Here is a 121,459-nt window from a genome sequence, read left to right on the forward strand (position 1 = left end):
CTCTATTGCTTTGTGTGCTGCCACAACTGTCCAGGGACTGCAAATGCCAAGTTCCCCTGCAGCATTCGGGGCTGCCAGGGCCAATAGCAGAGAGGTCAGCTTCAGCCAGCAGGATCCATTTCCAAGGGTGTGGGTCCTCTGGTAGGCAGGGAGGTTGATGTGACTCATGCATTAGGTGGTTCCTTATCATTTTGCACAGAGGGAAAGCCCATGGGGGAGTGGAAGAGAGATAGCAGGCAGCATGGATTAGCGTGTGGGGGAGCGCAACTTGTGCTCTTTGGCTGAGAGCACAGAGAGCTTGCCCTTCTCTCCATTGTGGTGGGGAGCACTCAGAAGCACGCCTGAAATGGGAGCAGCAGGAGCCACTGCTGAGGAACTGGTGGAGTGCACCCACGGAAGAGTTCCAGCTGAGGCACTGGTGGAGCAGCACCCACCCCTGATGGGAGAAGAGGAGGGCTTCCAGGCAGGATTGACCAAACCCCCTCCTCCAATCTCTCCTGGGGGCGAGGAGAAGGAAGGAGTCAAAGGTAAGTAACATATAGCAGGGTTTGATGCAACATCAACCTCTCTGGAAAAGTCTCGAAATCTGCTAAGTGGAAGAAATTGCCTCAAGTTTCCTCTGTAAGATAGTTCTGAGGCCCTGGCCGCCATGCAGATCTCTGGCCCCTTCGCCCCCCTCCCCCCATTGCGGCCGTTCACACACCCCTGTGCAGGGCCCAGGCTCATACCTGGCCTGCAGCTCGTTGTGGTGATTGAGAATTATCTGTATGGCAGCAGCAACTGAGCTCAGCCTGCACAATGAGTGAGAGCCCCTGAGCCACCGACCTTAGAGGGGCTGCCGGTTCTCTGCCGGGCAACCCCTATACAAATCCTGTGCACAGCTTCAGTGGCAGGGGGTTTCCATAGCCAGTGGAGGGGGCACTCAGATTTCCAAGCTCTTCCCAGAGTATGTTTCCCTGCAAGACCCCCCCAATGTTACATGCTCTTGTGTTTGCCATTTCCGTATTGTCTGTTGTTCCTAAGAACGACCTCCTGCGGGGACAACTCCGTGTTTCTCATTCCAGTGCCAGTTTTGGTCACATAACCATCTGCCCAAGAATCTGTGTTTCTGGGGCCCACAACAAGCTGTATAGCCTAAGTTTCCTTCCCCATGACACTGTTTGCGTGGCAGCAATTTCACAGGCCACAGCCTTGCTGCGGTTGTTAATAGGTCTCTGTAACAATTTATATTGAGTTTCCAGGAAGTGGCAGCCAATGGTGCTCCTTCTGGGGCACATGATCTCCTCATTCCCTGACTTTCCCCAACTTATCATTACAGCTTATTTTGTTGTATTCGAGCTGTGCCAGCTTTTATTTATTGTACCTGCACTCCCTTTCCATTTCGAGCTAAGATTGCCCAAAGTCACTTGTTCCAAGAGTTGTTTGTCTGTGGTAAGACTACATCATTTCCTCTTCTAGCTCCAAATGTAATAGAAAGGGAAATTATGAAGTCCCTTCCTCTTTATATCTCTCCATTTTAGGGTTCTGGACTGCACCCATTACCATAGATCAGCTCCCTAGTTAATGGAAAGGCCTAATAAGGGCCCTAATGAACTTGATGGAGTCTTTGGTTCTTTTCCCTTCCCTGGAGGGTAAGTTGTTGGAGAAGGGTAAAGAAGGTCATACAGTGAGATCTAGAAGGGGCTCAGACTGGATAAGTCAGATTTCTTCGGGAAGGTTGCCCCACAGCTGGACACTGTCCATCGAGAATGCCTTTTCTACAGCCTCCCAGGGCATCTTCCTGGCCTCTGTGATCCTCATTCTTTCCGAGGAATGCAGCTGTCTTGGGGAGATGGGACCTGATCCATTCATGGTTCTGAAAATTGGGAACAAGATCTTAACCTGGCATTGGAAGCTGACTGGGAGCCAGTAAAGGGACTTGAGCATGGTCTTGATGTGCCTATCAAGTGGTATCAAGTGGAGTGCCCCAAGGGTCGGTCCTGGGGCCGGTTTTGTTCAATATCTTCATAAATGATCTGGAGGATGGTGTGGATTGCACTCTCAGCAAATTTGCGGATGATACTAAACTGGGAGGAGTGGTAGATATGCTGGAGGGGAGGGATAGGATACAGAAGGACCTAGACAAATTGGAGGATTGCGCCAAAAGAAATCTGATGAGGTTCAATAAGGATAAGTGCAGGGTCCTACACTTAGGATGGAAGAATCCAATGCACCGCTACCGACTAGGGACCGAATGGCTAGGCAGCAGTTCTGCGGAAAAGGACCTAGGGGTGACAGTGAACGAGAAGCTGGATATGAGTCAACAGTGTGCCCTTGTTGCCAAGAAGGCCAATGGCATTTTGGGATGTATAAGTAGGGGCATAGCGAGCAGATCGAGGGACGTGATCATTCCCCTCTATTCGACATTGGTGAGGCCTCATCTGGAGTACTGTGTCCAGTTTTGGGCCCCACACTACAAGAAGGATGTGGATAAATTGGAGAGAGTCCAGCGAAGGGCAACAAAAATGATTAGGGGTCTAGAACACATGACTTATGAGGAGAGGCTGAGGGAGCTGGGATTGTTTAGCCTGCAGAAGAGAAGAATGAGGGGGGATTTGATAGCTGCTTTCAACTACCTGAAAGGGGGTTCCAAAGAGGATGGCTCTAGACTGTTCTCAATGGTAGCAGATGACAGAACGAGGAGTAATGGTCTCAAGTTGCAGTGGGGGAGGTTTAGATTGGATATTAGGAAAAACTTTTTCACTAAGAGGGTGGTGAAACACTGGAATGCGTTACCTAGGGAGGTGGTAGAATCTCCTTCCTTAGAGGTTTTTAAGGTCAGGCTTGACAAAGCCCTGGCTGGGATGATTTAACTGGGAATTGGTCCTGCTTCAAGCAGGGGGTTGGACTAGATGACCTTCAGGGGTCCCTTCCAACTCTGATATTCTATGATTCTATGATTCTATGGCAGCCCCAATTGCAAAGGAGGTGGGCATCCATGTTCTGCACTAGCTATAGCCTGTGCTTTGTTTTCACATTCCTCATCAGGTGCAGTGAATTACAGTAATTCAGCCTGGAGGGAACAAATGCATGAGCCACCATGTCCAGGTCCTTGCCCAGGAGGAAGGGGGAGAGTTTCCTACTGGGCTGGAATTGGCAGAAAGTGCATTTTGTCACTGTTGCTACCTAATCATGTAGGCTCAGTGAAGAGATAGTCAGGACTCCTAAGTCTTCACAGTAGTTTGACAAACGAAATGACAACTGATGCTTTCAATGGAAAGGGATGGGAACAGTCTCCTGGCTAGTTCTTCAGAGCATTTCCCCTCTCCTGCTCAGCATCACTTGGATCTTGCCTGAGCTGAGTTTAAGTTGGCTACTGTCCCACCGAGAGCTGACCTTTAGTACGTTTGTGGGGACATTGTAGCAACAGCATTGGTTGCATCTGTGAAAAATGATATACAACCGCATACCATCATCATGTTGTTGGGAGCAGAAGGGTTGAAAAGAAGGGGGGAGAAAATGCATCCCTGGGAAACCACACGACTGAGGGCCTTCATAGAAGAGGAGCCATTATGTACTATCATTCTCGGGCTCTGCTGGAAAGGATCTATTAGCACAGAACTACAGCAGGGCTCCATCTACTCCAGCCACACCCTGTGAGCAAGTTAGCAGTACCTTTTGACCTATCCTGTCTAGCAGAGGCCAGGTAGTATGAGCATAGAGATATTGCCTGCATCCATAGTTTTGAGGCAGTCATCATTCAGGAAGCCCCTTAGAGACAGCATAACATCTCCTATCCCTGCCTAGCTTCATGGCAAATATAACCTATGGCTATCCTGTGTTTTCCCTGATGGCTATGGAGAGCTGCCTCCAGAAGGAGGAATGTCAGTGGTGCCTTTGAGTCTATTCTATCTAAATTTAATGGCCATTGTTTGCTTGACAGCTTCATTGTGTATGTATCAAGTTATTTATAAGCATTCCTAACAGCCAGTTGCGGAAGCTCTTATCAAAGCCTCTGTGTGGTGGAGGAATAGGCTACAGGCACTTTCCTGATTCAGATGCTGGACAGAAGAACCCCACCCCAGCCCTGATGGACTGGCCAAGAGGCATGTATTTATCTTCCTTAGTAACGGTTCTCTGAAGGAACCGAGAGGAGAGGCAAGCAGAGGAATAAGATGACCTGTGTCCGTTTCCATCTGGTTGTGGAGACGCCACTTAGTGGTTCCAGTCAAGAAACACTTTCAAAACAATGTAATCGGAAAGATAAAACAGACGGACAGACACTTTTCAAGATGCTATTCCCAGAAGCGGCTTGGTTTTTCTCACTGCTGCAACTCAAACTGAGAGCCGTCCTTGGAAAGGAAAGAAAAGGGGGGCCAGGGGTCAAACAACAGGAACAGACATTGAGGAAATGATACCTAGCTTTAATTAAGTGCATGTGCAAGGATAACATGCCGCTGAGTTTGAGTCATGGGTTTTTCCTTCTCAGTGATGATTGAAGCACAAGTGTTTGTGTGGGCGGAGGGTGTTGTATCTTTGATGCCATTTGGGGCCTAGTCTACCCCGACCAGGAGGAGAGTTTGAGATTTCCTCAAAACAAAGGCAGTGCACATGGTCGGGCTGTGAACACTGGGCCCAAGTCCCCTGGTAACGTTGTTCCTAGGCTTGTTGGGGGAGATTTCCATCGGCAAAAAGGGCAGGTTGGTGCCCATGTCCCTCTGGAGCGTTGGGCTCCTGGATGCTCTTTGTGTCTGTGGAAATCTCCTCCTTCATTGTCCTTACCAAGCTTCAGTGATGCTGGCTAATGCCAGCTCTGCCAAATGTAAACAGTCCTGCTGAACTCCCTTTCCCTCAGGCAGGCTCTGTGAGGGGAGGAGAAGGAAAGGGATTGGTCAATGCACACGGAATGAATCTCTCTGTCTCCCCAAAGGACCATACAACATTCAACCTTCCTTGGATTCTTGAGGTGTCAGTTGTGCCTTTAAGTTCCAGCCCATATGCTGGGGCAGAGTACAGAGCCGCCCCACCCCACAGGCGATTCAGGAGGGTTTCTCCCCCATACACAGACAATGCCTCCTGGAGCTTCCTAGATCCACAGAAAAGGAGCAAACAATTGGCTGTGCTGCTTTAAAGGGATAATTCACCAGGCCCTGCCTACATGCTGTGTGAGCTTGCTGTTAGTTGGCTGCAGCAATAGCTGCTATGTGATGGTGCCCTGCAGACTGTCCAGAGCCCATGAACCATATTGTCTTCTCTTTCGGCATAACCTGAGCTCTCATGACTCCCCCGTCTTTAACTCCTCCAGCTTTGGTCTCTGGGTTGTGATGACAAGGAGTGCTGGAAGTGGGTTTCTCTGGAGCCTCTCACCATTGCTCCTGACTCCATCCAAGTACTCTTATTTTGTGTTTAAATAAAATCTTTGATTAGGTCCAGGAGCTACACTCCAATCACAGTTGCCAGCCGTCAATTAGGAACACAGCATCCCCAGGCCAGATGGACAGTCATAGATTCTAAGGAAGCTTTCTGATCATCAAGTCTCACCTCCTAGATAACACAGGCCAGCAAATGTCACCAAATCATTCCTGCGCCTAGCCCATCCCATCTGGATGAACTAGAGCCTGTCTTCTAGCAGGACATCGGATCTCGATTTAAAGACTTCACATGAGGGAGAACCCATCACGTCCCTTAGTGATTTGTTCCAGTGGTTAATTACCCTGCCCGTAAAATATATGAGCATTATTTCTAGTCTGAATTTGTCTAGCTTCAGCTTCGTACTATTGGCTCTTATTGGACCCTGCATATAATGGAAAGACAGATCCAGATGAGGAGCTAATTCATCCTTACATGCAACTGCATTAAAACAAATATTAACATGAACTGTGAGCACATGCGGGGAGCTTCAGTGCAGATAACAATACTGATGCTTCACAAGGCGATCTGTATTTCTTGGCACTGAGTTTTCTTATTTGTGCTTTTAGGTCAGTGATTGTCACTCATCACAGCAGCTGTAAATAAGTCAACCTGATTTCTTCACACAAAGCCCAAGTTCATTTGACCTTGCTGATACCCTGGGAGTGCGGAACTATGCTTGCTGGAACTGGTCCAAAGAAGTGGTCTATGATTCATTCCTTCCTTCAGCTTCACCGCAGCAGAGGTGGTGGTTCCCAGATGTCATGGACTGAAGCAGTTCATCAAACTGAATGCAGAGGGGGAAGTATGTGACCATCAAGACTCTTCTGGGATAGGCACCATGTTGCTTGCCGGCTTTCGCAAATTTGAATAGATTTAAGAATAAGGACAGGCTTTCAGAGAAGTCTTGTGGACAGCATGTGGATACCAAACATTTCAGTGCTGGGACAATTTCCATGTAAACCCCCCCCCTATCATCTTTTAAGTCTCTAGTTGCTTGCAAGTGTCTTAGGAACCACAGTGCTGGCATTTCATGAGGACTGAGCCTGGTGTAGAATCTCAGCTGTACTGGAATCTCTAACCAACAGGCCCGTGTGCCTACCTGCCTCCCCCTATTTCTCCAGCCTGCCCCTACTGCTATAGGAATGGAAAGGAGGAGGGTAGGAGAAATATGAGGGCATATTTATTTGGTGTCATTTTTCTTGTCCCTCTGGGGCAGGGAGCAGCCAAGCTGAACATCTCCGGCTTTCGTTTTGTCCGCAGCAATACTCATGTGATGTCCCAGAGTGACAGAGTTACAGCAGGAGCGATCACTTCATTGTTAGGTGCTGCCCCCCTGGAGGAGACATTTAACTGAGATCCCTAGTACCCAGCTCCGGTGGACCTCATTGACATTCTGTCTCTCAATGAGACGGTTTCTATGCAATGGTTTCTCTTGTTTCACGCTGTGCGGGTCAGGACTGAATGGACTGTTTGTTGTTTGTTTGTAGTGTGTCTAGCACTATGCTGCCCCAGCCTGGTTCAGGCCTCTCTGTGCTAGTACAGATGATAATGAGACTTCATTGCTACATTTGGGTATGGTACAGTTACTGGATACAACTGTACTGCCGTTAACTGCCTCAAGTGCTGATGGTGATCTGTTGAGGTATTTCTAACGATTACCTGGCTATTGTTGGGGATGGCTTTACAATGTGAAGGGTATGAAGATGGTAGAAGTTGGGATTTAGGGGTACTCCTGCTGGAGGAAGGGATCAGGCTAGCCGGTGAGCTGACTCTACATATGATTGTAGTAAAGGCTGGCCTTGGCTGGAGTTTCCCTCAGAAACATCAGCCCTGATTCTGTCCAGAGCTATGTGTCATGCCAATCTGGATGGAATGTCTCAAGTGTGTTTGTGATGAGAAAATAGCTCACTCCTGCCACATCCTCCCAGTCACTAGGATCCCTGCAAAGCTGGGCCAACATTTCTGAATGGTTATTGTTACTTTTCCTGACAAAGACGGTCATGTAGGATTGCCCATTTTGGTTGGATGTATTTCTGGAGGTTTCATTGCATGACATCTTTAATTAAAGATTAATCTTTAATTCCTGGAGACTCCAGGACAATCCTGGAGGGCTGGCAACCCTACTGTCATTCCCTCATGAAAAAAGTATTGAGGCCATGCACTAATGTGAAACCAATTTTGACCCTTATTCTCTGCCACAGGGGAAAGAGGACATTTGAATTTATTCTGAATCTGATTGTTCCTTGGTTTATTCCCTCAACCCTTGGCAGCCCCTTACCTCTGCCTTGCTGACTGGGTGCAACAGCTCCTTCCAGCTCTAGACACAGCTTTTGTGGGTACTGTGCTTCCACGCATGGCGCCTTCTACCACAACTGCCCTGGAAGCCCCCACAGGGCAGAGGCAGCATGATCCAGTGGATAGGAGAGTGGCTTGCAATTCAGGACACCTAAGTACTAGTCCCAGGAAATTTGCCCCTTGGGGAATGTGGTTTCATCTAAACCAAAAATTTCTGCAGGAAAATGTCAGTCTTGCCTAAATGCTTCAGTTTTTTGTAAAGAAAAACCAAACAAAATATTACACTGCAAAATTAAATTAAATTTTTCTGTTTCACAACGTCAAATAGAAAATACTTAGGTTTGACACGTGGATTCAAAGGAAACATGATTTCAAATGGGCATTTTGACTTATGTTGACATAAAAATGACTCATTTTGAGGTCAAAATATCATTTTTTTTCATTTTGAATTAACATTTTTAAATGGATTATTGTGTTTCTAAATTGCCAAATTGCCACTTTTCAGAACTTTTCATCCCACAAACATTTCAGATATTTCAAATTGTCATCCTGATTTGGGACAAAAATGTCAAATGATCAGAATTTCCTGGGGGATGGAAATTCCATTTTCCAAACAGCTGTGGGTCCGAGTTCTTCCAAGCAGAGACGGTCTCACAAAGGGGACGGTCTCAGGGGACACCATCACAGGGCCTAATAACATCAGCCACACTATCAGAGGCTTGTTCACCGGCACATCTACCAATGTGATATATGCCATCATGTGCCAGCAATGCCCCTCTGCCATGTACATTGGTCAAACTGGACAGTCTCTACGTAAAAGAATAAATGGATACAAATCAGATGTCAAGAATTATAACATTCATAAACCAGTCGGAGAACACTTCAATCTCTCTGGTCATGCGATTACAGACATGAAAGTTGCGATATTACAACAGAAAAACTTCAAAACCAGACTCCAGCGAGAGACTGTTGAATTGGAATTCATTTGCAAATTGGATTCAATTAACTTAGGCTTGAATAGAGACTGGGAGTGGCTAAGTCATTATGCAAGGTAACCTATTTCCCCTTGTTTTTTCCTACCCCCCCCCGACTTTCTTGTTACACCCTGGATTTGTGCTGGAAATGGCTCACCTTGATTATCATACACATTGTAAGGAGAGTGATCACTTTAGACAAGCTATTACCAGCAGGAGAGTGGGGTGGGGGGAGAGAAAACCTTTCATGGTTTGTATGTATAAGAACATCTTCTGTATTTTCCACAGTATGCATCCGATGAAGTGAGCTGTAGCTCACGAAAGCTTATGCTCAAATAAATTGATTAGTCTCTAAGGTGCCACAAGTACTCCTTTACTTTTTGCGAATACAGACTAACACGGCTGTTACTCTGAAACCTCTCACAAAGTGTGTGTCTAGTGCTCAGTGTAATGGGGCTTTAGAGCTTGGTGGGGGCTTTTAGATGCTAATACCATACAAATAATGAAGGGAGATTCCACCGCATGGAGGGGAAAGCAGAGCTGATTAACCTGTGGTGGGGAGGGAGGAAAAACCTGGAGAAACATAGCTGGCTCTCTAGCCTTGTCCTCTCCGGGCGGGCGGCTGGCTCATCCCTCTTCATTCCACTGAGTAAGAACCATGTGCAGGGAGTTCTGTCGGGGAAGGGGAAGGGAAGAATGTATAGGAGACCTGGATCCCTTTTTTCTTGCAAACACAGGCTCTCCATGAATGCGGAGAGGGCACAGGGAGTCCTTTCCTTTTTGTTTATTACCGTGCAGCTGTTGAAAAGCCCACTGTGACCCTTTTGCTTTCCATGCAAGCTTTTCCCTATGGCTCTGTGCTTTTAGGGAATGTCTTCACAGCACAAAATGCTGTGTTCTTAACTCAGTTTAGCCTGTAGCAAAGTGTTGGGTTGAACTCAAGCTGCTAACCCAAGTTCAAAGCCAAGTTGCTGTGTCTTCACTGCTATTTTAATCCAAGTTTGCTAATGCAGATTAGTGAACTGAGTTAAGAACACACCTTGTTTTGCAGTGTAGACATGCCCTTGGAGGGTCATAGGCCACACTAGTCTCTGATGAAGCAAACTCTTTACATCTGAGTCATTATTATTAATTGTTCCCCACCGTACGCAGCACTACACGCTCATTTGTGAGGACAGGCTAGTGACCCTGGAGTCTCTCTCCCAGTTCAGTTCTTTGTTTCTGTGGATTTCTATTAGTGAATTGTAAATACCCTGGTACCCTTTGAGAAAACTGAGAGCAAGGGCATCATGCCTGGCTGGATCCCACCTCAAGAAAGAGGAGAAAACAAAAGAGAAAGGAATAAAAGACGAGAGAGTGAGGCCATGTCTACACTACAAAATCGTTGACCTAACGTACATCGGCATACAGCTATAAGTTATAAAATTGCTTGTGTCTGCATATAACCTACACATCTTCGGGATGTGGTGTTCTGTCCCATCTTGTGGCACTGAGACCACTTAGAGAGAGAGTTAATGAGTCTACTCAACAGTCTTAGCTAAGAGCAAGTTGGCTTTTAGCTCATGCAGTAGAGGCTCATGCACTAAGCTCCAGAGGTCCCATCCTGCCCGCCGATGACTGGGCTCTGTTGGCATTACAAGTGGGGGCTCGTGTGGGATTTCAACTGGGAAGCCCGCTTATAACGCCGACACACCCCGGTTGTCCGCAGGCAGAATCGAACCGGAGACCTCTGGAGCTTAGTGATTGAGCCTCTACCGCATGAGCTAAAAGCCAACTGACTATTAGCTAAAGCTGTGGAACAGACTCATTTTATCTCTCTCTTTAAGTGGTCTCAGTACCATTAGATGGGACAGAACACCACACCCAGAAGGTGCGTGGGTTACATAGGCACACTTGGCTCCTTGTGTGAGCAGTGAGCATCCTCATCAGCAGCACTTGTATCAATTGTACTATCAATGTGGAGCATTGTGGGATGGCTCCTGGAGGCCAGTAACAGTCAATGTAAGCAACGCAGTGTCTACACTGACACTGCATCAACCTAATTACATCGACCGTGACTCTATACTGCTCGTGGAGGTGGTGTTACTAAATATGCATAGAGAGGCACTTAGTTGGCAGGAGGCAAATTTAAGTGACTACACTTCCACAGCTAGGGTGATGCGAAGCAGCTTACATTGGCCTAACCGTGTAGTGTAGACCAGGTCTACGTGAAACAACCCCAAGCACTAAAGCAGCCTCCAGATGAGGCTGAGTTCCAAGGCTGACGGGAAACAGGAGCCAGCCGCTAAGGAAGGAAAATGAGGACAAGAGGAAAGCCCCACCCCAAAGAGGAATGTCTGCAGGAAGACGGGGTTGCAGGACAAAAGAAGAGCAGCTGCAGCAAAGAGGCCCAGATCTCAATGGGGGAAAAGGGGAGGGGCCATCTCCACAGGAGCAGAGGGAGGAAAAAGATGAAACTATCTAAAAGGTGCAGAAGCAGCAAATAAAATAATTGAAAATCAGAGTTTGTGGAGGCTCCGGAGTTGCTTTTCCAGGGAAATGGAAAAGTCTGGATTTTCTGTGACCCTCTGTCATAAATATAAAGGGAAGGGTAAACCCCTTTGAAATCCCTCCTGGCCAGGGGAAAGCTCCTCTCACCTGTAAAGGGTTAAGAAGCTAAAGGTAACCTTGCTGGCACCTGACCAAAATGGCCAATGAGGAGACAAGATACTTTCAAAAGCTGGGAGGAGGGAGAGAAACAAAGGGTCTTTGTGTCTGTCTATATGCTGGTCTTTATCGGGGATAGACCAGGAATGGAGTCTTAGAACTTTTAATAAGTAATCTAGCTAGGTATGTGTTAGATTATGATTTCTTTAAATGGCTGAGAAAAGAATTGTGCTGAATAGAATAACTATTTCTGTCTGTGTATCTTTTTTGTAACTTAAAGTTTTGCCTAGAGGGGTTCTCTATGTTTTTGAATCTAATTACCCTGTAAGATATCTACCATCCTGATTTTACAGGGGGGATTTCTTTATTTCTATTTACTTCTATTTTTATTAAACGTCTTCTTGTAAGAAAACTGAATGCTTTTTCATTGTTCTCAGATCCAAGGGTTTGGGTCTGTGGTCACCTATGCAAATTGGTGAGGCTTTTTATCCAACATTTCCCAGGAAAAGGGGGGTGCAAATATTGGGAGGATTGTTTATTGTTCTTAAGATCCAAGGATTTGGGTCTGTAGTCACCTAGGCAAATTGGTGAGGCTTTTTACCAAACCTTGTCCAGGAAGTGGGGTGCAAGGTTTTGGGAAGTATTTTGGGGGGAAAGACGCGTCCAAACAGCTCTTCCCCAGTAACCAGTATTAGTTTGGTGGTGGTAGCGGCCAGTCCAAGGACAACGGGGGGAATATTTTGTACCTTGGGGAAGTTTTGACCTAAGCTGGTAAAGATAAGCTTAGGAGGTTTTTCATGCAGGTCCCCACATCTGTACCCTAGAGTTCAGAGTGGGGGAGGAACCTTGACACCCTCTCTGAAAGCTTTAACAACAGTGCTGAGGAATGAGCAGGGCCAGGGAGGTCTGCCATTGCAAGGAGTTCTGCAGAAATCAAAACTGCTCACAGTGGCACATGCAGGCTGGGACCAGCTGATTCATCAACAGAGGTGTGAATGCTTTTTGGGGAGAGAGGGTCATGGGAACCCCAAGGTCTTGGGGAGGCAGGCAGGGTCTGGGTTCTGTGAAAGTTTCAGCAGAATTGCCATGTTCCTGGGGAAGGCTTTGATTCCATCAAATCAGCACGACTGGATGGAAGACTGTTCTGTAGGAAAATACCCAGCCACTCTTCTGTGGGAAAATGCTGATTCGATGGAATCAAAATGTTCTGTGGATACCTGGCCATTCTGTCAAAACTTTCTTTCTCCCTGGGCTAGCTGGGACTGGTGGGCTGCCGGGCTCCCAGGTCCACAGGGCTGGCTCATTCCTTGGTTAGCTCCCAGGCTCTGTGGCTAGCCCCTTCCAAAAACATCCAGCCTCTTCATCCATGAGGAAGGCCATTGGTAAGCCAAAAATTCCATTTAGTCTCTCCTGAAATGAAATTTTTCTGCAAATCCTTTCATGTGAAAAATTTCACATTTTTGATTTTTCATCGTGATTCAGGATTTTTTTTTAAGGTGGTTTTTCACAGGAATGGATTTCTATTTTCCAACAAGCTCTGTTAAGGAGTACCAAGTACGTTCCCTCATCCACACTGGGGGAGCCAGTGCAGACCTCACACTGATGACATCAGGTCTAAGTCCAGACCAGAAGACTGCAGAGAAAGAAGTGAAGAAGCTGTCTGATGTTATATTTCCCTGGGAAAAGTGTGCAGCCCCTACTGGAATGTCAAAGGAAAGGGGAGAATGCAGATTTCAGTGCAGTGAGGGTCAGCAAACAGGAATGGAAAGTAGAAAACCTGAGTGATTCCAGGAGAAGCCTTAGAAAGCAGGAAACAAAGAATGGAAAATAAGGTGGAGAGGGTATGGCAAGACTCCCCAGGGTCCATGGAGACTGTCAGTTGCATGCCATCAATGTGTGAAAAGAGGATCTTCAGAGCTGGTAGAGCAAAGCAGAGCCAGAGGGGGAGGAGATAATGTTCTTCTAAGAAAGGGCCACTGTAAGATGTGCAAAGGTCTGCTGCTGTCATGCTGAGACAGATGGAAGAGAACTGGAGGAAGAAGAGATATTAATAGCAGGTGTGGGAACAGAGTCAGAGGACTCACTCCACTGGTTTATTAAGTTTGTCACAGTGGTATGAAATTAGCCTTTCATGCATGCTTCAAACACTGCTGAAAGGAAACCACTTCTGTTGTATGACCTTCATTAAGTACCATTTTCAAAGGCTCATAACGTGGTCCAGTCAAAACCAATTTGCACTAGAATGCCCCAAAGCGCTTCTCAACAATGATGGCTATTTCCCTGCCAAATTTTCAACTTTCTACCCCCAACTGTTTCACTGAGACTGCTGTTCAAAACAAAGGTGGGAAGAATGTTTTGGGGGTTTTTAATAACAGAGAAAGTGTTTTTCTTTCACTCTCTTCTTACTCAATAGTGGCTGAACTAATTTTGCTCAGAAAATGTCACCTTCTGGCAGAGATCAAACCTGGAAGATTTCAGCCCAAATGGGAAGCGTTTTGGAAAGTTATAAGAAACTGAAAACAAAGGGTTGGTCTTAAATGCTTATAGAATTTGAACTACAGTGGTTGCTGCTACTCTAATAAAATGAGTAAATACTATATAAGAATATTTATTTTGCTACAAGAATGAATTCTCTTTTCTACTGTTTACATTGTGTACTGCTCATCCAAAGGGACCTGCTATTACATACTGAATAGTACTTAGAATTTAAAGACCTTCAGTGCACCCACCATGAACCCTCTGTTGAAGCCAGATATTAGAAATGAAGTGTGCTGGATATTTCTTTAATTCTCTGCCTAGTGAAACAAACCTTTTCCAAAAAATTTCCAATACACTCTGATAAAAAACCCAGCATTCTGGCTTACCTGCCCTTATAAAATAATGCTAAGAGAACAAACATGAGCAGTCTTTCTCTTGGAACTGCCTGGTTTTGGATTGGCTTCTGCCTCCACCAGGTGGTGTTTTTTAGTGTTTAGTATTTATTTCATTTATCATTGTGACTATCTTTTGTGGCTTGTACAGCACTCCTTGTTCTTTGGCAAAGGGCAGAAGTGGGGAGCAAGCAGATTAGAAATAAAATCATTGTTAGGCTGAGATTTTCAAAGCAACCTATGGGATTTGGAAGCATTAAGATTAATGGAAATTGGGTATCCAAATCTCCTAGACAGCTTTTTAAAATCTCAGCTTTGGGTTCTACTCCTTTGTGGATGTGGGTTGTTGCAGAGAACATTTCATCTGTCTGAAGTGCATCAAAGATTGGAAAACTTGTCACTACGGCAGGTCTAAACTTTGCCATGACATTTTTTTCAATGGAAAATGGCTTTTTCCTCTGAACTCAAATGTCTACATTTGTCACTGAAAAATCAAAAACTGATTTTTTTTGTCTTTCTGTTTTTAGAAACCAAAACCCTTAAATTTTGGAGGGTTATAGTTTTGCGAGGTTTTTTTTTACCAAAACCTGAAAATTGTCAAAGAAAAAATGTTGATGAAAATGAAAAAAGTGTTCTTTTTTGTCATAATTTTTCACAAGAGGGGGAAGAAAAACATTTCCCAACCAACTCTACTTGTCAGTTTCACTTTCCTGATGCTGGTCCATAACTGGAGCAGTAGCAAGAGCTGAGCCATCAGCCAAAGATCCAAATAAGTGAGTGGGGGAGCATCCACTGAACAGTGGGGGAAAACAAAAAAAGGACAAAAACCTCAGGTTTTGTCATTTGTCATTAAAAAATAAAATATTTGGGGGGGGGGGGAAGAATTCTAGCTCTGTAAGTTGCAAAGAAAAGCTTAAATAATGACTCAAGTGTAACTAATGCAGTTGCGTCTGCCTGAGGGCCTGTCTACACAGAGAAGTTTAGTAGCATAATTTAGCTATTGTGTTAGGTTCTCTGCAGATTCAGGGCTTGTCTACATGTGGAAGTTTACTGGCATAACGATACTGGAATAATCACCTCACTGTAGTTTTACTACTATTACTCCCCGTGTTGACACTCATTTTGCAATAAGAAGGCCTATTTTTGCTTTAGCTTATGTCACACTGGAAGTGGTTTAAGCACTAAACCATAAAGAGGCACTTATTCCAGAATAAGAGTGTCCACACATGCAGTTATACTGGTATAATTATTCCTGTACAGTTATGACAGTAAATTTCCCCATATAGGCAAGCACTGAATCTGCAGAGAACCTGACACAATAGCTTTGAGAGGAGGAACCAATGGAGCGATGTCTGCCTGAATTTGCAGAGAGCCTGATACAATAGCTCTAAGAGGGAGGATCTGCCCCATGTATTTCCATGGAGTGTTAACACCAAGACTCACTGCTCTAAGAAAGCCCACCAAGGGGACTTTTGTGTGGGGCAGAAGGGGAAGAGTACAGCAGGCCTAGCCAGTCCACCCAAGCAGATATCTCCTGCCAGCTGAGGTAAGTACTGGGGTCCCTGTGTTGCCAGCCTTATCTCTGGGGGGTGGGGGGGTGTCTAGAGGGTGTCCCATGGCCAAATTTCCTGGGGACCTGGATTGCATCAATCCAGCTCTGCAAAGAGTGAGAGGGTTCTGCTGGCTAGGGAGCGGCAGCCAGCGGGGCTGAGTGAGGGAGGGAGGAGGCGGGGAACCCCTGCACCCAGACCACTCTGGAGGGAGTGCCTGCAGGAGGTGGCACTTATTTATACACTGGGGAGGAGAGAAGGGGTATGGCTCGGCCAGCTCACTTTTCACAGCAAGGGAGGGGGAGCAGGACCTGAGCTGCTGGGAGCTTCCCAGGCTGGGAGGTTCCATGTCCTTACCTCTCCCACTGTGGAAAGTGGAGCAGCCCATCCTGCCCCTGCCCCTGCCCCCTCACATCAGAAAAAGCAACAGCCAGTGGCAGGGCCCTGCTGGGTCGGGTGGCTCTGGGCATGGAGGGGCCAGGCCGGTGGCTGGGCTGGCTGGCTTTGGGGTTGGAGCCAATGGAGCCTGCACAGAGGTGGGGCCAGGAGGGCCTGACACCTGCTGTGCTGAGGACCTTCCCTGTCCCCCCACAAGCAGCCCAAGAAGGGGTCCTCTCTGCACCCCACCAGACCCCAAATACCTGGGTGGGGAGCTGCTTGGGGGCTCTGTCATGAGCCTACCCCCGGGGCCCAGCCAGGGAGCACATGGCACCCCTTGTACCTAGAGTGACCAGACAGCAAGTGTGAAAAATTGGGATGGGGGTGGGGGGTAATAGGCGCCTATATAAGATAAAGTTCCAAATATCGGGACTATCCCTATAAAATCGGGACATCTGGTCACCCTACTTGTGCCTGGCTGCTGGTTCATGGAGGCAGTGGCGGCAGCGGCGGCGGGGGGAAGCTGCTATTGAGCAGGGGGCTGCTGTGGAGAGTGAGCTGTGTAGGGGAGAGGGGTCAGCAGAGGCTACTGCCCCGGGGAGCGAGGGGCGCCTGAGTGGGCATGTCAGGCATCATGCTATGGGCTGGCACTCAAACACCACGGTGATGGCGCAGCATAACAGTCCCTATAAAATAGTCACAATTTGATCTCTCTGGGGGCCTGGCACTGCATAGCCATGCACCACACCTTATTTGGGGCAGATTGTAAAACTTCAGCCTAAGACATCACAAAAATGACTTATGCTGCATTTCAATAGCCTTCCAAGGAAGTCAACCCTCACTCACATCTGTCCCTTCCCACCTCATGTGCATTTCTGAGCTGGGCGTTGCTGTGCAATTTACAGTCTCCCACAGCTGCAGGAACAAAACTGGGTCAATGGTGGGAACCTGGAATTTGGCTTATGATGCCTGCTGGAAAGGCAGGTGCAAGGTCTAAGCCAGAGCTTTTTGATCCATTTTCTTGCAAATCTTACAACCCGTAGTCACAGGGACTCCATTACCTTCCCAGTGTGGAAATAAGATCAACCGTTTTGACTGTGAATAATTTAAAGTGATTGATTAACTCAGCCTCATTCTCAACTTGCAGTGAGTAGAATTCAGTTTTCTAGAGTGTTCTTTGTTAATCAAATGTACTTACTTTTTCCAACCCACTTGTTTCCCTCTATGACTGGTTCACAAACACTTAGCTGCTGGTATTGTTCCCTGATATTTGAAATTTGAGTTGTCATGAGGCACATAAACCACATGTTATTGTTTCTTTTCCTTGACTGTGGGAGAGTAACTCTTATAATCAGCAGAGCCTGAAAGGGTTTGACTCTCTCCTGCAGAAGTAGAAGTAGAGCAAGGTAGCAGACTAACAGGAATAGGGAATTTTAGCAAAATGTTAAATCTTTCTCTTTCTAGACCACACAAGCCTTGTTTAGGGCATCATTCCTGTCATAATGAGATGACTATAAAATGTATTGTCAAGGAACAGAGTTATATTAAATTCTTTCTCATCACATTCACACAAAGCAATTGCCTGAAAATCCTGCTTTGAATGGGGTAGTTAGCTTCTTGTCTGAGGGCATGGCTACACTTGCAGATGTAGAGCGCTGTGCGTTAAACCAGCCCTCAGAGACCGCAGCAGGGAAAGCACTGCAGTCTGTCCACACTGTCAGCTGCAAGCGCACTGGCATGGCCACATTTGCGGCACTTGCAGTGGCATTGGGAGCGGTGCATTATGGGCAGCTATCCCACAGAGCACCTCTTCCCATTCTGGTGCTGTGGCTTGTGGGAAGGGGGTGGAGGGTGCAGGACATTCTGGGTCCTGTCCCAAAGCCCCGTGATGCATCGGTTCGCATCCCAGCAATCCCTGTGCTTCTGTCCATATTTGGCGCCATCTTTCAATGGTTTTTGTACTGTGCACTCTGTCTTCCCTTTCGGTCTGCGGGAATGGAGCCCAAACTGCTGAGGAGTACGCTGACGAGTCTCGCCAGCATGCCACGTTTGGCAGTCGAGTTATTCTTTATGATCCAAAGTGACAGTGAGGGCTCCGACGATGATATTGACTCAAGTAACGCATTTGACATGAGTTTGCTTGTGGCATTCATGGACATGCTCACCACTGTGGAACATCACTTTTGGGCTTGGGAAACAAGCAGTGAGTGGTGGAATCACATCATCATGTAAGTCTGGGATGACGAGCAGTGGCTGCAGAACTTTCGGATGAGAAAAGCTACTTTCATGGGACTGTGTGCTGAGCTCGCCCCCACCCTGTGGCGCAGAGACATGAGATTGAGAGTTGCCCTCATGGTGAAGAAGTGGGTGGCTATTGCAATCTGGAAGCTGGCAACTCCAGACAGCTACCAATCGGTCGCTAACCAGTTTGGAGTGGGGAAATCGACCGTTGGAATCATGTTGATGCAAGTTTGCAAGGCCATTAATCGCATCCTGCTCAGAAGAACTGTGACTTCGGGTAACATGCATGGCATTGTGGATGGCTTTGCACAAATGGGTTTCCCTAACTGCGGAGGGGTGATAGATGGCACACATATTCCAATTCTGGCACCAGCCCACCTAATCTCCAAGTACATTAATCGGAAGGGATATTTCTTTATGGTTCTCCAGGTGCTTGTGGATCACCATGGGTGTTTCATTGCCATTAACACAGGCTGGCCTGGAAAGGTGCATGACGCACGCATCTTTCGGAACACTGGCCTGTTCAGGAAGCTGCAAGCCGGGACTTTTTTTCCAGACCAGAAGATCACCGTAGGGGAAGTCGAAATGTCCATTGTGATCTTGGAGACCCCGCTTACTCTTTAATGCCGTGGCTCATGAAACCCTAAAAAGGGAGCCTTGACAGCAGCAAGGAGTGATTCAACAACAGGCTGAGCCGGTGCAGAATGACTGTGGAGTGTGCTTTTGGCTGTTTAAAGGGCTGCTGGCGCTCTCTGTATGGGAAGCTGGACCTGGCCGAAGACAGCATCCCCGCGGTTATATCCATGTGCTGTACCCTCCATAGCATTTGTGAAGGGAAGGCTGAATGATTCACTCAGGCATGGAACTCAGAGGTTCAACACCTGGAGGCTGAATTTGAACAGCCAGAGAGCAGGGCTATTAGAGGGGCCCAGCGTGGGGCTGCAAGGATTAGGGATGCCTTGAGGGAGCAATTTGAGGTTGAAAGCCACCAGTAATGTCTGGTGCCCTGCATGGGAGTGAAGTGCAGTGGTTCCAATGTTAGTAGGAATCTGTGTTTGCTAAGCTGACTTGCAGTGCCTGTTTCTTTCCTGGGCTAAGGTATCTTTTACTTTATGCAATAATAAAGAATTTTTTCAAAGCTAAAAAATCCATTTATTGAAAAACAACTGCTTAGGAAACAGAAAAGGCAAGGGGGTGAGGTGAGGAACAGTACAACCACAGATTTGCGTATGTCCTGTTATCATAATCAGCCTTCCTGTCTGGAGTGCTGTGCAATAAGTGCTGCACTTCAGGATGGCTATACTGCATGGTGATGGGGGTTGAGTGCAGTGGGTAAGGGTCATAGTTTTCAGGGCTGGGTGGTGAAGCTACAGGTGTTGGAGGCAGCTGGTGGCGGTAAGAACCCAGATGTTGGGGAAAGTGGGCTGGAGGTGACATGGGGGCACAAGGGAAAGAGCTTTGGTACAAGGGCTTCAGTGGGGGCATCGGGCATGGTAGTGCTCCATCTGCATGGCTACGACTGCCTGGATCGAGTCCGCTTGGCGATCCATTATGCTGATCAGCTGATCCGTGCTTTGCTGCTGGAGCACTGTGCTTTTGTGCCGGCGCGCCTCATTCTGCTGGTGGATCCTCCTTTCACTGTCCCGCCGCTCCTGCACTTTTCGATTTTCATTACTTGAATGCTGCATTACTTCATGCAACATGTCTTCCTTGCTTCTACACGGCCTCTTTCTGATTCTTTGGAGTCTTTCGGCTGGTGAGAACATGGACGGCTGAGATCTCAAGGTTGCATCTGTAAAGGCAAAATGCAACACTTAACAGAGGCAGCATTGTTCACACCAGACAGAGCAATGATTCTCCTGTACTTAAGGGCAAGCACAGTCTACACAATAGCATAATTTGTCCATCCCAAAGCGAGTGCACATAACCCATGGGAGCCCCAAAATGGGAGTAAGCACAGGGTCGAGCGTGACTGATTGTTTCACGGCTGTACTGTCCTCTGGGTTTCTGTGCCTTGGGGAGAGCCAACAGTGGCAGGGGTCCCCATGCTGAACACTATCCCCACATTTTCCACAGGAGTTCGTCCTGAAAGATATCTTGCTGCTGAGGGTGACCTGAGAAGCAAGGGAGGGTCTTCTACTGCAATGCGGATTCCACCCTGGCCCATATGCAGCTTGCCTGTGTGGAGTATGGAGCAATGGTCCCCCACCCCTCATGGCACAATGGCACGGACAAGTTAGCCTGACTGGGACAAGGAACATAGTGGCTCTCCCAAGAAACCTGGGCAAGTGCATTGCCCAAATTCTGACTGAGACCTTTGAAGAGATCGCTGAGGCCGATTACCACAATGTGAGAGCACACATCAACCCCCTATTCCGCATCTAGGCACGCATGCAGCCCCAACCCTCCTCACCCCAAGAGCCCACACCGAATATCTTCCTTCCCAAAATAAAAGCAGCTTGCCAGGAACCTCCTCTGGTATTTGTCCTTCCCCAAGGACCAGCCACCATGACTGGCTACCTTCCTCTTGGCTTGAGAACAGCTCCTGGCTGCATGCCTCTAGGGATTCTGGGGTGTCTTCCTCCTCCTCAGTACCCTTGCTCCCACTTTGCTCCTCCTCCTCCTTCTCCCGCCTTGTTGAACTGGGCTCTGAAGTGTCCATGGTGGTACTCAGAGTGGAGGTGAGGTCGGCCCCAAGTATCGCGTCCAGTTCTTTGTAGAAATGGCAGGTCACATGGGCAGCACTGGAGCAGCTGTTTGCTTCATGGGCTTTGCGGTAGGCATTCCGCAGCTCCTTCACTTTAATCCTGCACTGCAGGGCGTCCCGGTCATGGCTCCTTTCCATCATGTCCCGTGATATCTGCCCGAAGGTATCATAATTCCTACGGCTGGAGCGCAGCTGGGACTGGACAGCTTCCTCCCCCCCAAACACTGATGAGGTCCAGCACCTCGCCATTGCTCCATACTGGGGATCACCTGGCACTTGGAGGCACGGTCACCTGGAAAGATTTGCTGAGAGCACTCCACGCCTGGCTGAGCAAACAGGAAGGGGATTTTCAAAATTCCCAGAGAATTTAAAGGGTGGGTCTGATGGTTGGTCACCTGAGGGCAGGGCAGTAGAGTTCAAAGTGATGACCAGAGTGTCTAGAACAGGCATTGTGGGACACTTCTGGAGGCTGATCAGAGCACATTAACAGACCAGGGTGTCCACACTGGTGCTGCGGCACTCCAGCGGGGGTGCACAAAACAGTATTCCACTCGTCAAGGTGGGGGTACCAGGAGTGAACCAGCTGCGGAGTCAGAGCGCTTTACGTGCCTTGCCAGTGTGGACGGGTAATGAGCTAGTGCGCCCAGGACTCCTTTAATGCGCTGTAACTTGCAAGTGTAGCCAAGCCCCGTGTCATGTAATTGCCTCTGGTGCAGGATACTGACACTCTAACTTGTAAGTTTTTTGAGGTCTGAACTGTCTGTTTATACAGCTCTTAGGTCAATGACCTCCTGCTCTTTGAGCTGGACTCCGAGTTGCTATGGCAAAACAAACAATTATTTCATTATAGTATTACTATGAGTGTACTGGTCTGGTCCATATTTACTGGTCTGCATCCTGTCACCTTTATGCTAGGTTCTCATTCATGGTCAGCAGACATTTACCAGGCACCCATCTGGCCACAGCCTTGCAAATGATACAAATGATGGGAAAGGATTTCTTAATCCCTGCCCTTTTTATTGAGAATCCCAAGTGAGGTATGCTCGAATCATCCATTTCTCACTTCCTCTTTCTGAAGGTTGAAGGTTGTTTTCCTCTCTGGGCTCTTATGGTGTGAAATGCTCAAAGGCTGAGACTTTAAAATCTGTCTGAGGATTTATATGCCAGGTTCCATTAAAAATAATGGGTATCCATATCCCCACCCCCACCCCACCAAAAAAGGCCAAGCTTCGCCCTTCTGTAACTCCACTGACTTCAGAGGAGTTACCAGCAGGGAGGAATTTGACCCTGAAACTCAAATAGCCTATTTATAAGCAAGACACTCAGAATACAGTGATCAGACAAAAAAAGTCTGCTTAAGAGATCTAGTCTGAACCACTACAAAGCTCATCTAGATAGGCTCCCCTGGGGTTCAGTTACACTACTCTCTAGAAACATAAAGATTCTCTTTCTCCCACCCTGGCCCTTCCAGGATCTCAGCCTGCTAAAGTCACATCCCTCTGGTATCCAGTCTCCCAGATCACCCTCACAGCCTTGTGCCTTTCAAATTTATTTGATGTTCCTGATTTACTATCTACAAAGGCTTGCCTTCACCATCATCCCTCACGGGGGTTGTCTAAAATAGGATGTTGAATTTAAAGCAGGGTCAGTTAACACATTAGCTAACTCTAGACTTTTCCCTAATGTAGAAATAGGTTGCCTTGAATTATCTGGTCGAAATCAATTCTAAGGGGGAGCCTAGAGTGTTACTATGAATCTGTGCTAGGGAAATGGTCAGGGCTATGTTAACTGACCCTAACCTAACCTTGACCTTTTCTCCTAATCTAGACATACCCCAAGGGGTGTTTCCCTGGGCCTGCTCCCATTCCATTCAGGATTGTATTCACCTCTGGGGTTAACCACTGTCACTTCCTCTTTTGGTGTTCAACCTTTGTTTTCTCAAATGTTCCTTGGAAGGTAGAGCCAACAATTGCAATCCTCCACCCTGGGAGGAACTGATTGTCTGCTGTTGGAAGAAGTCCTTTTGGGATTCTGATAAGCCCTCTTTCAAGTGTTTGCTGTTTCTGAAGGAAGGCGTTAGCTTATGAGTCAGCTCAGTCTGTCTTTCAAGCAACAAAAGTTGCTTCCTCTTACCAGCAATGCTGATCTTGATCAAAGATGATTATTGGAAGAGTGAAACCAGTCTGGCTGTCACAGTTTGTAAACTGCTGTCATCACCACAGTCACTGACACAAGGTAATTGTGTGCGCACACCCAGCCCTGGTTGTGAAGGGAGCGGGTAGATCCTTGTCTGGCTCCCTTACTTGCCTCTGTGCCAAGGCTCTGAGGTGGAGTTTTGACTCTCTGCTGTGTCATGTAATGACCCATCCCATATTTCCAGTGAAAATGACTTGCACGTGCAAGTTTAAAAGACTCTACACATGAGAACTCAAGCCTGCAGGGTTCACAGTTAAATCTCAGTGAACAGTTATACTCAGATGTTCATGGGTAACACTTACAGAAAGAGCACAAATGCAGCTGCAGCAAATTCATTTTTAAAAGCTAATGGGATAATGTTGTATCTACCTTAATGCTGTTTGGAACGGCCCAGCCCATGCATTGAGACCAACAATCCCCAAAGAATTCCACCATGGGCTTTCTTTGTTTACTTCTCTAAGATCATTCCATATGCCATAATCCTCCATCCTCTCTTGCTGTCTACCCTTCTATCAAGCCATTTGCCTTCATGCCCCTTTGGCATAGAGCTGGTTGGCAATTTTTTGACTAACAGGTTTTTGTTGGAAAATGCCATTTCATCACACCCAAAACTTTTCATGGGAACATATCAGTTCCAACAAAATTTTCACTAGGAAAAGTTTTTCAGGTCAAAATCAGAGCAAGGACTTGAACCTGGGTCATCTAAATCCCAATGGAGTACACAAACCACCTGCCTATGCTGGAGTGACAGGCTTGTGAAACACCTTCTTGCTCCCAGCCTCCAGCTTGAGAGAGTCATGCTGGTACTTAATGGAGTGTCAGCTCCCGGACAGCACCAGCCTTTCAGTGACTCAAGCACTTCCCTTTGGTCTATGACAGCCCTGACTTTGCCTTTCAGGTTAACACAAAGTGCACCTCAAAGTCCCCTTGAAGCATCCCCCGTGGTACCCAGCCCCTGACATTGGCTACTCACAGACATCCCAAATCCTCTGCCCCAAAGGAGCAGTGTTATCCTAGTTTTACCTTAAACTACTGCTCCTGTGTAACATACAGCACTTGTAATGAAACAAAAGGTTTATTTAAGAATGAATAGGAAGAGGAACAAAAGGGTATAATGGAAACAAATGGTTACAATACAAAACAAGATAATAAAATGTGAACTATGGACTACACTTATCAATAGTTTCCTTGCCTATCTAATAGAGTTGGTTGTTCCCCCAAAGTTCAGTCTGTTGCAGAGCTGGCTGGTTTTCCAGGAACTAGGATCCAAACTTTCATGAAAAACACCCCCACTCAACAAGTGAATGGATCCAGTGAATGGATCCAGAGGGCCTCTCCCCACTATGAGTTATAATGAAACAGTCTGTCTTTATCCATGGGCAGGGCCAACCCCTGTCTGTTGTAATGTTCCTTCTTGACCTCCAAGGGGTTTCGATTGTTTGCAGTTGTGTTCCATTGACTGTTCTGGGATGGAGCAATGCTGGACAACTGAGCCTGGCATTACATCGCTGGCTGACCAGGGAGGGGTGACCATTCCATTTGCATGAATAGGCCATCACTGAATAATATTACTGCCTGGCGACACCTTTTAACCTTACGACCATCAGGGCATAAACACCAATATAGCTATGTTATTCCTTAAATATCAATATCACGCATACACCAGGATTATGTGCCAGGATTATGCTTTCAATAGAGACTTTATATGTTACCTTTTATGGACAATTACCCTGTAAGCAGTGTATTTGATGTAGTGAATTTGTAGATCTGAGACTAAAGTTGTTTGCAAAGATGAGAGGACTCTTTGCCAAGGGGTCTTTGTATCACAGGATGATCTCCATTTTCCTCCTGGAGCTGTTCTGCTTTATATACATAATTAAATGTTCAGTGGGCCAGAGAGAGACTGACTCTGCAGCCCTATGATTCAGGCAATTAGCTGGGATGTGGGAGACCCAGCTCCAAGTCCCTAATCTGTCTGATTTAATGAAAGGACTTGAACCTGGTTCTCTTGCATCCCAAGTGAGGGCCCTACCCACCTAACTCTTGGCCATTTTGGGGTGTCTCTCTTTCTCTCTCTGTTTTTATATGAAAAATTTCCAGAGGTGTCAGCTTTGCTCCGATACAGAACAGGAATATTTTTGAAAAAGTTTAATGGGATGGGGAAACCATTTCCCACCCAGGTGTACTTCAGTCATCTGTTCCACACCTATCACTGTGTTTAGAGCTCCCCACCTGGCCCTGTGCTGAATGACCAACCTCTCTTCACTCAGCCCCCTCCTTTTAGCTCATGTCCTCCACAAAGCCTTGCACCAGTAACGCATCGGGATGGATAATTTCACATAAAATGACAGGCAATGTTTCCACTGTTTTGTGATTTATCTCTCACCTTGTCAGCTGGTGCATTGTGGGCCAGATTTTCAAAAGAACTCTTGGTCAGATTTCCAAGGGCTCAGCACACTCACTCAATTTACAGAGTACTCAGCTTTCATTTAAGCACCTAACTAGGGGGGCCAGATTTTCAAGAGAGCTCAGCAGTCAATAAGCTTGCATTGTGCTGAATTTCTTGAAAATCAGGCGGGACAGGTCAAACACAGAGAGCCTGACTAGCACTGATTGTGTGTCTCTGTGTTGTACAGTGTGGATCATATTAATAATGCTCCATTGACAATAATAGACAAGAAACATTCAGCTTTGGGTCTAAGTGTCTCACCTTCAGAACATCATGGTTAAATCACCAGACTGGGATTTAGGAGATGTGCGCTTTAGCTCCCAGCCCTGCCATAGGCAATGCTGGGCAAGTTGCGTTATCTGCCTTAGCTCCCCAGCTGTAAAATGGGGAAAATCCTTCCTTTGTCTATTTAGACAGTAAGTTCTTTCGGGCAGGAGCTGTCTTTTACTCTGTATTTGTACAGCACCAAGCATGATGGGACCCTGATCTCAGTTAGGTTCCTGTAATGTAATATAAACAGTAATAATAATACCAGGCATTCCTGTACCAATGAATCTTTTCGGCCATAAGAGGGGAAAAAACAGTAAGACCAAAATTTTCACTGTTCTTAAGAATCTGTGACTCCATGTTTCATGCCTTTCAGGGCTGAAGCCCAAAGGTTTCTGATTCTATCTTTGCTAGCTTACGTTACATGAAATAGTCCATAAAGTGTTATATATAGCTGCACATTGTCCCTCTCCCATCAGGCTGTGGGGAAAACAACAGCGATTGAAGTGCTTGCTTTCCCCCACAGGAGTAACTATACTTTCATTCTGCTGTATGGGTGGTGCTAAGTGGCTTTGTGTCTGCATTGAAAGATCAGCCAGTGGCTATATAAAGAGTATGTCTTGTGAGTGCAAAATGCCAGGCCAGCATTCTCTAGAAGCTAATTTGGAAGGCTGCAGTGAATGAATTGCCTTTTATTTTAAAAAATAATAATAATTAAACAAACATTTTGCTGAGCCCGACTCCAGTGTAGCTGGTGCCCCCGCCCCCATCAGCACGTACAGAGCACTGTGAAATTATACCACTTGCTGCTGTCCTGGACAGAGGTTCCTCCCAGAGAACAAACAGCAGTATCTCCTCTTGCCTCAGGAACAAGCAGTGCTATTTTTGCTGCTAACACCTTGTACCTGTGTGTGTGGTGCTGCCATTGAGAACTTGCAGGCCAAAGATCACTGGGAGGAATGGGTTGGGTAGAGAGGATAGAGTCGAACTGAGACCTGGAAAACAGTTATTTGGCCAGTGTCAGATGAAAATCAGCTGGAGGAGAGCAGCCAGTCTGGACCTCACCCCTTCGAGGCACCCCCAACTTTTTTGGCACAAAGATGAAGGAAATGAGCAGAATTCCGGTTATTATTAAAGCTGCCTGCGTTGGGGAGGCAGGACGATTTCATCAAGCCTTGTATAGCACAAGCTGCTACAGGGTATATCCAGGGGCGGCTCCAGGCACCAGCAAAACAAGCAGGTGCTTGGGGCTGCACATTTCTAGGGGCGGCATTCTGGCGCCAACCATGCCGCCCCTAGAAATGTGCCCCCGCCGCCCCAGCTCGCCTCCGCCCGCTCTCCTGAGCGCCCCGCCGCTGCCCCACTTCTCCCCCCTCCCTGCCAGGCTTGCCGCGCGCCAAACGGCTGTTTCCCGCGGCAAGCCTGGGAGGGAGGCGAAGCCGAGCCGCGGTTTGCTCGGGGGAGGCGGCGGCGATGGAGCGGAGGTGAGCTGGGGTGGGGAGCGGTTCCTCTACCCCCCACCGCCCCCGCCGCTCCGCCTGCTCCCCTGAGTGCCCCGCCTCTCCCTCGCGGGAGGAGCAGGCTGAGCGGAGGTGACCTAGGGCGGGGGGTTGCAGTGGGGGAGCTGCAGGAAGCGGGTGGGGAGGAATACGGCACGCCCAGGGTAGGAGGTGGGAAAGCAGTTGGGGGGGGGGGAAGCACGTAAAAAAAAGCTGGGGCAGCCAAAAAATTTTTTCCTTGAGGCAGCAAAAATCCTAGAGCCAGCCCTGGGTATGTCTACACTGCGATGGGGAGATGCGGTTACACCACATGTGGATCAATGCTATCACCAGTAAAATAGCAGTGAAGCCCTGCCCACCGCGGACCCTGGGTACAGGCTCAAGTGGCTTGGCTGCTATTGCTACTCAATCTAATTAGACACAAGCTAGCTGAGGTCCCTCTACGCATGCTGTGATCACACCTCCACACGGCTGTGTAGACATACCCTTAGAGGGGAGGTAGCAATCTGCAGGCTGGGCGGAGCCCTCCTGTTTTTGGTTGATTCAAGCTCCACTTAACCATATTTGTTTCTACGGGCTTAAAAGGGCCTGCTTCCCCACGGTGTCCCTTCGCTTCTGCGCAAGTGTTGTTTCACTGCCATCAGTGGGGTGGTGCCAGCCAGAAACTGGAATAACGGAGAGGTGGATCAGGCCCGATATACTTCTGTCCGATTGCTGCTTTGGAGGAGAGTGAGGTGGGGCAAACAGTCTGATGGTGTAAATGGGGGGAAATGGGCCTGATGTTAGGATCTTTGATGGCCTCCTTGAGCCACTTTCATGGCACAAAGGGACTGCAAAGCTGGTGGATCTCACCAGCTGGGAATAAATTCTGCATAGGGGAATCCATGGGTGCCTGAAGCCCCCACTATAGCTTGGAAAAGGGGGCATGGATGGAGTATTCCCAGCAGAGGTGAAAGTAAGCTGGTATGCCCCGGTACGGCATACCGGCAAGAGCCGGTGCACCGTACTGGGGCAGCCTGGCTTCCCCAGGGGGCAATTTAAAAGGCCTGGGGCTCCCAGCAGTGGCTGGAGCCCCAGGCCCTTTAAATTGCCATCAGAGCCCGGCTGCTGGAGCCCTGGGGTAGTGGCAGCAGGGCTCCAGCAGCTATTTAAAGAGCCCGGGACTCCCTTGTTTCTACTGCCCCGGCCCTTTAAATAGTCGCCGGAGCCCCGCCGCTGCTACTCCAGGGCTCGGGGGCTATTTAAAGATTGGGGCAGTAGAAGCAGAGAAGCTGCGGACCCTTTAAATAGTCCCCAGGGCCCTGGGGTAGCAGGTGCTCCAGGGACTATTTAAAGGGCTGGGGTTCCAGCTGCCTCTGCCGCCTTAGTCCTTTAAATAGCCCCCAGAGCCCCCGGGCTGCTGCTACCCTGGTGGTGGGGGGGAAGGGGAAAGAAAAGGGGGGGCACTTACCTTACAGGGTGGGCTGGGCTTGCTCTGACCCCCTCAGCCCCGCCCCTTCCGCCCTAGGCCCTGCCCCATCTGGGGGCCAGAGCTAGCCCCAGCGTACCGGTAAATCACTCGACTTACTTTCACCCCTGATTTCCAGCTCCCTGAATGGCCATTTGCAGCAATGGGGAGCTGGGATTAATTTAGAGAAGACCTGAGGCCTTAGAACTGGGGAGTAGCCAAGGTGATGTATTGTAGACTGAGTTCACTCAGACCTGAGGACTGGGGCCAATACATCTAGTATTCTGGCCATGCATTTCTGAAATACGCGACCAGCTTCCTGCTTTCTACCCTCTGGGAATACTGTCTATTTGTTTTATAGTCCTATTCTGCTGCCCATTACCACATCCCACATATGACCAACTGGCAAGGGCAATCTTAGAGCAGCAGGTGGGAATGCCAATAGTAGTTGGGCTCTCATTCAGTTTACTGCACTGGTTCCTTTTCCTTTAATTCTAAGTGTTTAATTCCAGTGTGGAGTTATTCCATAATAGTGTAAAAAGTATGATGATTTTAGGGAGGATCTGATTTCAAAGCCTCAAAAAGAAAGGCATCCCTAGAGCACTGTAAGCCAAACCAAACCACATGTATCTGTGATTTTCCTGCTAGTACTTAATTTCACCAGTATCACATAACAAAGTGCAATAATAAGAATTTGAAGCTAAATTCCTCTCCCTCTCTGTGCTGTAAATCAGTTTCTTCCTATGCTCTAAATCCACAAGCTATACCACTCAGCTTGCCAAGACTCAACTGTGGAGCAAAGATTCAAAATGAGGAAGATATAGAAAATTCTTAAGATGAGGCAGGATTCATATTTTCAGCAGAAATATGTTTTGCCACCTCCATTGCATGACTCATTGTTTTCAGGGCTGTAATTTAAAATAATATAAGAGCAAGACCACCAGCTCTGTGCAGAATGTGGGTAAATTTGGGTCCAGAATTTGGGGTTTCTCTTATAAGTAGACAGTAGCTGAGAGGTATGACCACACCTCCATGATGGCCTGGGTTAAGTTGACTGTTAACTGAGTAATCAAGCACCTTCTGCAGATGATGCCTTCAGTGCCACCTGCGTAACCTCTAATTGTTCGAATCCAATAACAATCACAGTCTTAGAATAAATTAAAGTGACAGTGCTTTAAAGAGCAGATTGAAAGGTAAAAATTGAAGCCATTGGTTGATTAGGTTTGTGTGTGGGGAGAGACATGGGAGCTAAACGCGCTTTCATTTGAAAACACACTTTTGAGGCGCAACACTCCCATCAACCCAGAGTCAGACTTTGTGGGTGTCATGTCGCTTGTATACTGGAGAGCTATACAGAGTGATGCTTAGCTGATTAGTGGAAACGCCCCATTTGGTAACAAAGGGTGTGTCTGCCTAGTACCTTCAGACCCAGTTGGAGCATTTTGTTTTTGAGATGGGCTTGGGGAACTGTGACATCATTTTTTGCCAACTAAATGCAAGCAACTGGCTCCTAGCCCCGAGGAGCAGTTTGCACAGGGCATGCCCAGCGAGCCAGGGCGCTGAAATCCCAAGCGTAACTATCTCCTTGTACAGCAATCAGGCCTGACCCTCACTGCCTTGGACCTATAAAGTCATTTACACAGGTGCAAAGTGCTTCAGATGTTAGCTACCTGGTCGGCATAGACCCACCTTACGGGAGGATAGGGGGAGAAGTCACCATTGTTATTTGTAGTTTACCAATGAGGACACGAAGACGGGAGAGTTAAGTGATGTGAGCAAGGTTACAGAGCCAGGTTTAGAACATTGGAATCCCTTATTCTCAGCCCATGCTCCATCCACGCTGCCTCCTGCTGTTAAACACGCTGCCTCTCCTGCCATTGAAATACCCCCTGTTGTGGCCAGAGGTTACTGCACTAGGTGTTTTGCCGAGGACCTGCCTTGGAGTGGAGGGGAACTTGTGCTCATCCTAGTGCTCACCTCAGCAGCCTGGCTGGCCTTGCCCTCCACATAGTCATGAACTCATCTGGAGTTCTCCTAAACATTGAGGGAGCTAGGGCCAGGGTCTTTTCAGCCCAAGGCTGAGGAGCTTTAGGGGAAATCAGTGGCTGGCTCTCAGACCTGATGATCTACGTTTTCAAAGCTGTCATTGCACATGGGGGTAGGGGCCGGGGGGAGAAATTTAAGGAAATCTGAGAGTTTTCTTAGGCTCCTGGAATCAGTGGGGATCCTTGAGTGCAGGGTCGTGGGCCCCAAATCCAGCTCCGACACACCTCAGTCTCAAATTCAAACCTGCCCCTGTGGTGTTCAGGCAGCAATTCTGTTACCTAAAGGGGAGTTTCTCCCTGGCTGAGCCACTATAACTGATGCTAAACAGCTCCCAGTTTAAAATCCAGAGCACCCCCAGCAGCTCACCCAGAAGTTTATTTACTCAAGTTGGCCAAGTATTCCAAAAAAGAGTTCCTGTGTATTAATTTGATTATTTTAAACTATCAGCTTTGCTCTGCTCCTTCCTTACTGTCTTTGCTTTCTGCTGATGAGAGTAATCAAAGGTTACTGGCCCAAATGTTCTTGGAAAGCAAATTCTAGCATTCATGGTGGAAATGTCTGCATGCTTGTGCAATCAGGATGTGGAGACAATACCATGTGACTTACCTGACCAATCACAGCTAATCAGTTCTGGTCACGTTTACATTTGTGAGCTGTCTAAAGCTTTAAAAAAAATATTTGTTGACTGTTCATAATGAATGAATATAAAGATATCACAGTCCACTCATGGATACTTTGCAAGGAGAAAAAAAGAACAGAGGAATAGCCAGAGTAGATTGGACCATCCAATATCCTGTCTGTAACAATGGCTAAGTGCTTCAAAGGAAGGTGTAAGAAACTCTGTAGGAAGTATAATCTTCCCCCAGGAAAAGCTTTTCCTAATCTAGAGCTTCACTGAAGTGCAGAAGCCCTTCAAAAACCCTTGTTTATTTTTTTGATATTTACTATTATAACTTTGGATATTCTTGTTATCTAAATGTCTAATATCTCTATAAATGCTGCTAAACTAGTATACTCTGTGATATATTGTCTCAATGCGTTCCACAGGCTAATTGTGTGGAAAAAGAGACTAAATTAACTGCATAAATTGCTTCAAGAGAATTATTCACTCAGCTCTGTGTTTAGCACCAGCTATGCCCCCAATCCTGCAAACTGCTTTGTGCAGGGATACTCCAGTATCCACTCAGAGCTCCACTGAAGTCAAAGGGCTCCTGTGTGGGTACAGGGATCTGGCTGCATGAAGCAGTGTGCAGGATCATGTGTAGCTTTTTTATAGGTCATCTTATCATCCCCAAGACCACCTCCCTACTAGCACAACCCTTAGGAAGAAGCAATTTACAACTAGGCTTTTTGGTGTGTTTGGTATGAAGGCACTTGAAGAACACTAAAATAAATTAGACTGCTATTGTGATGCTATTTCCTAGGGGATCCCTTTGCCAGGTTTTCTCTCCCCTGCATGATTGTACACATTGGAAAGCTTCAGGCATCATCCATTCAGTCTGGGGTTTCTGAAGAAAATATTCAAATTGAAACCCAGCTCCTCCTCCGAAGCAAATGAAAACCTGCCCTCCACTCCTCCTCCTCCCCCACCCTCCCGCGTAAGGCAGTTTAAATAAATCAATTCTTTGTGCAAACATAACCCCAGCAAGGTCTCTGAAAGAACAGCTCTCTGGAAATTTACAAACGCAGTTTTTCTGCAAGTGAAAACAAGCAGAGAGCAGAACATGCTAGCATTGTGTGTGCTGCAAACCTCCCACCTGCTTGAGAGAAAGATTTCTTCCTTTCTTTCGCTCGCTCTCTGCTTCTAAAAGTTCCCCTTTGCCAGTCTCACCTGCTAGAGACACGAAGGGCAAATTAGCACAAACATAGTCTGCACGACAAGTAGGCATCCTGTCACCCTTTCCCCCTGGGACACCTGAATTAAAAGATGGATCAGCTCCATCTTTTAGGGTTTTTCCTGCTGCCCATCACTGTAATATAGTGGCATCTTTCATGTTAATAAGAGTGGCAATAGCAAAGCCCCTCTTCCTGGAGCCTCTAGCTTTCATTAGGTTATACAAACTCTGGTAGGAAAGGGGATTTTGGGTCGGGGGCGAGAAGAGGGTGATTGAGGCCGTGAATATCTTTATGATGGGAAAGCTGTATCAAATGTTTTGCAGCACTGCCTCAGGAATCCAACTCTGCATTGGTGTCTTCTATGAGCCACAGGACAAGGGGGGAGGGGAGGAGAGGAAGGGAGGAGAGAGAGAGCCGACCTGTCATTGGAATGTCATATGTGTGACAGATTGTTACTCATACCTGCCTGGGAGGGGTGGTGTTTGAGCCTGGCTCCGCCTCCCTGTGCCTTTAAAGTTCTCTTTACACACACAAGAAAAGAGGGAGGAGAAATAAAGTTTCATCATCACTATTTCAGAAAACAGTCTTATAAAAACTTCATGCTCACACTCACTAAGTCTCACATGCTTGGACAGCTTTCAGTTGTGACTTATCAGAATCCAGGCTGGAGGAAGGGAAGAAGAGAGGTTTATATCAACAGACAGCTGAGCACTTCGGCATTTTGGTATACTTCTGATTTACTGGCAAGTTAGGGAAAAGAGAGAGGAAACTAACTGTGTGCATTGACCTCCAACAGCAATTCTAACCAAACAATGGGAGTTCAGCCTGAAAACAGCAAAGCTCCAGGCGTCAGCAGTAGCCCCCAAAACTGTCGCACCTGTTACCAGAACATCTTTTGCAATATCAAGGTAAGGAGCTTAACTTTGTATTACTTTTCTTCCTTAGCTGATTGGGAGAATGAAGACATGTTTGCTTTTCAAATTTTCACAAGTCTTTTACCAACAGCAGCATTGGTCCTGATTCACACTTTTTTTAGCTCCTAGAACTCAGTGCATTTGTTAAAACGCAACATTTCAAACTCCCTTGTTCTCCTGCAACACCAAGTACTAAGAGAAGCTGGCAAGCATGTGGCAGGGCAACAAATGTAGATTTGGGGTACAGTAGTTCTTGACATGGTGAATACTCGCAGTATAGTGCAATGCAAGTTTCTTGTTGAGATAGTTGTTCACAATAAGAGAGGCACAGACACATAGGACTAGATTAACAGGTGGGAGAGCTATGCCGATTTACACCACCTATAGATCTGGCCCCCTACTGTTTAACCCACAGCGTGTCTTTTGTTAGGGAATTATTGGGATCATGGTGTGAAAAGAAAACACTGCCTTAAAATCATATGAATTTGCTTGGAAAATCTCTGCAAGGACAATTCAGTTGTTAATACGGTTAAAAGTGTGAGAGATTTCTCAACTGGTTTAGTTCTCCCTTCCTGTAGTCAACAAAGAGGTGGATTTATTCACCTGCACCCTTTATTTACAGGGTATGTCCACACTGGGAGAGAGGGGTCTTTTTTTTAAAATGCCACAGCTAAAACCCTGCTATAGACAAGGTCTAGAGATGTTAAAACTCCAACTTGCCCTGTCTATGCTAGCATTTTAAAACATGTTAGTGACCACATTTTGAAACACACCTTCCCCCCCCCCCCCATGTGCTTTAGTGCACTCTTTGGGCCAGACCTTAGCTGGTGTAAATGGTGTGACAGGTGTTAATGGAGTTGTGCTGACTTGCACCAGCTGAGGATCTGGCCCTGTCTGTTTTGCTTGTTAGAACTCCCCCTAAGGACATATTAATTCTTTGCTCCCCCAACCCAGAGTCTAAAAAACTGCCAACAGCTCCTAGAGAACTGCTGGGAGATCTGATTCCTAAACTAACCTTGTGAAGCTTTCTCTATTTCACAGACACATGTCTATATTCTTTTACTGGTGTGAGTAGCATGAATGGGAGGGAGTAACATGCACTGTGTCAACAGGGAAATAGCCCAGTGTGTGTGAGAGCATGAGCCAGCAGGTAGGTGTGTGTGAGGGATGACGGAACAGATGGGGTGGGTAGTATGCGGCTGGCTGGCTGCAGGGGTTCAGAGTGGCACAGCAGTGGCATCGCTCCCTGTAAGATCTGACTCCCCAGTGTAAGTGACCGACTGAGAAGCAAGGCAGCAGACCAGCCATCGATCTCCAGGCTGGCAGCAGTTGTCAGTACTGGTGCACTCTGCCCTTGGGGCTGGTGACTTCCCAGTGGCATCAGATAATAGTTGTTTGTTTACCATCTGATAGTAGCACTGTAAGGAAGGTTTGTCAGCACTTCCCTTAGGAACCAAACCTTTTACCGCAGCAGGTCTCAAATGCCCCAGGCTAAGCCAGGCACTGAGCTCCCAAGCACACCTTTTTTCAACCTGATTGTCTTTTTAATCATTTGTTTCCTTTTCCTCTGATGGGCAAAGAACAAGCCCTCCCCCGTCTCACCTTCTGAGGGTCTGATGCTTCTTGGGCAGTCCTACAGCAACACTGACAAAATTACGTCAGTTAATTTGTACCATCCCTTCTGCTCTTGGTTACACCAGTGTAAATCCACAGTAACTCCACTGAAGTCTTAGCCCTGACTGTCAGCTGCATCAGCAGCTTTGGACTGCCTTGCTAGCACAGAGGGGCCCTAACCCCACTGACTGGACTGTGAGGGATTCTCCAGTGGTGCAGAGCTGGCTATGTCATCGTGGCTTCTCTACTCCCTGCTGATCTCTGGCTACCATAATTGTTGAAATGTGGTATGCAGGCAGTCAGACTAGATGATCAGATGGTCCCTTCTGGCCTTAAACTCTATGAATCTATGAAATTCACCTTGGGCTGTTGGCAGCTGGTCTAATTTAGATTACTCCAGTTTATACCAAGCGACAGACTCAGGGTACAGCCAGCCCAGGACTGGAAGTCTGAAAACCGGTCTTAAAAACCACCTGAACTGTGCTCTCCTGAGTGGCCGTGTGTGCTCCTCAGCAGCAGCCCAGGTTTGGGCCTAGGCTTTACTGCAGATTTATGCAGTTATAACGGACAGCAGAATCTTTCCCACAGTGCAGCATGTACTACTCCTGTTGGCACAAAAGGCTCTTGGATGCCCAGAGGGAGGTGGGAAAAATATCCTGAGACCTTAAAGAAATCATTGGTCTCAAGACTGTTTTAAGGTTGAAAAATTTGTTAGAGTGGAAACAGTTATTTTACAGGATAGTCCCCTAAAAATTAATATCCTTCTAACTAGTTTCGGAGTAGCATCCGTGTTAGTCTGTATCCGCAAAGAGAACAGGAGGACTTGTGGCACCTGAGAGACTAACACATTTATTAGAACGTAAGCTTTCGTGAGCTACAGCTCACTTCATCGGATGCATAGAATGGAACATATAGTAAAGATACACACACACACACATACAGATAAGTTGGAAGTTACCATACAAACTGTGAGAGGCTAATTAGTTAAGATGAGCTATTATCAGCAGGAGAACAAAACTTTTGTAGTGATAATCAAGATGGCCCATTTAGACAGGTGACAAGAAGGTGTGAGGATACTTAACTTAAGGAAAAAGAAAAGGAGTACTTGTGGCACCTTAGAGACTAACCAATTTCTTTGACAGGTTTCAGAGTAACAGCCGTGTTAGTCTGTATTCGCAAAAAGAAAAGGAGTACTTGTGGCACCTTAGAGACTAACCAATTTATTTGAGCATGAGCTTTCGTGAGCTACAGCTCACTTCATCGGATGCCACAAGTCCTCCTTTTCTTTTTGCGAATACAGACTAATACAGCTGCTACTCTGACACTTAAACTTAAGGAAATAGATTAAATATGTGTAATGACCCAGCCACTCCCAGTCTCTATTCAAACCCAAGTTAATGGTATCTAGTTTGCATATTAAGTCAAGCTTGGCAGTTTCTCATTGGAGTCTGTTTTTGAAGCTTTTCTGTTGCAAAATTGCCACCCTTAAATCTTTTACTGAGTGGCCACAGAGGCTGAAGTGAAGTGTTCTCCTACCAGTTTTTGAATGTTATGGTTCCTGATGTCAGATTTGTGTCCATTTATTCGTTTGCAGAGAGACTGTCCGGTCTGGCCAATGTACATGGCAGAGGGGCATTGCTGGCACATGATGGCATATATCACATTGGTAGATGTGCAGGTGAACAAGCCCCTGATGGCATGGCTAATGTGATTAGGTCCTATGATGGTGTCATTTGAATAAATATGTGGACAGAGTTGGTATCGGGCTTTGTTGCAAGGATAGGTTCGTGACTTAATATGCAAACTAGATACCATTAACTTGGGTTTGAATAGAGACTGGGAGTGGCTGGGTCATTACACATATTGAATCTATTTCCTTAAGTTAAGTATCCTTACACCTTCTTGTCAACTGTCTAAATGGGCCATCTTGATTATCACTACAAAAGTTTTGTTCTCCTGCTGATAATAGCTCATCTTAACTAATTAGCCTCTCACAGTTTGCATGGTAACTTCCAACTTATCTGTATGTATATATATATATATCTTACTATATGTTCCATTCTATGCATTGGATGAAGTGAGCTGTAGTTCGTGAAATCTTATGTTTTAATAAATTTGTTAGTCTCTAAGGTGCCACAAGTACTCCTGTTCTTCTAACTAGTGTTCACCCAAATCCAACATATCTTCATGAGAGAGACAAGGCGGGTGAGGGAATATCTTGTATTGGACAAACTTCTGTTGGTGGAAGGGACAAGCTTTCGAATGCCACAGAGCTCTTCTTCAGGTCTGGGTAGCTCGAAAGCTTGTCTCTTCCCTCAGCAGAAGTTTTTCCAGTAAAAGATATTACCTCACCCACCTTGTCTTTAATATCCTGGGACCATCCCGGCTTCAACAACACTGTAAACAGCAGGTCTTCCTTGTGTTTTGAACAGTAAATTCTGCACCATACCTCTCCATTCATGAAGCTGGCTTGGGTCTGATGGACCCAGGGACCTCCTGTCAGTGGAGCTTTATTCAGCTGATGCGTGCAAAGCTTCAGGCTCCTCTTTGACCCCTTGCTAAGCCTGGATAACCAGGTAGCATGCCTTCTTTCACCTCCAGCTTGATAGGAAGCTCTGTCCCTTCCTCCTAGTTGAGGGCCTAAACACAGAGATCCATGCATTGGTCATCACCAGGCTGGATCAGTATAACTCATTGTATTTGAATCTGAATGTGAAGATGATACACAGGGTTCAGCTTGTACAGAATGTGGCTGCCCACTGTCTATGTGGCTCAGGCCACGGTGAGTACATCAGGCCTGTGTTCACGTCCCTCTGCTGATTCCCAATCAGCTTCCAACACCAATTTAAAGCCTTGGTCCTAATTTTCAAAGCTATTAATGGATCAAGCCCCAGCTACACCAAAGGCCAATTTTGATCTTTGAACCACCATAGCTGCTGTACACCTCTGGAGCAATGCAGAGCCTACAGCCCAGAAGGAAGCATGTGAGAGCTGGGAACAAAGCATTCTCTGTTGAGGGGATTTTGCAAATCCAAAGTCTTACCATCTTTAGGAAACATTGTGAGGCCTTCCTCTTTGAGAAAGACTTTCTACCATAAGTGACATTCAATAGATGAACCACCTCTTCTATTTTCCTCCCTGCCAATGTTGCAAAGGAGCCTTTGAATAAGTTAGTCAGACCCTTTAGCATTTCCAAATGAAGAAACAGTGAACTAGAAGAGTTATTAGTATTATTAATATTAGCTATTTCTTTACCTTGTAAATGTGTAAAAGTTAATGCTTTTCACAAGACAGAGAAATAGCTAAGCCTTTGTGAGACAATATATTATGTATATATATTTTCTACAAGTATCTTAACTAACTAGAAATACTAAGATTTTCTCTCTGTCTACAGAGATAGACAGATGGGATGGAAGTCTGGGTCAAAAATGATTGCCCCTGAGGTTGAAAAGTGACTGACAGCCAGTGGCACCAATGCCCTCAGTCAAAAGATGTAGTGGCAAATACAACAGGAATGGCTGGGAGTGTTATTGTGCCATGTGGGTTTCATCTTTAATCAAAGGGCAATAGTTTGCCCGGCAGCATAACCCCCCAGTTTATAAAGCATTCTACCCGTTATTTAAAAGATACATGCTGGCACGACAAATAATGTTTTAAATAAGTAGCTGGCTCTGTACCAATATTCACTTGGGCTCTGCTCAGTAACTCAGAAACAATTACATGATCAGGGCTTCAATGAATAAAGCCAAGTGTCCTCATATAAACAATAGCAGGTGCTGAACACAGCTGTAATTCCAATACACCAAAATTGCTAAGGGACACAACTCCATGCTCTTGGTGTCCCAAAACCTCCAACTGCCAGAAGCTCAGACTGGCTGTCCTGTTCTGGCATTCCCTCTGAAGGACCTGTCACTGACCACTCTCGGAAGACAGAATACTGGGCTATTGGTCCACTGGTCTGACCCAGTGTGGCCCTTCTAACCGTGCACTCCAGGTACTGATAATTTATTAGCTCATATTTATTAGAGGTGGCAGTATTCACAGGCCAGCATATCCAAAGTGCCTTGCTTGAGACTGATTCCCAAAATAACACAGCTTTTTAAAACAGAGCATTCTGTTCCCCCAGCACTCTCCCTCCCTCCCTCATCTACTGTCGAGTGAGCCCAGAGTATCACCCAGTCATTCTGAGGTGGGACGGGCTGTGCAGCTACTCTGTGCGGTTGCAGTTAGAGGGGGCTAGCACTCCTTAATCTCTGTGTTTGGAAATAGGATTGTGTTAGCCAAAGCCCTGAGTGATCTCACCTGCTGCTTTGTTGTCTTGGCCTGGAGAACTGTGGGTAAGAGGAAGCAAGGCAAAGCTCTGGGTGTCAAGCGGAACCAGCTGTTGCTGATAGAATGAAAATAAAGATTTGAACACAACAGCTCTCTGCGTCAGGCTGCTTCTAATGTCCTGCAAGGTCCTTGTAGATCAGGGTAGGACAGGGGACTTCTCCTAATGGATGATTAGAAAGTATCATTGATGAAGCAGGGGGAATAGGCTGAGAGCAGCAATTGAGAAAGGTCTTGTGGATGACATGTCCATGGTTTGTGATTGCTGCTGCAATAACAACTGTGCTGGCCCCCCAGCCTTTGAGGGGTCCCCCTTTGCACCTTATTGTAAGTGTTGTTGGTCCCTTAGGGTGCAGCAATTACTCCCCCTTATTATTTGTGTCACTATGTTTAAATTATAGCACCCAGAGTCCCAACTAAGAGGAGCCTAACAGGAGATAGACTCTGCTCTGAAGAGTTTACAGTCTGAGTAGATAACACAGACACAGAGAGAGGGAGGAGAAACTGAGGTACAGGGAGATGAAGTTACTTGTATGAGGTCACACAGCAGGTCACTGGCACAGCAAGGAACAGAGTCTCAGTTTTCTGAGTCCCAGTCCAGTGCCTTAACTACTAGACCATGCTGCCTCTTATCGCCCTACTGGTGTTCATTCCATCCTTTTAAACAGCAATTGAAAACTACTTTGGCAGAGTCATTTTCTATTTAAAAGTGCCCCCACCCCCTGTGGCAAACAGGCACCTTTCTATTGTGGTTTATTTACTGTATCTTGTTTAGTTTATGGTGTTTTAACTAGCATTGTCCGTGCAGTGCCCTAAGAACTATGATGGGCCAGGACACTATGTACACAAAACAGTTATTAACTTAGATGGACAGGTCTGCACTCAGTGAGCACTGCAACAGAGTGTTTTTCTTTATTGTGTCAAGTGTTTGAAATGTTTTATGGAGTTAAATAACAGAGCTACAAAGTGAAAGTAAAAAAAACAGAGAGCAATAAATTCGAAGACATGGGCAAAGGGAAAGGAGATGTATTTTCAGATGGGCTTTGAAGCTAGCTGGAGATGCAGGAATGCAGTGCCCGTTGGTCAAGGCTGCGAATGGACCATTATATTCTCAACCCTTTGAGACTGCATAATGGGAAAGAGAGAAGGCCTGAGCAAGATGGTGGGAGCAGACATAATGATGTAGGTAGAAGCAAATCCACAGAGAGCCTAAAAACCAAAGAAGGCATCCTGAAATGAGTTGGGAGGAAGTGGAATCATTTGAATGTTTCTGTGATGAGGTCATGCTTCTCTGTCCACCTGTGAAAGTGGTCAGTGGCACTCTGTTCATGCTGCTATCTGGAGAAGAGAGGGGCCAACAAAATGGAGCTGACATAATCCAGGTAGGGTGAGATGGAGACATGGAGGAGGATGCCAATAGAGGTGGAGCTCAGGTAAAGGCAGCGCTGTACATAAACAATCATAGCGGCAATAGGAAAATCTGTAGATACTGGAAATGTGTGAGGAGACGGCAAAACCAGGGTCAAGGCTTACTTCACGTTTCTTTTGATACTGGTGACACCAGGATATCTAAGTCCAGCAGGGGAATGGAGGAAAAGTTTATCAGGTATTTAGCTTACGCAACTTATGAAGACGACACAGGTCATCAAAGATGTAGAAATATGTATGTATGGTGGAGTAGCCTCAGCCTAAAGCCATTCGATAAGGTATACAAATGAGAGAGAGAAGGTGGATGGGAAATAGCACAGGATCAAAAATGGGCTCATGGGACTCTACCAAAGAGGGCTGTGGTACAGAACAATTACCACCACCAGAGAAAAGAGGGCAGGAATGCAACATTGACAGGAAGGAGGCAGTGACACCTGCACAGATCTGTAGGAGGTCCAGGAAGGACTTCAGACTGCTGAAGGCTCAAGGAGAAGAATGAACCCTGGTCCTTGGAAAGGAGAAGGTGTTTGGTCTATAAAGAAAATCAGTTTGTGTGCCAGGGCTGGAGCAGAGAAGCATACTTATGCTGCTGCGGTAGTTGGAGAGATGAGGACTACTCTCTCAGGAAATTAGCAGAGGTAGGAAAGGTGGTAGCTAGGATGTCAGGTGAAGTGTTTCAGGATCTAGGGAGGGTTTTTTAAAAAGGGAGCAAAGCGCAACAGGGAACTAGGAGAGAAAGGAAGGGTCTGGGAAGAAAGAGGTTTTGAGGGACTGGCTTACGTCAGAAATGTCTGAGGGACAATGGCATTGTCAGGAAGGAGAGGGAGAAAATAGTTGGAGAGAGATGCGTGAAGAGCAGGGCTGCTGTTTGTCCATAAACATGTGGGGAGTTCATAAGAGAAGGTGAATGAGGGACTCCCAGAACCTAGTTCCCAATCATTCCTTCACACTGCTCTGGCAGTGTTAATTCTGAACTGCCAGAGCGGGGTAAGTCTAATTAACATGGTCCAAAAGGTATAAACAAGAATCACAGCATCCATAAGAAAAAAAAACACACACTTCTGGGTATTTAGTGCCAGGTCTGCTATCCTTACTCATGCTGGGCTGTGCCTTACTCCAAAAGCGGTGCCCCTGAGTTCAGTGGAAGTACTCCTGGAGTAAGGTGCTACTCCTATGAGTAGGGATGGCAGAGTCTGACCCTTACTGCCTTTATGATATAGTCACTTTCACAGTTGCAATCCATGCTGCCGTTTTTATTGTAATGACTTGGGCTGGGATTTACCAAGGTGCCCAGCTCTCACTGGAATTCAGTGGGATTTGAGCTCCTAACTCTCCAATCTATTCTATATAGGTTCTTATGCTGTAGTCATCACTATAGTATAGTTGAGAGACTAACAACTTTATTTGGGCATAAGATTTCATGGGCTAGAACTCACTTCATGAGATGCATGGAGTAGAAAATACAGGAGCAGGTATAAATACATGAAAAGGTGTGAACTGCCTTACCAAGTGTGAGGTCAGTCTAATGAGAGAATTCAATTGGCAGCAGGATACCAAGGGAGGAAAAATAACCTTTGAAGTGGTAATGAGTGGCCCATTTCAGACAGTTACCACTTCAAAGGTTATTTTTCCTCCCTTGGTATCCTGCTGCCAATTGAATTCTCTCATTAGACTGACCTCACACTTGGTAAGGCAGTTCACACCTTTTCATGTATTTATACCTGCTCCTGTATTTTCCACTCCATGCATCTGATGAAGTGGTTCTAGCCCCCCCAAGAGCTTATGCCCAAATAAATTTGTTAGTCTCTAAGGTACCACAAGGACTCCTCATTGTTTTTGCGGATACAGACTAACACGGCTACCACTCTGAAACCTATAGTATATCTGAGTGCCTTCCAGACATGCATTAAGCAATGTGACTAACATCTGGCATGTGTTTGTGCTCTGATCCTCTCCTCAGGGGAAGAAGCCCATGCAGTGGAACATTTTGTTTTGTGAATGTTTTAATAATATGTGAATATATACATACAAGTTGCTATCTGTTCCTGGTCCCTCTGATGTAAATCGGTGTTCTGCCATTTACTTTAGTAGGACCAAAGATTTGATGAAAGAAATGTTGTGCTCTATAAGTGTAGCCATTAACCTGTCATGTTGTGGAACTCTGTTCAAAAAGTTGTTGCAATGCACGCTGATTGCCTTTTATTTAGCTGATGAAATATCATTAGAACAGAATATTAACAAAATCATTGGCACCTGCTCAGTAGATAGTTTGATTTCAGGCTGGTAGTCAGGAGATGTCGGGATGGAGGAGATGTCATGACAAATTAGGGGGAATCACAGTTTTAAAGAAGGAAGCAAATCCCTTGTACTTGGCCAGGAAATGCTGAGAAGTAAGTATGAGCTGGATGAGTAGAGAAGGGGATTAATGGCAAGGAAGAGAAAGCAAGAGAGGAAGAGGGAGATTTTGCATTGCTGAGAACATCCCTTTGTATGTGAACAGATTTCCTAGTGGATATGGTGATGGGATGTGTGTGTATTTTTTATAAAGCTCAACTCATGCTTGTAATGATCTGGAGCTGGTGTGTACTACAGGTGGTTTTTTGATAGGGTCAGATTGGTAAAAGGCAAAGAGTTAGCACCATAAGTAAGAGAACTGTAGGAGAAGGGTCAAGAAAGGAGGGATTCAGAGAGCAAGCCAAGATGAAAAGTTTAGTGGGATCAAGTTTCTAGGAGCAGTGAAACAGGGTAATTTTATGAGGGGTGAGGTGGTTCAGTGTCCAACCGTAACCAAGGAGTGGTCAGTATAGATAAGATTATCATGAGCAGAATGGAAGAGGAGTGTTGCTGATAGTGAGAGCTAGGGTATGACCAGGCATATGGGCGTGAGGGGAAGAGACTGTGTAAGATTGTGGGTCAAGGAAAGCAAAGGGAATCTGATATGGGCATGTTGTGGAGAGAAGAGAGCTCATAAACATAGTGAAAGTGCAAGGATCAAACCACATGGCAAGAAAATAAACTTACCAGGGTAATGAAGACTGCACAGCAGAATGACAAGCTGAAGCCATTGGAGTGAGAAAGCCTGAACTGTGGAAATATAAGGCACTGGGAAGAAATTCTACTGGCCAAGCAAATGGAGACATCCAGGTAGATGAGACCTTGATCAGACCATCTGGCTAGACAATGTGTCAATAGCACTTGTAATTACAGCAACAACATATCATGTTCATGTTTCAGTAGCAGCCAGAGGTTTGACTCCCCATTGTTCAAACACATAGCTCTGAAGAGCTTGCAATCTAAACTCAGTGAGTTGTGTTAGAACAGACCATAGTAACTATTTGCTGTGCTAAGGTGGTGAAATGTTCCATCACACTGAGGAATGGCAGAAGCCGCTCCGTAGTTCGTGTGAATGTTATATGAAAGATACTTACATCTGTGTTCTGCATAAAATGTGCATAGATTGTTAACATCACCATTAAGGGACATCTCAACTCCTGACCCCTTCTGGTTCATGCCTCTATGAAAGAGACAGGTCCCATCTACTCTGCAAAAATCAACAGTGTTGGGGAACGTGGTTGAAATTCAGTTCTATTTTGCAGTGTGGATCAGAGGTCTTTTAACCACGTCTGTGAATTGTGTCACAGGGTCAGAGAAGACTGGAGTAGGATTTCTTTAGCTCTTTGAAGAGATGTAGGTTCAGATCTAGTCAGCCCCAAAAAGCTCAGTTGGTACTGGAGCTGGTGTTGGTGATTCATTAGGACCCCATCTGGACTGAGAAGAGCCCCAACATAGACTAGTGCAGGCAGGCACTCTGCAACCAGTTCTCTCAGCCCTTAATTCAGGAAAGTATCCATGTTCAGGGAGGTGCTTGACTAGTGTGGGTTTAACTTTAACCATGTGCAGAAGTACTTTCCTGCACATGCCTCAGTGAGCATGAACAACAGCCCATGCTCTTCAAAGGAAGACCCATCATCTCAGTGTCTGCTAGAGACAGATATAAACTAAACTCCAGATCTGAACATCCCCAGCCTTGGAGAGATTTGAAATCTGGATCTGAAATTTGAGGCTCGGGCCCACTGCTTCCCTGTAACATCTCTATAGGAGAAGTGAGCACAGCACTTCCACCTATAGCTCTCCCAGTGCCCCCAGTTCTTGCCTAGTGGGAGCAGCATTTATCACTGTTCTGGAAAAAAATCACATGTACACTTGAGATATTGATTAGCTCAGGAAAGGACAAATATCTTTGCATTTGAAGTGTGACTTCAGGAAAATATGGATTGTTCAGCAATAGGAAAACATTATTTATGCTAATAATACTGTGAAGGGGATGGCCAAGATGGGCTTTAAAAGGAGTTAAAATTTTGTCTAGTTTAGTTTCTTATACTAGAAATAAAATCTAAGCGACGAATTCTGTCCTTGGTTTCTATTGACCGTAGTGAGAGCCACAAGTACGAATGGCAATTTGCCCCCCCTCCCCAATTTACACGGTTTACTAGGGAGCCAGTTACTGTCCCTCATGATGGTTTTTAGTGCAATTTGCATGCCAGTGCAAATGACTGTTTGTAGCAGGGCTGAGAGAGGCCTCTGCTGGAGTGGCTGTGAACTCCTGCCCGAGCAGCATTGCTGCAGCCTTCCTGGGACTCCTGCTTGGATAACTGAACATTGTAAGTGAACGCTGGTTGGTACAAAGTGGCAAGCCAGTGAAGATGGCATCTAAAACAAAAGCCAGTGGGTGTTGGCTGCAAGAGTCTTGACACATTGGTGCGCCTGTGTGTGTTTGTCAAGTTTCGTCTTACAAAAGAAGAGTGCGTTTACTTTTCTTCTGTGTTTGACATTTGACACCTTATGACTCAATCCATTATACATGGAAAGGTTCCCTGGTGTATTAAGCAGTGACTGTTAAAGACTGATTGCAAAGGAGCCGATTCTTATTTCTGCTGTTTGCTGCTCATTAGTGGTATATAAAGATGGCCTGATCAAGTCTGTATTTAAAGGTTCTTATTGTTTACCTTAGAAATCTTAGGAATAGCAAGGTCTGATATTCTGGTTTTTACTGGAGAACTCTTTGGAGGAGCAGGAAAATTGTTCAGCTCTCTTGAAGACAATATCGCATTTTTCAGAGAAAGCTTTTCTCCCAAGAGTTGGTGAGGCATTTGAGTTAAACAGTGTATAACATACACACACCATAAAGTGTGTTTTACACATCTGACTAAACATTATTATTTGTAAACGGTAGTGCCCAGAGGTCCCAGCCAAGGTCATAGCCTCATTGTGCTACAGACAGGTACTGAGACACAGACCCCGTCCTAAAGGTCTTCCAGTCTAAATAGACAAGACAAAGGATGAGAGGGGAAACAGAGCTAAGTGATGTGTCCAAGGTCAAATGGCTGGTCAGTAGCAGAGCTGGGACCAGAACATGAGTTTTCTGATGCCCACCGAGGTTCCTTATTCATTAGGCCATGCTGGCTCTACACAGCCCCTCCCCATGCAAGTTTCAGATTTTTGGATGTCATCACCACATTAGGCTTCCAGCAAAAATGGAGACGTCAAGACCTGTTATTTCTAATATAAAAAACCAAGCCAATTACTTTTTTAAAAAGGCAGCAGTTTGAGGCCTCCTTTATGCGTTGTAAAAGAGTAAAGCAAGAAAGGGACAAACCCTGTTTTGTTTTGGAGTTCCGCCTTTATGCGACAGCTTGTTGCTTTGGCAGTGAGAACACTGCTCTACAGGCTGAGCCAAGCCCGCTGCAGGCAACAGAACTACTCACCTTGCCTTCAGTGGGACCCATAGAGTACACATGACTCTAGACAGGCACCAATGGATACTGCCTATGGAACTCCACTGAAACAGCACAAAATACTAAACAGCAACAACAAAAGCACACCCTTCCCCCCTCCCTGGACTGACTGGGCTGCGTGAGCAATGAGTTACCTGTGAACAGCAAAGCGGATCGTTATCTCCAAACCAGGAGCCATCCAAACCACTGCAGCTTCCAATAGTAGGACCTGTCTTTGCCTTAGCCTGTACCCTATGCCATCATCTTCATAAACTAAATTACAGATTTGCCCCCATTAACTCATCTTTTCCCTGGAGTGAGTTGACTGAATTAGACCAAGCGCCCAATTAAGGCCCCCAACTATATTCAAAATTAGTGGATGAAAGTGAAAGGTACCTTCTTGGGTGTGGCTAAAGCTTTGAAAAATAGTTTCACTTCTAAGCACAAAATAGCATGGCTGGAATTGTAGCAGCACAGCATAGTAGATAATGTTTCCATTGAGGTCAGCAGGTTCTGAACCATTGTACAATTATAATAGCAGCATAGCTACTACAGAAGAGCTAACAAACTTCCTGAAAAGGCCAGCCCTTTCCACATGTTTACATCTCCCTCAAACCCCCCCCCCCCATTTAATTTTTGGGAGCATGTCTCCTTACCACAACTATGCTTGGTCGAGTCATATATTGGAGTGTATTCACTCAGATGAGTTCTCCAAGTGTCTTCACTTCTTCTACTGCTCCTGAGACAGCTGTTCTGTACATTTTCACAAACGAGGCTCTGACTCTTCCCATCTGGGGAGGCAGCCACATCACCATGGCCGAGCTCCTCAGCACTTATATGGGTGTTGACGAGTGCCTATAAAAACTGAAATGACGGTTAATGAGGTGGCACAGGTAAGCATTTTGCAAGAGCATAACAGGCCAGATCCTCAGCTGGTGTACATTGCCTTCACTGGGCCTCTCCCAAAGGAGTGACATCAATTTACACTCTCTGAGCACCTGGTCCTAGATATTTTAGGAGCGGTAAAGGGCTATTCAGCCAGCTAGGATTTAAAAACTCTTGCTGCTTCTTCAACTTTGGTTCCTTCTTCTGGGAAGACACCTTGCTGTCTTTCAAATTCGTGTTTTTCCATTGGCTTCAGTGACTCTCTCCAGTACTTCAATCTATATATTTATCCCAGTTCTGCCTGGGGGGCAAAGTGTTAGATTATGTCCCTTCATTTTGAAAGTGGTTGCTGGTGGCAAGGAGACAGCATGATCTAGTGGCTAGAGCACAGATCTAGGGCTCAGGAGTGCTGGGTTCAATTCATGGCTCTGCTGTGAGTCCATGGGCAAGTCACTGCCGCTGTAATGAGAGCCTTCCTGTTTGCTCTCACACTATGGGACCTCTGCACCCACAAATCAGCCTGCGACCTCTTCTGGGTGCAATCACCAGTGCCTTTTATTTACAGTGTCAGATCCCACGGCCTTCTATTTACAGACCGCTTCCACTAGCGCCCCAGGGGACAGCTAGCTTCTCCAGCAAGAAGGGACACACACCCTTGGCAGCAGCTGCCGCTCCACCGCCCACCTGCCAGCCAGCCCTATATTGCCAGCTAATGAGGCCAGTAGGTGCTTCCCTTCTATCAATTAGGCATGGCATGCTTAGCCAGCCCCAATTAATGCTTCTTAATTGGAGCTGGGCTAACAGAGGGCTGGCTCATGACCTCCTGGCCAGCACCCTGTTACATGCCTCCCCCCTTATGAGCCGCCAGGGCTAGCCGACCTCGACCCCTCTGCCTGGGGGGCTCCTCCGGGGAAGTTCACCGCTCTTGGCCAGGCAATCCCTGGCATCCTCTCCTGGGGTTTTTCCCATCCCCTACCTGCAAAATGTACATTGCTCAGGAGGGGTGGCTGCCCCTCAGTTCCGCCTCTGCCCGCAGGTCATCACACCAGTCGCACCCCTGCAGCATCCCATCCCCTGTATCCCTTTTACTTTTAGTAGGGGGTCAGGATCCATCCTACCATCCTGTGGGACTCTCTGTGCCTCAGTTTTCCTCCACACCACCCAACATTCCCTCCCTGGGGAGTGGTGTTGTGGGGTGCTGCAATTGCCTCCTCTCCTTTTCCAAGGGGCTCAAGCTGGCTAGCTCCCCCATATACCCTTCCTGCCGGTCTTCTTGATCTGGGTTCTGTTGTCTAGGGTTCTCTTCTTTGCTATCTCTGGGACTTTGCTTATCTTACCCACTTGGGATCCTCGGTCTAGGGATATGCTCCTTCGGGGCACCTCTCCACTTCTTTCTCGGTAGTGGGCCCCAGTCCCTACTTAACACCACCGGGTATGGTAGCCCCTCTAGCACCCCAACCTGCTTCCCCTTGAAGCGGCCCCTCACTTCGAGGGGCTCCTGGGTCACTGGGCAGGACCTCTTGTCCCATGGATACACTCAGGGGCCATCCTTGCCTCCACGATCAGCCAGTGCGGCTTCACCAGCCCTAGCCCCCTCTGTACGAGCAAGCAGGCTGACACGGTATCTACCAGGCCTGTTTGGGGGTTCCTCCCAATCCTCACCGGGATGGTGGACAGTTTCTGTCCCTCTTTCTACCCCCCAACTTGAGTCCAGCCACAAAACTCAGCCCACCCATACTCCATATCAGGGCAGTCACATTTTGTATGGCCAGGTCTCCCACACTGCCAGCAAACAAGCTTGGTGGGCCTCTCGGGCGCTCCTCGGGGCTCCCCCTTTCTCTCTGGGCCTTTCCCAGAAAAGGTTCCATCTCTTTATTCCCTGACTCCTTGTCTTTACGGGGTCTGTCCTCCCTCTGGGGACCCTCTGCCTTGATATATTCCTAGGTCAACCTGACCTCTGCCTCAACGGTGATAGGCTGATGACACCTCACCCAGATGCGGATGTTCTCAGGGAGGCTCTGTAGTCATTGTCTTAGGACCAACATATCCATCATTTCACCCACCGTGCATGTCTCTGGCCTCAGCCAGCATATGGCCCAGTCCATTAGTCTCTAGGCATACGTCCGGGGCTGCATCGCCACCATCAGTCAGGCCACCCAGAACTTTTGGCAGTACTGCTCTATAGACAGGCCCGCTCTATAGACAGGCCCGTCCAGTCTAGAATGGCCACCCTCACTGCCTCATAGTTCTGGGCTTGCTCATGGCCATATAGGCCGCTTAAGCCTCTCTCATCAGGCATGGAGCCAGTTGGAGGGCCCAGGTTGCCCTATCCCACCTGGCACCCATGGCTACCCCCTCAAAGGTCCCAAGAATGGTATTTGGATAATCCGCCGGGCTCATTTTACAGAGTCCTCAGCCCGGCGGCCAGGTGCCATCCCCTCCTGCAGGACTCACCACTCTTTGCAGGAGCTGCTGTTGCATGCCAGTCTGCTCCCATATGAACTCTCACAGACTCTGCTGTTGCTCTGCTTGCCAGGACAGTAGGGCCTGGCTCCCAGCCTGGTGGGACTGCTAAAAACTTTGCAGGGCATGCTGCATCTGCTCCTGCTGTTTACCCATCCATTGCAGGGTCTCCTCCATATTCGGGCCACCAACCACTTCACTGGCTCTTGTATCCTGGATGAGCCCCCCATGTGATGAGTGCCTTCCTGATTACTCTTCCACTATGGAACCCCTGCACCCACAAATCAGCCTGAGACTTCTTCTGGATGCAATCACCAGTGCCTTTTATTTACAGTCTCAGCTCCCACTGCCTTCTATTTACAGACCACTAGCACCCCAGGGAACAACTAGCTTCTCCAGCAAGCAGGGACACCCCCTGCCCCTTCACTTCCATCTTGCCTGCCAGCCCTATATAGCCCCCTCGCTAATGAGGCCCGCAGGTGCTTCCCTTCTATCAATTAGGTGTGGCATATTCAGCCAGCCCCAATTAATGCTTCTTAATTGGAGCTGGGCTAACAGAGTGCTGGCTCAGGACCTCCTGGCTAGCACCCTGTTACAGCCTCACTCTGTGCCTCAGTTCCCCTTCCAACCTTTTGTCTGTTTAGACTGTAAGGTCCTTAGGGCAAGGATTGTCTTTCAGCATGGTGGAACTCTGATCTCTGTTGCTCTCTCCTGATGCTACTGTAATGTAATAACCATGGTAGTGTGAGAAAATATACAGTGACTGTAACACTCTTTCATACCTGCGAAAGCTTCCATTTTCCTCTTACTAATTAGTTTAGATTCTTCATGCTTGGAATTATCTCTGTTGCCTTGTGCTGAACCCTCTTCACACTGATAATAGCCTTCCTGAGGCATGGTGACCCTGTACGCGTAGAGTTTCAATCTTCAGTTCCTCTGCCCAGAGCTGCCCTAGGGGAGAAACTGGGGTGCGCTTAAGGACGTTGTAAGAAGCTTCCGGGTCTATGTGAAGAAGCGGGCCTGCGGGAGGAGGGCTTGTTTGTTTCTAAAATTAAATCTTAACCAGGCTTATTGGATGAGTAATTTTATCTGCAAACCTGGGGATGATGGGGATTCTGGCCCCTGTTCTGGCTGCTTTGTGTAAGAGTTTGATGGCCTGGAGACTAATGGCTTGATCGTCCATGTCGTTACACCAATGTAGCTCTCTGGAATGGCACTGGGCTAATGTGTGGCTGTTGTAGCAGGGTGGAGAACCAGCACTTAGCCCAGTGTCCACAAAGCAGGTGAGTGTGGGTAGGCACAACACAAGTTTCCTCCATGCTGGGAATAACTAAGGTCAGAATAAATCTTGCATCACTGACACAATAACCATAAGCACAGTGGGCCAGATTTTCAGCTGGGGTAAATCACGGTAGCTGTGCTCCTTTTGGAGGAGCAATGCTGATTGATGCTGGCTGAGGAGCCAGCACCCTTTTCTCGCTACATGAAAAGCAATTCTTATTTTATCACAGCACAATGACCTTAAGTCTGACCCACCTGCAGTAAACATACGTGGGGGGTTATCTAATGTCTCAACTTTGCTTTGCCCTGGAGCCAACTTCAAAAGCATTTTATTGACTGGTTTCGCTAACCCCCTGGATGTTCCCCCCAAACTGTTACAAAATAGTCCATGTTTCATAACAGGGATGTTTAAAATATATTCTCAGAAAGTCTTTAGTTAGTGATTGTTAAGGGTAAACAAAATTGTTGATGGTGCGTTATCTTACATAAGCAGTAATAGAAAGATATACAAGATAAGAATATGGCTGAGTTGACCCAGTATATAGCATGGGCTAAATGTACTGTTAATATAACGAAAATTGTCTTCTCTATGTAACATACTAACGATTAGACATTGTGACAGTTCTGTAAAAACGATAAACCAAATCTAAAGCCCAGTTTCATAATTAGGCCAAGTCTTAATTAGGTAGACCCCCAGTGAGCTAGGCCTCCCTGGTACCTCTCTGCATGGCACATAGGAGACTGCAGGTGGGCCATGTAGAATGAGAAGATAGTGCTGCTCGGAGATTCCTCTGTCTCCACCTCAGCAGCTGCCTCAGTTTCCTCCATAAAATATCCTTGTAGCCAACAGACCCTGCTGGCAAGGAAAGCGGAGCTGCTTGAAGCATGTTCCCCCAGTACCAGGCGTTACATTCCATGTCTAAAAGCCAGGGCCAGTTAATGCTTGGAGCACCATTAATAATCCTCCTTGCTGTGTGACTCCCCTTACTACTGACACACAAGCTGGCAGCCCAGTAGCCAACTGGCAGCAGAGTGGAAGCTGGCTCAATTGTCATCATTGTAGAGGGGGGATGGGCTAGCCAGGTGCAGAGGAAGAGTCCCACCATGTGACTGGCCACAATTCCTGGACATAGATTTGTATCCTTGTATTTGTATCCAGTGCCGGCTCCCCAGATGAGCTGGTGAGTTGTCGGGCTGCTGTGTGGTATCCAGAGCATGAGGATTCTTTGTAGAGTTCCCCTTGTGCCAGTCAGTCCCATGGGGTAAGTCTGGAGGAGTAGATTTCTGCTGTGTGCGATGCCTTTCCCTAATGCCCAACAATGCTATCCATTTTGAATTGGACACCTGGCGGTGGAGAGAGAATAGTCCCAAGGATCCAAGAATGTGGGGAAAACATTCCTTCTGTGCCATGCAGTAAGGTGGGTGCTTTTCCTTAGCAAAAATGTTGCCCTGGAAGCTCCAGGTCTGGAGTTGGCAGGGGGAGTTGTGTGTATGTGGGTGAAGATCCTCTCCCCAGGCGCTTGCTTCCCTTTTAATGTAACGTGTGGTTTGGAAGGGAGTCAAGCGTCTTGTATAAACAGCCTGCAGTCATGAGCACTCAGCCACTCTGAAGGGAAATGTCAAGGTGATTAAAAGGGGATTGAGGGAGGCATTTGTGCGTGCGCGTGTTTGTGGGTGCATGTGGGTGCATGCCTTGGCTTTTCTGCACTTCACTCAGTGTGCCTATACTATTGCACCTTGGTCAGGAATTCACTCAAAGCTCTGAAAATCCTGCTGGAGATGGGCAGGCTCCCCGCTGCCTCTGCTAGAGGAGGGTCAGTGAACTATGGATAAGAGTGGCACACAGGATTTTTGCATGCGAGCGGTTTCCCCCGTGCCATTGTTCCCACTTTGTGTCAACATCTCACCTCCCTCAGAATGAGTTGATTTGTTCTTATTTAAACCCTTTTTGGTAAAGGTTTATAAAAGATGAGTGACCTGTCACCGAGGTGCTCAGTGCATGCTGCAGGCAACTAGGTTCTGTGCCTAGCACTACCATTGACCTGCCATTGACCTTGGGCTAGTCCAGGGGTCGGCAACCTTTCAGAAGTGGTGTGCCGAGTCTTCATTTATTCACTCTTGGTTATTTAGATAATCCACGCTCTGAGGCGCTTACAATCACCCACTATGTGTCAGGACAGCCCCTAACCCAGCGATCCCTGAGCTTGGCTGGGTATCACTGCTGTGATCCACTTCATAATAATAATAGTAATAATAATAAATGCAGAACATCTTGAGGAAAGAGGAAAAACCAGCAATGTTTAAAGAAGAAGGAGAATTATAGACAAATTATTCTGAGGGAGAAGGGAGAGATTGAAGCCAAGTGCAGACAGGCCGGCACATAGAAAGACACCAGGGGAATGGTTAGAGAAAAAGAGGAGGTCAAAGACCTGCTAAGGGACATGCAAAGCTACAGTGGGAGTTTGATGCCCAGCTCCCATTTGTGCCTTTGAACAACTTCCCCTTCATTATCACAAGCCGGATATCTTCTCTCCTCAGAGTGATGCTTTCAGTCCAGCTCCTCAGTCCTCCTCAGGCCAATGCTCAGGAATACTCCAGTCATCCAAGAAGCGCCTTTCACCATTACTTATGCACAATGCCTCTGTGGGATTTGGACATTCTTAGTCCAGTAAGCACCCAGTTTGCTGGATGTGAGGGAACTCCTGGATCAGGTACCTAGCTATATCAGCTCGAGACTGACCAAAGCACATCTGGAAAACTCCACAATCCAGCCTGGCTCCTGAAACTAACCTAGATCAGAGGTTGTTTTGTAATATTGTGGGTGGTATTCCAATTTCAGCTTTTCCAGAGTAATAAAACTCCCCTGCCCTTCAGTTCCCATCCCCTGGCCTCACAGCCATTGATATCAGGTGCTGGTCTTCGCATTTGCCTGGTTTCCGTGCCCACCTTCACTTGGGATGGTTCCACCTCCCTGAGTTTGTTAGTGTGTTGTTCACTCTGCATACAGAAGCCCGCAGCAAAGAGTATTAAAAATCAGTATTATTAAACCAGCCCCTTCAGCTGGGGTCACCCAGGCTCCTGTGCGGGGAGGAGAATCCTACACATCAGTTACAGTAGTGGGGAAGGGAGAGGATCAAATTGCTGCTGCATAGAGACAGGGCCTTAGGGCATGTCTATACAGTCAACACCCCCCATTCTCCTGGTGCTAGAGAGTCTCAGAGCTCAGGTCAGCTGCCGCGGGTGCCCAGTGCAGGGCTAAAACTAGCAGTGTAGACATTTAGGCTCAGCTGGAGCCTGTGCTATGAGACCCTCCCTCTAGCCGGGTTTCAGAGCCTGTGCTCCAGGCTGAGCTAGAACGTCTGCACTGCTATTTTTAGCCCTGCAGCCCGCACCTGACTCCATTGACCTGGGCTCTGAGACTCACTGCCGCAGGGGGTTTTCACCATCTAGATGTGCCCTTAGGGTCTCAGCTGTAAAATGGATAGTTGTTTATATTGCATTAGCACTGGCAGGCCCCAGCTGAGATATGCTAGGTGTGCTACAGACACACTGTGAGAGACAGCCCCAGCCCCAAAGAGCTTCCAGTCTAACCAGAGGGGGAGGGACGTGCCCAAGTAGGTCAGTGGCAGAGTCATAAATGGACCCTTGGCCTGCTGAGCTACAGCCCTAGCCACCAGAGCATGCTGCCCCCATCCCGCTCTAACCATGGCCTGCTGAGCTACAGCTTGTGACTCTGGGCATTTTCTATAATATATTTGTGAATCCTGTGTGTGCCTCAGTTTCCCCCATACTTTGCATTGCTACTCAGTGGGGAGTGGGGGAAAAGGTGTTATCCAGTGCTTGCACTCCCCTGCCTTAGCAGTGGTTACACTCCTCCATCTGTCTGCCTTTGGCCCCATTGGCACTCCTTCCCCACGGTCCCTCCCTGCATCGCTCTCTGCCTCAGGCCCCACTGTCACGCCTCTCCCCACCCCCTCTGTCACCCTGCCTTAGCCTGTCAGGGGTCTGGCCAACGAGAGTCAGACGGATTCAATTCCTGTCAACACCCCTCAAGAGGGTTCCTTCTGCCATCCAGCCAGTGACTCCTAATGAAGGGGATCATTGGCACGAGGGCAGAGAATTCCTTCTCTCATCACCACTTACTCTCCTTCAACAAGTGTATCTGCTGCTCTCCCCTATCCTGTCAATTGTGATGTCCAGTCTCTCCATTTTGGACTCCTCTGCTGCATCTAGCCCTTGGTTTCCTTCCCCATCCTCGCTGTCTTCTGCTGCCATCAAGGTTTCTGCTTTCAACCTTTCTTCTCTCCGAGCCTGGGCTTTCATCTCCCAGCTCTGTCCGCCCTTCCACTGCCCACCTTTGGCTCTCCCCAGAGCTCTGGACCTTCCTGTTTTTTTCCATGCTGCTGAGCACTTTTGGAGAAGGGCTTGGGAGCCTGCTGACTCTTTCCATGTAAATTCATCCTCTCAGGTCCGCCCTCTCCTTTGTGTACAGCTTTGCTTCTCTTGCCTAGCCCTTTGCACCATAGACTCTCACCAGCTGCTCTGTACCTTCGGTGCTCCCAGCCCCCATCCTCTAATGCTTCCTAATTAGCCCTCCTTAAGCAGGATCCAGCTGGATTTTCAAAAACTAGTTGAACATGATCTGTCAATGAGATTCTTCCTCTCCACAAGAAACCACCTTTGGCCCAGGCTTGACTCGGAGCTCTCCTTTCTATTGTTGGCCTCTGACCCTCAACTTGTCCTCTTGAGCCCATCCCCTCCCTCACTTCTCCCTTTCTTCTGGCTCCAATTTCTCTGCCTGCAATCATGCTAGTGTATCCACTCTACCAGATATCTATGTCCCCATGGAGTCTCCTCTTATCCTGCAACCTTACTCTTGAGTTTGCGAAGGAGCCTGAACCAAAACCCCAGATCTGGATCCTGGTTCAGATCCAAGTTCACAGCTTGAACCTACCTCTGTAATAATAAACCAAATCTGAACACCCAGGGAGAAATCCTGGCCTCACTGAAGTCAATGGAAAAAGCTCCTTTTGACTTCAGTGGGGTCAGGATTTCACCCCAAGAAATTTGGGAAAGTTCAGGTGTTGATCCAGATATGAAACCTTCAGATTCCATGCTGTTTGGATCTGGGGTGTTGGTGCAGCTCATGGCAGAGACATAAAGATTGGATATAGGGTTTTTGGTTTGGACTCAGCTTGGGGAAAATCACCAGTTTCCTTTCACATGCTTCATTTTCATTTCCAGAGGACACTGCTGCATTAACATTGCATAAGATCTCCATGTATGATTTAGTTGGGGATTGGTCCTGCTTTGAGCAGAGGGTTGGACTAGATGACCTCTTGTGGTCCCTTCCAACCCTGATATTCTATGATTCTGTTCTATGATCCTATGGTCTTTCCCATCCGCCCTCACAGCTGTGTCTGGCCTCTCAGGCGCTACCACCATACCAATAGAGAATAATCCTTATTATTATCCCAGCCACAGACTTGAGGAGTTTGTTAGCACTGTGATACCTTTCATCCCCAGTGTGCAGGTCCAGGCTTCCCAACTTTATCTTTGCTGGGCATTCTTCCGGAGTCCGGCAAATATTTGATTTCCTGAGAATTTACATAAAAAGACTTTTCCCTATCTTTAATAATTTTTTAGATAGTATTGGCACAGTTTGGACAAGTCACATTCCCAAGAAAATAAAGGAAAACGGAGCTTGCTAAATATAGATCAAAGAGGTTTGAGAGTGTCCTATTCCATCTCCGGAAGCGGATGACTTCCTTGCTGTATTTTACCCTTGCTCTTTTGATCGTATTCCCGCCCCACCCCAAGTAGCCTACATATTCCCTCTCCAACTCTCTATTTGTTGCGCTAGCCCATACGTTTGGTTTCCTCTGCCAGGCCCCATAGGTAGTGTGGCCCTAGGGATCCCAGCTCTCTGCTTCTCTTGTCATGCCATAAAGATCTTTAAGTCGTAATAATACTTTGCACGGATACAACCCCTTTCATCTGTGGTTCTTAAAGCTCTTTACAAACAATAACCCAGCCTCTTAGATGGGGGATAGTTTCACCTGTTTTATATATGACTGAAATGGAGGCACATCTTGATGATAATGGGCCAGATCTTCAACTCCATTTTACACTGATATACATGAGTTGAGAATCTGGCACTGAGTTATTTGCTTGGACAGCACAATAAGTCTCTCTCTGCAGGGCAGGGACTGTCTCTTTGTTAGACATTTGTTCAGCACCTAGGACAATGGGACCCTGGCCTCTGGGCACCAGTGTAATACAAATAATAAATCAGTGCAGAGTTAAGAACACAACCCAGGATTCTCAACTTCCTGTCCCCTTTTCTAACCACTAGACAACACTCCTTCCCAAACTCAATCAATTACTTCCCAGCAGGGAAAAAAGGATATGTTGTTTGCAGCAACTGATAAAATGCAATAAAACTATGTATTCCAGGTTATTAAACACTATAAATATTTTACAGTATATAATCCTTAATCCCCAGCAGCCATAAAAGTGAACACATGCATAGTACTACTGAGTCATAATATTTAGCATTTCTCTTGCATAATTACATGTTCGATGCCCTGCACAAATGTTAATGAATTAATTAAGAAGGAATAATGCATGCAGTCCTTTCAGGAGACCTTTCCATCTTCATAAGCATCTATAGCCAGCCTGCTACTAAAGAACCAGAGTCCCCTGCCATGCGTTTTCCTACTCCAGGGTTCTGGTGGTGCAGCAAGGAAGCAGGTTTAGCTGCAAAAGTCACAGGAGGTCTGTAAAGCAGCTGCAGTCGAGGCAGTAAACCATTTATCAGGCCATGACTGCCCAGCAACTGCTTGCATAGAGTGTTAAAGTCCAGAATTCCCGGCAGAGTTAAAAGTCCAGCTTGTTCTAGCACACAGATATCCTGGGAAGGGGACCCACAGCAGAATTTCTCACACTCACAATAGTGGAAGATTCCATTTCAGCTTGTACCATATCACCCACCATATGAAGGAGTAAGCCTTCCCATCCTGCAGCCTCCACATAGGGAGTGAGCCACTCATACTTACCACAAGCCTGATCTAGCCCCTGCTATGGCGTTTTCACTAATGGCTCCCCCATCAGCCTTGCCATGGAAGAGTACACTTGGGTGAAACTTACTAGGCAAAATGCTGACTGAGGGATTCCTAGCTCCTAAACCGGTCAAAACAAAATGTATAGGTTCCTGAGTCTAACTCTGAATTTACTTTTTATTAAAAATCATAATCACTATTATTAGTATTTCAGCACCACTAGCAGAGCTCAGGACCCCATTGTGCTGAGCACTGCACAGCCACAGAATAAGACACAGTCCCTGGCCCCAGATTTTACAGCTTAAATGGGCATGGAAAGACTTGCCCAAGGGCACACAGCATGTCAGTGGCACAGCTAGGAACAGCAGACAGGCTTCCAGGATCCCAGGCCAGCCCTACCCATTGTACAATGCCGCCACTACCCGAGCAGCTCTGGTTTCATTGCTCAGCTAGTCAGCTACAAAGAAAACAAAAGCGTGTGGGAGAGAGGCAGTACGTAGGGTTACACTGCAGCAGGCCGGTGCTGAACCGCTCTCCTCTGGCTGTGGCATGCCTGCTGCTCCTGCTGCAGTTCCTTTCTCCGTAATGGTGTCCCCAGTTTTGCTCAGCCGTGTCTCGCTGGCTTTGGGCCTCAGCTGCACCCTAGAAACCTCGGTGTTAGCCAGCACAGTGACTCCCTCAAAGCCCCTCTGCAGCTGTGAGGTCCATTGGGGAGCAAAAGATGTCAGACATGCGGTGGTGAGACATGGGTAGGGCTCTGGATGCATCGGCGCAAGGGAAGAAGGATGACAGATCCCTTTAGCTAGGGAGTCAGTGTGCCTAGGGTCTATTCTGCTAGCCGGCAGGGAGCAGGGAACACAGAACTCTAGGGAAACCCACGAAGATAACACGGAGCTTTAGTTTTGTCTTGTTATAGATGGCAAAGAACTGATGAGTGACTCTCCTGGAGTTGTTGGGCGGCACAGGAATATTTAGCTAGGTTTCAGGACACGCTTTACCAGCTCTTACCATCCTCCCACAATCCCTCATTGAAAGCATTCAGCCTGCACAAGGCAGGAGGTCTGTATAGTTCTTGTGGCACCTTACGAAAGCTCATGTTCAAATAAATTGGTTAGTCTCTAAGGTGCCACAAGTACTCCTTTTCTTTTTGCAAATACAGACTAACACGGCTGCTACTCTGAAACCCGTATAGTTCTTGGCCATAGCTCTGCCCATAGCTCGTCTCTGAGTCTGTGAGCTGGGAGTGCTGCAGAGGGGGATGCTTGCCTTTGGGGGAATCAGGCCAGCGTGAGAATGGACCTCATGTCACTGTGCCAACAAGCCAGAAGCAAGACGAATGGATCCAGAAGCCGAGCTCCATCCTGGTCTCCTCAGTCGGCTGTAGCAGAGACGGGGCCTTGAGAGCAGATAACATAGCTGGGGAATTGTGCCCATGCACAAACAAACTAATAATGAAATCACTCCTAAATGAAGGCCTCTGACTGATGAGGTTGTGAGGGTGACTCCTGGACCCAGCTGATTGTTAGGTTTACGCATGCTGTGTGTGATGGTTGTAAAGCGGATGTGGCCATGACTGTTGACTTGGTTACACGCCAGCATGGGGTGTGGCTCTTGGCTCCGTAGGGGCGTCGCTCAGTTACTAACTGTAATGTCATGTTGTTTTGCTCACAGGTGTTTGTGATTTGCCATGGCCTTCTCCAGTTATTCCAGCTTCTTTACAGTGCTAACTTCAAGAGCAGCCTGACCACCATTGAGAAGCGCTTTGGGCTCTCCAGTCTCTCTTCCGGCTTCATCTCCAGCCTGCATGAGGTAATTGCCTGAGATGCATGTGAATGGGCTCGGCTGGGAGACGTGAGGTTGGAGGCATTTCTCTTTTTGAAGGAGCTCTGGGCCCTATCTCTGTGTTTCCTTAGCAAAGCCTACAAGTGCCAGATGAGCTGATTGCTGGGTCTGCCTGCCAGAGACTCCCACCGTCGGGGTAAACAGAGATTTGGGAGGAGCAGGAGTCTAAGGGACTGTGGGACTAGAATTGTTGTCTGGGGAGTAGAGTACTGCTCCAGACAACCCTTTCTTCCCTCTCCTCTTACCCTCACCTCTCCTCTCACTTTTAAAGGGCAGATGCTTCCTACCGGAACTGGGCCATCTGCCCTGGTGCTCCACCTCTGTCTCTGCCGCACCACTTACAGTACTCCCTCCCACCAGCAGGGGTGCTGCAGGATTTCAGGGTCACAGTGGGAAAGCTGGGAGCCAGCAGGGGAAGCAGCCAGCAGCAGGACATTTGGACCTCATCTGCACTACATTCGTGTCCCTAAAATTCCCCGTGGCTGCCACACCCAGCTGTGACAGCAATGGTGGGAATGCCATTGTAGTCAGGGCTCAGGTGGGCTCAGTTGGGCGCTGGTGTTTTGCCCGTCATGTCACACTCTGACAAGCATGACAGTTTCAAATTTCAGGGGTGGCCTTAGCCCTGTCTACACTGGTGCTCCCACCATTTGCTACAGAGGGGTGGGGCCATTTCAGGGAAAGAAGTATAGTTTGCACACAACTTTAGAGGATGGCAGCTAGTGGGACTCTTCATTAGAGGCCACTGTGACCTGGAACACTCTAATCCTCCTAAGGGGATAGTCTTAGCGGAGACGTAAGGGGGAGAGAGAAACAGCTAAAGCTAGAACATGGTTCTCCTGCTTTAATCACTGCTGGGAAGAGAACCTGACCTACATCTTGGTGCCTATCTGCAGTGGAGGCAGGCTACTCCCATGGTTTTAACTGAAATGAACATCATGCCAAGACCTCAGAAGTGCTGCTGGGAGCAATATGTAATGTCTTGTTACATGAAGGTGCAACCCCCAATTTGTTTCATGGGTATTTGTTAAAACATTACTGAATCCTTCGCATCACCTGGGACTAAAATAGAGCATTACCAAATGCTGGTAGGTTTTATTATAGCAGCGCTGGAGTAGTGCCACCATAATTAGGGATCTGTCAGCATTTTCCATGAGAAATCCCTGTTTTCAGGCATTCCTAACTCAGATTTCATTATTCACTCTGGGCTGGGATCTGGCTTACAACTGTGGTGTAGCCCCTGAATTGTAGGTTTTTTGTTCTTTCCCCTGCACTCCTGGTGCCCAAGAGGGCCCATAGATCCAGCTAGACTGGTGCAAAAGGGGCTGTAGGACAGGTATGAATCCCCTGGAGAATGCCACAGATGCATAGGCCCCTCTGCCCAGGCACAGAGTCAGTTCTGCTTGCTCTGTGCCATCTCTGCAGCAGCTGCAGATGCATGCAGAGTTCTGGGGAGGGCGGAAGGTTCAGCGGTGCCAGAGTGGGGGCAGGTTAGAGGAAGGAGGGCTCCAAGTGTGAGTGAGGGGAGCGGGGGGCATCTCTGGGGCAAACCTGAGCCCCGGCAATTCCATGCTCCTGCAACGGGGACATTGAAACAGGGGCACAACTTAAGACCCTGACTCAGCAAGGCACTTAAAGTTAGGCATATATTGAAGCACCCCGCTGAATCAGGACTACGGGCAGTCTTGAGCTCTGCACCAGTGATGCACTAGACCCTGCAGCCCCTGAACAGGGAACATGTAAACGGTCCCCTTCCACTCCTGCAGGAGTGTTAATGTGAATCAGTGCCTCTGTTCACCAAACACTCTCAGCTCCTTCTGGCCATTGCTAAGAGGAGAGACAGCCATCAACAGCCCCAAGAATGGAGTACGCTCCCCAGTGCTCCCAGCCCCTGCTGGCCCTGAAGCAAAGGACTGACTTTGAACTTGCATTCCCTGCATGGTTTTGGGTAGCGGTAGCACTATATTGCTGGGCTGGCCTCAATTTGGCTGTTTTCAAGTTATAACTCAGCTACTCATGACTCAGGAACAGCTGTGATTTAAACCTAAAATTTGGCAGGTGGTTGGTCTTTGGCATGGGGCAGAGTCAAGTCTGGAAAGGAAAAATGTAAAACCTCAGAGGTGTTTAATTAACAAGATGGCTGCTGCACGTGCACAGCACGTTCTCTCCAAGAATTCCATCAAGGCTGTTCCTTATTACATGTACGGCTCCTGAAATGGGAAGCTCCAATTGGAGAAACTCAAGTAACATTGCAATGCAGGTCCTGGCACGAAATCAGTGCACAGTGGTATACAGAGGCCAACAGTTAGCTAGGCATGGTGAGAGGTGGTGTAGAAGTGCCTTAGACAGTAGCTAGTTAGATAGCACTGGTCAGATACCCAGATAAATACTTCTCTTTCCTTCTTTCATCCTAAACATTTTATTTCCTTTTTCCTTCTAGTGCATTCATTCATTCTCTATAAATTTAATTTGGCCCATTAAGATTGTTATCACTTCCCTGTGGGAAGGCAGGTTGCCAGCTTCCTTCACATATGGGTGATTAGGCTGCCGCTCACATAAATATGCCGTATCTCTCGCAGTCTGGCCATCTGTCTCCCGCTCTCCACCTAGAGATTGGTTTGGAGTGATTGCTAGATGTCTTGTATGGGATATTTAGCTTACACAAGGTCCTATAAAACCCTCCTGTTCAATGTATATGTGGAGCTGCTGAGGAAGGTACTGAAATGACTTGGGTAATAGTATCACTTCTATGTTGTGATGTCATGCAGCTCTGTCCTGTTCTTATGGGTTGTGGATGACACGGATTTTCAGTCTAACCCAATTGCTGGGCAAGATTTGGATGTTTAATCCGGACAGGCATAGGTTCCGTATGTTCAGATTTTTCAAGAGAGTTCAGCATGTTGTGTGTTGAGCCCTTCTGAAAATCTGTCCCAGAATGGGTTGGGTAAGGATCTTGAGGGTAAGTAATAAGTGGAGTGGAGGTGTGGCTCCATCTGCATCAGTGAGGGGGGTCTCTTCTCTCTGTTCCAAAGCAGTTCACAGAAGTGCTTTTGGATCCCTGTTTCCTCCTGGAATCACTGGTGCCATTGGTGCCCTCAAACCCCTTTTTCTCACTTATGCCAGGCCAGATTTTTGTGAGCTTTTTCTCTCGGATCTGGATGTCACCACTGTGATCTCTGCCTCAGTGACTTCTAGGTTAGATTATTGCATTTCACTGGAAAGTTCTCTGGTTCTGAGGTCACTAGGGTACACCAGCTAACAGCCCTAGATGTAATTGTCTGGGTTCTAAATGTTCTTATTGGAAAATCTTAATCTCTGGAATTTACTTCCTGCACTGGTCTGACTAAGTCCATGTTTGTCCTTTAGGGCATGATGCCCATTTCTTTTCCCAGGTTCTTGTGTGGGGAGTGAAAGTTAGCGATTGCTCAATTCTGAGGAATTATTTTTTTCTCTTGCTGTGTAACCAATGGTCAAATACACATACACCCCAGAATGCGTAATTGGGTGTATTTTGTGAAATAAACAAATACAGCTTATCTGGTTCCTGTGAAAGTCTAATATATTTCATTCACATTCGTATTCTCAGCACTTTCTGGGACAAATGCTGGCGCTCCGCTTACTTGGAATGGTACTTGCTGTATCTACGTAGGGTGCTCAACTGACAAATTATGGATTTAGGGTGGGATTTTCAAAGAAGTCTAAGAAAGTTAGTTGCCCATCTCCTGTTGCCCAACTCTCCTAGTCCCTCTTTGAAAATTCTAGCCTTACAGATATTCAAAAGCACTCAGCACTGGCCTGATTCTGCCCCTGTTAAGTCAATGAGAGTTTTACCACTGACTTCAAGGGCAGCGGAATTAGGCTAATGCTCATCATCTTTGAAAATCATAGAATATCAGGGTTGGAAGGGACCCCAGAAGGTCATCTAGTCCAACCCCCAAATCCCACCCTAAGCTTTTAGTGTCACAAATTATACCCATCATCCACATCCATATGGGTTTACAATGTGCACCCTAGCAATGCAGGGTGGTCATTCTCCTGGAAAGTGCATTTCCTGTGCTCCAAACCATTCTAGATAAAAGTCCACATCCAAAGTCCGTTGAAGTGAGTGGGACTCTTTCCGTTGACTTTGGGCTTTGGCTCAGACCTAAAATGTGGTGAAACAGCTACCGAAGTTCCAATTTGAATGGGCGAAATAACCAGCTTTAAGTGATTATAATGTCAGTCCCCCTGAAATGTTCTGGCAAAGCCCTGAACCATGTCCTAACACTCACAGCTGGGACACACCAATTTCCCCAGGACTTCTCATCCATAAAAGATATTGCCCTGTGCTTAGACCCTTCATCTTCAGAGCAAGGCAGATAACATGTGAGACGTTCCATTACAGCAATAACTTTTAGGGGGGTGAAATAACAGTCTCTGTCATCCTGTTCAGAGACCATCGATTTTCAAACAACAGAGTTGTCTTTGTTTCAGCACTTTATAATATTTTTATGTGAGTTCCCCGCCTGTCTTTCTGGGATTATAAAGTTTTCTCATTTACTATTAAAGAAATTTCAACAATCACAAGAGACAAACGAGTCAGGCCACACAAATATATAAAAAAGGATATTTAGACATAATTAACTAATTTAATAATGTTAAGTTTGTTCCAACTGACAAAACCCATGTAATTATAACTTTATGCAACTCACCCATTCTGGCTATGAATTGTACGCTCTGTAGAATTGTTTTGAGATCTCTACAGCTGTGCTAGGGAAATGGCTTCAAACTGAACACCTAGATCCAAACATCACCTCACATTACAGAGCTTCAGATGCCAGAGCCAGAATCTATCTCTACCAGGAACAAATGGGAAAGGAAGTGGTGATGCAGTGTGACTTTATCACTCTATTGTGGGGGGCGGGGGAGGAAGGTTGATAGTTTATGCCAGCTCCCAAAAGGGACATTTCCAAAGCATCATGTGGGGATTTAGTTGTGTTAGTCCAGGGGTTCTCAAACTGGGGGTCAGGACCCCTCAGGGGGTCACGAGGTTATTACATGGGGGTCATGAGCTGTCAGCCTCCACCCCAAACCCCGCTTTGCCTCCAGCGTTTATAATGGTGTTAAATATATAAACAAGTGTTTTTAATTTATAAAGGGGATCGCACTCAGAGGCTTGTTAGGTGAAAGGGGTCACCAGTACAATAGTTTGAGAACCACTGTGTTAGTCGTATATTCAAATCCTTTAAGGGGATTGTTATGAGGGGATTGTTATGAAGTATATTTTTGTGTGCATGTTGAAAGCTATCTAGGGCCAGATTTTCACCTGGTGTGAATCAGCATAGCCCCGTTGATGTCAATAGAGCGAGGATGGTTTACACCAGCCGAGGATAGGAAGAACCCTAAATCATCCAACAGTAACAGGTGTTAACTTGCTGGAAGCTGAGTGGAACCCTTTCTTCTGGCAAAGCCTGCCCCAATCCATGACAACCCAGACAACAAGAAGCCAAGTCTGGAATTCAGATGATCCACTTTGGTGTTTTAAGGAAACCTGCTGAGCTTTAGCACATGAATAGGTCCCTACCAAAGTCATGGTCATTTTTGTCAATTTCACAGTCATATGGTTTTAAAATTAGTCAGTTTCACATTTTCAGATGTTTACACCTGAAATTTCACAGTGTGGTAATGGTGGAGATCCCAACCCAAAGCAGGGTCATGAGGGGTCACAAAGCTGTTGTAGGGAAGTGGTGGGATTGCCACTCTCACTTCAGTGCTGCCTGCAGAGCTGGGCTCTGAAGGCAGCAGCCGTGGAGCTTCCTGCAGCCAAGGGAGGTTCCCGGAGGTGGGTCTGATCTCCCTGTGCTGCTGGAAGCACCCCAGCCAGGGACTCCTAGCTGCTGGTCCTAGCCAGGCTGGGAGGGACAGGAGGACTTCCTCTTCCCCTGCACAGCTGCTCTTGGCCGGGAGGGTGTGGGGTGGAGGTCAGACCCATCTCCAGGTACCTCTCCTGGCTGCCCTGGCTTCAGAGCCAGCTGAAGCTTCCTGCACCCAGGGGAGGTACCTGGAAGTGGGTCTGATCTCCCCCCAAGAACAGTCATACAGGAAAAGAGGAAGTCCCATCCCTCCCCAGCCCAGCTGACACTAGCAGCTAGAGCCCAATGCATAGTAGGAGCCGCCCAGCTGAGGCGCTCTGCCCCACCTCCATCCCCATCCCTCCTCATCTCCTCCAATAGCTAGATTTCCCAGGGGAGCTCTGATTTCATGGTCCGTGATTCATTTTTCACGGCTGTGAATTTGGTAGGGCCCTACACATGAGCAATAACATTGTCCTTTAAAAAACAGTAATAATGCACAATTTACCCCAAAGGGGATATTTAAAACAGGCTAGTGATTCCCAGAAAGGAGTGAAGCCCAGTCTAGTTAGATCATTATCTGGCCTTCTCTGGGCCCTCACACAAACACATTCAACAACCACAAAGCAAGAGTAACTGTTAGCGGAATGATATCAGATTGGAGGGAGATCTCAAGTGGGGTTCCACAGGGATCTGTTCTGGGTCCGGTGTTGTTTAAAATATTAATTAATGGCCTGGATGTAGGTATACAGAGCATACTGATCAAGTTTGCAGATGACACAAAGCTAGAGGGGTTGCCAATAATTTGGAGGATGCAGCTAAAATCAGAGGAATCTTGATAAACTGGAGAACTGGGCTATAGACAACAAAATGAAATTCAGCAAAGACAGATGTAAAATGCTACACTTAGGGAAGAAAAAACAAATGCACAAATACAGAATGGGGGAACTGAGCACTGCTGAGAAGGATCTGGGAGTTGTGGTGGATCACAACCTCAACGTAAGTCAGCAATGTGATGCTGTTGCAAAAAAAAAAAAAAAAAAAAAGCAAATGGCACTTTAGGTTGCATTAACAGAGGCATAGCATGCAAATCATCTCTCTTGGATGGTTTAGATACAACAAATCCTGCATCTCGGCAGGGATTTAGACTAGATGACCTTGGTGGTCCCTCCTAACCCTATGATTCTATGATTCTCCTGGGCAAAAAAAGGTCAGCTTCTGGCCAGCATTGCTTTCCTGGTTTTCTGGCTGTTCCTTTGGGGAGCAGGGACTCCAGACACCCCATGTGCCTGTCTCTCTCCCCTCTTTCTTTTTGTTCCATTGTCTCTTTTTCTCCTTGCATACTTTCACTCTTTCTTGAGGCCATCCTCTGTTTCCCTCTCTCCACTCACTTTCCCTTCTTCTTTTCTCTTTCCCATCAGTCATAAGCATTAAAGCCTGGTGTACACTACAAACCTGGGTCAATGGAAGCTGCCTTATGCCTACCTAAAAATGTATGTGTCTACACTACCAGGTCCCTTCCACCAACCTAACTCGCCTGTAATGTCGACTTAATTACTCCTCCTCTGTGAGAGGCACAGCACTTAATTCTATATTGATGGGTCAACAGAGAGGCAGTGTAGATGCAGCACTGTGTAAGTCAATTGAATTGGCCGCCAGGAGGTGTTCCACAAAGCTCCGCTGTGACCGCTCCAGAGATTGTTTTCAACTCCGCTGCACAGCAGCCAGGTACACAGGAAACAGCCCTTCCACTGTTAAAGCCCTGGGAACTTTTGAATTCCCACTTCCTGTTGATCAGCGCGGAGAGTTTGCCAGCCCAGCTGGGCTGATCATGGCACTCCAGCCTTCAGTACACAGGAGGTGGTGGACCTTAATGGTCTATGGGGAGAAGAGTTTGTGCAGACATGGTTCCGATCCAGCTGAAGAAATGTAGACATCTATGGAAAGATTGTGCAGGGCATGTGGGAGAAGGGCTACAGCAGGGACGTACAGTAGTTTTGCATGAAAATCAAAGAACCAGAAGACAAGGGAGGCATACCAGAAGACAAGGGAGGCATACTAGAAGACAAGGGAAGCGAACAGTCATTCTGGTTCTGCACTACAGACATGCTGCTTCTACAATAAGCTGCATGTGATTCTTGGCAGCGACCCCATCACTACCCCCCAAACCCAGCTTGGATACCTCCCGGGAGTCTGAGTCCTAGGCCACCTCAGACAACAACAAGGAGGACATTCTGGATGAGGAGGAGGAGAATGGGAGACAGGCGAGTGAGGGACCATTCTCCCTGAGAGCCAAGAGCTATTTTTAATGCCGGAGCAGTTCAGCCAGTCGCAGGACAGCATGGTGGCCAAGTGTGATGCCAGGGAAGGAACCTTTGGTGAGTATGCAATTCCAATCAAACTGTAGGGGTTGCATGTTTTTATATTTTATGTTTAATCTGAAGAAAAAATTAGGTGCAGTGGGAATTTGCTTCCCAGTGGCCACTCCAGCTATGCAGAAGGTGCCCCCCTGGAAAAGACTGTTTATGTGCACAGGGATGGCCCAGGAATCCTCTATGGAGATCCCCAGGAAACTTTCATGGAAGTACTCTGTAATCCTTTGCAGCAGGTTTCTGGGAAAGGCTGCCTTATTTCTTCCACCACGGTAGGACACTTTCCCACACCACTCTAGTATTAACCTGCTGGTACCATTGTGGAACACAGCATAGCAGCATAAGGACCAGGTCTGAACCCAGGTGCTTGCAACATCTGCTCCCTTGCTGCCTCTGTTATCCTCAGGAGACTGATATCACATAGGGTCACGTAGAGGAGACAGTGGAAGTTTTCCTTACAAGTGCTCATACCGCAAACAATAAAGCATGTGATTCCCTGCCCATGGTGATTTCCACGTCCCTCAGCCATGGTGTCCCTAACATGCCTGTGGTTTGGGGCAGGGATCGGTGTTGACCTCAGAATCTGCAAACCCAGGGCAACCGCTACCAGCAGTGTTAAGGGAAGGGGGAGTGGGCTTTCTGTGTTCTCTCATGGCCATCCCCCTCCCCGGTATCGCGTCAGACAGGTAGCAATTTGGGAGGCTTAAGGCTGGTCTCTGGTCTCAAAGCAATGTCTATGTTGCAAAGGGGAAGGGGCATTGTCCACCTGTGCTCCTGATGCAAGTTTCCCACAAAGGTGCAGCACAAGGCCCATCATTCATCCTGCTGGGCCATACTCACCATGGCTGGAACAGCAAACTGGTCCATTGACTAGCTAGAGATTCTGAGTATGTTCTGGCTTGCACTTGAGTGTAATAAAAGGAGGGATTTTTAAATAGCAACCTTGTACCAGACCCCGGGTATGCACTGACAATGGTTGCCTTGTGCTTTGCTTGCCTTACAGTGGAAAGCTTGGCTTTCAGCACATCCTCCACACTGGCAGAGAGGCTTTCGCAGATTAGAAGACAGAAAAAGAGAATGTGTAATGACATGTTCAGCGAGATAATAACGCCTCTGGGACAGCTGACACGGAGCTCAGAGCCTGGAGGATTTCATTGTCTGAAAAACTGGACGTGGAGAGCAGGAGAACATCCCAGGAGCATAAAAAGTGTGCCCCACAGGATGAGATGCTGTGGATTATGAAGGACATGTTGAGGCATCTGCTTGAGTTTCAAGGCTAGAATCCCTCTGCAGCCCCTGTAGAACAGCCTGCAAACTTTGCCCTATTCCCAATCTCCCTCCCCCAAAACTTTCCAGGAGCTGGGGGACAGGGAGAGGGAAGGTGCAATATCCCTTCTACTTAACACCAGGGAAGGGTACTAAGAACAAAAAGTGGCCATTCAAAGACCTTTCAGGGTCAAGACTTCTGTGCTTTCACAGGCAAGCTGACTTGGTTTCTTCCCTCCGAATTTTATCCCACCGCTTGCCCAAGATTAAATTATTTTTCTGTTCCTTTATATTTGTGCCATAAAAGTCAACATTTGGAGAATGAAATACTCTTTATTTATTCCAAAAATGGGGTCCTTGTGGGAGGAGGGGAGGCACAGGGAAATTAATGCAATGGCGTCGATGGTATGGGAAGGCACAACACAGATAAGCGGCACACATTACTGTGGCTCATTACTGAAATGTGTTTTCAAAGCCTCCTGAAGACACAGAGCTCCTCACTGGGCTCTTCTTATTATTAAAGGCACATTCCACCACTGTTCTGCAGTTGCTCAGCCTGTTGTTGAACCACTCCTTACTGCTGTCCAGGTGGCTGGTGTACAGCTTCATAAGCCATGGGAGCAAGGGGTAGGCTGGGTCTCCAGGATCACTACTGGCATTTCAAAATCATCAGTGGTTATTCTGTGGTCTGGAAAAAAAGTCCCTGCTTGCAGCTTTCTGAACAGACCTATGTTCCTAAAGATGCATGTGTCATGCATCTTTCCTGACCATCCCAGTTGAAGTCGATGAAATGCCCCCTGTGATCCACCAGCACTTGCAACACCATTGAGAAGTAGCTTTTCAATGTATGTACTCTTTGGCAAGGTGGCCTCATGCCAAGATAGGGATATGTGTTTCATCTCTAGCCCCACCGGAGTTAGGGAACCCCACTGTGGCAAAACCAGCCACTATGTCCTGCATGTTGCCCAGAGTCACTACCCTTCTTAGGAGAAGTCTATTAATGGCCCTGCAAACGTGGATCACAATAATTCCCATAGTGGATCTACCAACTCCAAATTGATTCCCCACTGACCAGTAGCCGTTTGGCATTGCAAGCTTCCACAGAGCAATCGCTACTTGCCTCTCCACTGTCAGAGCAGGTCTCATTTTAGTATTGCTGTGCTTCAGGGTTGGGGAAAGCTCCTCACAACATTCCTGGAAAGTGGCCTTCCGCCTTCAAAAGTTCTGCAGCCATTGCTCATCATTCCATAGCTGCATAATAATGTGATCCCACCAGTCTGCAGAAGAGAAGAATGAGGGGGGATTTGATAGCTGCTTTCAACTACCTGAAAGGGGGTTCCAAAGAGGATGGATCTAGACTGTTTTCAGTGGTAGCGGATGGTTTCAAGTTGCAGTGGGGGAAGTTTAGTTTGGATATTAGGAAAAACTTTTTCACTAGGAGGGTGGTGAAACACTGGAATGTGTTACCTAGGGAGGTGGTGGAAACTCCTTCCTTAGAAGTTTTTAAGGTCAGGCTTGACAAAGCCCTGGCTGGGATGATTTAGTTGGGGATTGGTCCTGCTTTGAGCAGGGGGTTGAACTAGATGACCTCCTGAGGTCCCTTCCAACCCTGATATTCTATGATTCTATGAGTCAGTGCTTGTTTCCCAGGACCAGAAATGGTGCTCCACCATGTTCAATTGCTGCATGACTGCCAGCAGCAACCGGGAATTGTTTCATTCTATGGCTTACAGCAGGGCTGCTTGAAAGACATCACAATGTTCCATGTGGCAGCTCCTGTCAAGCTTCCTTCCCCACTCTGAACTCTAGGGTGCAGATGTGGGGACCTGCATGAAAGACCCCCTAAGCTTATTCTTACCAGCTTAGGTTAAAAACTTCCTCAAGGTACAAACTTTGCCTTGTCCTTGAACCCTATGCTGCCACCACCAAGCGTGTTAAACGAAGAACAGGGAAAGAGCCCACTCGGAGACGTCTTCCCCCGAAAATATCCCCCCAAGCCCTACACCCCCTTTTCTGCAGAAGGCTTGATAAAAATCCTCACCAATTTGCATAGGTGAACACAAGACCCAAACCCTTGGATCTTGAGAACAATGAAAAAGCAATCAGGTTCTTAAAAGAAGAATTTGAATTAAAGAAAAAGTAAAAGAATCATCTCTGTAAAATCAGGATGGTAAATACCTTACAGGGTAATCAGATTCAAAACATAGAGAATCCCTCTAGGCAAAACCTTAAGTTACAAAAAGACACAAAAACAGGAATATACATTCCATTCAGCAGAGCTTATTTACCAGCCATTTAAACAAAAGAAAATCTAACACATTTCTAGCTAGATTACTTACTAACTTAACAGAAATTCTGAAGAGCATTCCTGACCTGGTCCCGGCAAAAGCATCACACATACAGATAGACCCTTTGTCCCCCCCCTCCCCTCCAGCTTTGAAAGTATCTTGTCTCCTCATTGGTCATTTTGGTCAGGTGCCAGCGAGGTTACCTTAGCTTCTTAACCCTTTACAAGTGAAAGGGTTTTGCCTCTGGCCAGGAGGGATTTTATAGTTCTGTATACAGAAAGGTGGTTACCCTTCCCTTTATATTTATGACAGCTCCTATCTCAGCTCTGGAAATACTGCAGGATAAGATGTGCGGTGTTTGTAATGCTCACAACAACAGTGCACAGCTGAGCAGGGTTCATGCTTCTCGGGCTACGTGTGGCTAAGCCTGGATTTTGAAAAAGGCATGAAAAAACATGGGTTTGCCATTGATATCAGGGTAGGAAGGGAGGAAGCTGCATCATGGGAGATTGAAGTCATGTTTCGGCTCCCCCCTGCAACAATGTCTTGGTCCCATGAGGCATTGCAAGTCCATCCCAACCCCACCTGCTGTTAGTTGCACTGTGGGGTAGCTATCCATGGTGCACTGCTCTCTGCATTGAAGCAAGAGCTGCTAGTGAGGACGCACTCCACCGTTACAATGAGTGTTGTGTGGACATGCTTTACTGACTTAATTACTGTGGTGGGTGGACATCAACTTAAATTAAGTCGACTTAACTTCGTAGTGTAGACATGCCCTAAGTCTGCCCTGTCAGAGGGGATGCTGTGAGGTGCTGTCTCAGGACAGGGTGGCTAATGATGCCTTTGTAGTGACCTCCACCCCTTTCTCTCAGTGCATGGTGCCCTGTTGTGCTTTTCATTTTGGTGATTGTAGCATCCAGAGGCCCCAGTGGAGAATAGACCCTCAGACATTCGTGTCCTTCCTGCCCTCCATGACATTCTCTCCACTTTGCTCTCCCCACCCCAGATTGGCAATGTTGTCCTCATCATCTTCGTCAGCTACTTTGGCAATCGAGTTCACCGCCCCCGGCTTATCGGCTTGGGGGGCCTGCTGCTAGCCCTGGGGGCTTTCCTGGTGACCCTTCCACACTTCCTCTCTGACCGGTACAAGTTTGCCCAAATGAACACGGGTAAGTGACTTGATATCCTCCTGGGGGTTGTAACTCCCCACCACATCCGCTGGGGGCAGCATGAGCCTTCCCAGTCAGGATACTCACCCTCTCCTTCTCCTTGCCAGGAGTGCACTGGGGGTGCAGAACGTGTAAAAGAACTGAACTTGTTGCAGTATTGCCAGCTGCAAGAGAGCAGAAATCCTGAGATTTGAAAAACCCACCAAATCATGGCTTTTACTCTGTCATTTAACTCCCCTCCTCTGCTCCTCTGCCATTGTGCGTGTGGTCATTTTGGGTTGAAAAGACAGCCTTTACTGCACACACACATGCATCCGTCTCCCTGACTGCTGGGTAGAGACTCCACTGAACCTTTAAGACAGGCAAAATGTCATTAATTTCCTATGACTGTATCAAGCTCTGCCCTCCTAGTCCCCCCCATCACTCCCTCCCATTCCTCGCTGACCCTTCCCCCCAGATTTCCTTCCCATTCTCTGGTACAGTCACCTGCTCATTCATAAGTCAGACACAAAGAATCATGCCCTTATTTTAGAAAACATGAGCTGTATTTCCCCTCACACCTCAATTATGATGGGCCGGTGTACAAACCCTAAGAGGGATGGACAATGTGGACTGACTTCAAGACTGATGCTTAGCTGGACAAGATTTAAGACCAGAGAGATTTATGGGTTTGAGCCAGTTTGACATAACTACACAACCCATTTTGAGTGCAGTGACTACATTTATAATCCTTAAACATTATTTCTTTTGAATTACTCCTCATATTCAATGCATTTCATACATTTCTTTTAAATCCTTCTGCCTGCTTTGTATAATTGTGATCAGCTAGATAAATTGTCCAGTAATAATGACAGTTTTATTTACAAAAATGGATCCAATTATAATTAATTGCAGAAATAGCTAAAAATACTTCATTTTTATTGTATTTATCCTTCCTCTCTGCTGCCCCAGAACCACCCCTGTCTCTGGGATCCAGAAACTGCTACCCAGACTCCCCCTCCCACCCCCGCTTCCTTTTCTCTTTGCCCCCAGCTCTTGCGGTAGCTCTTCCCCAACACCACAACCCTCTGTTCCATTCTACTCCCATAGGGCCTGATGTGGCAAGGCTGGGGCCCTGTTCTGCGCCCCACAAGCTCTCACTCGTAGCGCAGCCCATGTTTCCAAACCAGCCCTGAAAATGGTGGGAACAGAGGAACTTTATGCGTCATCACAAGAGCTGCCATTGCAGGCTCCGCAATCACGGGACGCGTGATTCATTTGCTAGAGTCAGCAGCACTGTTGTTAGTTACTGTTTTCTTTCAGGGATCAGTGGAACAGACTAACTGACCTATTGAAAACAAATGATCTACCGCCAGATGTTTGTTTAGACAGTGGCTGTGTGGGCTGGGGAGGTGGGAGTCAAGAGAACTGGGTTTGATTCCTGGGACAAGTCGCTTCACTTCTGTTTCCCCTGTCTACTGAGGTTGCAAGTTGTTTGGTGCAGGGATTATGTCTGTGTACAGTGCCTAGTACAATGGAGCCCTGATCTCAGTTTGGGCCTCTAGGCACTGCCGTAATATAAATACACAGCATCATATAGTGACCCCTGTACATATACCTGGAACTTTGCTTCGCTAACATTCCTGCCGCCGGAGCTGATAACTGCAATAAGACAAATGCAGTTGTCCTGCAAGGGGGCGTGAAGACATTTCCAGTGAGGAGAAGCCTTCGTAAATGACATTATGGCTTTAGGACTGTGGATCTCAGCTCGTCACAGCCATGCCAATGCACAGCTTTGACTTCCACGTACATATTCATTCAGTTGCATAGTAACACTGAGGCATCTCAGGCAGTGCATTTCAGGGCAATCGCTGCACTTCTTGGAGGGCTTAACCCCACTTGGCCCTCTGCCCTCACTTCTTCTGACACCCATGAGGCATGCTGCAATCTCTGTGAAATAACTTGCCTATCATGTCTTATTATTTAAGTGAATGCCAAGATGGATTAGGGCCAAAGGATCCCTGCAGGATGGGGGATCTTACATGGTGGATATATGTTGCCTGCCCAGAGAAGTTAATGGACATGCGTGCATGTCTCTCTGTTTGTTAAAAGAAAAGGAGTACTTGTGGCACCTCAGAGACTAACCAATTTATTTGAGCATAAGCTTTCGTGAGCTACAGCTCACTTCATCGGGTGCATCCGATGAAGTGAGCTGTAGCTCACGAAAGCTCATGCTCAAATAAATTGGTTAGTCTCTGAGGTGCCACAAGTACTCCTTTTCTTTTTGTGAATACAGACTAACACAGCTGTTACTCTGATCTCTGCTTGTTATGTGTCAGCCTTCCTGTGCCCTGCCGCCAGAGCAATTCTCTTGATAAGCAGGAAGAGCTGGAAGCATGATGGTGCTTTGTGCTCAGCCCCTTCCTGGGGTGACTATCTTGGAACAATGCGGGGGAGGCATCCAGAACTCTAATTTGAATGCAAACCACTTGGCTTCCCATTTCTGCAAGCCCTTTCCCATTTTCAGGCATATCAGCAGCAATCCTAGGTTTACATGTGCCAGCAAATGTCTCAGTTTGCTGCCTGACAAGACGTTGCTGATGATGGTACCACTTCAGGCTGGCTAGAGATGGAGGCAGCACCCATCAGGAATCTGTAACTTCCTCCTTCCAGGGCCAGCCTTTTAAGTGACCACGCTCAGTTGGAGCCAGATTTCCACAAGAAGATTGTGAAATTCTGAAAACCCAGCCCTTAGACTTAGTTGTTCTTCTCTGTAAAAAAGGAGATGGATTCAGACTCACTAAAGTCTCCCTCCAAAAGGGCGTGTCGCTCGTGCAATAATTTGAGGCAGGGATAGGATTGCCAGCCCTCTAGGATTGGTCTGAAGTCTCCAGGAATTAAAGATTAAGCTTTAATTAAAGATTATGTCATGTGATGAAACCTCCAGGAATACATCCAACCAAAATTGGCAAACCTAGGCAGGGACTGTCTCTGACTTTGTACAGCACCTGGTGTGATAGACCTCAATCTCAGTGAAGACCTTTGGGCACTACTGGAATACAAATAACAATAATGGGTCTCTGGCTGATTCTAACTCAGCTGAAAGGGTGTGGGGACAGCAGGGGTGAAAGTGAGCCGGTACGGGCCGGTACGGCGTACTGGTAAGAACCCGCACTGGCCCGTACCCAGCCCACATTAAAGCACTCCCTGCCCCTTTTGCCTTCCCTGTCGGCAGCTCTGCCGGTACGGACCCTACCAGCAGGGCCGCCAATGGGGTAGGGATGGGGGAGAGCACAGCAACATTAAAGGGCTGCCGCGGCAAAGGACTGTCCTTAAAGCGCTGCCCCTTCCCCCCGTCGGTTGCCCTGCCAGTAACCGGGGAGGCAAAAGGGGCAGGGACATTAAAGCACTGCCGCAGCAAAGGACCCTATAGCGCTTTAATGTCCCTGCCCCTTTTGCCCTCCCCCACCCCGGCCGCCAACAGGCCTGGGGGGACGACAAAGGAAGCAGCTGTCCTGGGGCCGGCGATTTAAAAGGGCCCGGGGCTCTGGATGCCGCTGCCACTACCGCAGCAGCGGCATCCGGGGCCCCGGGCCCTTTAAATCAATGGGAGCCCTGGGCCACACAGCATGGAAGGGCTGGCTGGAGGACCCCCGCCCCGGCCCACCCTTCCGCTCAAGGCCCCGCCCCTTCTGGGGGCTGGAGACCCCCTGCCCCGCCCCGTACCGGTAAGTGTCCTCAGTTACTTTCACCCCTGGGGGACAGGGAAACCTAAAGGCAAAGCCCCCTCGCTTTGTTATTCCAGGGCCGTGCTTCCTTGCTCTGGACAAGTTGCCATGACCAGTGCTCTTCTGAAGCCCAGGTTCTGTAAAACATAATTAAAAAACAACTCTCCATCATGGAACTACACGTTTTCCAGAGTTCATCCTCTGTCAAATACGAAAAACAGGTTCTTACCCATATCACTAGCTGCCTCGCTTCCATCCATGCCCAAACATTTTTGTTTGAAAAGTTGGCTGATTAACAGACAAGCCCATGGGTAGGATGTCAGACAAATGCCACGTGTCCCTGTGATCTTACCAAGAAGCCTTGGTCCCACAGCGAGACAGTTTGTGAACAATGATTGGATTTACAACAGGATTTGTTCTTTATTGACCAATGAAATGGATCAGGGAACAGGTGTCATCTGCTCTGATTCTTTTCTTATTAGAGCCTCATATGTCAAAATGCCTGAACCAAAACACAGCCTTGTGGCTTCTGGCTGTGGCATTCATGGACAGGTGTGTCCACATCGAACGTGTCTTGTGCACCTGGGCTGTGTTGTTCCAGGTGTTTCATGAAGCTGTGCTGGTGCATAAATTGTGTCTGTTGCACTGGGGTTGTGGTATAGCATGAGCCTTACCCGTGCTCCCCGCCGATGTGACAAATGCTGTTGCACTGCAAACTGGTGTGGGCCCAGTGATGGAGAAGGCCTTGTGATTCTGTGTTTAGACGTGGTGCTGCACAAGCCCAGTCATGCACATTGTGCTGTTACGTGGTGATATGAAAAGGTGGCACAGTTACATCCCTCTCTACAGACCTAGGCCTGCGAACTCCCATAGCAGCACCATGAAGTATTCTGGGGAGCTCAGTTGGCCACTATTTGTTATTTTAGTTACCCAGAACTAGAGGGCACTGAATAATCAACTAGCTCTGAGATAAGTTTTCAGGGAGTGAGAAGAGTGGACAGATTCTTTTGCCATGCTGCACTAGGCAGCCTTCTATTGGTGCCAGACTCCTGCCTGCTCCCGTGGTAATATGGTTTCCAGAGGCAATCCCCTGAGAGCTGGCTATGTGCATTTACAGATTGCATTGCCACAGGCTTATTTGGAAGGCTCAGAATGCTTGTCAGGAGTGCTGGGGTCTCTGTGGGTTAAGATATTATTACTGTTATGATTAGAATGTATAGGGTCCAGATACCCCAATCAGGATCAGGCCCCTGTTGTGCTAGGTGCTGTACAAACACACAAGAATTTATAGTTCCTGCCCCACAGAGCTTTGGGTGGCATTCTGAAAAATTCCTAAATCACTTAGGGACAGAACTGTAAAGGCAAGTAGATGCCTAGTGAGTTTTTTGAAGGCTCTAGGCACTTAATTCCCATTGGAGTAGGTGTAACCCACACACCTCCTGCTTGTGGTTTCTGTCCCATGTAGTGGCACCGAGACTTAGAGAGAGATATTAACGAGTTTGCTCTACAGCCTTAACTAACAGTCAGTTGGCTTTTAGCTCAGGTGGTAGAGGCTCATGCCCGAAGCTCCAGAGGCCCCAGGTTCTATCCCACCTGCCGACAACCAGGGTCTGTCAGTGTTACAAGTGGGGGCTTGTCCAGGATTTCAACTGGGAAATCTCTGAAGCTCAGGATGTGCTTCCTCAGCTAGGGGAAATATGTAACCCGCACATCTCCTGGGTGTGGTGTTCTGTCCCGTCTAGTGGCACTGAGACCACTTAGAGAGAGAGTTAATAAGTTTACTCTACAGCTTCAGCTAACAGACAGTTGGCTTTTAGCTCAGGCAGTAGAGGCTCATGCACTAAGCTTCAGAGGCCTCAGGTTTGATCCCGCCTGCTAATGACCAGGTACTTTTGAAAACCCCATTATACATCTATATGCCTCTTTAGCATCTAAATACCTTTAAAAACCTGACCCTTTGGTCCTTTTGAAAATCCCACCCTTTAAATGTAAGAACGAATCTCTATCAGGATAGAGGGTTGGCAAAACCAACCAACCCAAAACCCAGAGGTATCCACAAGATGTTGCTAGCTGACTCCCGATTGGGTTGTTTGAAAGCAGCCTTAGCAGCTACAACAATTGCCCTGGGGAGGGAATTGGGAAGAGGAATGGCTAGGAGAGCACTGAAGTGAATGGAAAGACTCCAGCTGACTTTATCTCATTCACCTCAGCTGGGGGCTCTGGCTATCAGGGGACATTGTCAAAGCAGTGCCCAGGGATTTAGCCCCTCCATGGGCCATGATAGCCATGTCCTAATTTTTCCAGCCAGATCTGTCTCTTCTTCTCAGCTCAGAGTCTTAGTTGCCCTTCCTGGTACCCATGCCCTGACTGTTCTCAAGCTCCAATGCCAAAGCAGATGAAATAGATTTAATCCTAGGGGTGTCTCACACAAGTTACCTTTTCTTAAATTGTGAGGCCGCTGGGTATACCAAGGTTTTTTTCCTTGTGCACATGTTAAGTTAGCTTTAAATAAAATCTGTCTGGTGGCTTTCTCTAAGTAATAGGAGTGCAGAATGCTGAACAGAAGAGAAATAGTTATGTTATAGGTCTGGCGTGTATTTCTGTGCTCATTAAGTTGCAACCAACTTGATTTTACAAAACAATATTTGGCATGTGGTTAATATGGTTGTATTGCTTCTGCTTTTCTTTAAAGCAAAAATCTCCAATGGTTAAGGAGGCTCCTTCATGCTGAAAGCACAAACCACTCACATGCAAGAACTGCTTTTAATGAACTTGCATAAGGATTTTTGTGGTAGCCTGTTATTGGGATGCACAGTCCTATTACGCCAGCAAAAATCCATAATCACCTGACAAACATTTGTTTCTGTTTTGTTGTAATTTGCTCTAACTACAGAAAAGCCACAGAGTCATTTTTTCTTAACTAAAAAGAGTTGCTGGGAATGTTGAAACAATTGGGGAGAACAAGACACTAGAATGAAAAGACCTAGTGAATAAATGCCCTGAAGTCATTACATTTCATTTATGATGCCTTTATTCTACACTGGATACAGATTTTCCCCTTCCCAAATAACCATAATTATTTGGCCTGTTTTAAATGGAACCAACAAGCACTTTGATCGATAGATTGAAACCAGATTTACTTTGGCCTCTGCGAGGAATTCAGTATCTTCTCTTGCAAAGCTAAACTGGAACTTCTTAGAGCAATTCTTCTGGGTGAACACTGTTATCTTTACTCCTGTACCAAAAGTGGCTTACTGGAGAGCATCTGTTTCCTCCGTCTCTAATCAGAACGGTCCCCGCTCAATTTCCTTTCTACCCTGACCTCTGAAACTAAAGGTAACATCATGCCTTGAAGGAATGCTAAGGTGATGACAGCTGCTGATTAAAACGAGGACGTTCCCAGTTCTAGCTGAATACCAACACCCAAGTGTGGGTGACCAGTAAGCAGGTTTAAAGAGGGGTCTAGGTAGTTAGCTCAGCCTCAGCTGTGCATTGAGTGGGCAGTGCACCTTCTATCACCAGCCATACAGTGCAGTCCTACTCCATGAGGTGACTGTACATGTGGTGTGGTAGAGTTTATTCTCTCTGAGTGTGTGACCTGCTCAGTTTACTAATACAAAAAACAGCCCTGTAAACTCAGCCTGGGCCTGAATGTCAAGCTGGGATTTCACTTCTCATGCATCATCACCTCTCATAAAACTTCAAATTATGCCCTCAGTAACACCTATGCAACCCCAAGAAGACAGGGGTGTGCTGAGGGCAGAATATGACATGAGGTACCAGATGGTAAGAGGTCATAGTGGCAAGTTCTAATGGTCAGTGAGTGGGTGCTCGGGCTTATAACACTCCTACCATCTCATTCCAGGTAACAAGAGTCACACCAAGGCCTATCTCTGTCACAAGGAGGATATGTTTGTGTGTCCCAGCACCACCCAGGACCCCCGCAAAGAGGCAAGCAGCATGTGGGCATTGATGGTCATTGCCCAGCTGTTAGCTGGGATTGGAACTGTTCCCATTCAGCCCTTTGGGATCTCCTATGTGGATGACTTTGCTGAGGCAAACAATTCTCCACTGTACATTGGTAAGTCCCATGTCTGTAGGGCTTCTGCTGCTAGGATTTTACCTCAGAAACACCCACAAAACACCCCAAAACAAACCGTAAAGTGAATGCTACATACCGGAAAAATACCAGAAATGGCTACTCACTTCATGTTGACTTCCGCCCTGTCCCAGTGCAATTTGTCCCCGCTCCCTGACTCGTATCTAACATTAATTCATGCTGGGTACTTTAAACCTGCCTCAGCCACTGAGTGACAGCATATTCCCATATTTCTGTTGGACATGCTATAGCATAGTACACACACACAGGGTTTAAAACAATACCACATTACAAACTCTGGATGCAATTTTAAAAATTGTATTAAAAAATTTAAAAATCCAAATTGTTTGAATGTAAATTTCAGTTCCTGATTTCACAAACATTGTCCTCTTTGACTACATTGAGATATTGCTATGATGGCAAAGGACAAATCTCTTTAGATAATGATAAATGTATTTTTATTATATTTTGAATAATTAAATATTAGTTGCTTATTATGGTAAATATATGAGTGGTAAAAAATGTAGGCCTAGTGCCGGGAAGAGAGTGCCACTAAACACTAAACCATGGGTTCAGTAACAAGGATACAAAGTGTAAATTAATGTAAGTCATTTTTATACATGTAATAAAAATTAAAGTTGATCGTATTTAGACACAAATTTTGGGAAGTACCCAAAAATTTTCTCATTGCAAGGTACAAACAGAGAAAATCCCCAACCCCCCCTCCCCAATTTTTGGACATACACATAGAATGCAAAAATTCCTAAAAACAACCCCCCAAAATCATATTACTAAACCTCAACAAAGGGAAGCCATACATTCCTGCAGGATCCCACTGGCCTGGACTCTGGGCTGCTGCTCCTCACTGCATTGGTGCAGACTCCCTGCCGGGTAGAGCAGTCACCGCTTTGTTGAAATCCTTCTGTGAACAGAACCTAGGCCATCCAGGAGACATTCCCCCACTGGAGAAAGGATGGGCTGCTCCTCAGGGAGATAAATGGGGAGCCAGGAGTTAGCACTTATACTTATTGACGATGATCTTTGGCCCAGACATTGGGGCTGGCTGAAAATTTTCCATCAAAACTGCTTTTCAGTAGAAAATTGGGGTTTCAACTAAATGATATTCCTCAAAAACCGGTCTGCTTCCTGTGGAAAATGGCCACGTTTCATCAAACACATAAGCGCCTGAAAACCAAAATATTTTGATTTAAAATGGTGCCTGCTGGAACTTGTAGGTCAGGTGCTTTATGCTTCCGTCCTCCTCTATGGGCTGAGTGCTCTGGCTGAACTACATGCCATGTTGTACCATGGCCAGGGACTCCTATAAGGTACAGCCTCCCCTCACCAAGAGGGAGAAAATGGTGCATTATAGGAGATGCAGTCTGGCCACCAAGCCCAGCCCATAGACGAAAATGGGAGCATAAAGCACCCGAACTACAATTCAGACGAGGCACCGTGGCATGATTTTGAATCAAAATATTTTGGTTTTCAGTATTTTGCCAAAAAATCAAAATTTTCCATAAAGGAGAAATCTATTGTCCAACTGTCAGCTGTACTAGACATTTTTATCCACAAGTCTGAGAAACCATCGAGTGACTCTGCCTAAATTTGTGGGCTCTCTGCTTTTCCACCAGCCCTGTGGCTGAGTGATTTAGGTGGGTACCCATTAAACATGGTACTTTATAAAGAAGCCACAAGCCAAGCATGGAAAAGAATAATGAAGCACATCTCAGACCACCTTCCCCAAGGAACTAATCAGACTCAAAACAATGCAAATCCATAATCAGAGTGGCAGACTTGAACAAGGGAAAAGTCAGCCACAGTGTTTAGACGAAACAAAATTACCACCTGAAGCTGTGCAGGGCACGGACCTCTGATGTTTTGCCCTGCCATTGGTCATGCCCCTGCACAGCACCTAATGGCCCTTAAATGAGATTCTCCTTTGCAATGCTACACTGCCTCTCCCTTTATTAGCTGGCTGCCCTCCTTACATTTGTGATGATTATCTATGTCGTATGGGCATGACAAAGGGAAGGATCAGAGTAGCTGGCAGTGGCTCAGGCTGCGTGGGTGTCCAGCACAAACACACATGTCAGAGCTTGTTACTCTGTTTGCTCTCTGAGAAATCGTTATGCCCATCCAAGGGAGAAAAATGGTAGGAAAACCATCTCCCGACTCTTATTTAATATTGATTTATTATTCTGCGAGCTGAGGTACTACAGCCTTCAAGGAGACAAACATTACAGAATGCAGACTCAGAAAGTCTGTGTCTTGGGTTTGAAACAGACACTTTTACTACCCAGCAGGTAGCCACCTATTGCAAAGGGAGAGTTCTCAGCCTCAGATGCTCTTCTGTTCCCAGGGAAATGTGGGCTGTGGTTTACAAGGTGGGGCTTCAGAACTCTCACCTTATTTTTGCCGTTTGAAAGTTCACCCCCATGCCAAGTGCACTGAGAGATGATAGCCAGGAGCTCAGTTGGGTCTCGAGGTAACATTTTCCAAGGTGACTTAGAAGCTTAAGTCACATTTTCAGAAATAACATGGGCACTTAGACACCTAAGGGCTGGATTCACAAAGCTATTTAGTCATCTAAAGACCCAGGTAGGCACCGAGTAGGGTTTGCAAAAGTGCCTCAGCAGGTTAGGCACCTAAACCCTATTGATTTCAGTTGGAGTGTAAGTCCAATGGGAGTTGGGCACCTAAGTGTTTGAAAATCCCACTAGGTGTCTATCTGCTTCTTTAGGTACCTAAATATCTGTGTAAGTTGGACCATAAGTGCCTAAGTCACTTATGGTACAGCTACACTGCAAAAAAACCCACACAGCACCGAATATCTGCGTCTGGGTCAACTGATCAGCTTGTGGGGCGCACACCATGGAGTTGAGAATAGCAGTGCAGACCTTCCTGCGTGGGCTGGAGACCAGGCTCAGAAACCTGGAGGGGGGAGGGATCTCGGTGCCTGGGCAGCCCCAGAGCTCACAAGCCCAAATCAGTTGACCCTGACTCTGACACTCGCTGCTGCGGAAGCGGGGGGCATGAAGCGTAGATGTAGGCACTCTGGAAAACGTTGCCCATAGGTTCTTGTCGGCAATCCCTGCTTTCTAAACTTTCTGTAGAAAAGAAGGTGGGATTGGCAAAATTAAGGGAAGGGGCTTGGGGCTTGGTTTTTTAAATACTCTGATTTTATTTCCTCCATCCCCATTTTGCCAAAAAGGTTAGAAAAGTTTCCTGTAGGAAGCAGGAGCCGCAGCAGCTGGGTCTTCGAGAGCTCTCAATGGCAGCTGCCTGCTAAGAACGACAAGGGACAGATTTTTAAAAAAGCTCAGACTCAGAGGCAGATTTTCACGTGCTCAGTACCCATCAGTGGGCCCAGCTTGTCCACATGCACCTGACGTGCTGAGCTCTGCTGAAAAGCTGGCCAGAAGGGGATGTGCCTAATTAGTAGTTACAGATTTAGGTCTCAGTTGCATGCACAAAACAACCTTCGTCTTCACTTCACTCTGTAGGAGGAGCCAGCACTAGAGGACTGAGTGCCCTTAGTACCTTTTTGGATTCCACAGTCTGGCGTATTTCACATCAGAGACAAAATTGTTCTTATTTTAATTAAATGTAAATTGACCATTTAGATGTATACCATGATTATAGGAACATAGACTAGCCAGAATGCATCAGACCCATCCAGTCCAGTATCATCTCTGACAGTGACAAGCCCCAGCTGCTTCCGAAGAAGGGGTAAGAATGCAACAGTAGAAGATGAGGTATAATCTACCCCTCGCAACCCCACCACAGGTCTCATCCTGACCTCTAATAGTTTGAGATTGGCTTCAGCTCTGAAGCATGAGGTTTAATATTCCTTACAGAATTTATGTTAGCATTAACATTATAACTCTGGATATTCGTGGTTACCCACAGAAATGTCCAATCCATTTTTGAACGGTGCTAAATTCTTTGGCTCAGTGACTTTCTGTGTTCCACAGTCTACTGATTAATAAAATAAAAGCAACTCTTTTCCCAAATATCCTTACTCTTCAAGAAGTCTGCTTGTGTTATGTTTTAGGAATAAATACTCTGTCTTATTGTCTTTACAGGAGTAGCACACTTGAAGCAGTGTGGTTATGTCAGATACCTTCACAGCTACGCTGCATGGAAGCCCCAATTCAGCAAAGCACTTAACCATGTGCTCAAGCCACCTTGACATCAATGGGACTTGAGTATGTGCTTAAAGTTAAGATGGTGCTTAAGTGCTTTGTTGAAAAGGGATGGGGCTAAGTGTTTTGCTGAATGGAAGCCAAAGGCACATGGTGTTCAGTCTCATAAACCCACAATGTACCTATGTACAGATCCTCTGAGGTATTTAAGTGCCTAACTCCCATTGGTTTCAATGAGTTAGGTGCCCAAATACTTTTGAGGATTGGGGCCCTGGTTCCTGCAGACACCTGACTAGTTGCCCACCTTGACATGTTGTTTGGCTTACTGATCCTGCGAAGTGCTGAGAGCCCTTCACTCCTATAGGCTGCAATGGGAGGGGAGGGTGCTCAGCACCGCACAGTCACAGGGATGGCTCATCACTGCTCTCGTCACTGCAGATTTCCATAGCACTGCAATAAGTAGCTGGTGATGCACAAAGGGTAGCAATAAGCATTGATTGCAACATTGAAATACATCTGCGGGACCTTGATTTTGACAGTTTGGATGGGATCCTTTTGAATGGCAGCTGCCTATATCATCTCTAATGCGTCTGTTGAATAAACAGTGCATATAACAGCTGAGTAATAGAGGAGGCATTAATTATCTGTCAGTTGGTAAGAGATGATTTATCTCTCCTGTGTGTTGTGACACCCTTCCTGCCTCGCTTGGGAAGATAAATGCCAAATCAACAATAAAGCAATTACTCACTCGGTAATCTGCTACTCACTCTGGTGCTTTCCCACTCTTGCTTTCAGCAATCCTGTTTTCCATCGCTGTGTTCGGCCCGTCTTTTGGATACTTGCTGGGGTCCGTGGTGCTGCGGCTTTTTGTGGACATTGGGAGACCTGACGTGAGTGAGTATTCCACAAGTAGCACTGGACTTTCTAAGGCTCCTCTCTGCATCAGAAGGACAACGGTCACTTTGATAGGCCTGCTGGCTGGAACATGTGCCCTGGCTGTGGTGAATCAGGAAACCTTTTTCCAGTTGAAAGGTCGGGTCTGGAAGAGCCACACAGAATATATTCTAAGGCCTGCGTATGGCCACCAGCGAGGTCTACTCTCTGGGGAAAGGTGATAAATTAGTATAACACTTGACGACAGGCAAAGAGCATATTGAGCCAGAACCCATCTGTGGGTTTTCTGTGTGGTTTATTGACTTGCTGAATGGAAAATATTTGTAGTGATTTCTAGAATCTAGCACACTGTGGAGGCTCAGGCAGAGCAAGGGTGCTGCTTGAGTGGTACTCTATGCCAGCTGAGCTGGTAGGGGCAAATGCACTTCTGAAAGGTCCACTCCACTCCCAGAACAGCATAGAATGGGCCAGGCTAGGTTCACTTACTTGCTGTATACCTGGGTAGGTAGCATGCTTAGGTGATAGTGTAATGTGATGAACCTCAGGGCACCTGGCTTCTACTCCTGGTTCTACCAGTGATCTGCTGTGTGCCTTACCCAAGTCACATTCTCTCCCACCTTGTCGATTTAGATCATAAGCTCTTCAGGGCTGGAACTGTCTTTGTGCAGGGCTTAGCACAATGGAGTGCCAATCTCCGCTGGGGCCTCCAGATGCTACTGGAACACAAAGATGATTGTTATTAATTATTTGTGTTGCGGTAGTACTGAGGAGCCCTCATCATGGACCAGGACTCCATTGTGCTAGGTGCTGTACAAACCCAGAACAAAAAGACAATTGCTGTGGGGATGTGGGCTGGAATATTGTTAGTTTGGGGTTTAATCACGTGCTTCCACAGTGCTACAGCCAGCCAGGCAGACATCTATTGAGAAGAGATGCCACATGCAGCAAAGTAAAGGTAGAACGAGAACCCAGCTCCCTCCAATTTGTCTAGCTCCCAGCAGTAGGGAGTCCTTTATCTACTGTACATGCAGGATCTATTGTTAGCAAATTCTCAAGTCATCTTCATCATTAGTGTGGCTTTTCCTGCGTTTCCTCAGAAAGATCTGGGCATGTTACATTTTCGTCTGGTGCCAGATAAGAAAAATAAATGAGTCGAGGGCAGGAAGTGTCAGCAGAGCTAGGCTTGGTCTCCGTGGAGACAGACAGATTTAGCATCCTCTCTGTGGTCGCCCCTTGATGACATCACCCACCCAGGAATGGTTTGGTTCTGGTCAGGGAAGCCAGGCAATTGTTCTGGCCGGGTGTGGGCTTTGCTTGCACTGGATCCTGGTTTATTCCTGGATGTCAGGAAGTCTGGCCTGAGAAGCATACACTTAAGCCTGCTGTTTGTTCCTTTTCCACTCATAAAGGCCTAACAATGCAGAGATGCGCTTTCCATGCCAACCCCAGTGCTCTTTCAACTTCGGGTGAGTAATGCCGCCCGGCCTAAGGATGTCTGTGCTGGAAGTGCAGTGACCCTCTTGTCTCTCCTCTAGTCCCTGGAGAAGGGTGTGAAGCTAATACCTTCGGAAATTGCTCTCATTAAGGCTCTCTCTTCGCTAGCTGAGATGACGGGCTCTTCCCTTAAGCTCAGTGAGCAGAAAGTTGCCAAACCTGGGAACAATGGGACAGGGATTCTTTCCAGGAAAGTGGCTACTAAAATTTCCAGTCACCTTCTTGACTCTACAGTCCATCTATTCATCTGAATTCCAAACATGCCATCTACCCAAAGGCAAAGGATAACAGAATAGAGACTTCTTTAACTCCTTCACCACTGAGTGGCTTCTTGGGAAGAACTTTGAATCCTGCATAGTTAGATGCTGTATAACTTTTCCAGGCACTCCCAGAGTGCAGGGCTGTTTGGACATGGAGTCCTAGGTTAGGCTCATCTCCATCAGATCACGGGCTCTTTCTAGTGTCAGTGAAGGGTTAAACCTGCATTCTGCGCTGCTAGTGCTTGATCCTGCATCCATTACAAATAATGACAGAGCTCCTGTTTCCTTCCGTGGCATGGGATCATCAGGTAGATCCCAGGCCCACAGCAAGCCCCACACAGACGCTGGCCTTGGCCTAGAGATTAACTGCAGGCCTTGAGACCCACCAGTCATCAGGAATAGACACTACTCATAGTGCTAGGGGTTTCTCTGCTAGAAATGACAGCAGCTGGTTTGCTGATGACACAAGGCAGGCAGGGCATCGTGAACCCTCAGGCCCATGTCCAACTCCTCTGCCAGCTTTGCTGTGCCCTGGACCAGCTGGACTCGCAGCCTTGCTTGGACCTGAGCCTGGCTGTGCCTGCATTGATGAGGCTGTACGGAGCTGTTGATCGCACTCCCTGGGAGGAATTCCTGGCCAGTCAGCATGCTGCCTTTGCTTGGCTGTGACTAATGGACTCCAATGGCTCACTTCATGTATTGGCTTTGAGAACTCCTTCGGTCCTGCTGCCTACATTCAGATGATGGGGGTGGCTGCGAGGGAAGTGTTCCAGCGTGGGCCTTGGCCATTCAGAACTAGCTCCTGGTAGGGAAGGGGGAGAGTATGGGAAAAGGCCCCTCTGTAGGATCAGCTGGCCATGAGCAGTGACCCCCGTGGTGTGGAAACATTTAGGGACAGATCCGTGGCTGATATAAGTCTATGCAGCTGCATTGACTTCAATGAAGAATGTCTCTGTGACTTCAATAGAGCTATGCCTATTTACCCCAGCTGGGGATCTGGCCCTTAGTCTATTTTACAGGAGGCTTCAGAAAACCTTCTTGCTCCCCTAACCCCTAAGAAGTGGCTTAGAGTGGATTAAATTTTTTCTCTTTGCTTTTATTTTGGGTCAAGAATGTGTAAAAATAAGAACTAGTTAGGACAACCATGCACAGGGATCGAACCTGAGACCCTGAGACTAACACATGTGAGTCCCTAGGTTCTGAGATAAAAGACTAGCGCTGGTGAGTCAAAGGCAGTTGCAGACTCGTATATCTCTATACATAGTGTAGCCACCTAGGGGGCCAGAGCCATGTTGTGCTAACGGGAGTTGTGTTAGGGCACTGGGTAACTTCACTCCTCCCTGTGTTTTCAGATCTCATAAATTTGACACCACACGATCAACGCTGGATTGGAGCCTGGTGGCTGGGGCTGCTCATCTCTTCAGGCTGCCTGCTGCTCATCTCCATTCCCTATTTCTTCTTCCCTCGGTACATGTTCAAAAGGCAGGTAAGACCCAGGCATTGTAGGGGCAGAACATCATCTTGCTCAGAGCAGGTTTGTGGTGTTTTATGTGGTGATACACATCTCCTTCCAGGGCAGTTATGGGGAATGGAGACAAGGGATGGTGGACAGCATGGTGGACATTCCGATATGTGCTTGTGAATCTTGGCAAGTGAATCTATAAGGGACAGACTCCTTTATTTTCTTGAAATTAACCTGGGCAGAAGAGAGAACCAGAATTGGCCTTGGGCAGGCAGGTGGCAAGCTGAGACTTCTTCTTGTCTGCTTCTCTGTCCATTTGGTTAACTCATCCTCCCCGCACCTCATTCGGTCTGTACGTTCTGTCCACCTGGTGAATCCTTTCACACACTAGACTGGGAACTCTCTGGGGCAGGAACTGTCTTCTCTGTTATTTGTCGCTATGGTGCCTAGCACAATGGAGCCCTGGTCCTTGCTCAGAGCTCCCAGGCAGAGGCGACGCGGGGGAGGGCATGTGGGATCACATGCCCTCCCACCCCAGATTTGTTGTTTGGCTTGTATTGAGCATGCTCACACAGACTATTGGCAGGCTTGGGTTGTCTCAGCTCCCAGGTGTTGTAATACAAATAATGTACAATAATAACTGGATTTCTTTCCCCACATGGAAGGTACTCTACACTGCACTGTTTCCTCTTGTTTTATCACTAAAATTTACAATGAATGAATATCTGATTACCAAACTATGTTACGAGTTGGTGATCTCAGTCCACACTCCAAATACAGCCATTACACTTGGCACCTGGGTGCCAATGTCATCCCAATAGTTGGGCAGGGATATTAAACCTCTCTAGATCTGGGCCCGCTGGGTCAAGGTTGAGGCATGTTGGCTGAACAGTGTGGAGAGGCTTGTGATGTCTCTGGTTTGTGGATAAATGAAGGAGTTTCATACAACGCATCACTAGTCTATGGAACTCATTGCTACAAGCTATCACTGAGGCCAAAAACTTGTCAAGATTCAGAGAAGGATTGGACATTTATGTGGATAATGAGAATATCTGGAGATATACAGAAAACAAGAGTTTTAAAAGGGACATAAGCCCTTCTGCTTCAGGGCTTTAACCAAGCTCAAAATGCTCGGCTTCAGGAAGACATTTTGCCTTGGGGCAGGTTAACCTATAACTGCCCACTGCAGGAGTCCTTCCATCTGAAGCAGCTGGTGCTGACTAGCATTGGGGACAAGATACTGGAGTCAATGGACTGCTTGCATTTCCTATGTTCCTATTTCATTCACCAAGGCTGTCAGTCTTTTATCACCACTTAGTTGTATTTTTGTGTAAGACACTATCCTCTCTGTAGGAATCGAAGTTTCACTGCACCTTGCACCAGTCTCGTTAGCCTCTTTCCTCTCATCTCCTTGCTATGGCCCACCTTGGCATTCTCCGCTTTCTTGCCCCTTCTCTCCCTCCCCTTACAGTGGCATCACCACCCCCATCCTTGTCCTGTCTTCTCCAAGATCATGCTCTCCATCGGTAACAGGGACACCAGCAGAGGGCTCCCAGGGGTAATTGTTCAAAGTGGAGCTCTGCTGTGGGGTACCAGCACCACGCCGAGCTGTGTAGCAGAGCTGGTTGGGAATTTTTCCACAATGCATTTTTTGGGGTCAGAAATGCTGATTCATTGAAACCGTTTGCAGGAAAGGGCCGGTCTGGACAAATTCCCCATTTCAAGAACAGTTGGGGGAGGGGGGAAGGTTTGAAATTGTCAGAATGTCCCGTTTTGATGTTTTCAACATGAAAAGTTCTATTTTTTGGTTTGAAACGGCTCTTCATTTCAAAATTTAAGTTAATTTATAGTTTAAAAAATCAAAATTGAAACAAAACATTTCATAATTTTCTTTCAGCTGACCCCACTGGAATCCCCCCGCACCCCCGATATTTGGTTCATGACAATTTTTGAGATTTTTGACTTTTCATCCCAATTTAGGATGTGAATTTTTTTCAAAATCTCTCAGACAGGAAAACTGCTTTCCATCCAGCTCTACTCTGGCACCTAATGGGGGCAGACTCGAGAAGCCACTCAGATAATTAACTCCTTCACTGCCGCAGGCTGAGCAAGTGCCTCAGCCTTGGCAAAAGATCAAAGAGAAGCTTAGCTCCAGCAGGCGGAATGCCAGGGGACACAGCTGGCAATGTCCAGCTGCACCAGAGATGCACATCTCCTTGTCTTCCCCTTTATGCACCCTGGGGCACTCCCTGCGCTGAGCACCACAAGGATTGAGTTGGCTCTTGTGTCGGAGCAGGCCGGCCAGTGCTTTGGAAGGGGGTGTCTAAGCTTTCTTGATTGTCACACTGCCACCCATGCCTCTTTGTGTGACCACAACTGCATGACAGCAGCCTCTCTGATACAATTATGGGGTAGTTTCCAGCACCCATCACTCACTTGGAGAATGCTAAATGTCTGCCAGTGCCTCTCGGCGTAAGCTGTGCTTCTCTCTGCTCTCCCCAGGATGCAGGCGCCGAGGCAGACATGCTGAAGAAGATGGAGAAGGCAAAGGCTGAAGAAGTCTCCCTGACAGAATTCATTAAAAGTAAAGGGCTCCTGTTCTAGTCTTGCACTTTCGCTGTTTGAGTGGCTGCTAGTGCACTCAGGAACTGGAGTGACTCACGCCGCCAGCACACTTACCACGGCTAGGCAGGCACTGCGTAACTTCCTGGTACATTGCTGCCTACGCTTCTTAGGCCTTGCTAGCAGCACTCACAGCTAGTCTAATCTGGAGCTGAGGGACAAATCTTTCAAAGTGTGCCCAAGGCTCATATTCAGAAGTGACTTTAGTCTCCCCAGCTGCAAGTCAATGGGACTTAAGCTCCTATGGCCCAAGTCTCTTTGAACATGGGCCTGAGGCTCCTAAGTCACTTAGGCACTTTGGACAATAGTACCCAGCGTGTTGCTCCTGCCAAACTCTGCAGGGGATACAAGGTGCAGATCAACGGCAGTAGGCACTGGGTCTACCTTCAGACTTGTAAATGTAATCTAAGCCAGCCTGTTTAAATGTAGCTCTCTCCAAAGGAAAGGGATCTCAGGGACACAAGTGCATTCTGACACATAGCAATTACATGTTGTTAGCAGAGGACGTGCCACCTTCCCTCCGGGGTAGCACACTGCTTTGCTTCCTGGGAGCTTCCAGACAAGGATGTTTCCTCTTCCTCACATGGACAAATTGCCTCTAAAAAAAGGTGGTCAAAGTTAAGGAGTTGATTAGTAGAATGACAGTGGTCCATAAGTGACTTGGGGTCAGTCAGCTGTCTGTGGCATATTGCTAGGCCCAGTTTGATGCAGGTTGTCTCAGATTGGCCTTTAGGAATAATAAATTACACTGTCATTTATTCAAATGAACAAGCAGTTAATTTTCCTTGCAATCAGAGTCCAGGAGTTAGATCTTCACCTGATGTAAATCAGCATGGCTCTATTAAAGTCAATGGAGTTTCATCAGTTTACACCAGCTGAGGATCTGGCCCACATTTTAACAAGTCAGCATGACACAGCTAGACAATATTACAATCAGGGCAGGGTGTCTAAATTCAGAAGAACAAAGACACAGAAAGAAGGTTGATGGTAGGGCTCAAAGCAGCCTTACCTCCGGTCTTGGCAGTTTATAGCCCCAGCACCTCTGGGCTTGCTGCATCAGTTATGAATGTAAAAAAATTGCTTGAGCCCCAGCACGTAATTGCTTGAGCCCCCGGGACCTCTTTCATTAAAAATTAAGCATTGCTCATCTCCCTATTCCAATATGACAGTTCTTCTGGGACCTGTCTCCGATAGCGGAACCCACATGTGCTCCAGAGGTTCCTGTATTAAATCATCATAGAAAGGTTGTTTCTAAGCTTTCTTTTCATGGGACGAGCTGTTGGCATGACCTCTTCCTTGATAAATTACTTCTTCCTTCTTGTTTCCTTGTAGAATTCCCTCGGATCTTTCTCAAGCTGCTCCTCAACCCCCTCTTCATTCTCCTGGTCCTGGCTCAGTGCAGCTTCTCCTCAGTCATAGCTGGTCTCGCCACCTTCCTCAACAAGTTCCTGGAGAAACAGTACGGCACCACCTCTTCCTATGCCAACTTCCTCATTGGTGAGACACATGTCCGTGTCCCCGTGAAAGGGGGCGATTGGCCCTGAATTCAAAGGGAAGATTTGAAATGCAGCAAATGCATTCACAGATGGGGGGCACCCAGTCCATGATTTCCATGGCTTTTTAAAATATAAAGAGAGAAAACATGGGAAGTACATTCTCCTGGCACTGCATCTGGGGAAGGATGTAGGCAAGATTCAGAGACTTCCACCCTCTCTGGTCTTAAGCCAATCCAAGTAATTTCCCTTTTCCTGCCCTGAATGTTTGTGAGGATGAGGCCATGGTGACACCCATCAGTCGGGTTGTCCATGGTTGACCTTATTGTTAGTGGGCTAGAGACTGCTCTCATGTACACCATGCGACCCATTGACTTGGGTAGGGCAAAGTAAGGTAGATCTTTCAAATCAATTGGTTAGAGAAAGTGCGTCAGTGGAAAAGTATCTTACACCAAATTTGACACTTAGTAGATGTGTAAAATTAATGTAGTCTCCCTGCCATGGTCAAGATCCTCTGCCACGCTACAGCAAAGGGGCTGTGAAGTCAGTTTAACAATCCACCTAGGAATTCCCCTAGCCTCGAGAGGAACAGAGCTGGCCTAACGATCATGCATCCGATGAAGTGAGCTGTAGCTCACGAAAGCTTATGCTCAAATAAATTTGTTAGTCTCTAAGATGCCACAAGTACTCCTTTTCTTTTTGCGAATATAGACTAACACGGCTGCTACTCTGAAACCGGTCATACATTGTCCTCCTCACAGCCCCTGACTTAGGATCACAGCTGGGGAAGAAGGAGGCATGGCCAAATTGGTGCAAAGGTGCTGCTTAGGGTTTATGAAAAATAGATGTGATATCATCACTGAAACATCCCAGCCTGGGGTAACTAGTGCGCACCAGATACTGTGGCAATTAATTGGCCTCAGGAGATTGAAGGGTCTGTGGTTCCCCCTCCCACCACAAATACCTAGCCAGCCCTGCTCCTCTGAATGTCAGTACTGAACGGCTCTTGGCCAGGAGAGCTCTCCCCATGCACTCATGGCTGCTGCCTCTTCTGTCATTGCAGGAGCTGTGAACCTGCCTGCCGCCGCACTGGGGATGCTTCTAGGAGGAATCATCATGAAGCGCTTTGGCTTCTCCATCAAAGCCATCCCACGGTTTGCACTGGTGGTGCTCCTCATCTCCGTCCTCTGCTGCCTCCCCCTTTTCTTCATGGGCTGCCCTACACAGACCATTGCTGGGGTTTACCCACCCAGGTAATGCAGGGCTGTGCCAGTGAGGAAGGCTGGCTGAGAGTATAATCCTGCTCGGACATTAGAATGGGTTTCGAACCTAGGACCTTCGTAGCTAAAAGCAGGAGCCTCTCCAACTATAGCCAAAGGAGTTAATCTGTTAACCAGCAGCAGTAGTAGACTCTTATCTTCTTACACTAGAGGAGGCCCCAAAGTGCAGAGTGGGAAGTAATGTCCACCAAGTACTCAGATTAGTTCCACCTCTCCTTCACTCTCTCCCTTACTCTGCTTCTTCTACTTTTCTCTTCCCTTCCTTCTTTGGCCAATTCTTTGTCTTTCCCTCCTCTCCCCTCACTGAGTCCCTGGCCCAGTTACAGCTCACACAGAGCCCACAGACTTCTGTTTGTTTATACTCCAGCCACACTACAGTTTGACCACACCACAGACACTCCACCGTACAAGGCCATGGCCACCTAGGGACTTCACGTTTGCCACGGGCCATTCAGGAGTTCATGATGAGAAGAGCACGGTGAGGCCTTCCCATAGCCATCCCACAGCACACACTGGCTTCCAATCAGGCCCGGCAGCTCACCGCTTCTCCTTGTAGCAGTTGCAGGAGGCTCTCCTCCTCACTCACTCACTTCAGCCAGGTGCAGAGGGAACCAGGCTATCCCCACAGCAGGCTCTCACATATGCAGCCCCCATAACATTGACACACTCATTTGCCAGGCAACACTAACCCTCCACGTTGCTCCCTTTGCTACCTTCTGCTCCTCGAGATTGCATATCTTGGGATGAGCCAAATCAATCATATGTCTCTGCTGTGACAGTGCAGAGTCTCACAACCACCCAGAAGAGGAATGTTACACACCTCCCCTCGGTGGGCTCCCCCAGGACTGACCGAGCAGGAAAGTGTTTGGAAAAGGGTGAGTATTCTGTATCCGGCTGCCTCTGAACCAGGGGGTGCCACTGTGCAATGACATCATCTTCAAAAGGGCACTCTGAATGCTGATTGGCTGTCAGGGTTAGCACATCCTGGGAAGTTCCGCCTTTCAGAGGTGGTCCTTCCAGGAGTCTCATCCGAGTATGGTCTCTGTGTCTGTTGGGCATGTGATCTATTTCAGCACCATTTCCCATCTAATCTCTGCAGCTGCTGGCTATAAACATAACCAGTTACTGGGCTCAATACAGGGGTAACTATGCGACATTCTAGTTACCCCAGGCCTGGGCTATACAGGAGGTCAGACCAGAAGATCATTATGGTCCTTTCTGGCCTTTAATCTATGTCCAACCTGCTGGTCCTAGATATACCGGCCAGAGAATAGAGAGGGTGTACAGCACAGAACACCCCTTTCCAAACAAGTGCAGTCATAATGTTTACCTGGTGACTCCCATATCAAGCAAAGCTACCTCTGTAAGTTTCATCCTTACATTTCCGTAAGGGAGAGGGGCTCTGGCTCATGGAACACCTGCCCAGTCAGAAGGCGTTAGTATAGCCAGCTGGCTCTCGCACTCCTTCTCTCAGAAAGTAGCCTCTCTGGCTGTGTGAGAGGGAACACTTGACTCTTATTGTCCCCTTTTACTTATTTAAGATAAAGTTGCACTTGGTCTCCATCCCAAGCTCGTCAGTTTCACCTTATTCAGACCATTTCCCAGCTTACTGCCAATATCTTAAGAAGGGGCTTCCACACAAATGTTTCTCTTGGCCTGTGATAAACCCTCTGTCCCAGGGGTGCGCTGCTTGCAAACAGGAGGGGCCAGAGGCTGGCCACTCTATCCATTCATCCCCCTCCTGTACCCTACCATAGTTAAACAAAAACACATATTTCTAACCAAGGAAAGCGACACCAGCACTCGGCAAACAGACCTCTAGGCAGTGGCTGGCAGTGTTTGTATGGTGCTCTCGAGATCTGCACTGAGTGTACTTCGTTAGGAGTGGTTAATAGTCATTGGGAGTGTTGGCAATTTTAAAAATCTACTAGTGATCCCCAAAAATATTTGTCTGTGTGTGGAGGAGCTCTAATTAGCCATACAGCACAGTGTTCAGTCTGTATTGTTTGGATTCGGGGACGGAGGCAGAGGGGAGGAGGAGGAGGGGAGAGGAAGCTGGTAAAGGATTTAAGAGACAGGAAGGACAGTTTTGTGGGTAGAACATTGAGCACATTACCACTGCAGTTCCAGGCCACTCACCTTCTTTGCAGTCTGAGATCAGAGTCTGGACAAGTGACGCAGAGCCGCGGAGGGTTGGGGTTTGCAGGCTCTTTGGAGATGCCATTTGGAGCTATGGGTCAGCACACCTGTGCCCTCTAGTTGTGTCAGGATTCACAAAGATGTTCGTGTCTGTCCAGTCGCTTTCGGGGGGCAGGGCAGTCAGCTTGGGGGCAGTGTCTGCTGACCAGGTGCTGGGATTGAATTGCCCCCATTACTTCCTGGGAATTTGCTGTGTTTTGGTGGAATGCAGGGAGCAGATGCCACACTGCTGAGAGATATCTGCATGCTGTGATGCTGTGTATTGAAGTCTGACTTTACCTAATTCCTGCCTTGGAAATGCTGGGGCAAGGTCAGGGAACGTGGCCCTTGGACTCCAATACATTGCCGGGTGTTGGTGATGGTTTTTAATTTTATGTTTTAATTTGAGATCATGTTCCTCACTGTTCCTTCCCAGCTTGAAAGCGTGTGCTGGAGTTTCTCCGATAATTGTGTAACACTGACAAACCCCGGTCGTCAGTGGGCGGGATCAAACCTGGGACCTCCGGAGCTAAATGCATGAGCCTCTACTGCATGAGCTAAAAGCTATAGGCCCATTAGCTAAGGCTGTAGAGCAGACTCTAATCTCTCTCTCTCCGTGGTCTTGGTGCCACTAGCTGGGACAGAGCACCACACCCAGGAGGTGTGTGGGTTACAGTTGCATGGGAGGAGATGGCAGGTTGGAAGACTATGGTGGAGAACAGGCATTTGCCCCTTTGCTGCCATGTCTACGCAGCCTGGGCAGGACACATAGTGAGTTCCCCACTGCTGACTTTAGGGAACTGCTGTACACAGAACCCCTGACTGGCAGAAGTGGAGGGATCCACATTTTTTGTCAATTTGAGTGAGGAGGGCAAAATCCTACAGGTCAGATAGGGCCAGGAGAAGGGATTTAACTGGAGACTGTTTCTAAAGAGAGATAGGCCCCCTTCCGCCTCATGATGAAGGCCCAGTGAACTCAACCCACTTCCAGGGCAAGGTTTGGGCTCAGCACTTTCTGGCTATTGTTTGAGCCACTCCAGACACTGTGTCTTCTCCCCAGTGGCTCCTTTCATCTGCTCCTCTCCTTCCCCTGCAGCTTCCTTGGGTCAAACCAAGTACCAGGCTAGTCAAACTCTTACTATGGTCTGTTGTCTATTGGCCTATGCTTTCCATTCAGAGATTTCCCTACACCCCCCCCCAAGAGGGTGTTTACCCCCCCTGAACCCCCCCCCCCCGTTTTGTGAACTAGTTACATGCAGAGTTGCCAATTTAATGATTGGAAATTTGAATTGAAATTGAAACATTAATACATACTTTAAAAGCATATACAGTGTATGATAAAATACGTGTATCTGAAAAAGTATAATAGATTTGAAAAGTATGAACATAGACTAGCTTCCTTGTACAGCTGTTTATGACAATGTCAGTGCATTCATTTTGGTGATGTTGGCCAACCTAATAATTTCAAATTATGATTTGTAAGCAAAGTCTAAATGAGCTCTCCCTGACAGCTAGTGATGAGCTGCGGACTGGGGGGAAAGGCTTCGGGACCAGATTGTATTTACATTCATACCTAATCTACCTAGGTATCCAGCAAACAGAGCTGTGTTACCCAAGTGATAGATTTTGGCTGGGGTTGGGTTACAAATCACTTGAATGCGGGGAAAGAGGTATAATGAAGTGTTGTTATTCTTATTGTATGAGTAAAGTGCAGTAGAACTGTACTTAGCCTGTGCTGATTGAGGGCATCGAGAGAGAGAGAGAGAGAGAGAGAGAGAGAGAGAGAGAGAGAGAGGGTGGGGACAGGTGTTTTGCTTGATGCTCTGCCTGAGTCACAAGTACTATTAGACCTGCCCCTCTCCACTGTTTAAAGACAGAGCTGATTAGGCTCCATGGATAGTCTTTATTTTGTTAAGTGATCACTACAGCTGAAATCACTGATAATCAGGTCTAAGTACTTAGACCCGCTGTGGGACAGTGTTTCTGTGGAAGAGATGGCCCAATCTGCACTAGCTGAGAGCTCAGCTAAAATTACTGACGGCTGGGTGAAGCCTCCAGAGACCGACACAGAGGTCGCAGTGGCAGGTGGCACCAGAAGATGAAGGCGCAGGGCCATTGGCAACAGAGCGATGGAGTGAATGGTGGCACAACAAACAACAGTGGCCAGAGTGAACAGTGAGCAGCTGGAGGAACAAACAAGGTGCCTTCTTGTCCCCCACCTGGGAGATGAACTCATGTGAAAGCACCTCTGAACTCTGAGTCTCCACTGACCAAGGACAACACCGGTGAGTGTGAATGAGGCTGTTACATAACACAGTTCATGTGAACAAACATAGCTGTGGCATCATACTTTCTATTTAAGCAAAAGATATCACATACTACAAACTGGAGGCCAATGTTAAGTGCATTGTCACTTGTCCATCCTGAAGTTGAACACTGGTTCCGAACAAGACCAGAAAATGCTCACTGTCTTTCTGCAAGAAACTCAACTGACTGGCTAGACGCACGTGGTGCAACAGTGAAAGACTCAACAGTTGAAAAAGTGAAGAACTCTCTCACCACATTCAAAAAATGTGCATACAGGGCGATGAAAGCACTAATGCAAATGGTCATCAAGTATTAATTCATTCTGTATGTTACCTTGATGTCAGTGGTAGGCCAGTAGGTGCATTTCTAGATGTTCAAATTATAGAAGACAGATTGGCTAGATCTGTGACAACCCACATCTTAGAAGAGTTAAATGCTTGTCAACTGGACCCCAAACAGATGGCTGCTTTTGCATTTGATGGAGCTGCAAACTTCTCTGGAAGACATGGTGGAGCACAAGCTTTGCTCAGAGAAAAGTGTAACCCTAGTCTCTCCTATACACACTGCAGAGGCCATGTACTCCAACTAGAGCTAGTACGAGCTGCAGATTCTTCAAAAGATATTTAAAAAGCTATACATTTAATGTCTTCATTATATTCTTTTTTCAGCAAGAGTCCAAAAAGACTGAATATCTTGATAGAAGATACTTTGGGACTGAAGTTCAAAGTAGTCCAACCTGGGAAAACCCTCTGGCTTTCTCATGAGCAATCCTTGGCTGTTGTCTTAAAATTACTCTAGCCATTATTACTGGCTTTGGAAAGTATCTACCAAGATGGGATGGATCTAAGTAGTGAGGCTGGTGGATTACTTTTGCTACTATGTTCAGAGAAGACTATTGCCATTCTCTCTCTTGTAAATCTACTGTTGAAACCACTTGGGTCATTAAACAATGCCATCCAGGCATCTGCTACAACAGTAGTAGATCTTTGTCCAGCAATAGAAGCTACATTTGGATCAATCAGAGAGCTATCCATTGAAAAAGTACTGGAAGAAGCAAAGACTTCAATCCAGAAGTTGACTAATGAAGGCATTTATAATGAATCCTTAAGTGAAGAGGACAAGAAGTGTTTGTTAAGACAACTGAAAAAGTACACAGACTTGATTCTTAAAAACCTACAACAGCGACTTCTAGATTCTACTCAACCTCTACGTAGCTTTTACAGATCCCTGTCTTATAAAACACTGACAGTTGAGTAGAGAGAGGCACCACCAGCAATGGGGCTGCCATGTGCTCAGGACAGAATAGAGAATTTGAACACAGGGTGGAATATATGACGAATGAATGAAGATTTGACTTCAACTTCTTTTTTATCATCACTAGTGGCTTGACCCAATCTTTATGCTATGTTTCCTGGGCTGAAAGAAGTAGGAATTCATCTCTTGCTACTCCCAGACACAACAGCTACAGCTGAGCATTCTTTTTCATCATTGAATAGAATTTTGTGGGTTTTTTTTAAAGAAGTCGCCTTCTGCCTGATCATGTGAATGAACTAATGAGCATATCAGTTGAAGGAATGGAAATACTGGACACACAAGAAGCCACCAAAGATGAATGCATTGCATTCAAGAAGTTCATTAACAGAGTTGTGCAAAATTATAATAAGAAACCAAGAAGGATATAGATGTAGTGATTCATAGAAGGCTTGAGTAGCCAACTTTAATTTGTGTGATGATTTTAAAATCTAATAAAAGGGTCATGAAACATTTTTCAGTTTTTACTATGGTGCCATACAGCCCATCTTCACCCTCACGGTCTCACCCCTCATTGGCCCTGACCCTCCCACCCCCCTACCCCTTCCCCGTAAATTTGAACACCCCCCATAATTTCAATTCCTGGGGGAAACACTGCTTCCATTGCTCTGGAAATCTTCCCCACCTCAGTGCCAGCAGCCCATGAGCAGTGGAAAATCCCTTTTACCTGAAAAGCCCCAGCTGACTGTTAGCTATTTGCTGCAGGAAGTAAAGCATATGCAGTTTGTCCTGTCATCCACCACGCCCTAGGATTTGACTGAGAGTAATCCCTGAAGATGGATTACTGGGTAATATATTACTGCAGAAGTTTACTGCTCCTCCATAGTGCTAAGGAAAGAAAAATCAGTGTAGTGAATTTTGTCCTGTGAAGTTTAAATGCAACCTTTGCCTCAATTTGTGTGTTTGAGCTAGCATGCTTCCAGTTTCAATTCTGATTGAACTGACTTCCCCCCCACTTCTGATTTGGATGTTATGTGGTTTCAGACGGATGCCTTAGCCCAATTAAATTTCTCCAGGTATCTGATTATTAGTTTTCCTCCATAAAAAAGTGTGTGAATGTTTGTTTGCATGCACATGCGAGTAATTACTGCTAAGTTCACTGTAAATTTTAGCAGTACCTGCCAGGGCATAGGAATCAGGCACAAGGCCAGGCTACTGCATGGCAGTGACCCAACACAAACAGAGACAGGGAGATTGGTTAACCACGCAGAGAATTCAACAGGGTGGGTTTTTTTCCCCATCCTATTTTCTTTTCTTTTCTTTTATTTTTTCCATTTTCTTGGCAGTACATCGAGTTCCCAGTCACAAGCTAAGTGCCCCACTGCGTGCTCCTGCTCAGAGTACCTCTTTCACCCTGTCTGTGGAGACGACAACGTGGAGTACATCTCCCCCTGCAAGGCTGGCTGCTCGGATTCCATTAATTCCTCCACGCCCAAGGACATGGTAAGTAGCAGCAACTTGGATTCCAGGGCTGGGGAGATGACGCACTGCTGAGCCATCTGGCCCACAAAGTCACATTGACGGGCCAGAATCTAAACTGTTTTCTGGAAGCTCATAAGATTAGGTGTCAGGAGCCACCTCTAGCTATGGTGATCATTTTCTCAGAATCAAAACCCAGGGTGCTTTTGTGGTGACATTGTTGTGGGCTGCGAAACAGTCCTGACAAAGGGCACTTCTCTCCAAGTGTGTGCTGGTGTTGCCATGCCAGCTTCTGACTCACCAGCAGCATGTGCATACTTCTCTGTGCACAGGACTTTCCCCAGTAGCTTCATGTTCAGAATAAGGTGATCACAGAACACTTGGACAAGTATAATTAATGTTGCCTCAAAGCAAAAGAAGAGCTTTGATGAGGCCCGCAATCATTTGACTTTCTTCCTCTTCACACCAAACATGGTTTATCACCCCAGATGCCTGTTCCTCTGGATTATTGGTTCCTTGTTAAACATTGAGCAAATTCTGCTTGGCATAGTGATACATCTCGAACAAGCATTGTATAGCTATTAAACATTTCTAAAGTTTTAATCAAAGCAATGAAAAATGGGGACATTTCCAATGTCCTGAAAGCTGAATAGCCCTAATCTTTTTAGTCTCTCCTTGTATGGAAGCTGTTCCATACCCCTGTTCATCTTTATTGTCCTTCTCTGAACCTTTTTCAGTTCCTCTGAGTTCTTTTTGAGATGGGGCAACCAGAACTGGACACAGTATTCAAGGTGTGGGTGCACCGTGACTTTATATAGAGGCATTATGATAATTTCTGTCTTATTTTTTCTCTTTCATAATAATTTTTAACATACTGTAAGAGTTTTTGACCACTGCTGCACACTGAGTGGAAGTTTTCAGAGAACTATCCACAATGACTCCAACATCTCTTCCTTGGGTGGTAACAGCTAATTTAGACCCCCATCATTGCATATATATGTATAGTTGGGACTGTGTTTTCCAATATGCATTACTTTGCACTTATTGCCATAGAATTTTATCTGACAATTTGTTGCCCAGTCACCTAGCTTAGTGAGATCCTTTGTAGCTTTTCACAGTCAGCTTTGGACTTACCTATCTAGAACAATTTTGTATCATCTGCAAACTTTGCCACTTCACAGTGCACCCCTTTTTTCCAGATCGTTAATGAATATGTTGAACAGCACAGGCCCCAGAACAGAACCTTGAGGGACCCCGCTGTTCACCTCTCTCCATTGTGAAAAATGACCATTTATTCTTACCCTTTGTTTCCTTATCTTTCGAGCAGTTACTGATCCATGAGAGGACCTTCCCTCTTATCTCATGGCTACTTTGTTTCCTTAAGAGCCTTTGATGAGGGACATTGTCAAAGACTTTTTGAAAATCCAAGTGCACTGTATCTACTGGATCACCTTTCTCCATGTGCATGTTGACTCCCTCAAAGAATTCTAATAAATTGGGGAAGCTCATTACTGTTTAGTTTGTCAGTCTGTTCTAAAACCTCTTCTATCGACGCATCAGTCTGGGACAATACTTGAGATCTATTGTCCAAAAAGAGTAGCTATGATTTGGGAATCCCCTTCGCAGCCTGTGCGGTGAAAACGGATTCAAAGAATTTATTTAGCTTCTCTGTGATGACCTTGTCTTCCTTGAGCGCTCATTTAGCACCTTGATCGTCCAGTGGCCCCACTGATTGTTTGGCAGGCTTCCTGCTTCTATCTACTTACATTTTTTTTTTGTTACTGTTGGTTTTTGTGTCTTTAGCAAGTTGCTTCTCAAATTCTTTCTTGGCCTTTACATCTTATTTGCCAGAGTGTGTGCTCCTTCCTCTTTTCCTCATTAGGATTTGACTTCCAAATTTTAAAGGGCACCTTTTAGCCTGTAATGCTCTGCTGTTTAGCCAGAGTGGCATTCTTTTGGTCCTCCTGCTATCTTTTTTCATTTGGGGTATACATTTAGTCTGAGCCTCTATTATGATGTTTTTAAGTACTTTGCCTGCTGCTACAGCTACAACCTACAGGTCTGCCTGGGAGCAGCCATGCCCCAACCCTCCACCTGGAGGATGTTAGCAATAGCTCACTTGAGACACATGAGGCTCTGCCCCTGAGGTCCAATTGGCAGCGTCCCAGCGTGGCTGGTTGGCCTGCTGGCCCCGTTTAAGCCAGCAGCAGGAAGTTATCTGAACTAGTGGGCTCCACCCTGCGCTGAACTCTGTGCTTTGTGCTTCCTGCTTCCCGCTCCTGTGTTCCCAGCTTGATCTCCTGGTCTACTGACCCACCTGGCCTGTTGGCATCTGATTTATGGTTCTTGACCTACCGTTTGTCACCTGCCTCTGAGCACATGGTACCTGACCAGCCTGACTCGTGGGTCGGCTCTCCAGTTTGTCTCCGGCTTCTGACCTCCTGAAGTCCTGACCCAGCTGGCTCTTGACCCCTGTCTTGTGACTGTGGACTCTGGGTTCTGACTGCTAGGTCTGCCGCCCACAACCCAACTGTGACAGGCACTTTACCCTCGTGACTGCTCTCTTTATTTTCCATCTAACTATCATCCTTATTCTTGTGTAGTTCCCCTTCTTAAAGTTAAATGTTAGTGGGGTGGGGGTTTTGGTGTATTTCTCCCCTACAGGGATGCTAAATGTATTTACCTTATGGTCGCTATTACCAAGTGGTTCAGCTATCTTGGACCAGATCTTGTGCTCCACTTAGGACTAAATCAGGAATTGCCTCTCCTTTTGTGGGCTCCACGATTAGCTGCTCCAAGAATCAGTCATTCATGGTGTCTAGAAATTTCATGTCCGATTCATGTCCTGAGGTGCCATTTACCCAGTCACTATGAGGATAGTTGAAATTACCCATTATTATGATATTTTCTGGTTTTGTAGCTTCTTTAACCTCCCTGAGCGTTTCACAGTCACTGTCACCATCCTGTCAGGTGGTTAGTCGTATATTCCTACTGCTAGACTGTCAGGGTCCCCCCCACTCTGAACTCTGGGGTACAGATGTGGGGACCCACATGAAAGACCCCCAAGCTTAAATTCTACCAGTTTAGGTTAAAAACTTCCCCAAGGCACAAATTCTTTTCCTTGTCCTTGGACGGTATTGCTGCCACCACCAAGTGATTTACAAAAAATTCAGGGGAGGGTCACTTGGAATCCCTATCCCTCAAAATACCCCCCCCAAGTCCCTTCACCCCCTTTCCTGGGGAGGCTTGAGAATAATATATAAACTAATTGCCTTAGCAATGTGAGTACAGACCAGACCTTTATCTTTAGGACACTAAAATCAATCAGGTTCTTAAAAGAAGAACTTTATAATAAAGAAAAACGTAAAAGAATCACACCTGCAAAATCAGGATGGAAGGTAACTTTACAGGGTAATAAAAAGATTTAAAACACATAGACTTTTATTATTCAAGCATCAAATTTCTGTCCATAGAGATACTATGGTTCTGTTTGAGTCATTTCTGATTTTCTCCTTATTTGGCTTATGCTGTTTTAACATATAGTGCCACTCCCCCACCAGAGTAACCTACTCTGTCATTCCTGTATATTTCATATCCTAATATTACTGTGTCCCATTGATTTTCCTCATTCCACCAAGTTTCCATGGTTCCTGTTATAGCAATATCCTCATTTAATGCCAGTCACTCTAGTTTACCCATCTTAGTATGTAGACTTCTCGCATTTGTATATAAGCACTTGTATGTTTTACCAATATTCAGTTGGTTATATTGAAATGGATTCTTTTACATTTGACTGTTCCTTACTAGCTCCCACCTGTACTTTGCCATCTTCTTTCCTATCCTCTTTACAAGGCTATGGAGTTCCCACTTTAATAAATTCATCCCTGAAGGATGTCTCCGCCTGAACTGGGTGCTCCTCTGCATCTATCCGCTGGCCCCAGCCCTTAGCTTAAAAAATTCTCCACAACCTTTTTAATTTTACATGTCAGCAATCTAGTTCCACTTTGGTTCAGGTAGAGCCCATCCTTCCTGTAGACGCTCCTCCTTCCTCAAAAGGTTCCCCAGTTCCTAATAAACCTAAATCCCTCCTCCCTACACCATTGTCTCATCCATGCATTTAGACTTTGCAGTTCTGCCTGTTTTACTAACTCTGCATGTGGAACTAGAAGCATTTCAGAGAATGCTACCATGGAGGCCTTGGACTTTAATCTCTTACCTAGCAGCCTAAATTTGGCCTCCAGGTCCTCTCTCCTGCCTTACCTGATGTCATTAGTACTTACATGTACCATGACCACCCTGGGCCCCTCCCCAGTACTACCTGTAAGGTTATCTAGATGTCTTATGAGATCCATTACTTTCACATCCAGTAGGCAGTTCATCATGCCATTCTCCTGGTCATCACAAATCCAACTATCTATGGCTCTAATAATTGCTTCTATTATTATGGCCTGTGTCGTCCTAATAACTGGGTTCCCTGCCCTGGAGGGATATCCTCAGTGCAAGAAGATACCATGACATCATCCAGAAGGTGAGTCTCAACTATGGAATCATGTCCTTCCACTCCAGCTTGATGATCTCCTGCCCCATGACTTTCGTCCTCCTTGACGCACAGGGACTGTCAGACAGGAGATGGGACCATTCTATGCTGTCCCTAAAAGTCTCCTCCCTGAACTTCTGTCTTCCTATGCTCCTCCAGCTCAGCCACTGTGGCCTTCAGAGCCCGTACTCCGTCTCTGAGAGCCATGAGTTTCCTGTACCGTATGCACACATATGCCATCTGCCCACAAGGCAGGTAATCGTACATATTGCTCTGAATGCAATAAACTGGGTAGCCCCTTGCCCTGCTGCTCGTCTGCCTGCATTGTTGTACTCTTGTGGCTTTTTTATGTAGCCTGAATTTTCGATATGTTTGTTAGGTGTTTTGTTTTTCAGTAGGACTTTTAGCAACTGTGTGTGATCTAGGTCTTCCTGGGCTATGCAAGGTTCCTACTGAGCAAGCATCACTAGTAAGCACTGAATGATGACTTCACAATATTATTTTTTTAATATTGGCCATATTCTGCTCTCACTCTTGCCACAGGAACTCCTGCCACTGAGGCCAGTGCCATTACTCCATGGAAAACTGGTGGGAGAAGAGAACTGGGATAGTTAGAGTCCTGAAAAGTCTGCTCCAGATATACTGATCTCAGGAGATGTTTTACTGTCTTTTTTTAATGCCCTAAACAGATCTACGTGAACTGCTCCTGTATCCGCACCAAGAATGGACTGTCCTCAGCAAAGACAGGTTCCTGTTTGGTCAGCTGTTCCCATTTACTCCTTCCTGTCATATTCCTCATCTCGTTTGCTGCCCTGATAGCATGCCTGTCTCACAATCCCCTCTACATGATGGTATTACGGTAGGTGACAAAGTTCAGTTTCATGGGACCTCATATGAAGTATCACATGCAAAGAACTGGCAAATTTCCTCCCCACCTATGACCAGGTCTTCTGTTTGACCTCTCTGCACTGTCTGCCTCCTTCCTGACTGCCTGGGGTGACACACCCTCCTTGCCCATGTATAATAGTCTTTGACTGTTTGTGGCACCCCTACATGGACTTTTGAATTGGAGCTCAGGGAGGGCAGTTGGGGAACTCTTTCTCTGACATGGTCTGCTGGATGTGGAGTTGGGGATGCTATACGGGCTAGTGGGATGAGTGTCTGTGTGTGGTGGGGTCTCCAAAAGAGTTAGACTTTATGCGGCTGCATAGGTCACACAGCCTAGGTCTATCACTGGCAAGAGGCAACTAGGAGACTGGGTTTGGTATGTTGTCTTTTAAAGAAAGGCCAAGAAGTGTGGGCCAGGTCTTCAGCAGGTGCTGATTGGCTGAGCTCCATGGGGGTCAATATCAGAACTAAGGGATATCAATGGAGCTACATGGATTTATGGCAGCTGAGGATCTGGCCCTGTATCTTCTTAGGCTCGCAATCAGAGGTGAATTAAGACAACCCAACCCAAATCCACCAACTTTTTGGACCCCCTTAAGACACTGGGCTCCCCAAGAGCTACTTCCTCCTCACTGAATGTAGCAGCCCTTGCCTTTTTCTCATTCCTCTGCCCTTCATCCCCATCTCCCCACTGCATGCTTTTCAGTCCAAAGCTACTTTCTTCTCCAGATCAGAATTCACCTATCTCCTCCAGTCCTGGCCAGAGACCCCAATTTCCAAAAAAATAGCGTCCTTCATATGCTCAAGGAAGGTGTGAAATTGCTGCGTGGCCCCAATGGAACTTGCCTGTTAGCTATCTGAATATACCAAGTGTGGCAAATTGCCGGTACGATTATGATGGGTTCTGCACTTCCTCTTCTTGGGGGGGATTCAGGGTGCAGTTTCCTGCCCCTGAACTAGGGTATTTACTGTCCCACTAGTAACCCAGAGAAGGGTAGTGGAGAGGGAGGGACCCGGACCCGCCCTCTACTCCGGGTCCCAGCCCAGGGTCCCTAGGGATAGTGGTAAACCACATGAACTAGTGCTTCCTTCCCCTGGGCTACTTCCCTCTCCAGCTCTTCAGCTTGTGGGGCTTCCTGCCCTCTGTCTCTTTACCTAGGGTCTTTGTCTTCTAGCCAGCCACGGCACTTCTCCAAACTCTCCTCTGCTTCAACTCCTCCAAACTGCTCTCTGCTCCAACTCCTTCCCCTGGCTGATTGAAGCAGGGGGGTTTTATCAGGTGACTAGCTTCAGGTGCTTTTAATTAATCTATAGAAACCTTTCTTCCCTCTACAGGGAATAAGGCATCTCCTCATCCTGGGACTTACATATTCCTCCTATATTATGCTCCTGCTGCCTTCTGGCCATGCTGTATCACATATCCTCCCCCCCTGCTCAACACCATGCTGTTGGGCTACTTGGGACGATAGGCAACGCTTTCGTGACAAACCATCTGCGTTGCCGTGTTGGCTTCCGGCCCCATGCTGTACTCAGAAATGAAAGGGTTGCAGAGATAGGAACCATCTAGTCACTCTTGCATTCTTCTCCTGGTTTCCATGCATCCACTGGAGCGGGGCGTTGTCTGTCACCAGGGTAAATCGCCGCCCCAGTAGGGAGTAGCGGAGAGTTTCCATGGCCCATTTTATCACCAGACATTCCTTTTCAACAACGGCGTACTTTTGTTCCCTGGGGAGGAGCTTCCAGCTGAGATACAGGATCGGGTGTATCTCCCCTACCATCCGCGAAAGGACGGCTCCTAGCCCTACTTCCGAGGCATCCGTTTGTAGGACAAATTCTCCCTTGAAGTCTGGGGCTATGAGTACGGGATGGCAGCAAAGGGCTGTCCTTAAACCTGCGAATGCACCTTCTGCTGCATCAGACCATTTTACTATCTCGGGGCCCAGAGCCTTTATCAGGTCCGTCAATGGCCCTGCTCTTGTGGCAAAATGAGGGATGAATCTCCAACAGTACCTGACTAACCCGAGAAATGTTCTGACCTGCTTTTTACGGACTGGCCGAGGTCAATCTTGTATTGCTTCCACTTTGTTCCACTGGGGTTTTACCAAGCCTCTCCCTACTACATACCTGAGGTATCTCGCCTCAGCTAGTCCTATCACACACTTGAGAGGGTTGGCAATGAGGCCGGCTTTCTGCAGGGCAACTAATACTACTTCTACTTTCCCTAGGTGCGTTTCCCAGTCAGGGCTATGGATGACCATATCATCTAAATAGGCGGCAGCACACCTGGCATGGGGTCGCAGCAATTTATCCATAAGTCGTTGGAATGTTGCAGGGGCCCCATGGAGTCCGAAAGGGAGGACAGTGTATTGGAACAGGCCATCAGGTGTAGAGAAAGCAGTCTTCTCCTTGGCATTCTTGGCCAGGGGAATTTGCCAATATCCTTTGGTCAGGTCCAGAGTGGTTAGGTATCAGGCCTTGCCTAACTGATCAACTAGCTTGTCAACATGTGGTATCGGATAGGCATCGAATTGGGATACTTCATTCAACTTCCGGAAGTCATTGCAAAATCTCAGGGTGCCGTCAGGCTTGGGTACTAGGACGATAGGGCTGGACCACTGGCTGTGGGATTCTTCAATAACCCCAAGTTCCAACATCTTCTTCACTTCTGTCCTAATTTCCTCTCTTTTAGTTTCCGGTATCCGGTACGGTCTTATCGTCACCCTTATTCCAGGCCTGGTGACCATATGATGTTGGACCAGTGTCGTACGGCCCGGCTGTGTACAGAACACATCTTGGTTCCATTGGATCATATCAATGACCTCTGTTCGTTGTTCTGGGGCTAACTCGGGGGATATCCTCACCTGCTCCTGTGGGTCGTCCGTCTGAGGTGGAGCTCTCCGAATGACCAGGCATGTCTCTCGGTCACGCCAGGGCCTCAGTAAGTTTACATGGTAGATCTGCTCTGGTCTTCGGCGGTCTGGTTGTCTGACCTTATAGTACACTTCCCCAATGGCTTCCACTATCTCATATGGCCCATGCCAGCTGGCCAGGAGTTTGCTTTCCGTTGTTGGCATTAGCAGCATCACCTATTCTCCCAGCTGAAATTTCCATACTTTCGCCCAGCGGTTATCATATGTCCGCTGGGTCTCTTGTGCTTTTTCCAAATGTTCTCGTACTATAGGGGTTACTATAGGGGTTACTTGAGCTATTCGCTCTCTCATCTGTGTCACGTGCTCAGTGACATTCTTTCCTGGGTTGGGTTGTTCTTCCAAGTCCTCTTTGGCGATATCTAATATTCCGCGTGGGTGGCGTCCGTATAGGTAGCTCAAAGGGAAAGAAACCGGTGGACACCTGGGGACTTCCCGTATTGCAAACATTAGGTATGGTAGAAGGGTATCCCAGTCTTTTCCGTCCCGTGCTACCACCTTCCAGATCATACCTTTAAACCGCTCTACCAGTCCATCTGTTTGTGGATGGTAGACTGAGGTCCATATGGCATGGATGTGGAGCAGGGTACCTAAGTCCTTCATTAATTTCAACATGAAAGGGGTTCCTTGGTCAGTCAGGATCTCCTTAGGGATGCCCACTCTGGCAAAAACCTGAAGTAGTTCTTTTGCTATTGCCTTGGATGTGGGGTTTCTTAAAGGAATGGCTTCTGGATATCGTGTGGCGTAGTCAAGGATGACTAATACGTTTCAGTGGCCCCATGCTGATCTTTCCAGTGGGCCCACTAGGTCCATGGCTATCCTTTTGAAAGGGACTTCAATAATAGGCAAAGATACTAATGCGGCCCGCAAGTGAGGTCGGGGGCTATGCAACTGGCATTCCGGGCAGGAGGTACAATAACGTTGGACCTCCGCACGTATTCCTTGCCAATAAAATCTTCTTAGGACTCTATCAAGTGTCTTGTCTACTCCTAGATGTCCCCCAAATAAATGAGTGTGAGTTAACTCTAGTACTGCCCTTGTGTGTTTCCGTGGGACTAAGAGCTGCTCTACTTCTTCCCCTCAAATTTGCACTATTCGGTACAACAGATGACATTTGATCACATAATACGGCCTTGGGCCTTTGGTCTTTCCTTCCACGGGTACGCAATTTACTTCCACTACCTTCTCCCTCACATTTGCATATAGCGGGTCATTGGCTTGGTCCTGCCTGAAACTGTCACGTACGGTACCGATTTGACCTAACTCCAGGGGACCTATTTCTTCTCCACCCCTTGGGTGGCCCCTACTTGGGCTAGGAACCACCTCTGAGTCTTCACTGGCCTGAATTGTCTCCTGGCCTCCTGAACGGGTTCGCTTACCAACAAGGGAGGCTTTCTGGTTCTCTGCTAGAATCCTGGTCCCTAGCCTTTTATCTGCCCTCTTTTCCCACCTAGACTTGCAGGGTTTCCCGGGAGATGAAAATAGCTCTGGGGCAAATTTGGCAAAAATTGGGGTAAGACTATCTGTAGATGCCTCCGTCTCAGCCAGGGGGTTGCTACCCTCCCCTTGCTCTACTTGGGGGAGTAAGTTCTCAAACCCGGGGAAGTCCCTACCAATTAAAACCGGGTAGGGGAGCCTAGAGACCACTCCTGCAGTTACCCTGGTAGTGTTTCCCTGGATCTCAATCTGTACTGGGATTGTGGGGTAGAAATTTACGGTGCCATGAACGCATGATACCCCTGTGGTTTTGGCCCGGGTTAGTTGGTCCTGCCCCACCAACTTCCCCGAGACCAGTGTGACAGCACTCCCGGAATCTACTAATGCTATGGTCGCAATACCCTTCATCTTTACTGACCTTGTATACCCATGTGAGGTCATTGCAACACCTGCCAGGTCGATTAGGCCACATTGTTCCCCAGGATCCCCCAGATTGCACTGCATAGGCTCTTCCCTGTTGGGGCACTGGGCTGCTATATGCCCCAATTCCCCACACTCATAACACCGACCCCTTATTCCAGTTGCCGCCCTCTGCCTGGGGTTATTTGGTTGGCCCCCCAGCCCTCTCTTCCCAACCCCCCAGGTCCCTTCTTGGCCTCGGGCCATTCCTCAGTGTCTTTCCTCCCAGATATGGTTCTTCTGTAGTTCTTGACAATCCAGGGCCTTGGGTTTTGGGCTGTCTTTCTGGTTTGCTGTGTCTCACCTCCTGGGGTCTGGAACAGTTCCCGGGCTCCCAGCTGTCTTTCCACGAGGGAGACCAACTCAACGTAGGTAGAGGTGTCATTCTGGCCATCCCAAGCCCGAAGGCCTGATGGTAGCCCCCTCGTATACCGGTCCAGTACCAGGAGCTCCATCATTTTTTCAGAGCTGAATGCCTCAGGGCGCAGCCATTTCCGGGTCAGGTGGATCAGGTCAAACAATTGCAATCGGGGTGTCTTGTCCTCTGTATACTGCCATTCATGAAACCTCTGGGCTCACAACGCCGTTGTTACTCTGGATCTGGCCACAATCTCTGCCTTCAGCTGGGGGTAATCCTCCGCAGTCTCTGCAGCCATATCGTAGTAGACCTTCTGGGCCTCTCCACACAGGAACGGGACGAGGATACCAGACCACTGATCTCGGGGCCAGGCCTCCCACAGGGCTGTTCTCTCAAATACCAGGAGGTTCGCCTCTACATCATCCTCCCGTGTCATTTTCTGTAGGCAGTGGCTGGCCCGTATAGTCCGGGTTCCGTCACAATTGTGGTTCTGCTCCATAAGGGCCTTCATCTGGTTTGCCAGCTCCTGTAGCAGAGCTCAGTCCTGGGCAGCCTGATTCATCAACAATGGATTAGTCTCCTGCTGCACCTGAGTCGCCTCCTGTTGGGCGGTTGCTTGGATTCGGGTAGCCTCCTGTTGGGCCGCAGCGGCTTGTATTAGAGCCTTGACCACGTCATCCATCTTGGGGACGGGATGGTTTTGGTTAACCCTGCTTTAAGTCCCTAGCGCGGAGATCCCACGTCTCACACCACGTATGGCAAATTGCCGGTACGATTATGATGGGTCCCGCACTTCCTCTTCTTGGGGTGGGGGGTTCAGGGCACAGTTTCCTGCCCCTGAACTAGGGTACTTACTGTCCCACTAGTAACCCAGAGAAGGGTAGTGGAGAGGGAGGGACCCAGGCCCGCCCTCTACTCCAGGTCCCAGCCCAGGGGCCCTAGGGATAGTAGTAAACCACTTGAACTAGTGCTTCCTTCCCCTAGGCTACTTCCCTCTCCAGCTCTTCAGCTTGTGGGGCTTCCTGCCCTCTCTCTTTGCACAAGTCGGGTGTCTCTTTACCTAGGGTCTTGGTCTTCTAGCCAGCCACGGCACTTCTCCAGACTCTTCTCTGCTCCAACTCCAAACCACTCTGCTCCAACTCCTTCCCCTGGCTGATTGAAGCAGGGGGTTTTATCAGGTGACTAACTTCAGGTTCTCTAATTGACTTCAGGTGCTTTTAATTAAGCTATAGAAACCTTTCTTCCCTCTACAGGGAATAAGGCTTCTTCCCATCCTGGGACTTACATATCTCTCCTATATCACTCTCCTGGTGCCTTCTGGTCATGCTGTATCACACAAGTCATTGGGCCAAATTCAGATGTGATGTAAGTGGTGGTGTAAGTTACATTCCACTGAGTAGATGCAGCAGTAAAATCAACCAAGATGCTGTGGAGCTCCTCCCCATCTTTACCTTCATCCCATCTGCTGGCTGCCTTTCCTGCTACTTCCCCTTTCTGTCCTTGAGCACACCAGTTCCTTCCACCCACTGCCAAGGAGTGACTTACATCACCAGCGACCTGAGCAGCATTTTGTCTTAGAAACGGGTTTCTAACAAGAAAACCGCCTTGTTTCTAAACCAAGTTTTGCAAACATTTTTTGTTTTTGATGACATTTTATGAAAAAACAGAAACAGAAAAAAATTCAGTTTTCAAAAACAACCAATATTTCAAAAACTGGAAAATGTTTGTTTGGGGAGAGATTTTTGAAAACCAGAAATACTTCAGTTTTCAATATCCAACAGGTTTGGGGTTTTCATAGAACATGTAACTGGAAGAGACCTCTTGGGCCACAGTCCAGTCACCTACTGTCACAGACGTGTAATCTGTCATATAATGTTTCAATATATTTATCAAGCTCCATCTTAAAGCTAGTTAGATTGCTTCCCCCACTGTTCCTATTGGAAGACTATCCCAGAATCTCGGTCCTGTGGTGGTTAGAAACTTTCTCATTTCCAGCCTAAATGTACTCACGGCCACTTCATACCCATTTGTTCTTGTGCCAATATTGTCTGTTAGCTTAAATAGCTCTTCTCTTTCTCAGGTGTTTACCCGCTAATGAATTTATAAACAGCAATCAGATCCTCTCTCAGACCTTTGTTTTCAGTTTTTCGTTGGAAAAATTCTGCAAAATATTTTGTGGGGAAATATATCGCCTTTCTTTTGAAATTTTTCACAGAAAATACTTACGATCTTCCAGCCAGCTCCAATCACTAATAATGTCCCCTCTGAATCTGGCCCATTTCCTCAGGAATTACTTAAACATCCCTTTGCCCCACATCTTCCACATCAAGAGAAATCTGGCTTGACTGTATCTTTAAGCCTTGCACATCCCATGAGACGTGGTGAGCCCCAAGCCACTGGAATGCAGATTCCAACCTGTTCATTATCTGCACAGGGCAATACATCAAAAATGATGAGTCCAGCTTTTGGATCTGATCTTCTCTAACTTCTCCCCTACAGGTTGGTGAACCAGGATGAAAAGTCATTTGCTATTGGAGTCCAGTTCTTACTGATGAGACTGTTAGGTGAGTGTCTGTCTGACTCGAGCTCCCTGTACAAGCCACCAAACTGGGAGGAAAGAAGCATGTAAATCATATAATGTCATAGTGCAGGTCTGAGCTGGAGACTGGAGAGAGGACAGCAGGGTTCATCAGAACCTCACATTAGCCCTTTCCCTTCCCTTTTGGATTGGATTTCTTTTGACTGTCTAAGCGCTTGTTTGCATGAACTCTTAGTTTGCAGCAAGCCAGGGTCTAAATCTAGCCCCCGCTAGCCTGTTGTTTGCTGTGTACACCACTGCTGTGCACTAAGAGTTCCCTAGCGCACTTTGAGCTACCCCACTTGAAACAGGAGTAGATTAGAGCACACTAGGGAACATTTAACACATAGCAGCAGGGTCCACTTCGATGGTTAGTGTGCGGCAGGCTAGTGTGAGGTAGATTTACACCCCAGGAACTGACTGTCTGTGTAGACAAGCCCTAACTTACCTTTCGGTCTGTGTCTCATTTATTTCTTTGTTCATATGAAGCAGAACCATTTTTTTTAATTCCTAAGAGGTAAACTTCTCTGGGTGGTGGAAGATGGTTTCTGTGACCCCCATTCAGCTGTCCCAGCAGACAGTGCACAGTCTGCTTCCGTTGAAACCCTCCATCAGACGACACTTAGATCATTTCTCATGTCAGGAAAGTTGGCATTTTTGACAGTTGTCCAATCTTCACATTGTAAAGTACAAAGAGGGGCAGCCCTAGTGACCAGGAAAGGCTGGATGAGCCACAACGCTGATGTCCTGACAACTTCAGACATTAAAGTTCCCTCAACACTTGGAGCAAACATTCTGGGTCAGATTCTGGGCTGGTGTAAATGAGCAGGGCTCCATTGACTTCAGCAGAGTTCCGCCAATTTACATTAGCCAAGGATCTGGCCCATGAGAGAACTGTGCTTTTAAATAGCATCCCTCAGAAAACGGTGCAGCCGCTATCATGCCGGCAGGAAAGGAATGTAGAGCCCAATTCCCATTTACACTGACCCCGGTTTACACTGCTGTGCGGGCCAGATCTTCAGCTGGTGGAAATCATCAGACCTCCCTTGACTTCAGCTGGGGATCTCTCCCACCAACGTCAAGCGGCTGTAAGGGGAGCGTAAGTGTAACTGACACCCGTTTCAAGGCCCCATTAGTGGTGCGAAGTGGGTAGCCACTAAGGGAAGACTGGGGGAAAGCAGAAATGGAGGGGTCAATTTCAGTGACAGGTTAAAGTGAAGAGGAAGGTTTCAAGTTGAGCTCTGAAGAGAGAGTGACTGGAACTGAGGCCAGTGGGGTGCTGGGATGTTTTTAGTCAGGCATGCAATTGTACACTTGCATGCAAAATGGCAGCCTCCCTGCAGCATGACCTGGCATGCACAGGGCGCACCTGGTCACGCTGCGCACAGGACGCCATTTTGTTGTGCATCCAGGGGTGGGGCAGAATCGCTCCATGGGCACAGCCGGTCCTGGCGCTTGCAATGCACGCCTTGCATACAGCCACAGCAAGCCACTGACTGAGTTCCGGCTACAGGGACCAGACAAGCATAGGTATGATGGGAGAGTGCTGGCATGGTGCCCAAGCAGCTGGGTTGGCTTATAATGGAAAGGGTGCTCCAGCTGCGGTAAAGCAGATGCAAAGTATCAGGCCTGCCTCCAGGAGGAGCAGGATGCCAGGCCGGGTTTGAGGGCTGGCTGGAAACACCCTCCATGCGAACAGGAGAGGGAATTTAAACAGGCAGCTGTGTCTATATTGTGGGGCAAGGAGTGTGACTCTGGTCTCACATTCTTTCTTCCCCTTCTCCCCCTGGCCACGGCAGCCTGGTTACCTGCTCCAGCTCTCTTTGGTGTCATCATTGACTCCTCCTGCCTCCACTGGAATAAGCAATGCAGCAAGCGAGGATTCTGCGCCTACTACAACAACGACTTCCTTCGTAGCAGGTACTCAGAGCCCGCTCTCCTAGGGACAAGCCCATCCCTGACTTGGAATGGGTCAGGCTGGTGGTTCTGAGGGAGCCATACACTCGCAATGTCCTCAGAGCCCCAGGCCCTGGGGAGTCCATTTTGACAGTCAAGCGGTGGCAGAAGGTGGCATTGGGAAGGGGGTTCCTGAGAGAAGTTTTTCTCTTTTCATTGGCTCCGAGGACTGAGACAGACTTCGGGGGGTGATCAGGAAACTGGCTGCATGCTCAAGATAGTCCAGGGACTTGGAGGCAGACAAACCAGAGCAAGGGAGGGGATTGAGACTATGGGAAAGGAAGGACATGTATGAGCATGGTCCGAACATTGCTGCTACTGTAAATAGTGGGATAAACCAAAGACCCTATCCCTCAGCAGTTTAGAGATGTTCCTCGCTCACTGGGTTGCTAGGTGTGAGGCAAGTAACCTGTCTCCTGCCTGGGTTATATTTTAGGGATTTAAAATATAACCCAGGGATTTTCTTTTAGGATAGGTTAAAGTGTAGATAGGAGAGGGCTCCGAGTTAGGATGGCCCCCTCTCACCCACAGAGCGCCGGTCTCATCGCAGAGCCCTCCGTGCAGCCCAACTAACTATCAGAGCTGAACAGTTAGTGGTGTTATTGGTGTCCCAGGAAGGCTGAAAGCCCACCGTGGAGATTGGGGCAGAATTGTGGTAGGTGCTGGCCATGCAGGAGACAGTCCCTGCACTGAAGAGCTTCCAGGCTAAACACACAAATGTTGGGAGAGGCACACAGGGGAGCCAGGTGTTGCCTGAGGTCACAGCACTCAGTGGCAAAGCCAGGAAGCCAGAGCCCTAGCTATGGCACTGCAATGCCTCTCCTCAGTCAGCTTGCAGACTCCAAAGGTTCAGCAGAGCTCGGGGCTCATTCTGAGGAAGCAGCAGAGCCATCTTACTGAGCACAGGGACCAGCCATCCCAAGCCCGATGGCCTACCCACAACGGATCGGATCGGAGTTTGTCCCTAGTAGTTTCACACCTCTCTTTTTCTCTATTTCTTTCTCTTGACAGATACATAGGCCTCCAGATGGGGTACAAACTCCTTGGCATTCTGCTGCTAGTCATCATCAACTGGCGGGTGAAGAAGAACAAGGAATACAACGTGCAAGATAAGGCAGCTGGCCTGGTCTAGCCCTGACCTGCAAACGGACCCCTGAGCGCACCCTTCCTAGCCTATCCATATTTACTACCAGTACTTAGCCTTTTCATGTTATTTTGTAAGAAAACAACTCCTTATTAGCATCTGAGCTCCACTATGCAAATTGCTCTGTAACCCAGCTGTGCAGACCATGGCCAGACATCGTTGCACTTCCAAGGAGGGGAATGGAGAACAAACTGGGCTTTCCAGTGTGGATTTCCCAGGACACGTGGAAAAGAAGAGCCGGTGGGCGAGAACCCGTGAAGAGACCTATTTGAGATCCGAGAGCAAGGTGTTCTCCAGCAGAGCGTCACTCATCCCCAAAGAAAAGGGGATTTATTTTTGTTTTCTAAAGGAGAAATAGAAGAGGGGTCTGGCCTGTGAGGAGGAACCCCTGGGCTGCCCCAAGAGCATCTAGCCTCTTGGAAGACTTTGAACATGCAGGAATGGCAAGTGGGAAAAATTCTACTTGGGGTAAAGCTGTTACAGCTGCTAACGCCGTGTGTATAGGCTGGGGGAGGGGGACAAGGAGTGAGAGCCCTGTCCCACTGCTCCAGAAATTCCTGTCCACCCCCTGTGTCTGTGAAAGAGCTTGCTTCAGTCCAATGTATTCTATCTCATGCCATGTATGCTATGCCTGGCCTGGCAGGGGGACCAGAGGAGGGAGGGGGACCAGTCATGGCATTAGCATCAAAGAAATTTATAGTCTCTGCTCAGAGATCTATTCCCTCCCCCTCACACACAGACCAGCATGGACACAGATAGATGAACTGTATGAAGTTAGTGCTAGTAGTTTATTTTGCAATGTCATGTTTTTAAATAAAACCCACGTTTACTACTCTCGGGTGCTGTATTGAATGCCCTCTGGGAGATCTCCTTTCTGCTCCCCAGGGCTCTGCTTGTGCTGACGGTCTCCGATCATGGAAGGTGCTGAGCATGAGCAGCACCTTTCACTGAAGTCAGTAGGCGGGGAGGGCCCCAGCACCTCACAAGATCAGGCCCACCTGGGCAGATAGTTCTGTGTAAGAAGGGACAGAATTAACCCAAAGGAAGTTCGTCAGGAGAGTTCTCTTTGAGATCCGAGCATGCGCAGCATGGGTCTGCTGGGCATGGAGGGGTGGAAGCAGTTTCTTTTGGCACCACAACTTTCAGGCTCGGACAGAGGTTCTGCAGGAGACTTCGGAGAAGGGCTGGTCTATACTTGTGGACTTCCCAGTCTCTGCTTCCCCACATTCTCCAGCTTGGGGTCAGAGCTTCTTCCTCCCCCAAGTCCCCCAGTCAAGAACAGGCTGCAGGAGCCAGACTTTCAAATACCCCCTCACAGGGCCAGATTTTCTGCACATTGGTTGCTGGGCTCTTTGGAAAATCTGGTCCCTATTTAGGTGCCTAAAGGGAGCTCAGCTCTTTTGAAAATTTGGGCCTACTGATCTGTGCTCAGCACTAGACAGCTTGGCACTGAGATCTCTGGAAAGCCTGGTCCCACATGTCTTAGGAACCATGTCCTTGTGATTAAGGCACAGGTGGGTAACAAGGAGACCTGGGTTTCATTCCCGACAGTGCTATGGACTGTCTGACCTTGCGCCAACACTTTCAAAAATGGCCACTGATTCTGAGAGCCATGACTTGAGACGCCTACAGGGGATCAATTTCCAGCCTTGGGAAGTCAGTGAGACTTGGGGCTTGGTACTGGGGACAGTGATGGAAGCAGAGCCATGCACTTCACTCTTAGATTTATTTTGGAATGGAGGGTGGTGAAAAAGCAGGCAGGTATGATGATAATACACAAAGAGGTGTAAGCAATGCCTGCTTGGGGTGGCAGTCAACCCCCCTCTAGTTGTGGCTAGGCCAGCTAGAAGCTGATGAGCCTGCTCCTCATTTGGGGCATCAAGGGGTCTCTTTTAGCTCAGGCAGTAGAGGCTCATATATTAAAATCCAGCGGTCCCAGGTTCAATCCCTGTGCCAATAACCCACCCAGAGACATCATTGCTACACAGACACATGCTGAATGGGCCAGGACACAATAATGCCCTTATTCTGGTCACTTGTGGGGATCAAACCTTGGACTGCGGGCTTTAAAAGCATGAGCTGCCACTGACTAAACTCTATTAGCTTGGAGGTAGTAGCAGGTTCATTAATTTCTCTGTATGGTTTAGCCACTAATGGGGGCAAAGAGCCATGCTGGGTTAGCAGGGTTTGCATTAATGTTCATTCCCTTTCACAACACCACCCACCTTCATCCCAAAGCTCCCTACTATTTCCCCCCTCCATTTTCTCCAGCCTCCATCCAGCTGGGTGTTGTAGGGAATAACTGTCCTGGTACCCTGCTCCCAAAGCACCAGGGGGTATTTAAAGGTGTGACTGCTGCTTTAGTGTCAGATCTCTCTGTTGTCCTCCTTAGCTTTTGGAATCTGCAAAGGAACAAATCTCAGGCAGCTTGTGCTGGGACTGGCTGGGCTGTTGGTGAATTATATCAAACAGCAAGGCTGGGAGAGATCAGAGGGGCTGGAGCTGTCAAATCAAGGTCCTAGATTGCTAGTCTGGGGCCTTGTGATTTGTGCTGGCAGCCTGACCAGCTTGATCTGAGATTTGCTGAGAGCTCACAAACTATGGAAGGGCAGGCTTGGCCCGTAGCTGGCACGGAGCCCGCCATGGAATACGCCGGGTCTCTGGCAAGTGGTGTTGGTGAGTCCGTCAGGGCACATATCTCCCTGCATTACCCCAAGCAGCTGCTGTAGTGTGGCATTAGGCACCTCGAGACCGAGGGAGCTGCTACCTAGCTGATACACGCCTCACTTCCCTCCCCAAGGCAAAGCTTTTTTCCATGAGGCAGTCGTAATATAGTGCATTCTTTATAGCAGCCTTCTAATGAGTTCATTGAGCTAATGTACTCAATGCTTTTTTTGCCTCTGTCTTCACTAACAAGGTCAGCTCCCAGACTGCTGCGCTGGGCATCACAAAATGGGGAAGAGATGGCCAGCCCTCTGTGGAGATAGAGGTGGTTAGGGACTATTTAGAAAAGCTGGACGTGCACAAGTCCATGGGGCCGGACGAGTTGCATCTGAGAGTGCTGAAGGAATTGGCGGCTGTGATTGCAGAGCCATTGGCCATTATCTTTGAAAACTCGTGGCGAACCGGGGAAGTCCCGGATGACTGGAAAAAGGCTAATGTAGTGCCAATCTTTAAAAAAGGGAAGAAGGA

The 121,459-nt window shown here is 47.3% G+C and overlaps 1 protein-coding gene across 2 annotated transcripts; it reads left to right on the forward strand.

Annotated features, from left to right (window-relative positions):
• The first annotated feature begins 216 nt into the window (after positions 1-216).
• Positions 217-119,099, forward strand: SLCO2A1 (solute carrier organic anion transporter family member 2A1). 2 transcript variants are annotated; one of them, XM_073360375.2, is made up of 16 exons: positions 217-527; positions 5,958-6,193; positions 33,589-33,700; positions 60,213-60,350; positions 73,147-73,309; positions 80,882-81,097; positions 86,059-86,157; positions 89,264-89,397; positions 91,876-91,957; positions 93,328-93,492; positions 94,552-94,741; positions 101,851-102,007; positions 107,210-107,379; positions 115,089-115,153; positions 116,967-117,087; positions 118,135-119,099. In XM_073360375.2, exons 2-16 carry the CDS (start codon positions 6,180-6,182, stop codon positions 118,253-118,255), a joined length of 1,947 nt encoding a protein of 648 aa, XP_073216476.1. In that variant the 5' UTR covers positions 217-527; positions 5,958-6,179; the 3' UTR covers positions 118,256-119,099. The 2 variants fall into 2 exon arrangements, with proteins under 2 accessions (XP_073216476.1, XP_073216477.1); XM_073360376.2 differs by lacking the exon at positions 5,958-6,193.
• The last annotated feature ends 2,360 nt before the right edge of the window (positions 119,100-121,459 follow it).

Source organism: Lepidochelys kempii, chromosome 9 (assembly GCF_965140285.1).
Source record: "Lepidochelys kempii isolate rLepKem1 chromosome 9, rLepKem1.hap1, whole genome shotgun sequence".
NCBI classification, from domain to species: domain Eukaryota; kingdom Metazoa; phylum Chordata; order Testudines; family Cheloniidae; genus Lepidochelys; species Lepidochelys kempii.

What these genes read in the sequence shown, in the direction of transcription:
- SLCO2A1 (XM_073360375.2), top strand. An exon ending in TCATCTCCAGCCTGCATGAG is followed by an intron (nt 60,351 to 73,146) that starts GTAATTGCCTGA and finishes TCCCCACCCCAG; the next exon opens with ATTGGCAATGTTGTCCTCAT. An exon ending in CTATGCCAACTTCCTCATTG is followed by an intron (nt 93,493 to 94,551) that starts GTGAGACACATG and finishes CTGTCATTGCAG; the next exon opens with GAGCTGTGAACCTGCCTGCC.